At 35.4% G+C, this 134,242-nt stretch overlaps 1 protein-coding gene across 1 annotated transcript; it reads left to right on the forward strand.

Annotated features, from left to right (window-relative positions):
• The first annotated feature begins 21,318 nt into the window (after positions 1–21,318).
• On the forward strand, positions 21,319–91,363 carry CDH19 (cadherin 19). Its single transcript, XM_081561547.1, has 12 exons — positions 21,319–21,503; positions 44,006–44,306; positions 47,599–47,893; positions 53,846–53,965; positions 56,723–56,887; positions 59,231–59,412; positions 60,149–60,402; positions 67,542–67,663; positions 79,531–79,652; positions 84,915–85,029; positions 87,513–87,764; positions 90,834–91,363. The coding sequence occupies exons 2-12, from the start codon at positions 44,112–44,114 to the stop codon at positions 91,322–91,324; spliced, it is 2,313 nt and encodes a 770-aa protein (XP_081417673.1). The 5' UTR covers positions 21,319–21,503; positions 44,006–44,111; the 3' UTR covers positions 91,325–91,363.
• The last annotated feature ends 42,879 nt before the right edge of the window (positions 91,364–134,242 follow it).

The following is a 134,242-nucleotide window of genomic DNA, read 5'->3' on the forward strand; positions in this document are numbered from 1 at the left end:
CCATCTGAATGCAAAGTTTCAAAGAGTATGAAAGAGAGATGAGAAAGCCTTCCTAAGTGATCAATGCAAAGAAACAGAGGAAAACAACAGAATGGGAAAGACTAGAGATCTCTTCAAGAAATGATATGAACCTAACAGAAGCAGAAGATATTCAGAAGAGGTGGCAAGAATACACAGAAGAACTGTACAGAAAAGAACTTAATGACCCAAATAACCACAATAGAGTGATCACTCACTTAGAGCCAGACATCCTGGAATGCCAAGTCAAGTGGGTCCGGAAGCATCACTACGAACATAGCTAGTGGAGATGATATAATTCCAGTTGAGCTATTTCAAATCCTATAAGATGATGCTGTTAAAGTGCTAGACTCAATGTGCCAGCAAATTTGGAAAACTCAGCAGTGGTCACAGGACTGGAAAAGGTCAGTTTTCGTTCCAATCCCAAAGAAAATCGATGCCAAAGATTTGCCCTCATCTCACACACTAGCAAGGTAATGCTCAAAATTCTCTAAGCCAAGCTTCAACAGTACATGAACCGTGAACTTCCAGATGTTCAAGCTGGATTTAGAAAAGGCAGAAGAACCAGAGATCAGATTGCCAACATCTGTTGGATCATAGAGAAAGCAAGAGAATTCCAGAAAAACATCTACTTCTACTTTATTGACTGTGCCAAAGCCTTTGACTGTGTGGATCACAACAATCTGTGGAAAATTCTTAAAGAGATGAGAATACCAGAAGACCTTACCTGCCTCCTGAGAAATCTGTATACAGGTCAAGAAGCAAGAGTTAGAACCAGACATGGAGCAACTGACTGGTTCCAGATTGGGAAAGGAGTATGTCAAGGCTGTATATTGTCACCTTGCTTATTTAACTCATGTGCAGAGTACATTGTGCAATATGCCAGACTGGATGAAACACAAGATGGAATCAAGAATGCAGAGAGAAATATCAATAACCTCAAACATGCAGATGATACCACCCTTATGGCAGAAAGTGAAGAGGAACTGACGAGCCTCTTGATGAAAGTGAACGAGGAGAGTGAAAAAGCTGGCTTAAAACTAAACTTCCAAAAAACTAAGATCATGACATCTGGTCCCATCACTTCATGGCAAATAGATGGGGGAAACAATGGAAACAGTGACAAACTTTATTTTCTGGGGCTCTAAAATCACTGTAGCTCAAAAGCCATAAACCAAGATACAGAGTAACTTTTTAAACGAAGGCCCTCAAAATAGCAGATGTCCTTCTTAATCTCTCAGTAAGTGACAGGCAGTAATGTACATATAGCAGTTGATCTTAAACATTTCCATTTTAAGTATTTTACTGATGTAAAAATTATGAGGAGCCCTCATCCTTAGTCCAGTCTATTCTATTATTTTACTAATATCAGTTGATGACCACCTTCCTTCTGCTTCCTGTTCCCTTCAAGCTACCACCCAATTCCTCCACTCTATAAGCAAAATTCCTCAAAAGACACATTTATATTTACTCTCATTCTGCTCACTTCAATCAGTTTGTTAGCATCACAAATCCATGGAAATATCTGTTGACATCCTCAGAAATGCTTTTGACCTATGCAGTCTATCAATAGCATTTGATATATTATTTTGTTTTTCATTTGACACTCAAGACTCTGCTCTTTACTAACTTCTTAAAACTCACTGGACGTTTTTTCTCAATATTTTGCTAGTTCCTATAAATCTCTAAACAGTATTGTTGGAGAGCCCCAAATTCCCAGGGTCTCTTTTCTTCTTTAATATAAGAAAATACATATAAAACTAAAGAAGTGAGTAAGGTCATCATAGCTTGAAAATAGAGTGAAGGATCACACTAGATGAATCATGTTTTGCACAATATCCATAGGTCATCTTCTTTTTTTTCTCCTTCTGTTTCATATGCCAGCTTTCCTCCTGGCAATATGGTGATAAGGGTTGAATTTGAGCATCAAGTAAGGAGGCTCAAATGATGGAAGGTACCTGGGGATAACAGATATACTGTATTTATCAGAGACAGGCAGGGACACACACACAGCTGCATTTAATGTAATGGGCCAATTAGCTTGTATTTTGTTTGTGTATCTTGAATAAAAGGCACTTCAGGCAAAAATAGATGCCACCAGGGAGATGATTTAAAACATCAAGTATTAGGAGTATCTCATGTTCCTCATATGTAGTGAGTATGTGATGAATACTGAGGCTGTGGTGTTTCAGGTATGCTGCTGCTGCTACTGCTGCTGCTGCAGCTGCTGCTAAGTCGCTTCAGTCATGTCTGACTCTGTACGGCCCCATAGACGGCAGCCCACCAGGCTCCCCCATCCCTGGGATTCTCCAGGCAAGAACACTGGAGTGGGTTGCCATTTTCTTCTCCAATGCATGAAAGTGAAAAGTGAAAGTGAAGTCACTCAGTCGTGTCCGACTCTTAGTGACCCCATGGACTGCAGCCTACCAGGACCTCCGTCCATGGGATTTTCCAGGTAAGAGTACTGGAGTGGGGTGCCATTGCCTTCTCCATCAGGTATACTTAGTGTATAATCAATACAACATACTTTATTAGTCTTTTCTTCTCACTATATCTATGCTCAGCACAAATTCATATTTTACTTACTTTATCTAGTGGATCAGGTCTCAATAGCTACTACTTTATCTTATCTTATATCCTGTATAAGTTATTCCAGTAACTCATAAGCTACTTGCTTGCTTTAGTTAGGTCCATCTACACTTTTTATTAACTTTCTTCTCTTCTAGAGAAATTAATATTCCCACATAAAACAGTAAGTGCATTTTTAATCCAAATTTCATAATTTCTCAGATACAAACAAAATATAATTCCAAGTATGATGCTTCCCTTTTTCTTTCAACTCTTTTTCTATTTATTTTATTAAACTTTTTAAATTTAGGAGCAAGAGGAATGATTGTTTTGAAGTGCCGTTAATATATTTCAGGCAGTGAGTTTGGCAAACTAAACATAAATGATGAACATTTCAGGACCCTTAGCACTATTTTTGCTTTGGCTCCTTCTCTTCATTCTTTCTGAAGTTATTTCTCCACTGATCTTCAGTAGCATATTGGGCACCTACCAATGTGGGGAGTTCATCTTGCAGGGTCCTATCTTTTGCCTTTTCATATTCTTCATGAGGTTCTCAAGGCAAGAATACTGAAGTGGTTTGCCATTCTCTTGACAGCGGACCAGGTTTTGTCAGGACTAAGTGGTCAAACAAGAGATGACAAGAGTGAGCATTGACATTTTAGGAATCAGTGAACTAAAATGGACTGGAATGGGTGATTTAACTCAGATGACCATTATATCTCCTATTGTGGGCAAGATTACCTTAGAAGAAATGGAGTAGCCATCATAGTCAACAAAAGAGTCCAAAATGCAGTACTTGGATGCAATCTCAAAAATGACAGAATAATCTCTGTTTCCAAGGCAAACCATTCCATATCAGAGTAATCCAAGTCTATGCCCCAACCAGGAATGCTGAAGAAGCTGAAGTTGAATGGTTCTCTGAAGACCTATAAGACCTTCTAGAACAAACACCCCAAAAAGATGTCCTTTTCATTATAGGGGACTGGAATGCAAAAGTAGGAAGTCAAGAGCTACCTGGAGTAACAGGAAAATTTGGCCTTGGAGTACAAAATGAAGCAGGGCAAAGGATAATAGAGTTTTGCCAAGAGAATGCACTGGTCATAGCAAACACCCTCTTCCAACAACACGAGAGAAGACTCTACACATGGGCATCACTAGATGGTCAACACCAAAATCAGATTGATTATATTCTTTGCAACCAAAGATGGAGAAGCTCTATATAGTCAGCAAAAACAAAACTGGGAGCTGACTGTGGCTCAGAACATGAACTCCTTATTGCCAAATTCAGATTTCAATGGAAGAAAGTAGGGAAAACCACTAGACCATTCAGGTATGACCTAAATCAAATCCCTTACGATTATACACTGGAAGCAAGAAATAGATTCAAGGGATTAGATTTGATAGACAGCCTGCCTCATGAAATATGGACGGAGGTTCCTGACATTGTACAGGAGACAAGGATCAAGACCATCCTCAAGAAAAAGAAATGCAAAAGGCAAAATGGTTGTCCAAGGAGACCTTACAAATAGCTGAGAAAAGAAGACATGAAAGGCAAAGGAGAAAAGGGAAATTATATTCATTTGAATGCAGAGTACCAAAGAACAGCAGAAAGAGATAAGAAAGCCTTCTTCAATGATCAATACAAAGAAATAGAGGGAGACAATAGAGTGGGAAAGACTAGAGATCTCTTCAAGAAAATTAGAGATACCAAGGGAACATTTCATACAAAGATGAGCACAATAAAGGACAGAAATGGTATTGACCTAACAGAAGCAGAAGATATTAAAAGAGGTGGCAAGAATACACAGAGGAACTGTACCAAAAAGATCTTCACGACCCAGATAACAACGATGGTGTGATCACTCACCTAGAGCCAGACATCCTGGAATGCGAGGTGAAATGGGCCTTAGAAACCATCACTATAAGCAAATCTAGTGGAGGTGATGGAATTCCAGTTGAGCTATTTCAAATACTAAATGATGATGCTGTGAAAGTGCTGCGCTCAATATGCCAGCAAATTTGGAAAACTCAGAAGTGGCCCAGGACTGGAAAAGTATCTTGATAATATTTTTCAAGAGTATCTTGATGAAAGTAAAGAGGAGTGAAGAAGTTGTCTTAAACCTCAACCTTCAGAAAACTAAGATCATGGCATCTGATCCCATAACTTCATGGCAAATAGATGGTGAAACAATGGAAACAGTGACAGACTTTATTTATTTATTTATTTTTGGCTCCAAAAATCACTGTAGATGGTCACCATCTACATGAAATTAAAAGACGCTTGCTCCTTGGAAGAAAATCTATGGCCAACCTAGACAGCATATTAAAAAGCAGAAACATTACTTTGCCAACAAATGTCCATACAGTCAAAGCTATGGTTTTTCCAGCAGTCATGTATGGATGTGAGAGTTGGATCATAAAGACACCTGAGTGCCGAAGAATTTATGTTTTTGAAATGTGGTGTTGGAGAAGACTCTTGAGGGTCCCTTGGACTGCAAGAAGATCCAACCTGTCCATCCTAAAGGAGGTCAGTCCTGGATGTTCATTGGAAGGACTGATACTGAAGCTGAAACTCCAATACTTTGGCCACCTGATGCAAAGAACTGACTCATAGAAAAGACTCTGATGCTGGGAATGATTGAAGGTGGGAGGAGAAGGGGATGGCAGAGATGAGATGGTTGTATTACATCACCACTTGATGGACATGAGCTTGATTAAGCTCTGGGAGTTTGTGATGGGCAGGGAAGCCTAGCATATTGCAGTCCATGGGGTTGCAAAGAGTCCGATACAACTGGAGCTACTGAAGTGAACTGAACTGTGCATTGCAGATACACTGAATCATCCAGTCGACAAATATTAAGTCCTCCAATCCTAATATTTGGCTCAGGTACTACAGAAGAATGAACAGTGAATTATATAATTCTCCCTCTTCAGGTTTGGGAGAGGTGAATGTGGCATGAATTAACCGTGCCATTTCCTCTTCCTAGGAATATAGGAAGTCTTCTTCTTCAATTATATTGAGGACCAAATGATCCAACACTGACCAGTAAGTTTTGAGTGAAAGTGATATAAGCCACTTCCAAGCCTTGACTTAAAAAATATTCTGCATAACCATTCATTTTCTTTCTCTTCTGCCACAAACTTAAGTCATTGGTTTTCCAGAAAGCAGAGATGCAAGACGGAAGCAACCTGGATTCTTAATCTATGCTTGGAGGTGAGCTAAGCTGTTTAAAAGCAAGAAATAAGTCCTCCCATATTTAGAAGAACCTAGTGTAAAATGCAATCAGTAATAGATATTCTAATGTAATGATAAAATTGATATGCAATGATTACTGTTGCTGGAAAACCGGCATCAAAGAGAGGGACTTTCAGCATGGGAATCAGATAAAGATACATTAAGAAGGTGTCATTTAGGACTGTATTTTACAGACTTGGACACAGAAATGAGATAAGAAGCATTGCAGACTGATAACAGTATGAATTTAAAAAGTATGTTAGAATACATGAGGCCTTGTATTGAAGTTTCTAGGAGCCCAATTAGGCAATTGCAAGGAGATACACATAGAAGTTGAAAATGTAGTTTAGAATTCTGGAGAGTACTTTTGTTTAGCATTTTCTAAACATGAATTTTGGCATGGAAAATTTTTGAGAAAAATAGTGAGGATAGATAGAATTTTCATTAGTTAAAATAGTCTAATACCCTCAGAATGATTTTTATATTTTGTGAGACCCAGTAAAAATGAAACTATTGGGCCTTTTGTTCAAACATTGTTAAGAATTTAAAGATGGCTACAGCAGAGTATTGCATCAAAATGTGCATGCTTAGTGACTCAATTGTGTCCGCTCTGTGACCCCGGGGACTGTAGCTCCCCAGGCTCCTCTGTCCATAGGATTTTCCAGGCAAGAATACTGGAAAGGGTTGCCATTTTCTCCTCCAGGGGACCCTTCTGACCCAGGTATCAGACCTGCGTCTCTTGCATTGCAGGTTGATTGTTTACGACTGAACCATCAGGGAAACCCCTTGCATCAAGTGCAGGGTCCTTCTAAGAAACGGCCACTGCTCATGAAGCCCTGTCTGTAGTGACTAGCTTTGATGGGAAAAAGAATATGATGTGTTTGGGTGGAGTTGCAATTAGGGGTAATGTGTTAGACACCACCCACAGTCCTCAGAGAGAGGACAGTGTTTTCAGTAAGAAGTTTTTATAGTCACTGAGAATGGAAGATACGATCATCAGTATAAAGGGCAATGTCTAAACATGAAAACTGCTGGTGCAAAAAAAATATTTCTGATCCATGTATATATAGTATCTGTACAGTGGGAATAAAAACCATGGCTTTAGTATGAGGGGAAAAAGAAGAAAAAAAAATATTCTGCAGGTATAAAATAGAACCTGCAGCTTCAATGTATTTGGGTTTCACATTGAATTAGTTGACTGACTACTGAAATCCATTTCACTATTGTTTTCCATGAGTGTCTCAACTGTGTTCTAGTAAATGGAAATTCTATAACATTTACAAGCATTCTACAACATCACGAGGTCCTAAAGATAACCCTCTTGTATTTTGGATAAAAGCTTCCATTATTATCCCAATGGAGAAGGCAATGGCACCCCACTCCAGTGCTCTTGCCTGGACAATCCCACGGACGGAGGAGCCTGGTAGGCTGCAGTCCATGGGGTCGCGAAGAGTCAGACACGACTGAGCGACTTCACTTTCACTTTTGACTTTCACGCATTGGAGAAGGAAATGGCAACCCACTCCAGTGTTCTTGCCTGGAGAATCCCAGGGACGGCGGAGCCTGGTGGGCTGCAGTCTGTGGGGTCGCACAGAGTCGGACACGAGTGAAGCGACTTAGTAGTAGTAGTAGTAGTATGATCCCAATAAGGATGAATCTGTGGGGCTCGTCATCCTAACAGACAAAATCCGCCATCACTAAGAAAACAAAGTATTGAGACGTTAACACACATACCTTTAAGAGTTTCTTTTGGGCTTTACAAGAAAACATTTAATTTGTTATTTTCTGTCTTAGTCTTCCCAAATTGTAGTATTAATACTGCAATAACTTTAAAAATATAGTTTGAGGTGAAATAAACATATAGTTCCTCCATATGTCCTCATTCAATCATAAAAACAAATATAAGATTGATCAGATAAATTTTTAAATGAACAAAATCAGTTTAGAGGAAGCATGCTTTGGGCAGACAAAAACATTATGAATATTTATATTTGCTATAGCCGTATTGAAAAGTCTTACATTAGCATATGGTCCCTTCTTTTTACATTTTAATTCAAAATATACTTACAATACTTCTTGTTTGCTCATCATGACATCTTTCATTCTGTCTCAGTCACTAATACACTCTCATTCTTTGATAGTATCATGGGAGAATTCAGAGGGAAACCCTATAGAAAGTGAAAGACAGAATAATTCTCATGCTTTTTTCCCTCAATACAAAACTTTATGACATATAAAAGTAAACATCTAATAAACTTTAAAAGTAAGCTTTGTATTTTATTAGAATTGGACCCAAGGAACAATAACTGACATGATTTCCCAGCATCTTGCAAGATTTCTAGATACGACTTGGTAAATTTGCCATAATAGATAATACAGTAGCCATTTTAGTGTTTTAGTTTTTCAAGTGTGACAAGTCTGCTTACATACAGAAGAGATTCTACTCATGCAGGTGGGTATATTCTCCAACAGCCTCTGAGGCAGCACCTTTATTTCACCAAGTGGGCAGCGTAGTATTTTGCTTCTGTCACTGATATTGAGTCTTTTGTTACTTTGTTTTATTCTTTCAAACTCTTTCTGAGCAATTTTAGGTACACAACAAATTTGGGAGAAAGGTACCGAGGTTTCCCACATACCCGGTGTTCCCCCGGATAAGCAACCTCCTCCACTATCAGCACCCCCACCAGAGGGGCACACACGTCACAATCGATGAGTCTGCACTGACGCATCCTTATCACCCAAAGTCCATGGCTGACAGTAGCACTCACTCTCAGGATTGTACATTCTGAGTTTGGACAAATGTATAATGAATGACATATGCCTCTCATTATGCAATAGTATCATAGGGACTATTTTCTAAAACTTTGTTTGCCTTCTTAGGGTGAATTAAAAGAAATTCTGAAACACAGGGCTATTTCTTTCTTACTTAAAGTTTTTAGTCCTTTCGTATTTACAGGGTGTAAATTACTTTACAGTGAAAGTTAATTAAGGGAAAAAAAAACACACATACATTGCTTTTGGTTTCTCTTCCACTGTCTTATTTTTTAAACTTTTAGGACTCCATTTGTTCCCTGTTTTTACCAATATTTGCAATTAATTATAGCAGTATGTTATCTTTTGCCATATTTGGAAGAAGTGACGACACATTCTTAATGTTTCCTTTCCATTTCTAGTGTCTTATTATTAGAGTCTATTGTAAAAATGCAAATGTTTCAGAGAGGATTAATAAAAAAAAAGTGAATGAGTTTCTCCTTTAAGAAAAAAAGAGTATTTTGTCCTCTTTGAGGAAATATATACTATACAAAACATTGATGAGCTGGATGAGAGAGATATATTAAAATCCAAGAAATGCTCAGAAAGGAAGTTAGAAAGCAAAGCAATGTCATCTGCTAATAAGACAAGGCTTGGGGCAGACAGTTCAGACAGGCTTGGGACAGACAGGATGCTTCTATTTTTATGCCAGATGGATAGAACTTGGATTTAGATTGTCCAATTAAAAACAAATCCAGACTTAGATTAGGGGAGACTGAATCCAGAAGTATGACTTTTGTCCTAAGGTTGATTGGTTGGTTTAATCACTCAGTCGGGTCTGACTCTTGAGACCCCATGGACTGCAGCCCACCAGCCTCCTCTGTCCATGGGATTCCCCAGGCAAGAACCCTGGAGTGGATTGCCGTTTCCTTCTCCAGGGGATCTTCCCCTCCCAGTGATTTCCTGCAGTGTAGGTGGTCTATTGTAGGGAGTATGCTCCAACTTCAGAAATATGCAGCTGTCTCAAAATCAAACAGACAAAGGATTTTAAAAGGAAAAGTTGAATAAGAAGGGATAAGCAAAAATTGACAGATATTTTTCAGGAAAAGTTGGACAGCCACATGGTAATGACCTATGGAGTCTGACGGGAAACACATCTTACTGTGGTCAGTCGATCTTTAGAAAAAGCTGGAAAGGGAGTGTTCTCCACCCCACTTAAGGAAAAGCTGGTATGGGGGTGTGCTCCAGAGTCAGGGACCTGCAGGTAGGAGAGAAGTCTGACTGAAGTTTGGTTGAGACAAAGTAGAAGGCGATAAACGGACAGTTGCAAACACTGACCTCTGCTATTTTATTATTTTAGCAAAATCATCTTTTTTAAGAAAGAAAATGAGAATTCTTGGAATTGAAGACCCTCTCTCATAGTACCCCTCTCAGCCACCTGTCCAGACCTTTTAATCTCTAGGCCTAAAAAAGAGGATTGTCATTTTGAGTATCTTTTGAACTATTTTACCTGCTAAAATTGTATTATCTTCAATTACTTTTATTTCTTTTCTGATAGTGATTTGGCCCATAACATAATCTTTCAAAATAATCATGAATGATGTGTTTTTTAGAGGAATGTGTTTAAAAAATAATTCCAGTCATGCTTTGATATTTATGATAAAAGCTAGCATTGGAATTTGACGGCAGAGTTCCACACAAAGCCGGTGGGGTCTATTCATAGAATATTAATGTAAAAGTGCCCCCGAAGTATTTGTTACATAATGTAAGAAACTGTATGTGGTAGCTCAGCATTAGCCATAGACATGATAGAGGGAAACTGTGTGTAAAGCAATAAGGCTGGTTTCAGATCTAAGTACATAAATATGTCTATTTATTATCATTATTATGTTATTTCTTATCATCTTGCTTATTATTATTTATTATCCTTCTGCTATTATTGCACAATATATTATTAATATCTGTATACAGATTCATTGTCTATCTGATAATTTAGTAAAGAGGAACCTTTCAAAAACAAATCACTTGTGTCTGCCACTCACTCTTGCCAACTCAAGCTCATTTCACACTCTTTAATCACCCTCTCCACAGTCCCCAAAGGTAATAGTGAAGATTACAGGGACTGGTATTGTACTTCATAAGCTTGAATTCTAATTCTATCATTTATTCTGTGTATAATTTTCAGGAAGTTACTTGAGCTCTCTAACCTATAGTCTACTCAGTCCTAACATGGGAAAACTGTCTACCTACTGGGGCTGTTATGAGGATTAATTAAAATAATTGTATGGGAGGAACATACAAGAATAGTTGAGGTATTAATGAATAAATGTATCTTCCAGCTCTATAGGCTTATATTGTGTAGTAGATTAATATAGGGACATTTAAAGTGCTAGGTTTCCAGTAATTTAACCCAGGAATTCAGTCAGTTCAGTCGCTCAGTCTTGTCCAACTCTTTGTGACCCCATGGACTGCAGCACGCCAGGCTTCCCTGCCCATCACCATCTCCCGAAGCCTGCTCAAACTCATGTCCATTGAGTCAGTGATGCCATCCAACCATCTCATCCTCTGTCATCCCCTTCTCCTCCTGCCTTCAATCTTTCCCAGCATCAGGGTCTTTTCCAGTGAGTCTGTTCTTCACATCAGGTGGCCAAAGTATTGGAGTTTCAGCTTCAGCATCAGTCCTTCCAATGAATATTCAAGACTGATCTCCTTTAGGGTGGACAGGTTGGATCTCCTTGCAGTTCAAGGGACTCTTGAGAGACTTCTCCAACACCACAGTTCAAAAACATCAATTCTTCAGCACTCAGCTTTCTTTATAGTTCAACTCTTACATCCATACATGACTGCTGGAAAAACCATAGCTTTGACTTGACGGACCTTTTACAGCAAAGTAATGTGGTTGGACAAAATCTCTTGCAAATAACAATTATAAATTCTAAAATTAAAATATAAAACTATAATATAAGTGTGTGCCCAATTTTGTCATTGTTTGTACATAAGATACTTAAAGCATGCAAGTGTGTATGTGTGGGTATATGCTTTAAATGTTTATATTGCCAAATATACAAATAAATTTACAATGTAAGTGGCTTACTTTGGAAGTCGCCCTCCTAAAAATGGCAAACCAAATAAATGTAAGCAAAGAATAGTAAATAAGAAATATGAAAAACCAATAAAATAGAAACAATAGGTAAATCAAAAGAAGAAACAAAGCCACTTTTAAGTAGAAAAATTGATAGACCTCTATTTATGACGAGAGAGATCTAGTCAAATTATCCTTTCCCCAATGACTTTAATGCATTCAGAACCAAATCAAATACCTCCACATTCTTGTTCTGCCTATATTTTTATGCCTAACTCTTAGCATTTCTCAACATCCACCTTAAGATCCAAGTATGCCAATTTCCTATGCATTCCATTAAGATGACATTTTTTCTCCTGCTGTTGCACATACCCATACTGTACTTGGATGTAAGTAGACCTAATTTCTCATCACGCTCAACATGAGCACCATGACTTTTGGAAAAGTTTTCCCAACTGCCTCTGCACTTTCATCTGTAAAACGTTAGCGGAGTAAGCCACATCCTCCTGTGGTTTTGTAGTACCCTGTTATAAAAATATCATAGCATTTATTAAAGTATAAAAAATGTAAGATTCTTTAATAGATGCCGTGATTCTTGCAGGGAAAGGCAGTAGGGTTTTTTTTGTTGTTGTTGTTTTCATCTATTTCTAGCCTAGTGCATCACACATAGTAATGCTCAATAAATTCTTTGAATGAATGAAAGCTGTGTATCCACTCGCATTCCTAAATATAAGGCAATGTGACTGAGTGGAAGAATCTGTGTCATTTTTGGCATCAGATAGAAACTTGAGATCTGGCTGCAAAATGTTCTAACTGCATGACATTCTCAGAGCTTTAGTTTCCTCATGCCTTTTATTAGGATGAAGATAATACCAATCAGCATATACCATGATGCCTGACAACTGTGTATCACCTAGAGTCACAGCATCCCTTGCCTTACTGCTGCTGGAAGGCCTGTCCTGGGAAATTACCATTTGTCACACACAACACCATCTACTCCCTTTGCCGGAGAAATTAGGCAAGAGATGTGGATCCAAAAGATAAGAGACTATGGGATCATTGCTGATGTACATAGAATACTTTGATCCCTTAGAAGTTTTAACAGGAAAATAAGAATAGGCCTTTACTCAGTGGAAGTTGAAAACCTATCACTAAGGGTTTATAGGTGTTAACAATCAGCCATAAGCCAGATAAATTATAAATAAGCAAAAATTCTGAGTGAAAGAAACCAATACACAGAGGAAGGAGTTTAATGGCATAATTTGATATTAATTGGAAAAGGTACAAAGAAAGAGAAAGTAGCCAGGTCATTTCTGGAGACCTATGAACTCCCATCACTGCCATCACCAGACCTATTACAACCCTGCCATGGCTCTTCTTCCTTTATTTCCATGAAAGTCCATTTAACATAACTACAATGAATCTCTCTTCCTTGTGGCCCAAATTGCCTGACCAATCACTACCTGCTTTGTAAATCTGCTATAATCCAGAGGACACTTAGTTTTACAATAGTTCTTAATACGTCTCCCATTTTCCTGTCATCACCCCTGGCATTCTAATCTCAACACACAAACTAGATTAAGTCTTTAAAATGTGAGTAAAGTCACATTGCTCCTCATTAAAACTGTCCAATGCTTCCCATTTCAGTCCTTGTAAAAGCCAAATAACCTGAAATTGCCGGCAAGATCTTTTACAATCTGCCCCCATGTGCACAAGTAAACACACAGGCCCGCTAGCGATCTTTGTCATCACCATCCCCATATCCTTCTCTCCCTTCTCCTCCCCTCCCCTCCTCTGCCTTCCCTCCTCCCCCTCCTTCTCCTGCTTTCCGCCTCTCTGCACTGCAGCCATGAAGGATGCCTTGTTGTCCCTTGAGCATTTCCGGTTAACAGTTTTGTTTGACCTAAGCCTTTCTTTGGTTTGATAACTTCAGGGCTCACTCCCTCGTCTCAGTGATGTATTTACCCACTACCTCCTCAGATGAACTTTTTCTGAACGTTCTGTATAAAACTTAGTGCTTCTTGCCCTATGAGAATACTAACTACCCCCCATACCTGCTTTCATTTCTACTTAGCCCTTTTGTTTATCTAGTATACTATATATTCTACCAATTTACCTTGTCTGTTCACTATGCCCCTTCACTAGGACATGAGCTTCATCAAGATAGAAGCTTCTTTTCCTGGATCATTCTTAACTGTACCTCCAACACTAAGACCGAAGCCTAAGACATAGTAGATACTCAAAAATTTCAAGGACAAAAAGAAGAATCAATAAAGGTAGAAAGGACCTTAGTTTAAGTCTTTATATGGTTAGTTTTATTTCTTTGCAAGTGATGTTTACTATAACACTACTAAATTAAATTGCTGATCATATTGAATGTTTCCTTTAAAAATTGTAAGTTTTCTTCAATAAAGAGGGAGTGTGTTGTAGTGAGTACAATATAGACTCTGGCATAAAAAAAAAATCCTCTGACTATTCAAGACCTTGCTTTGCTATTTGTCTCATGTTTACTCAAATGTAAAGGGAGCTGATGACTACCTGGCAGAAGTGTGGTAGGTATAGTGTGTAAAGAGTTTCTATCATAGCACGGCTGTGCTGTATGTGTTGTAAAATGAAATAACTGTAGCTTCCCATTTCTTCTGCAAAACAGAACACTCTGAGCCTGCTATAATACTCTCTAATATATGAGCACACGTTCCTCTCAACCATGCAAATATATTCTTATAAAAAGCCAGCTTTGTTTGTTTGCAAAACTATTTATTCCAGGTTTTCTAATTATTAAAAACATGAATTTACAGAATATAACAAATGAAATAGGTCTAAAAAATAGAAACCATTATTTTTCTATTAAATCTAAGATACATATTCCAGAAACGATCATCTGTTAAAAAAGATCAGATGGTAAAAAAGCTGTTGAAGGTTATGAATGAAAGCATTTTTAAAAGTAGATATGAAAAAATTATTGAAAGCAAATAGGGAAAATTTCTGTCCGCATGAAAACCTTTACATGGTTGTTAATGGCACTTTATTCATGGTTGCTAAAACTTGGAATCAACCAAGATGTCCTTTAGTAGGTGAAAGGATAAAGTGTGGAATATTACTCAGGAATTTAAAAAGTTAGCTATCAAGTCATAAAAAAAAATAGAGGAATCTTAAATCTATATTGTAAGGAAAAGAAGCCAATATGAAAAGGCTACCGACTATACGCCATTTTGTAGATCTGTAGGTAAAACTAGAGAGAGAATAAAAAGATCAGCAGTTTCCAGGAATTAAGGGGAAGGGTGGGATGAATAGGCAGAGCGCAGAGGATTTTCACTTTCACTTTTCACTTTCACGCATTGGAGAAGGAGACAGCAACCCACTCCAGTGTTCTTACCTGGAGAATCCCAGGGACGGGGGAGCCTGGTGGGCTGCCGTCTATGGGGTCGCACAGAGTCGGACACGACTGAAGCGACTTAGCAGCAGTAGCAGCAGCAGCAGAGGATTTTTAGGGCATGAAACTACTCTACATGCTACTCTAAAGGTGGATGCACGTCCAAACATTTGTCCAAGTCAACAGAAGGTAAAGCACCCAAGGGTAAATCTTAATATAAAGTATGAACTTTGGGTGATGATTGCATATCCCTGTAGGTTCATCAATTATAACAAATGTTCTACTCTGATGGGGGACGTTGACAGCAAAAGAGGCTCTGCGTGCCTGAGGGTGAGGGGAATATGGGAACTATGTGTATTTTCTATTCAATTTCACTGTAAACCTAAAACATCTCCTGAAAATTACACTATATGTTTATTACACTGTACACTATATACCAGACACTATATTATCTATTACACTATATGTCTTCACAAGTTTGTTTAAATTCCTTCTTTATTCTTCAGAAGCAAAGTAGGAAACATAGCTACATGATGAGCATGTTTTATAAAAAGAGATACAGAGACCCATTCTGAGGAAAATATCCTGAAGAAAATCCTTAATACGCTAGGGGAAAATATATGTATAAAATTAACATGAATATATTGGGAGTTGGTCAAAACATTCCTTCAGATTTTCCGTAAGACATTAGAGTTAGCTAAAAGTTCATTCAGATGTTTTCATATTAGGAGAAAACCCAAATGAACTTTTTAGGCCAACCTAACATATATTTTAAGTAAATATAAAATATTTAAATTGTCTTGGGACTTCCTCGTTGACCAGTGGTTAAGAGTCTGTGCTCCCAATGCTGGGGGTCCAAGTTCGACTCCTGGTCAGGGAACTAGATCCTACCTACCACAACTAAGAATTCACACGCTGCAACAAAGAACCAGTGTAGCCAAATAAATAAATAATTTAAAAAATTTAAGCTGTCTTTTAATAAAAAAGCTAACATTTTAGTCAGCCATAGCAATTTATTGATCCACAGATAAGCGAGATAATGTAGTGTAAGATGGCTGCTGCTGTGTAGATTTTTGTATATTTGTGTGTGTGTTTATTCATCTATTGATCGAATACATGTAACTTAATTTTTAAGTAAAATATCCTATACATATTAATTCAAAACACTACACCACATGAATATAAATCAGATAATGGTAAACTTTTCCTGTAAATGACTAGGTAGGAAATAGTTTCAATTTTCCAGGTCGAGTCTCTTGCAATTATTTAGTCTGCCTTAAGAACTTGAAAACATCCGCAATTTAGACAATATGTTAAAAAGTTAGTATGGTTGTGTTCCAATGAAACTGATTTTTTTTTTAAAAAACAGAAAGCTGAATCATTTTGACATGTTAAATGTCTTATTTTGCATATATGGATAAACTATTATTGAATTAATATTTAAGCACTACTAATTTCCAATGACTAGTTTTTATTAATTTAATTGTATGCCATTTAAGCAGAGTTTTTCTTTATATGCTCTGTGCTCGGTCACTCGCTCAGTCACTCCCTTTTGTCTGACTCTTTGCGACCCCATGGACTGTAATCCATCCATCAGGCTCTTCTGTTCATGAGCTTTTCCAGGCAAGAATACTGGAGTGGGTTGCTATTTCCTCCTCTAGGGGATCCTTCTGACGCAGGGATTGAACCCACATCCTCTACATTGGTAGGCAGATTCTTTCCCACTGAGCTACCCGGGAAGCCCCTTTCTTTGTAGAAATATATGAAAAATCTTTTGTAAAATGTCCCTGAAATTATATTTGAAGGAACTTAAAGGAAATGGTAACTCACTCCAGTATTCTTGTCTGGAAAATCCTATGGACAGAGGAGCCTGGTGGGCTACAGTCCACAGAGTCGCCAAGAGTGGGCCAGGACTAAGCGACTGACCACAACAATAGGCCATCTCCTATAGTATGGCTCAGTCTGCAAAGAAACTGTTTTGTTCTAAAATTCTCTCCTGATCAGCTCTTGGTTAAATATATATATATCTCACATATCACCACATCGTCTGGAGTTTATCATTTCTCTTTTCCAAAGTTGTTTTATTGTACTTTCATTTTGTTTCATTTCATTTGGTTAAGCATCTTGTTTGATGCTTAAAATGATGTGTGCTTTTTATTTTCAAGAGTTGGTTGGTCAGAGTCATATTTGTCTTTGTATTACTGTAACCTCTAACAAGATGTCTTGCAAAAGGAAAGATTATGGATGACTGATAGGTAGATAGATAGATAGTTCAAGAGCCAGGGGTCAAGGGTGCTAATGCTACATTTTGGGGCTTGTACTTCTGAATTCTATTATTTTGAATTGTTTAGGTATTACCAATTACTAAAATTTATATTTTTTATGAAGTAGAACTTTTGTTATTTATGTATTATTCAAGCAATTTTCTCTGTCTTGGGGTTTATGTTGTAGTTTAACTAGAGAGAATTATTCCTTAAATACAAAGCTCCAAAGAAAGTTCTTCCCACAAAAAAAGAAAAGAAGTAACAAAACAGAAAATAAAATAATAAAATGTGGGTATACATGAGCAGATACATTTTATTTATTTGTTGGTTTGCTTTTTTATTTAATTGATTTTTATTGGAGTATAGTTGCTTTAAAATGAACACATTTTAATTGCACCAAACTGATGGCTACTGCAACTAGAATTTAAAAGATAAATCTTCTAAGACTATGCAAAATGTTGCCATATTCAATAGAATGTTTCTTTATTAGCAGCCAAGTTTTCTGAGTTTAACACAAAAGAATTGACGTCATTTGAAATATATGGATTAGCTAGTGTTTTAGTGCTTCTTTTATCTTATCTTACATATCATTGTGATATATGATCATGATTTAAAAAAAAGAGAAAATACATCAAACTGAACTATTAGAAAAGAATAACATCTAAAGGTCACTCTAGGAAAGAAATTACTTTTATTTGCAGCTTTTTGAAAAGCTGTTTTACATATTTGTCTATAGGAAAAATGGTTGATTGTCAAACCAGATTTAACGATCTGAATTTTATTTGTTCGCATTAATCCATTTCTCTACCAAATAGTTCTTCCTCCCAGGTGCAGGAATGGCTTAATGGTTCTAATCTTTTCTCTTTGGCATAACTTTTTCAGGTATGGACAAAAGATTATATTAGTCAATAAGACAAAAATGAAGTTTTTGGGACACTCTGGGGGGATAAATTACTCTTAAGCACAAGATGAGAGCAAATGACCTTGAATAACTGATCGCAGGCTGAAACCACTGGTTCCAACTAACCCCAAGCCAACTTCATCTTTTTATGTACGTTCCACATTTCTCCAAGGTTTATTCCATTCTCTTAACTTTATTCTGTATTGTTGTCTCTATGGCAGTAAAAAATAATCTAATTGACACAAGGATTTACAGTTAATATATTTTAAATTATTTCTGTCAATATATATGAGTTTTTCTAAAACCATTCAAGAATAGTATTTTATTATAATAACAATATGTTTTTATAATATATAATACATAATAGTGTGTTCCACAGCTGTGGTGATCAGGAAGTAGACCTTTAATTCTGTCAACCAGACCACAGCTGATTGGAGCCTTAATATCTTATTAAAGTCATCTGGATCACTTATGCTGAGATATATGTACAGCTAAATTTTCTGATTGTAGTTGTATCTCTAGGGATTGAGCCTGAATAACACTTGACTTTTGTCCTTTGCCTGCTGTTAGGTCTGAACTTCATTAGCTGCTCCATTCTACAGCTAGTCATTAGATTTACATTTCTTAATTATATATTTTTAAAAAGAAATAGGTGGCTATTCAGAGCACTGATGAATTGTAATATGTTCATTTAAATCTTAGATTAACTCAATTCAATCCTAGTTTGAATTCTTCTGAAACTACAGGCTCTTTTCAACAGCCTGCTGTCAGATGACATTTGTAGAATTCTCCCTGACTGCATGTGAAAGCTGATGATTGTTTGCTAGAATGTTTCTGTGTAGTTATGAAACAGTATCTGTGTCTCAGGAATGGTCCACCCTCCCTGCATTTGTTCTGTGATGTGGAGACTTCCAGTAACCCTCGGTGTATCAGGGGCTCTGTCTCTCCTATGGATGATGCTGTACTTAATTCTGAGCTCTTCTTATACCGTCATGTTCCACGCCCTATTTCTTTACTCTCCCACACCTAGAAACAACTTTTCTCCTGGTGTGAGGAAAATGTGGTAGAAGTAATCCCTAAGCTTATTTGATGACCAGTCCAGTCAAGTCTGCGTTCTTGGTTGTGGTATACGGACTCGCTGGATTCCAGCCAATGTGTTATTAAGAACATTTCTTCTTCCAGGGATGATAAGCTCCTAGTCATTTAGAGCACTTTTTGCCTAGATTAAAAACAAATCTAGTTGGTCACTTTACATAAGTGTTTTATAACAGATTTTTAGTTAACGAAATAAAAAATTGCCATTAATGGTATTCTACATAAAACATACAGTTTCAAACTGTACACTATTTAGAAAGTTTGTTCCTGTCTCAGTAGATTTTCTACAGTCCTGATTGCCCCTTTAGTGGTTTTATAACAATCAGTGTATAAAACGCTGACCCACACTTGCTCTCTTTTGCCTGAAGATAAGCCCTCTGGACATCTTGTTGAACAGGGCTGTTGGTTGAAAAAGTATAATTGCAGTTCAAAGTGGAGCTGGAGACTGTGTCAATGCAAGAAACTATACCCCATAAAATATTAGATCTGTACTCTAAAACTGGAATATAGATGAATTGGGAGTTCATTATGCAAGTGAAATAAGGCATTCACAGAAGGATGTGCTGCCTGTCCACATATATGAGGTGTCTAAAGTCGTCAAACTCAGAAGCAGGGGGTAGAAAGGCAGATGGAAATGGGGAGCTATTGTTCAATGGGTGTAACATTTCAGTTACACAAGAGGAGCGGTTTCTAGAGATCTGCTGTACAACATCATGCCACTAGTTTACAGTCCTGTACTATGCACTTTGAAGTTGTCAAGAGGGTAGCGCCCATGTTAAGTGTTCTTACCGCAATTAAAAATAAATAAATAAATAACAGGGAAAAAATAAAACAAACATATTTTTGTTGGGTTTTGCTGCATGTTACAGAGGTCTTTAACATTTACTTAGCAAATGGTAATCAAGAGAATTGGTTTATATGAACTCAAAAACCAAGTAAGCATGAATCAGATCATCTATATCACATCATCTATATCGTTCTCACTAACATTGGTTGTAATCCTTTTCCTCTTCTCCTTCTATTGTTATGGTAAAAAGAATGAACATGCGTATCCTCCAGATAGTGCAGGATTCAAATTTATTTCTGAAATTTGAGGCTGTTTCCCGCAATACTTGCATATGTAAACCATAAAAATATTAAAATTTATAGACATCGATCATGGTGTTAGACACTGCTCATATTCTTTAACCTTTCTCTGATTTGGTTCAAAAATGATTTTTAATTACAAACAGCTTGAGTAAACACTATAGAGTGTAATATTATACAGATCACTATAAACAACAGTAACTATTTATAACAAAACCTAACTATGAAGTGAAGTCGCTCAGTCGTGTCCTACTCTTTGCGACCCCACGGACTGTAAGCTACCACGCTCCTCCATCCATGGGATTTTCCAGGCAAGAGTACTGGAGTGGGTTGCCATTTTCTTCTCCAGAGGATCTTCCCAACCCAGGGATCGAACCCAGATCTCCCACATTGTAGGCAGACGCTTTACCATCTGAGCCACCAGGGAAGCCACAAACCTAACTATAAATTTAATAAAATAAATAAATTTAGGTAGTTCATAAACCAAGGGAAAGAAGAGGATTATAATTTAGACATTGCCCTCTCTTTCCGTATTTTACTTTATTCCTGAGTAGAAGGACTGAATTTAGGAGCAGCCAGAAGTCATAGAGACAGAGTTTAAAAGCTCTTCTCTTTTTAGCAACTTTTGTGCCTGCTTTAAATTGATCATTTGTTTCATCAGCTAATCCTCAAGTAGAGGGCATGTCCTTTCCACTTGCAGAATCCTCTTACATAAGTTGAATTCCCTCCTTATCACCTCAAGCCAATAAGCACTTGATTTTCTTTTTTGTTTGTTGTTAGGAAAAAGAGGAAAAAAAGAAAATCCTCTCATACTATTTGCTGGAGCTGTCTGCATTTTAATCCCAGACCATGAACGGACATCAGAGTGCCCTTATGATATTTTACACAAAGGCTTAGTGTTCATGGCTCTACTCAGAGAACCCAAAATAGCATTCAGTAAGCAGCGACATACTGAGGGTCTTGGTGCTACAAGCACAAGCGTCTGTACTCAGAGCAATGTGGCACATGTGAGGGTCAATGAGAAGCCTGTGGAGCAAAACCGGGGCAAACTCTCCTACTATTCTTCATGCGTTCCACGTGAATTTTGAATTTCAGTCTCTTCAGACCTTATTGAACTTGAAGATATACAGGTAAGAATGTGATAAACAGTCAAGAATTGATTATATAAGCTAATTCAATGAAAATAGAGCCAAGGAGTACTTGAAAAACTCGCATTTTCACTTCATAAGGAAAAATTTCTAAAAATCTCTAAACTTGACTTGTACATTGAGTGTTCTCTAAAACAAAGATCAATTTAGCATCTCTGCAATTCAGATTCAGGAAAATAAAAGTTCTTTATATCTAGAAAATTTAAAACAAGCTTCTTGGGAGGAATGTAGCATTACTGCATCTTTCTCCAGGATTTTGTTTCTTAATTTTTTTAAATATTTACCACTCTGCTATCAAATGCCATGAGCAATAAAGTTATAAACTCTAAAGATATGCGGAAATATTTATTACAGAGTAAATATTTTTAAAATAACAAATTATTTCTTAGTAAATGATATTCAGTATGGAGCTTTCCACATATCTGAATAAAACTACATGCTTCTTTGAAGGATAATCTCTTACTAAAGTTGCTATATACTTATTTTCTTTCTTTTTGTCAGGTTTTTTCGGTTATCAAATTTTTCATTGACTTTCAAAAATTCTTAAAGTGAAAAGATTAAGTAATTAAGAATGTTACAAAAATACTACTAATAATAGCAAACTATTGAGCACATTATGAATACAAATACATACATATTCAAATATGTACACATATTAGCTTTCAATCTATTATATCCATTACAGGAAGGTTAATTCATCAAATATGAAATACACAAAACGCAAAATGTGAAAGGTATTTATTATTGTCTCAATTCTGATTTGTTGCAAGTAATTTTAATTGGGTTACTAATTTTAATAAAATATTTCAATGTAAATTTGCCAAAGCATTTGGTAAATCCATAACTAGCATATGAAATAACAGAAGAAGAAGTTAACAAAATGTATAGGTAGAATATCAAATGTTTTCTCAGATTATGTAAATTTATAGTTCAGGTCTATCAGTTTATTTTTTTAATTAATATATCTGGAGAGAAGACTTTTTATTTGTATAAAACATTTGCTAATTTATAATTATAATTGAGACATTTATATTTTAGCTGTATTTGCAATATCAAATAATGTAATAAAATAGTATACTTTCATATAATAATATTACTTATTTCAAATTCTAAGTTCTTTAAATGTCTAAATATCACTAATATGTAAATATATATATTTAGAATTTTAAATTTGAAAACATTTAGATTTCAATATAATCCGAATATCTCTGTTTACCAAATATTTTTTTGTTTTTTTAATTAGTTTATTTTCTATTTTTTAACTTGACAATATTGTATTTGTTTTGCCATACATTGACATTTAATATAATACATTTAACAAAATATTTAAAAGTGTTTCCAATAAGAATAAAGATACAAATTTATAGGTCTAGAATTGCTTAAATTTTTAAATAATGAGTGTATGAAATCTAGAAACCATTTGCTCTCTTATTCTTTATATGTGTTTTCTTTATCAGCACTTTTTACCAATAACTGAAATGGATCAGATCATTATGTAAATTATATAAAATTTTTACAGTTTCAATTTTAGCATGTTTTTTATTCGTTTCCTTTTATGGTTAAAAACACACACACTTTCACACAATTTGTAGAAATCTTAAAGCATAGATTATCTACTTATGAATTTTGTTTTATTTTGTTTTCTCATTTGAAATATTTCTAAAGTACTTATCTCCAGAAAATTTTTAAAAATTATTCAATCAAATTATCATAAATTGAAGATGCTTTAAAATGATCTGCACAAATTCCCCCCATGCATTCATAAGAAACCTATTGCTCAGAAATTTATAATATATGACATATAATTTGATAAATAATAATAAATAACTAATTATGAATTGATAGTGAACTTTTTGCCAGTCATGCTCTTAACATTATTTTATATGTAAAGTGTTATAGTATAGTATTTGACATATTATTGAGTAGTAATGCAATAGAAATAAATGCATTACACAGTTTGAAAGAATATACTGATTTTTCATACACCTTTCTTTAGATTAGAATTTATGGATACTGACCATAATGTTTGAGGACTATGCTGATGAACATGAGAAACTGGAACTTTTATATTTTATAGCCATGATGACTTTCTTTAATAACTATGAGCATCCAATACCTGTATCTTTGTTTTGGTGTATCAGATTAAGGATAAAACACAAATACAGAACTTCATAACCCATAAGAATCCTTTCTTTCTCACAGTGTTGTTAACAACTCATAATTTAAGAAATGAATGAGTTACTTTTGCCATAGAGACCAGAAAGATGTTTGACCTTTCTTTTAAAGACTCACAGTGTTAGAGTTTTGTTGCCACCACTCAGTTGAGAGAATTCAGTGCAAATGCTCTAAAAATCTACCTTTTCATAACTTCTAGAAAATCAGTTTCTTTTTGAGACAATGCATGCCCTTTTGAAATAATGCATGAATATTCAGAAGTGATCCAGTCAGACAATTCTTGTTTCACATTAAAAAAAAAAAGAAAAAAAAAAAAACAGCTTTAGAATTAGTAAAGAAGTTTGTCTCATTAATTAGTACTCAGTAAAAGACATTCAGGATCATAAAAAAATGTCTTAGAGTTAAAGGAAAAGATGTAATTTTTCAGAGACTCTGCTTTGGCATATGAAATCAAGTTTGAAATGTTATCACAGAACAGTGACTTATCAACATACAAGATCAGTACATTTACATTTTATCTGCTCCTTCCTTCTAAGAACTTACATGATAAATGAATTTCGTAAATTAGCAGGATAGTATATTAAAGTGGGAGTGCTTTTGGCACATCAGTTATGGCTAAAAGTAACCTAGGTAATTTTCTCTAAGTGCAAAATTTAGAAATGTCATTCCTGTGGAAATGAGGAAGTTGTACATAAATCATGGGAAAGGAAAATGGCACTGTTTTTCTGCCTTTAAGTTGAATTATAGCTAAATTGTTTTCAAGAGTTTGCCATCTATTTTATTCTTAAAAATCTCTAGTGGAGCATCAGTGACCTCCTTTTTTAAGAGATTTGTGGGTTTTTTGCTCTGTTTTGGTTTTGGCCACGAGGCTCGTGGAATGTTAAGTTTGCTGAACCCAGGCTCTCAGCAGTGAAAGTGCAGAGTCCTAACCACCGGACCCCTAGATAATTCTCATTACCTCTTTTTTTTTTTTTAAGTATTTTATTGAAGTTAGTTGATTTACAATGTTGTATTAATTTCTATTGTACAAAAAGTAATTCACACACATTCCCTTCTCTGTTCCCTTCTCCAGGAGATAGATCTTCCTGACCCATTCTGTATTGCAAGTGAATTCTTTACTGTGTGAGCCACCAGGGAAGCCCTCTTTTTCATATTATTTCCCTTTATGGTTTATCGCAGGATATTGAAAAGAGTTTCCTGTGCTGTACAGTAGGACTTTGTTGTTACCCATTCTCTACATGATAGTTTGCATCTGCTAATCCCAACCCCCAATCCATCCTTTCCTCACCACCCGCCCCTGGCAGTCACAAGTTTCCTCTCCCATATCTGAGTCTGTTTCTGTTTCATAGATAAGTCCATTTGTGTCATATTTTATTTTTTATATTGTTTATTTTTTTCTTTGCAACATCTTTACTTATCACTCATTTAATTGCCCTACGAATGAGCTCTCAAACACTGCAATTTCTATGGTAAAAATTGTTTATTAATTCTAAATGGGCAGAGATATGTATCTGTTTTCCTGTCATTTGCAGCTACTTTAAGAGACGCATCTACCATTGGAACTCATCTCGACCTTTAGTCACTCTTCAATTCACTCTTTTCTAATTCTTGAGAAACACTTAAAAATTCTTGAGCTATTCATCACGATGCACCAGCCTTTGTTTTTTGTTTTTAATTAATGAAAAGAAGCCAAATCTGGACAGTTCAGGTACACATTAGCACTCGTTATGGACTCTTTTGGTGAGAAGTTAAAGAAGATATTCATTTTTCATGTTCATTTGTAATACTGATTTTTCTTATTAAATATAACTCACTATCAAACTGTACTTTCTGGATAGCATATAGTTTCTCTACCAAGAAACTATGTAACTATCATTGTCATAATTCTGTCCAAAACCTCTTTAAACACTGACCGGGTGTATATGTCAAAAATGGCTCAATTAGCTTCAACAATTAGATTTCCAAATTTTTTACACAGTAAACAATGCATTCCAATAATGCATTGCATTTCTAAATGCCTTTTTATTTCTGTAGGACAGAGTTTTGGACCTGAGTTTAGTAGATTAAACAGTCTGAAATTCTTAACATTCCTGATAGATATTTTCTAATTTCAAAATATCATTCCAAGTTATTTTGCTGGTATGAGAAACAACTAACAACAAGAAGCTATGGATTAGGAATTTAGAGGTCATAGGAGATGAGTGCGTATCTTTGAAAGATCTATGAGGTAGAATTGACCATAGATGAAGCTTGAATATGTATGAGAGGTAAGAGTGAGGAAAACATTAAACAGGGAATTTTTACTCTACTGGGAGTTTCTGAGTGGAGGTTAGTTTTATCTGATGAAAGAAACAACATAATCATGATGTGGAGGGCCCACTCCAGTATTCTTGCCAGAAAAATCTCATGGACAGAGGAGTCTGGTGGGGTACTGTCCGCAGGGTCAAAAGAGTCAGACACAGCTGAAGGGACTGAGCACACATCCACGCAATGATATGGAATGAAGAACAAAGGATGATTATTTGTGTGTGAGACATGGACATTGAAATGCCTCTTGGAAAGTAGGTTTGTAGATCAGGAAATAGATATGTATGGACTATTCAGGAGATTTCTTTGTGATGCTTCAGTATATAAATATTAATTGAAGCTATAAAACCAAGAGATAAACATGTACCGAATGAGCAAAAAAATTCTTAAGAATGGAACTTCAGAATTTAGGGCAACAAAATGAAATGGAGATTCTATAGGCAAAAGAGAAACACAGACATGTACGGAGATTTGCAAACCAAAAAAGGGAGCATTTTTAAAAGGACATATGGTTATTGTGCAGGCAACAATATGTTATACCAATGTGAAGTTAATTTTACAGTAATAATAAAAGCATTTTTTAGATTTTGTTAAAATATAAAGGAGAATCCCTTTTGATCTTCATAGATTGGTTGCATTGCAGTATTGCTGTGGGGAAAACCTAAATTGCATTTTTCTGTAGATTGAACCTAAATTGCATTTTCTGTACTATTTCCCCTCCATTTTCTTTGATATTTACTTTTGGATGCTGTGCCTTTTGAATTAATGTTCTAATTTCCTGATCTTTTGTATCCAATGTTCTATATCTATGCATCATTATTCTAGTTCCTAAGAGATTTTTCTCATATTTCTTTTAACCAACCCTCCCCCCCACCCCACCTTTTAAAAACTAGTCATTAGATTGGACTTCATTAGATTTTTTTTTTTCTGGTAATGAGTAAAGTGACTGATTTAGACATCCCCAAATATCATTATGGGCTTCCCTGGTGGCTCAGTGGTAAAAAAAAATCCACCTGCCAGTGTAAGCAATGCAGGTTCGATCCCTGGGTGGGAAAGAGCCACTAGAGAAAGACATGACAACTCACTCCAGTACTTTTGCCTGGAAAATCCTATGGACAGTAAGTTTCTACTCCAAAACCTGACTTTCCACATAAAGAAACTGCATACATTAGCCCTGGGTGTATAAACCTGATATGCGTGCTTAGTCACTCAGTTGTGTTTGCCTCTTTGTGACCATTGGGACTGTAGCCCACCAAACTCCTCTGTCATTTGTATGCAGTCTGCAGCAAATCTTTCCTATTATTCTTGCCCTGTCTTGGAAGGAGCTCTTTCCTCTATGATTTAAGCACCGTTCATATTGACAGTTAATTCCTTTGATTTTTTATTCCTGTGGTAATGGGGACTTACTAGTGATTCTCTTACACAGTCTAAAGATGGATTAATTAGAGGGTTCTGAAGAAATCTGGGATTATAAATATTTAAATTAATGGCTTGTTTTATGCCTTACTACTAACTACCTTTGTTGTGCATTTGGCATGTTCCAGGTGGAGTCCCAATTCTTTTTACTTGACTTATCACAACATACACAGAAGTCAGGTATGTTATCTCATTTTGCAGTTGGAGAAACTCAATCTGAGAGGGTTTAACTACCTTAGTTAGTGCATGCAGGCTGACTCTTTGCGACCTCGGGGACTGTAGCCAACCAGGCTCCTCTGTCCATGGGATTCTCTAGGTTAGAATACTGGTGTGGGTTGCCATTTCCTTCTCCAAGGGATCTTCCCGACCCAGGGATCCAACCAGTGTCTCTTACATCTCCTGCATTGGCAGGCAGGTTCTTTACCACTAGCACCAGTTGGGAAGCCATACCTTAGTAAGTACCATGCAACTATTATCTACAGATGTACAAGTATTTACATTTTATACAGATTCTTCTTAATAGCATCAATTTAATATTACTAAATGAGGATTTAAGTAAGTAATATAATTAAGAAAAAGAACCAGTTGAAAATTATGAATCACCAGTCTAGGTTCGATGCATGATACAGGGTACTCGAGGCTGGTGCACCAGGATTACCTAGAGGGATGGAATGGGGAAGGAGGTGGGAGGGGGTTTCTGGAAGGGGAAAACATGTACACCCATGGTGGATTTATGTCAATGTATGGCAAAACAAATACAATATTGTAAAGTTAAAAAATAGATAAATGAACTAATTTTAAAAAAAATAAAAGCAAAGATGGAAAGATAAAAAAGAAAAAGAAAATTACACAGTTGATTTGATTTAATTCTTTACTTCATGTCATACCTTTGTCTACTGTTACACACTCTCAGTGTTTATTATTCACAATAACCATCCATTCTAGATATAATTTGGCAACCAGAAAGTTACCACTACATGATCAGAGCCACACAGTAAAAGTCAAGCTGAGAACTAGAGCAAATTATTCTCTTGAAGAGAGAGGAAGCAAGATAAGGTGGGAAATGTCTGCTTGGAACATCCACCTGACCACGTAGTGCACCTCTATCCTAAGAACAGTCTTCAGAGAGATGCTTAGATAACACAGGGTATACACAAGACCATCAACTGAGCTGTGGGAAAATATAAGAATTTCTATTTCTGTTGTTTTATCTCCTTCTTTTGCATTTCATTTTTCCATTTGTTTTGTGAAATATCTGTATAGTTATAAAAGTTGTAGAAGTAAATGATTAGTATATACATACACAGCAAACGTTGGAGTCCACCTGAAGTGTTTTGTTTTTTTTTTTCTGATAAGAGTATAAAACATGAAAGTTGGGAAAACACTGCTCTAAAATTAAACCCTGGCCTATATCCACACACATATTTGTTTTCCAAAATATCATCTATATTCCAAAATCCTTCAAGCACATTGGTTAAAGGTGCCCACTCAGAAGGAAGCAAACTCCCTGAGTTTAACTCCAACCCCACCAAGTATTACATGGCTAAGCAAAGCTAGTTAACCTATATGTGCACATTTTCTGCATTCATAAAATAGCAGCATAGATAGAATGCATACCATAGAAATGTTATAAGACAAATCATTTAAAAATGGCATACTATTTGTATAGTTATAATCGTGGAGTAAGCATTCCGTATTAGTTAGATAAGATGATGATGGTAACGATGAAGGTGATGGTGGTGGTGGCAGTGTCCTCAGTCTATTTGCATCAGAATCACCTTTAGAGACTGTTAAAAATATCTCACTGAATCAGAAACTGTGGAGTGGAAAATCCACATTTTATCCCAATTTTCATTTCAAACTAATGTAGAATAAGTGTGTAAATCATTTCCCACAGGTAGAGGGAGTGAACCAACCAAGTTGTTGTTTTCTTTACACATGAAAAGATTAAGGCATTCTCTTCATGCGTAGTAAAAAAATTTTAAGCTAGAGAAAACGTCATCAGGTCCAACATAAAATAATAATAGAATTGTCACATATGTTCACAGTTTAGTATAAAAACCATTACTACCAGTGTCAAAAAAGTATTTTTGCTTAAATGATTTTAATATTTCACCCATTTCACCTGAATCCAATACTATATGGTTCTGTGATACTATTTTATGAATTTTAAAATTTTGCTTTGATCCTACACACACAGATACACATGCACACACAGACACACACACGCAAGCAAAATAGCAGAGTGTATGCCTTTAAACTTTCTTTTCATTCACTAAGTTTTGGGCCTTTAAAAAATCCATGTTTATATTATGCCGTTTTCAATAACAAAATCATATTTTCCACACCATTTGGCAGTGGTGCTTACTAAGTATTGCTTTTGATGGTAGAATAAATTTATAGATATTATAGTTATAAAGAAGATGTACTGAAAAAATTGATAACTGAAGAAAGGAATATTTGGTTGATATATTTGACTAGGCTTTTTGTAGCTACTAATACAACATCAGCAAAAATTGTCAGAGTACAACTATGTCTTTATTTACTATAGTAAGAAGTGGCTAAAAAGATTTCCAATAAGTGAAAAACAAAATAATATATTTACAATGGAAATTGGGGACCAAATAATAAATGTTGCAATAATTTCTTGAGAGACTAGAATATGTTGTTGGTAAGAAGAAAAATATTTTTTACTTTATCTTATCTTTGTCAAGATACATAAGTTCAAATCGACAGGTACTATTTATGTAATGAAAATAATTAACCAATAATGTTGTATAATCATGTAAAATGATGTTTTAGGTGAAAAATGCCTCACTTTGCATGATTCTATGACTGTGGAATTCCCAAATCTTTAATTTATGGGTACTATACTTTTCATTAAACATTGATGGTAAATAAATAAAGATAAAACAACTCAAAGCTCCCTTAATAGGCAATGAGTATATAATTGAGATTTTTCATGTGTCAGTATAATCCTAATCAGTGGCAATGAATGGACTGGGTCTACAGATAATACAGATGAGTCTAACTCATTGATTAAATGTTCAATTTGAGCAAGGCTTTACATGATATCTCTTTCATGCAGATTTTTAAATGCTGAATATATGTTATTTATAAACATCTATAGAGTAGGTTTTTTTTAATCTATAGAAATAAATCTCTTTATATTCAAGATAATAGTTATCTTTTTGGTGGAAAAGGAGGAAGATATTTGAGCTTTGAAGATTCATAGTATTTCACTATGTAAATATTAACATTAAAATATAAAACGTTAGTATTTGAAAATTTTTATAACACTCATTTTGCTCAAATAAATAATACTTATCAAAGTAGACTAATAAGTAATTCTGAATTTTGGATGGAATTCCAATTGTTTTTAATATGTTTACATGTGTGTATGTATAGATATGTAGTAAAATTTTGTATACACATTTTAATTACATAGGAATATATGTATATAAACAATATATTATACACATATAGCTTTAGTGTTAGTGTTTGTGTGTGTTTTGTGTGTGTGTAACAAATCACTCATATTGCCTGAGTCTTGGGATTTAATATACAATGCATAATTGAGCATGTATATGTGCACTTTCTTTTTTGAAAATTTTAGACCCACCACTATTTTATGAATGTATGAATGTAGATTTATCTTTAGTTATATATTTCTTTTTGTATATGCTGCTCTCAACTACCTTTCATCTTTGTAATCATACATAAAGTAAAATCAATAGTAAAATATTGAATTATTTACAGTAAAATATTATATCTACTTTCCCTGTTTCCAACTATTAAATGCAATTATTTTAAATGTTAATTAACATCATAGACTATAAACAACCAATAAAGAAATATTTTCTGCTTGCCACCTCAAATCATAAGACTGGTACTAGAGGGAACATCAGTCTATCTATCTATCTATATTCAAATATAGCTCCAAACAAAAAAATTAATACCTTAATTAAATTATCTCAGAAAGTAAAGATATACATTATACACCCTGATGGAGGAGGGGGTAGGAAAAGACTAAAATCTGTTATTTTCAGGAAATTCATTATGCTAGCTAATCTTAAGTTTAAAAGTCATTCATTGTAACTTTGCTGAAATGAAGTTTCCTTTCAAGTTTTTATTTTTAATGGAATATCCCAAGCTGATTTTAGTGTTTCATAGATTGCAGCCATGCATGTAAAATATCCTGGTATTAAATGCTTGAGAAATGTACCCAAATCAGAATGCACCAGATAGATGAGGGAATCCCAAAGAAAAATATACTCAGTATGATATATTTTAAGCATATGCTTTAAAAATACTGAAGAAATGGCAGAGGAATTAATTCAGGACCTAATATTTTAGAGAAAATATCCCAGAAAAATGAGGACTGAACTGAACTAGAGAAACGAAGATTTGATATAATGCACAAGAAGTGAACTGAATTGTACAGGTTGTGGAGATTTGTAGCCCATTTGACTACGCTTAATATCTTAACTTGAAAATTACTTAACTCAGGCAGCTATTTGAAATAATGTTTTTGAAATTAATATGCAAATACACTTGTCCCTGGGCACATTATATTTCTCCCCATCTCTGACCCTATTCAATTTCTTGTATCCTTTTAGGTTAGGCGTTTTTATCTCTTCTGTGACTCTGACAAGTCTTTATTCCAGCTATTTTCTTTAGCTGGCCTCTGTGACCTCCTTTCTCTCATTAGTTTCTATAAGCTCACTTCATCTTTCTTCTCCTTTTAAATGGAAGTTAATAATTAGTATCTCATTGAATTAAAGGAATATTTACTGGAAAATACAAGGAGTACCTCCTATGGTGTTAAGAATCTAGTTGGTGATTTTATTGGGGTGTTAAGCTATATAACCAAGTTCTCAGCAATCTCATACCACAAATGCTTGAGTCAGTGGGGGGTGCGGCCGCTCATTGTCTCAAGCTTGATTGAAACTCCATCCTCTCATAACTACAGCATCTAGTTGCCTAAGAAAGGAAAGATAAAGACAAAGAACTATTTGAAGGTCTTTTATTGCTTCTGTTCTGAAATAATAGATGCATGATTTTTACTTATATTTCATTAACAAAATAAAATGCATAACCTTTCCCAATTGTGGTAGGGTTATTGGTAAGCCATGGTAATGTCTACCACAGCAATCAAAAGATTTTAATTCCTTTTTCACTCTTATTTCACATGCCAGTCACAGCCTTTGCTGCTTACTAATTGTTTAGATGTTAGAGATGGTTAAGGAGATCCAACAGACTAAAGGTAGGCTTTTCTTAGAAATAGAGTAAAAGGGAAGATACCTTGTTAAAACTTATAATGGTCTCTGAGACTGGAATCACCTAGTGCCACTAGGAACCTTTGCCTATAATTTTGGCAGGTACTCAACCTCAGTATTTCCAAACCTACCTAATCTCTTTTGAATTCCAGCTAGCCATCAAGTTTTGTTGATCCTGTTTCCACATTATTCATTGTGGTTCTCATTCATATTATCTGTCTCTGGGAACAGTGACTGACCTGAGTGTTGGAAGGCACTGGACCCTGGAAACAAACTGTCATGGCGGATGCGAGAAACAGAACAACTATTTCAAAGTCCCGGAAGTGCAGATGCCTTTCAGCACTCTTAGAAAATTAAAATTATTTCTCGAAAACTGACCTCATATTAACTAATGGTTAAAATAAATAAATATAAATGAAATATGAAGGAAGACATTGAGCTGGGAAGACAATACAGTAGGTAATAATAGAGTCCCCAAGATATTTCAACTGAAATAGTTCAAGAACTTAACACTTTTGTATTATTAATATCCTTGTTTCTGCATTTAAGTAAGTAGCAGTTACAGTTTTGTTTCTCTTGCGACCCCATGGACTGATACCCTCCAGAGTCCTCTGTCCATGGGATTCCCCTGGCAAGAATACTGGAGTGGGTTGTCATTTCCTTCTCCAGGGGACATTTCGACCCAGGGATTGAACCCCAGTCTCCTGCATTGCAGGCAGATTCTTTACTGACTGAGCCACCAGGGAAGCCCATTTAAGTAAGTAGAGAAGATTTTAAATAGATTCACACAAATATACAGAGTATCTTCTGAATGATATTGAGGCAGTTCCACAACCTTGGAAAAAATGAACTTCAAGGCACAGTCTGTAACCTTCCCCCAACCATCCTATAAGGAATGATAAAGGTGCTTATGGAATAAGGGAGATTGTTAAGAGGCATTCCTTGTTTTTCTTTTATTAAAAATACCTGTCAAATTGAAAGTGAAAAAGGAAAAGAATCTCAAACTACTTCCCCTGTGGTAATATTACCACTCACAGCCCCCAGAGCCTCATTTTACGGCCTGTCCAGCCCTAAGGTTTTATAGAATTTGCTTGCTTCACACATTTAGATCCTAATATGAAACATTAGACGTGCTTCTTTAAATTAATAAAGAGAAACATGTTATCTTTTTAAGCAGCATTTTAGAAACTAAGACTTTAAGAGTTTATTTTTTTTAAGCTTTGGAACTTTCTGACCATTGCAAAGTGTATCTTTTGATATATTATTTTGGCCAAGCCTACCCAATGATTTTCTGAAGACAGAGACATTGTATTAATTGCCATCTGCTTGTCTCTATGAGGAGCTGGCTAAGTTGAGCTTAGTTTCAGCTTTACACAAGCCTTTCAGAATACATTATATTTTATAAGTTTTCACAGATGGAATAATTATCTTTATATAACCAGGAAGAGGTCATAGAAAAGACAATTTCTAATTAGATTCAGTAACAAACTGTATAAGTGCATAGATTATAATATTTTTCATCCCTTAAGTCATAATTAGTCTTCTTTGAAAACATAATTGTTCTGAGTCACAGTGGGATCATTTTCAGCCCATATATGCCCATCCAATATCATACATTGCTTCAAGCATGACATTGTTTATCTGTCATAGTCACTTAGCATACTTGGAAAAAAATGATGACATTCAAATCCTTTGAAAATACTTGTAGAACACATGCATTAGGGACAATGTATCCTATACTATGTTTGCGATAGTCATTTATAAAGTTTTTATATGTGCATGAAGTTTGCAGAAATAATAGTAGTTGACTACTTCAAAGTTTAGAAATAAAGAAATCACTAGGTATTTACTACCCAGGTATAGGTTGCTATTTTTACAGAATTAGGTTAAAATACTTACATAACGCATAGTGTGCATCAGACAGTATTCTGTGTACGTTGACTCACTTAATCAAGATAACAACCCCAAGTGATATGCCTTATTTTCATTGTCATTTTTCATATGACAAAACTGAGGCAAGCAGTTAGTGTCAGTCGCTCAGTCGTGTGAGACTCTTTGTGATCCCATGGGCTGTAGGTCTCCGGGTTCCTCTGCCCATGGGATTTCTCAGGCAACGGTACTGGAGCAGGTATTGCCCCGTCACACAGCTAGCGGGTGGTGCGGCTGGTCTTGTAGCCATCTTTGCTCCACAGGTGGCGCCCTTAACCCCATCAAGCGGACTTAGAACATTGCATTTGGACATATTTGGGAGAATCACCTCACTCAGGAAATAGTAGACTCTCGATCTTCATTATGGTGCTACATAACCTTACTTTATGTAAAATAGCTTCATAATTCATTATAAAACTATATGCATATTTGTATTAACTAAATAAATATTAATACTAAAAAATAGAAACGCATATTCTTTTACTCAATTTATAATTCCTCAATTCAGAGATGATTTCTATTTATATTTGATAGTGTAGTCTTCCAGGCTTTCTCTTCTGAATTTGTCTACATTTATGGTCAAATTAATGGAATCGTTTTCTACGTAATTTCTTTCTTTCACCTAGCAAAGTGTTGCAGCGTATTTCCATTTCATTAAGTGCCTTTATAGCATAACATTTAGTGGCTGAATAACAGTATATTAACATGAATTTTGGGCTTCTCTGGTAGCTCAGTTGGTAAAGAATCTGCCTGCAATGCAGGAGACCCGGGTTCGATTCCTGGGTTGGGAAGATCCCCTGGAGAAGGGAATGGCAACCCACTCCATTATTTTTGCCTGGAGAATCCCGCGGACAGAGGAGCCTGGAGGCAGCCTACTGTCCACGGGGTCGCAAGAGTCGGACACGACTTAAGAGACTAAACCACCACCAATATGAATTTTGAAACTTGTTTTTTATTCACTTGTTTCTTTGTCGTCTGTGAGAGCAATTTTTTATATCTTCTCCGAATAATAGATACAAGGTATTCAAGGATTTTTCTAGTGTTTCCATTGTTTTAAAATTATACAATGGTAGAAAAATACAGAGAAATATATAGGAGTATATCTCCTAAAATACTGTATAAGAATATCTTTTTAGGTATTAGAAATACAGCACTGTTTTATTCATCCATATTACATGTTTTCACGAGAATGTTATATGAAAAAAAGATTTCAAAACATAAAGTTTTTTGATGGCAGTCACACAAGAAAATATGTATGAGAAATAGCCTGTGGACTTGCAATGGCTAAATTAAAATTAGATTACAAAACTGGTAAAGACATAATTAAGTTCTGTACATATTAATTGCATTGGCAACATGCAGTGAGGAATATAGTCCAAAAGGAGTTCAGGTGAACCTTCAGTAGAGAGTTATACAAAGATTTAGCCTTGAAATTATAAGAATGAATACCATTTTGGTAGCTTGTGGAAGAGAAATAAAAGGTGGGATACCAGATTTTTTTAAATGAGATTTTGCCAATGTGTATTTCATCAACTGAAATCTGTTATCTTCTCATTGTGGAATATTTTGCGTGGGCATTTTCAATCTTATCAATGCACAGCCTCCCAACATGGGGCTCATTAATCCACAGCCCTCCCCGAAAGTGAGTTAAAGTCGCTCAGCTGTGTCTGACTCTTTGTGACCCCATGCACTGCCCTCTCTTCTGCTCCAAAACAAAGTTCACAACAGCCTGCCCAGGAATGGACTGACTCCTCATTTTAGGACACTGCACAAGTAGTGTTGGAGAAGGCTGTAATGTCAAAGAGGGTTAGGTGATTTCAGCCACTATACTGTTTCATCTGTAGCATACACTTTCAATTCCACAGTAAATAAGTAAAATATAAGTCTAATGAGAATTCATAAACAGAACAAAGAAAAAGGTCTTTTACATTCTAAATATCTGAAGAAAGAGTTAATGCATGGTTAATTATAATTTTTGGTTCAAAAATTCTTCCTTCTCACTTATATCTGCAAGCTATATCCACTCATTTCTTATTATATTCCTATTAGCAGTTCTGAGAAAACCATTTAAAAGCCTTTATTTATAATGTCTCTCAAAGAGACTGTCAAGTTTCCCTCGATTTTTAAGAGGTCACAAATAGGATTAAGTTTCTACATTTATCTGATCCACACTTCCCCAGCTCCAACTTTTATCTTCCCCACACAGCCACCAAATCCATCATTCTGACTTATTCTTTCCTTTTCTTTGTGACCTCAAGAATCTTTAGAGTAAGAGGTAAAATGATGGTCTAAAAGGAGATAATAGAAAACATTCTATTATGTATAGTTTCAAGACTGGTCCAAATGTTAAAATGCAATTTAAAGGTCTTTATTCAGCTTTAATAACGTGAACTACCCACGACAGATGTCATATACAATGTTAGATATCTATGCATTTCCTTTCTTCCATTCAGTAAAATGCGAAGTATATTGTACACTTTATGCCCTTAAAATTAGATATCCAATCCTACCTCTATTTGGTATTATGTAGATCACTTAAAATTTCTCAATAGACATCCCATATATGTGAGTATAATATATTATATGAAACACATTTTTCTATATTAAAATCATGTGATTCTACTTGGATATATTATATTGATGCTTATAGTAATAATGTTATTCAAATATTAATAACTTTATTATATAGTATTGTGTTAATATCAATGCCACCTTATTTTTATATATTATGTATTTTGAAAAATACTATACTATACTCTACATTTTATTTAATATTAACACATATGTCTAGATACTGGCACTGATATTAAATGCAAACTAACATGATTCAGAGTAACAGCATGTTTTTTTCTGTATTGACATATGCATGGGGGGATTATATGTATATTTATAGCCGATACATTTTGCTGTATAGCAGAAACCAATACAACATTGTAAAGCAGTTATCCTCCAATTAAAAATAAAAATCAAAAAGAAATATTATACGGATTTGTATCGCTGTATTCACCTGATTGGGAAATATAACCAGGATTGCCGATGTATGTCAGAAATGTCACTGACTATTCTTTTCTCTAGGGCCCATTTCAGACATATTAATTGATAACAGTTTTCCTTATTAGCCTGAACTCAGCCCTGGGTATCTCTCAGTCTGACACTGCTGACAGCTGCCAACACTCTTCAATCAAAAGTGGACCATTATTTTCAACAATTTTTCCCTTCCCCTGAAATGTATGACCACTATAGAAAATTTGGAATATGGAAGATTGCAAACAAAGCCACAACAGTTCATCATTCAAATATGCTTACTGCCACTATTTCATTCTTCTATTTTTACATTGAGTTTCAAATGACAGAGCATTATATTCCTGTTTTGTTATGATACAGACATATGAAATAGTGATAACTTTTAAATATTTTAATCATACACTTAACCTGAAAAAAATAACATAAGTTATAACAATCATTCAAGTTTAATGGATATCATGTTTTGATACCTTTAGGTTGTATCAGAGGAGAAAAATGTCACAGATATTTCTAAAGTTCAAATGTTAAACCAGTTTCTCTTTCTTTTAATTATCATAATAAATTTTTTGTGTTATTTTTCTTTTCCTAGACTTATTTTAGAAAGCCAATTTATGAGAATAATTTATAATGTATTGTCTTATAATTTTGAAACATTTGGTATCATATGGTGCTTTAATTCGAACTTTGATTTTTTTCTACATATTCAGTTTATATTTGCCTCTAATTGGACAAATTTAAAAAATTTTTCAAGGTATAAAGTGGTAAAAAAAAATAGCTGTTAGTTTGTAGATTAAACCTGCTTTTAAATATATACTAAATTTGGACAAATTATCTCCGCGGTGTCCGTGTATGTGCTCAGTTGTGTCCAATTCTTCGTGACCCCATGGACTGTAGTCTGCCAGGGTCTTCTGTCCATGGAATTTTCCAGGCAAGACTATTGGAGAGGGTTGTCATTTCCTTCTCCAGGAAATCTTCCTGATGAAGAGATCAAACATGAGTCTTTTGGGTCTCCTGCAGGTAAATTCTTTATCTTTGAACCACCTGGTAAGCCCATTCAATGGTTGCCCAAATTTTTAATTTCATTAATTTATGATGGGAATTCTGTTTTCTGTATATTTTCATCAACAGCTGGTTTAAAATATTTAATAATTTCTGTGCATCATATTGATTTTACAAATATAAAATAAATCATCGTTATTTTTATTGTTGAAAATATGTTTTAAATACAGTTAAAAATGCAGTGCAAATACTCATTAACCAATTTCAAGAATATTAATATCAGTAGGACGAAAAATGATCAGTTGTTGAACAGAACAACAACGACTAGCAAAATTAGCAATATTTTTATCACCTAGTAACCAATTCATATTAAATATTACAGATTCATAAAAATGTAAGGATAAGAATGTGTTTACGCAAATCAAGATCTAGAGAATGTCTTCACTTTACACTTGTTCTTGTATCTTAAACATCTTTTAATCTAGCAAAATATCTTCTTTAAAACCCCACACCTTTTTTGTCAAACTACTAACATGTTGAAGCCTCCCCAATCCCATCCCTCTAGTTTGTCCCAGAGCACACAGGCTTTGGGTTCCCTGCATCATATAGCAAATTCCCACTGGCACTTTACATGTGGTAACGTATATATCTCAGTGCAAAAGGACAGACTTTTGGACACAGTGGGGGAAGGGGAGAGTGGGTATCTTCCAGACCTAGGGATTGAACCTGGGTCTCTTGTATTGCTGATGTTTTCTTTACTGGCTGAGCCAGCAGGGAAGCCCTAATGCATATGTTTCAGTGCAAAAGAACAGACTTTTGAACACATTGGTGGGGAGAGGAGGGGAGGAAGATTTGAGAGAGTAGCACTGAAATTAACTTTTTTAGCAGCAGTAATGAGGTATAATTAACAGAACAAACCACACATATTCAAATTGATTTGGGTTTCTTTGACATATTTATACTTCTATGAGACCATCATCACAATCAAGATAATGAGCAGAGTCGTCACCTCTCGATTTTCTCTTAAGACCTTCAGTATCCCCTCCTTCTTCTCCAGCTCCATGCTCTCTCAAGAGCTTAACTGTTTTCTGTCATTGTAATAGGTTTGAATTTTCCAGAATTATATACAGATGGAAACATGCAATCTGAATTATCTTTTGTCAAGCTTCTTTCATTCAGCATAACTATTGGGGATATTACTTTGTGCATGAATAGTTCGTTTATTTTTACTAGTGAGCACTATTACACCCCATGGGTATACCACTTAATATATTGAATTGTTGATAGGCATTTGATTTGTAGTCAGTTGGGCTATTTTAAATAAAGCTGCTTTAAACATTCTTGTAAATATCTTTGCATGGATGTGTGATTTTATTCATCTGGGGCAAATATCTGAGAATAGAATGGCTGGGTCATATGGTTGGTGTATGTTTAAGTTTTTAACTTAAAAAACCTGTTTTCCACACTGGTTGTGCCAGCTTCCATTCTCACCAGCAGTGCAAGAAAACTATATTCCATTTGGTACTGCAATCAATAGTCTTAATTATTTTATGTTGATTGATTGTGCTTTTAATATTTTTTATATTCTCAGGGATTTTTATTGTTCAATTGGCATTTCAATAGAGGAGGTCAGTGTTAACTACTACACAATTATAACTATTTACTTCTCCTTAGTTCTATTGATATTTGCTTCATGTATTCTAAAGCTCTGATATTAAATTCACTTATGTTTAGGGATGTTAGGCCTATTTGATAAATTTCCTCTTATAATCTTTATAAATGCTCTTGTTATGTCAGATGATATACTTCTTATCTTGAGGTCTTGTTTCTGAGATACTGATACAGCATTTCAGTTAACTTATGATCATTATTTTATGGTATATTTTTCTCCTCCTTGTCCTTACAACCTACCTGTGTATTTATAATTACATGATTTGTTTAGTACATTGTTGGGTTAAGTTTTTAAATCCCAAACTGACAAACACTGCATATTATTTGTAGTGTTTTATTAATCTCTTTTTACTGCAGTGATTCATTTGGTTGAATTTGCTATACAATCTTGAGTTTACTTCTTCGCCCCCATTCTCCTGTTTATTATTGTACTAATAATAAGTTTCTAGAATCTTACCTTCCCTTTCTTAGTCACATGATATGGCATTTGTTTTTTATTTTTAGTGATTGCTTTAGCGAATTTGGTGTGCATCCATCATTTCTCACAGCAGCCTACTTGAGTCATTGCTACCTCACTTTATCTATAATGTAAGAAGTTGAATAACAGGTAGTGTAATTTCCCACATCCCTTTATCATCACCATTATCATCATTGATTTTATTCTACATGTTATGTACCCCGTAATATTGTTATTAATTTATAAATAGATATTTTAAAGTATTAATAAAAATAAAAAATAGCCTTTTATATTTAATATACATATTTAATATTTCCTTCTAATTCATTACTTTATGTTGGTCTGCATGTCCTTCATTCTGAAGAGTTTCTAGTTAACAGTTTCATAGTGCAGTGGTGCTGTTGATTCATTCTTCTACTTCGCTTTATATTACCCTCATTTTGAAGGATAAATAGTTATAGGTTGAAAGCTTTTCTCTCAGAACTTTATGTGTGCCATTCTCTTTTCATCAGTCCTACATTATTTCTGATGAACATTTAATGGACATTCTCATTGCTTCCCTTTTTATCTTTGCATTTTATTTTTAGTAATTTTACGATAACATGATTTTGTTTGATTTTTTTTTTACTTGTTTGTTGAGTGTCTTTTTAAGTGTGATATTGTTCTGCATATTTGAAAAACCATCGGTTATTATTATTTTCTCTGCTTTCTCTTTGGGACTCCAATTATATAGATGTTATACTATTTGAAATTGTTCCATAGTTATTGAAATTCTATTTTTAAAAATTATTTTTTCTGCTGCTGCTATTATCTCTCTACTTTAATTTGAATAATTTAAATAAAATAATCTTTAAAGTCAATGATATTTTCTTCTATAATGTTCAATCTTTTGATAAAACCATTTTGATTTTAGATATTATATCATTCACTTCTGAGAATTTCATTTTTTTTGTTTTATTTCTTTGTTGTGTTTCATCATGTGGTCACTAAAATATTTGATTTAGACAGTTATCATCAATAACTGGCAAAACTTTAAGAGAAAGAGTGATGAGGAAATTCATAATAAATGATTCAAGTGCCAGTACATGAAGCTAATGATGAAACTTAGGAACAAGAACTAAATCAGGACTGGAAAGAAAGTGTGACAAAACTAAGAAATTTTTGCTTTCAGATATCAAGCAATATGAAATATAGAATATCAGTTATGAGTATTGTTGACAAATATGTAAAATTGCATCTAATCAAGATTCTACTAATTTAAAGCAAATAAATATATTAAACCACACTGTGGGGATGCAGTCAGAAAAATCCATAATGTGGGAAAATCTATAGGATCAATTACTTTTTTCAACACATAAATGTAAAGAAAAGTTAAATTTAGAGTGATGAGACTTGTGGATTAACTGAGATTTAACAAATGTCTCAACAAACTACATGGTGTGTAAATAGCTGAATCTTGACTCAAAGATGTTTAAATAATTTTAATTTGAGTATTGTTTGAATATTTGATTGTATTGAAGACATTCCTAATTTTTAGTAGTCAATTTTGATTTTTAAAAAGGTACACACATACACACACACATATGTATAGCATGTGTGCCCAAGTTTGCTTGTGTGTGTAATGAATCATTAAAATGATATGACATTTCAAATTGTTTTTAACATCAGAAAATAGGCATGTATACAGATTAAACAAAACTGATCATGTCTTGATAATTTTGAACCTAAATGGTGGCATATAGCTGTTCATTATACTATTCTATGCCTAGATATATGAAGATATCATAATATGAAGTTAACTTTGGTGGTATTTACCTGACATTTTAAGTAATTCACTGTTACTAATTAACAGTGTAATTAACAGGATCACTGTTAGTGATAGTTTTCCAAGTTTATACAAAGTATCTTTTCTTAAAGAAAATTATACTTGTTCCAAATGTTTTCATTGGGTATTGCTATCAGAAATATGTGTTTTATCAATTTCTAAGCAACATACATAATTAAAATTTCAAATATTTAACATAAGGGTAAAAATATTTTTTAATTTTTACCTCAGGTGAATTTTTTTCTTGACTTTCATTGAGTAAACTTAATACAAAGAAGATATCTGAGAGGGACCATGGAATTCCCATTAACGACAGTATGTTCTTTGTTAATTAGCCTTTTTTAACAACTCTTACTAACAAGAGCTGAAGACCTAAGAAATCTGTCAGGGACAATCAAAGATATGTGGAGAAAATTCAAAACAAGGTCATATGAAAAACTCCTAACTGAAAAAGGTTTTATGACTTTTCTGTTGATTAGGGCATTGTTAGAACCGACAAAACTATTTTTCTTCATTAATCACAAACAAATCCAATTTGGTTATATGGATACTGTGTAAATATGAGAAATGAAAAGGTATTCAGTTTATTTAAAGGTGAGAATTACCAGTCATTTCATGGAGAGTTGGTATGATCGGTATCAGGTAAATGGAAGGTTCTAAATGGAAAAGTCCCTAGCTTGTTTTTTGTTTGTTTGTTTGTTTTTTGTCTTAATATTTAAATACTGAAAGATATCTTTCATCTCCATTTTACTTATAAACATTCAGCCATTTTACCCAAGCACTGTCATTTTTATTTTATTTTCTATAAATGGCTTTGTTTCTTTGTTAAGATGAAAAATATTTCTTTGGTATATATTTGCAATATATAAGTATCTTAGGGTTTCTATTCACAAAGTGTTTCATAACATCAATATTATGAATCAGTATAAAATTTTAAATCCCCCAGGTCTTAAGCTGAATTTTTTTTTCTATTTAATTAGCTATGTACAGTATCATCATTAGAGAAACTGAATGAGAAGACATTTCTATTGAAAAAGAGAAGAAATGTCACAAATTCTCCTGGTCTGATAGTTGATTTAATGGAATAGTTTGAGTTTTACTGAAATAGAAAGAAGTAAGCAAGTTAAACTTTTAAAAATATGTCAGTGCCAGTTATCAGTCAAGGAGATTGCTAGGGCAACTTTTCAACCTTCAGGCAGATTTATGACTAATAACTAAGCAGAAATTTGTAATTGTTCCATTCAAATTATTGCTACAAAATATGATTAACTAGCTTACCTGGAAAATAAATGCATATTTTGTCCCATTTTTACAGATGTAAAAGTTGTATCCTGTCTTCAATAATTCTGTGAGAAAGTGTTATTTTTTAAATGTCAAAATATTGTTTTATTCTGTTCTCTAGGAATATGAAAGATACGTAAGAGTTGAAAATATTACAAGGGAGCTTATGAATTTTGTTTGAAGCACACTGTTTCCTCTGAAGAGTACCAGTTGGAATCCAGAGCAAAATGAATTGTTGGTTATTGTTGCCTTTTATGTTGGGAATTCCTCTCCTCTGGCCTTGCATTATAGCAACAGAAAACTCTAAAACAGAGGAGGTGAGGCACCCAGTGGGATCTCATTTGAGAATCAGGCGTGGCTGGATGTGGAACCAGTTTTTTGTGCCAGAGGAAATGAATAAGACCAGACATCACATTGGCCAGGTACTGATTTTCTGAAAGTGCTACAGGAAATAACCTTGTAAATCTAATCGAATGAGTCGAGGAGCCTTCAGTATTTGATGAATTCTTCATTTGCTCAGTGGAACTATTAGAAAGGCTCAAACAACAGCATAATTGATTGTTTCATATTTGCAAACACCTGAGATATTCACAAAACTTGAAGAAGAGGGAAAGCTCTGCTTTTCAAATTTCACTTTAGTCTCTCATGCGAAAATGCAGCATTTATCAACATCTGGAAATCTGATGGTGTTATTTTTGGTAATGGATCAAAGCAACCACACTGAGGACAGTAATGTTTACCAACAGTATTTAGCCGAATTTTCCATTATGCTAAGTGGGTGTTGATTTACCCCTCATTAATTTTTAATGAGATAGATTAATACCAAATCCTTTTACAGTCATGTAGCTTCAAGAACCTACACACTTCATTTGATTAGTGAAGTTGAAGTAAAATGAATAATTATTTCACTTCTCTCTATAAAAACATTTTAAGAAAATTTCCTTAATGACACAAAACATTTCCTATTTATGTTTTCAGTTTTTATTCTTATTTGATTTCCTTTAAACAGAGGTAATTATAATAACATGTCCTTCTTCTCTGTAAGGCTCTTTCTCTGGATGAATGAACTGAAATAAGTTTAACCGCTAATTAACTAGCACTAAAATTTAATTGGGCCCAAAGGGTGAAGCACTCAAAATTCATTAACTCCCTCCTTCTAGCCCTTTCAAGAGAGCTTCTGTGTTAGTGTGCTGTCTGGATTCCACACAAGTTCATTTAGCCCATCAGCCAAATATATGAGTACATTCAACCAATGACCTTGGTTAGGATTTTAGGCCGATTTCAGTTGTTGGTGTGCGTGTGTGTGTGTACCTGCTATGAGTAAAATTTCTCACACCTTTTTTGACTTTTAGTGGCAAGGCTCTAAGGGAAGTACATCAGTGCAATCAGAATGAGGACTAGTGATGTGATTAATTCACATTTTTTGTTTCTTTTTTTCTCCAGCTCACTAGAGATAACTTCTATTTCCTCCTTTCATATAGCATTTAGCTTTGTTTTTCATTCTGGAAATATTTAAGAAAATATTCTAACATATCTTTCCTCGAAACAACCTCATTAGGCTTACACAGCATGCAGGTAACTGTTTAAAAGAGAGTAATAGTGAATATTTACATGTTTGTAGTGACAGAGCTGGTAAAAAGACAATGTAGCAGATATGTCCAAAATCACTTTTCTTTTGATCAATTTGTTAAAAGGGGTGAAAATTTGGAAGCACAATTAAGTAAAGATTTATTCATATTGATTTTCCAAATTGATAGTGAATACACAATTGAAAAAATAGTTTTGAATGGACATATAGAAAATGTATAACCATGAAATTGAAATGGGTTTAACTTACGCATTTTGTGACATAAATAGGAAGATGTTGAAATTGTGTGTTTTTTTAAATTAAATCTGAATCCTAAAAAGATCAAGCTCACTGATCTATGACAATTAAACTGAATATACTTGAAATGCATTTATTCATGACTAAATCTGACTTTCCTTCATCCTGATATTCAAACTACATTGAAATGATAAGGGGCTGTGCATTCTTCTCATTGCTAATACTTATTTTAGAAAATACATTTGTTTTCCTTAATTTCTTATCATTAGGTCATGTGGACTTCACTTTTATGAATAATTAAGGACTTTCAAAATTTAAAAGCTGTAATTATTTTTTTATTATTTCCAATTTGTTTCTTTTATTGTAAAACAATGATTCAAGACAACATTATAATTAATAAATTAGTCATTTTGATATCTTGAGATATTCTCCTCACATAGAAAAATGTATTAATTAGTCCAGAATAATGATACATTGTACCTTGAGCTGTCAGAAAAATTATGAAATTAAGCTTGTATCTATTGGTTAACTGTGTAAATTTTCAGAGAAGCTCTTATTTTGAAGAAGGGCATATTCGTAAATAGTGTTCCCCAGGTGGCACAGTAGTAAAAAATCCACCTACCAATGCAGTAGATGTGAATGTGATCCCTGGGTCAGGAAGATCCCCTGGAGGAGGAAATAGCAAACCACACCAGCATTCTTGCCTGGAAAATTCCGTGTACAGAGGAGAACATGCACACACCAGTATTCTTGCCTGGAATAACATGGACAGAGGAACCTGGTGGGCTAAATTCCATGGGGTCACAAGGAGTCATACATGACTGAGCACACACATACATTCATAAATTGGAATATAAATGAGAAATTCAGAAAACCATGAATTCATGATAATTAGGAGGTTACTCTCTAATGCTTCTTTTCTTTATGTAAAATAAGTTAGATATGAAAAATCATGTAGTATTATCTATATCGTAACCCTTTTTAATGTATAAAATTCAAAATTCCATTAACGCTATGAAGAATAAGCTATTTAGTGAGAACCAAAGAATAGGTACACTTGAGAATTAAGTGGACTATGTTGGAAAGAAAGAATTAGATCGAATTTGGCTAAAATTTGAGGACTGAAAGACCATGTTACATAATGGTTTGTAAGATGGGAGGGGCTATGTAGGTGAGGGTCTGGGATCAAACAAGGCTTTGGTCCAAATCATAATTCAACCCCCAAACCATGCAACTCTGAAAGTTTTTATATTTTAAAATCTCACTTCTCTTCTCTATTCAAAGAATTTATTAAGTCAACAATATGTATTTCACAATATTAGTATGAGGATTAATTGAAAAAACTAATATAAAGTAATTTTCAGATTTTATGGATGATTGAGATTATTATCATAGTCTCAACATGCTCCCTAATTTTCTTACTAATATTTCCATGTCTTCTATGTGTTTTTAGCCTAGAGATAAAACATTACTATTTAAATTTATGTAAGTCATTATCTCTTTAACTGTCTCTAGATCCCGATTAATATAAATATTTGAGAGTATGGTTTTAATGACTCAAAATGTAATCATCTGAGTAAACATGAACCGACTGTGTTGTGCATAATGTATAAAAGAGACTTTGTTTTTCAATCATTATAATTTCTAATTGGAATCATCTATTTAGAGTAATAAAATCTGTATAGTGCTTTACAGTGAAAATTCAAAGAGTCATCTGCCTGGTGATAGATTTTAATCTTAAACTTAACATTTCACTTCATTTAATATAATATGGGAATTATATGAAATTATTAGTTTGGAGAATAATTAACAAACATGAAAATGAAACAACTAAAGTATATCTATTTTGACATATCTGGACAGTAAACTATCCCTCTTTGCACTTGCAGCTAAGATCTGATTTAGACAATGGAAACAACTCTTTTCAGTACAAGCTTTTGGGAGTTGGAGTTGGAAGTATTTTTGTCATTGATAAAAGAACAGGTGACATATATGCTGTACAGAAGCTTGACAGAGAGGAACGGTCCCTCTACACTCTCAGAGCCCAGGTAATCGACACCACTACTGGAAGGGCTGTGGAACCTGAGTCTGAGTTTGTCATCAGAGTGTCGGATATCAATGACAATGAACCAAAATTCCTAGATGGACCTTATGAGGCCATTGTACCAGAGATGTCTCCAGAAGGTATTGCATATTAATTTACATCAAAGATGTACCTGTTAACAATGAAAACAGATTTAAAATTTCAAGCATATGTTTTGAACATGAATTATTTAAAGTTCCTTCTGCAAATCTGTTGAGTAAAATATTTGAAAAATTTGACTATAGACTAAAATTGTATAAGCAGTGATACTATTTATTAATTGGTAATTTGTCTTGTTAAAATATAATTTCAGTGTTCAATAAAAAAAAGTTACACATGTTTGAGTGATACATGAAATTATTTAACTTGTTCACTTGTTAGTTTCTTCAATATAAGAATTTACTTTCCAAAATAAACTATACTTTTGTATCTCAAAAAAACATATAAGATTATCTCCATTTAAAAATAAGAGAAACCATTTGATGAGACAAAAATATCTATATTCAGCAAAACAATGGATCATGAAAACTAAAAACAAAGCAGTTCAAGATCTCTGTGTAGCCACATCCATTTTTAATTTCTTTTTCAAACCCAATATCACTTTAATAAATACTTTAAGTATAAATACTTGTAAAGGAGAATAATTTCCATGAGATATAATAATTGAATGCCTTGGAAATCAGACTTGTTTCCAATAGGGGGAAAATTATAATACAATCATACAAAATTTATCCACTCTTTCTTTGTCATAAAATTGTAATAAAACAACAAATAGTATATAAATTTTAATTCATAAAATATATTTAATTGTGATGAACTTGAATTTATTTGTGTAATTCAGTAATGATGATTTTTAAATTATGCTAAGGTACTTTAAAACTGTCTTACCTGAACATTTGATTCATTATCCAGCTTGTCTAAAAATGTAGATTCCATAACATACTTTCCTGATTCTTTACCTTTTAACAACTAGCAATTTAAAAACCTATTTCTACATGTATTCAGAACATAGATTTTTAACAACAGCATAAACAAATTTAGCAGTGTAATATATATCAAAGCCAATTATCCTTAGATATAAATGATGAATTAATATTGTCCTGTCTTATCACTAAGCAGTGATGTATTTCTTTTTCTCCTTCCATCCTTCTCATCCTCCTCCTCCTTTTCCTCCTAGCTCTTTTCTTTTCCTTCTTCAACAAACAAATGTTATAGATCTAACATGTTCTAGGAATTTTTTGTGAGACTGGGGATTTGGTTGTAAAGGAAATATATGAAGTAATTGCTAGTTAACAGAGGTTATATTTAATTATAGTGCACAAACTGTAAGAAACTATTTTAAAGCAGCCAAGTAATATTTGACCTTATATTATTAAGCTGTTAAGTATGAGCAAAATATGATGATGGCTAATTGACTGGACAAAGTGGGGTCATTTAGGAGGTGATATTTGAAGAAAATTATCCAAAGAGGCCAGCCATGCCATGTTCTGGGAAAAAAAATTTCCCATGGCACAGTGAGGAGAACTGCAGAGGCATGGCAATGGATGAGATCTCCTTGGTGAAGAATGTAGATAGGGAAAAGGAAGACATATGGGGTGACAGAACTGCTAGATATAAAGGAGTTGACTGGTGAAGGAGAATCAGTGGAATTGGACAGTCATGTAAGAAAAGAAAGACAAGAGAAGCAATGTTGCAAAAGAAGAGATCCTCTAACTGCATGGAAGCTTCTGTGAGGTTGAATAAAATCAACAGAGAAGAGTGATTTTTTTTCAAGCATTTGTACCAGTTTACATGCAACTTTACATACATAAAATAAGTTTTTGCAAGACGATATGTCTGATAAGTGGGCAAAGTCAAATACCATCTTCAATTTATTTTCATAAAGTCGTTTGCAAAAACTACCTTTAAGATTAAGATGTTATTCAGAACAACAAAGTTGATTTGAATTTTGCATATTTGAAAAAATCTCTCAAGGATAATATAGGAAAACAATATCAACTATCAATGTAATGGATAGAATGCTGACTTATATTACATATTTTGTTGTTATAAATTGTGCTTCCCAAGTGGCGCTAGTGGTAAAGAGCCTTCCTGCCAATGCTGGAGACATAAGAGACACAGGTTATTATATTACATGCTATATTCTAAGTTTATTAAAGGAAGAAGTAAACTGAGAAATTGCTCTTATTAAAATCTGAGAAAATGATTTTTTGTAATTTTACTTTCTTTACTTAACAGGATAGATAAAAATCAATTTAAGAGATCTTTAGACTTCAAGAGCCCAATCATTGGCTCTTTGCATTTACAAATAGTTGGGTCATCTGTGACCAAGCTGTGGTGACAACTCAGAAATTCCGTGACCTTTGGCTCCTTCAGTCACCAAGTGAAGGTGTCACCAGAGTCACCCTCTCTCTGGTATACATTCCTTGCTAACTGAACTTCAAGAATTTATTCAATTTAATTTTTTAAGAGTTGCCATAAATTACCCAATTATAATTACAGGATGGTGTCATAAGATAGAGTAATAGGCGTGAAGGGTAAGAGAATTCAGTGTACACATATACAGGTTTTGGGTTACTGCTCCTTCCCTTAGCGCAAAATTTTCATGATCATTCTGCAATGTCACAGGGGTTCTAAGTAGGGTGATCAGCTCTCCAGTTCTACCAAGGACCACCCTACTCAAACCTATATATATATATATATTTGGCAACTTGTCCTAGAAGCATTTGTCACTGATTTTTAATTTTTTTGAAAAAATATTAATTCTTGCACTACAATAAGCCAGAGTGAATTTTGTAGACATCTACTGTTTTACTTCCAGTTTCTTTCATGATGTGTGAGACATGGGCAGTGAATGCAGTTCTTTTTAAGATATGATTAAATCTGAATGGGGGTTATATGATAAAACACAGTTAATCTAAGAAACTGATCAAATGATGCAAATGTGGATGAACGATATCCTGATGATATACTTCAGGTTAAAATAGTCTGCATAAAGATATCTTTCATTAACGTACATGTAGGTCATTTATCCTTTAGAAATATATTTATTTCTAATATAATTTTGAGAGAATTTAATTTTTGACCTATTAATGTTGTAGAGTCAACCTTATCAGTTTTAGTGAGAGTACATTAAAATGTTGATCAAATGAATAAATAGAGGTTAAACAGGTTAGATTATACATATAACATATACTATGCTTCATACATTGATACAGTGAGTAATACACATTAAAGATGATACTCAAACACTAAGTGTATGTTATCTGTATTTACTGGTAATACAAGGAAAGGGACACTTTAAACAATCATTGATTGTTTCCATGAAAGACACATCATTGGCCTCGTGGTGATTTTGTCAACTTTCTGTGTACTGTATAACATTCTTAACTGCAAGATCTTCATGACCCAGATAACCATGATGGTGTGATCACTCAACTAGAGCCAGACATCCTGGAATGCAAAGTCAAGTGAGCCTTAGGAAACATCACATCGAACAAAGCTAGTGGAGATGATGGAATTCGAGTTGAGCTATTTCAAATCCTGAAAGATGATGCTGTGAAAGTGCTGCACTCAATATGCCAGCAAATGAGGAAAATGTACCAGTGGCCACAGGGCTGGAAAAGGTCAGTTTTCACTCCAATCCCAAAGAAAGGCAATGCCAAAGAATGTTCAAACCACTACACAATTGCACTCATCTCACTCACTAGCAAAGTAATGCTCAAAATTGTCCAAGCCAGGATGCAACAGAATGTGAACTTCCAGATGTTCAAGCTGGATTTAGAAAAGACAGTGGAACCAGAGATCAAATTGCCAACATTCGTTGGATCATCACAAAAGTAAGAGAGATCCAGAAAAACATCTACTTTTGCTTTATTGATTATACTAAAACCTTTGACTGCGTATATTGTCACCCTGCTTATTTAACTTACATGCAGAGTACATCGTGCAAAATGCTGGGCTGAATGAAGCACAAGCTGGAATCAAGATTGCCGAGAGAAATATCAATAACCTCAGATACGCAGATGACGCCACCTTTATGGCAGAAAGCGAAGAAGAGCTAAAGAGCCTCTTGATGAAAGTGAAAGAGGAGACTGAAGAAGTTGGCTTAAAACTCAACATTCAGAAAACTAAGATCATGGCATCCGGTCCAATCACTTCATGGCAAATAGATGGGGAAACAATGGAAACAGTAACAGACTGTATTTTTTGGGGCTCCAATATCACTGCAGACGGTGATTGCAGCCATGACATTCAAAGACACTTGCTCCTTGGAAGAAAAGTTATGACCAACCTAGACAGCATATTAAAAAGCAAAGACATCACTTTGCCAACAAAGGACCATCTAGTCAAAGCTATGGTTTTTCCAGTAGTCATGTATGGACGTGCCAGTTGGAGTATAAAGAAAGCTGAGTGCCAAAGAATTGATGCTTTTGAACTGTGGTGTTGGCGAAGACTCTTGAGAGTCCCTTGGACAGCAAGGAGATCCAACCAGTCAATTCTAAAGGAAATCAGTCCTGAATATTCATTGGAAGGACTGATGCTGAAGCTGAAACTCCAGTACTTTGGACACCTGATGCGAAGAATGAACTCATTGGAAAAGACCCTGATGCTGGGAAAGATTTAAGGCAGGGGGAGAAGGAGATGACAGAGGATGAGAAGGTTGGATGACATCACCAACGCGATGGACATAAGTTTGAGTAGACTCCGGGAGCTGGTGATGGACAGGAAAGCCTGGCGAGATGCAGTCCATGTGGTCACAAAGAGTCGGACACTACTGAGCGACTGAACTGAACTGGGAGTCAACGCACAATTTCTCTTATACATGACAAGTTCTCACAGAAAATATAAATATACAAAATATTATCAAATGATTTGTATTTCTTAATTGCTTTGATGCTTATTTATTATTACTGTTTATGTTACTTTACTATTTTTGAAAATTTCTACAGTTTTTTAATTACTGATTAAGAATGCATACAGGCTTACTTCTCTCTACTGACTTTTTTAGAAAAAAACATTTAGAAAATATTTAGGGGATTTAAAGTTGATTAATCTGTATTTAATGAAATGTTATGTCAATAAAACCAAAACAGGAGAAAAGAAAGACAGAAACAACTGAAGAAAATAAAATCAAATAGTTAGAGTGATGTTAGAACTGACCATTGCTAAAGTCCTTCTAAGTTTTATAGCTGATATTTACAAATTATGAGTAAGAATAAAGCAAGACTTTATGAAACTAATTTTGGAAGTTCTCCCCCAAATTTGTATCATTTTAATTTATTTTACATTTATTATTTTCATGGTAAAAACACAGAATGTAGAGTTTCAAAAATGTGTGTTTCCAACAAGACTTAAAATGCTAGATTCCATATTTACATAAAAATGATTAGAAAGCACAATTAAATAATGTATTTAATTTAACCATTGATTTTCAACATACAAATATTTATTTCCCATGAATTTTATTGATTGTTACTAAATTAGATTAAGAAGGCTTACCTTATCAAGCTGGTAGATTTTTACATCTCTCTTTAAAAGAAAATTCATTAAAGTAGGCATTTTGTTGAAGGGAATGGTATTAGCCAAATAATTCTGCTTATCTTTATCTTGACACTATGTCAAGATCATTTTAATAACCTTTATTAATATTTTATTAAATTCTGTAATTTTATGAAGAACTGGTTACAATATGGTTTTTGAAGAAAAACTGCTTTTAAATTTCTCTTTGATTACTCCACTAATAAAACATCTTTGAATAATCACTAATTACATATTTTAATGGGTTATTTAATATTTAAGTTGCATTAGATCATTGCACTACACATTTGAAATTCTATACTGTATTTGGAAATAAAGGCTATTTTTTATAAAGTTATATTTTCTTGTCTAAACGAAAATATATTTGTTTCATAATTCAGAAAAAGGAGGGCTAGTCTTTCATTGCATATCATCATCTTTCTTGCTAAAGAAAGAATATCTTAGAGAACTAGGATCCGTTTTTCAAAAAGACCAGAGGCTTAATTTCTTGTAACTATTTACGTCCTCTTTAGGAACATTAGTAATACAGGTGACAGCAAGTGATGCTGATGATCCTTCAAGTGGCAATAATGCTCGTCTCGTGTACAGCTTACTACAAGGCCAACCATATTTCTCCGTTGAACCAACAACAGGTAATCCTGGATGAAATAACGTGCAATTCAACATGATTCTAAGTTGGCAAACATCAGAGCAAAATTCTCTGCCTACAAATGTGTTGTAAAGTGGACCAAATGTTTCCATAAACGAGGTTGTAATATAATAGAAAGCACTGAATTATTTTCAATTTTTTAACTGATTTTTCTAAGGTTGAGATATTAGATTTCCCACATCCATACCACAAATTATTTGTGTATGGGTTATAAAGCATACCTAAGGTTTATTACAAATTAAAAATACGGGGAAGTGACATTTACAAACAGTTGAAAAAACGTTGATACACAGAAAGCCTGCAAGCATATTAAAATTGTACAATCTTATTAGTCATCATGGAAATGCAAATTAAAATCACAGAGTTCCACCTGTACACCCAGCCAGAGTGAAGTTCATCCTGACTTCATGGCTGGGTGTGGGAACTTAAAATTAATAGCTCTGTGTTTTATGTACTTTTGATTTACATGAATATAGCATTTGATTTTCCTATCCTTGCTTCTTCAATTTCTGTTAATCAATTGAATGCCTTACAAAATAAAACAAAAATCTCTCTCCTTATATCTGTTAAACATGTAAGAATTGTATAACATTGGTTCATTTAACAAATATGATTTCTTTGGTCACTGCAAAGATTAAGTCCACATAAATAAGCTTATATTCTCTAAAGATAAAAAAAAAGTACCTAACTAACCACCCATAAATGTGGCAAGTGCCAAAAGCAGTAAAATTCTATGGTTGTTAATGAGACAATTATTATATCCATATTGATGACATGAAAAGCATTAAGCAATTAAAGTATGTGTTGGGTCTTTAAGCATTCCTTATTGATTCATTCATTTAGCAAATATTAAATGTCTTAGCTTTTATCAATCATGTCTCTTGTGAGAATCAGATTTTGAAAAATATGATTTGAATGACTATATTCTTAATTCTTCCACGATAATATGTAGTTTCTACTACCCTGAATGTATAAGTTAAAGTTATTTTAATACATGCAATGAATGAATGCCTTGAGACATTAGGTTTCATTCTCTTACATGATCTTGGTTGAGAAGGGTCAAATATGCAACAGGCTTTGTGTTTCCAACCTACTACATTTATAGCAGTACAACATTGCAATATTAAATAAAAATAATAAAAAGGAAACAACAGGAATTCTTTTCTCTTGGAATTTAAATATAAATATTAAACATTTGCATACTGATAAATACATGCATTCCGTTTGTGTGTATCATGAAGTGAAGTAAACAAGGTTCAATAGAAGAAAGTAAGCACTATTTCATGTTGTCTGACAAGGCAGAATACACTGAAAACAGGATGCTGAGCTGAGCCTGTGACCAAAGCGACGAGTGGAAGGCATTCCAGGTTATGGGAAGAGTGTACAGGAAATCCCTGAGCAGGGGAACTATTGAAGCTCTTAGACTACCCAGACACCGGGGCGGGAGAACACAAGGGGAGGAAAACAGAACGTGGGTTATCTGCGAAGTAGATGTGTGCTGGGTGACACTTGATCTTCTTGGCCATTTCGAGCATTGTCTTTCCCCCCGGTCCTCACTGGCTTCTTAAATATTATATATTGAACAAATTTGCTACAGCAATTAATTTCATTAGCAAAGGAGCCGTAGAGTGAGCAGCAAGGCAATTGAAAGCCAAAACACAGAAGAGGTAAGTTTTGGAGTGTATAAGAGGATCTAGGACTAGATTCAAATTTGTTCATTCTGAAGGTGAGAAGAAAAGAAAGTAGGCAAAGTTAGTTGAAGCCTCCACGCATGGGAAGTAAAGGCCTTTGTATTCCTCTCAGTCTCTATACCTTTGGATATATAATTCAAAAGCTCTAATACTATTCACCTTTGCTAACAGCAAATATACTTCTCTGTTGAGTCATACCTAGGGAAGACAGTAGCAGCATCTGTTTCATATATTCTATGGTTTGCATATTGATTACACATACTAGAATATAATTGTGAAACACCAGCCCACAGTTGAAATATAATCATAGTGTGATCCAATTTATCCTTTTATTTTTGTTCAGGTATCACAGTTTTTAATAAATACCTTTGCCCAGGCATTGCTGAAGATTAGCCATTCTCTTTCTTATATTTGTATTATGTGTTCCCCAAATCTTTAGGATTGCATTTGTAGACATCTACTGTTTTACTTCCAGTTTCTTTCATTGACTTTTTATTAAATAATTTTATAGAAAGTGGACACTTAATACAAAAATTTCATGGTCCAGTGTGGGTTTGAATATCTTCCTTGGTGGATTATGAGTAACTGTGAATCAAAAATCAGCCCTTCTTCATATGTTATGACTTAAAATAGATTTTAACATCACAGGTGCACAGTATTTTTTGCATAAATTTAGCATTTTAATTTACACACGTATCCATAATAAAGCAATTTCTTCCAAGTTTAGGGGAGCAGTTAATTGTAGCACCCTAGTATTAGGTCAGAAAAGAAAGCAGACAAATAAGACTTTTGTCTTCTCTCCCTGTGGTTTATCTTAACATAGTATTTTATTAAGGATCTACTACTATTAGTATTGTGATGACTAAACTCCAAGCAGAGTTGGTGATTAGTTTATTGTCATATTTTTATCTCCAGGGCAGCATCTGGCACTTGTAATGATTCAAAATGTGTCAAACAAATGATCTTATGTTTGAATTCTTAAGAAATTAACTAGGGAGATGCCATGGTTAATCATGAAATAATAATTGTAGTTTGTTACATTTTTAAAGGAAAAATAAGAATATCTTCTAAAATGGATAGAGAACTGCAAGATGAGTATTGGGTGATTATCCAAGCCAAAGACATGATTGGTTTGCCTGGAGCGCTGTCTGGAACAACAAGTGTATTAATCAAACTTTCTGATGTCAATGACAATAAGCCCATATTTAAAGACAGTAAGTAAGAAGTACCCTAACAAATGATTTTTGAAAGTATGGGAAACAGCACAGACTAAGTCTTGATTTAGCAATATGTTAAAGCATCTGCTTTCAGATTTAGGATAATGTTACTCTCTCCTCAAGAGTAATTTGTTGGCAATTTTTAATTTGTGCAATTGAATAAATGATTCTTTTAACTCCCCACAATGACAGATACACGGTAGCACACTTAAAACTCTTACTTTCTGAAAACAGCAAAATATTACCAACTTTATTTTTTATTTTTTTAAAAAGATTTTATTTTAAATTTATTTATTTGTCTATTTTTTTACTTTACAATATTGTATTGGTTTTGCCATACATTGACATGAATCCACCATGGGTGTACATGTGTTCCCTTTCCAGAACCCCCATCTCCCTCCCCATCCCATCCCTCTGGGTCCTGCTTAAAAAAAGAGAAAGATGTCACCAAGGCAGTCTATGTAGTGACTCGCTATGTGCTTCTAAGGAAATCAAGAATCCCTTTAAAGAAAAATTATGTTGAATGCGCTCCTTTTTTTAATTCTAAGATTTATTCTTTAGGATATTATCATTCCTGATGATTTTTTACATTTCAACATAAATTACAAATGATATATGAGTGACTAATTTTAATAAGTTTTATGCAAGTTACTTCTGAAAAGTAAAGAAAGGAAGCTTATTTATTTTTATTTGTGTCAATGTATTTCAAATATAACTGCCATTATATAAAAAGAATAGAGTCATCTGACACCAGCATGGTTTTTCACTACCAACCAACTATTGTGGCTCCATCGTTTGTTTCTTTTTTTTTATTTATTTTTTATTTTTTTTATAAATTTATTTATTTTAGTTGGGGGCTAATTACTTTACAATATTGTAAAAGTTTTTGCCATACATTGACATGAATCAGCCATGGGTTTCTTTTTAAAATTATTTTATTGATGTATATTTTGGGCTTCCCTGGTGGCTCAGACAGTAAAGAATCCACTTGCAATGCAGGAGACCTGAATTCAATCCCTGAGTTAGGAAAATCCCCTGGAGAAGGGAATGGCTATCCACTCTAGTATTCTGGCCTGGAGAATTAAGTGGACAGAGGAGCCTGGTGGGTTACAGTCCATGGGTCGCAAAGAATTGGACATGACTTAGTGACTTTCACTTTCATAACTGATTTACAATGTTGTGTTAATATCTACTATACAGCAAAGTGATTCAGTTATGCACATATATAATTCTTTTTCATATCTTTTCCCTTTATTATTTATCACAGGGTAGTGGAGATAGTTCCCTGTGCTCTACAGTAGGACTCGTTTATCCATTCTCGGTATAATAGTTTTCACCTGTTAGTTCTGAACTTCTTATCCATCTTTTCCCCCACTCTCCATCCCACTTGGCAACCACAAGTCTGTTCTCCATATCAGTAAGTCTGTTTTTGTTTTGTAGATAAGTTCATTTGTGTCATATTTTAGATTCCACATATAAGTTACAGCATATGATATTTGTCTTTCTCTTTCCAACATACTTAACTTAGTATAATGATCTATATGTCCATCCATAATGCTGCCAATGTTCTTATTTCATTCTTTTTTATGGCTGCATACTTCCACATCTTTCTATTTCATTTTAACTATGGTTAATGCAATCCAAGTTCATATTCTCATAAATCAAACTGCTACACTTAGAACTCAAATATTTGCTTTTAGACTCTACCTTCTTTAATTCATACTTATATTTATTGGTAATTTTAGGTATCAGAGAATGCCTGAGTAAAATCGAAAAACTTTTTATCAAATATAATTTGGCATTGTTGAAGGATACAATAGAAAATAAATCCATGAATATTGAGAAGATATGAGTATGAATGGGCTTCCCTGGTAGCTCAGATAATAAAGAAGCTGCCAGCAATACAAGAAACCTGGGTTTCACCCTTGGGTCAGAAAGATCCCCTGGAGAAGGGAATGTCTATCCATTCTCCCTGGAGAATCCCATCGACAGAGGAGCCTGGCAGGCTATAGCCCATGGGGTCACAAAGAGCTGGACATGATTGAGTCGCTAACACACACACACACGCACAAATATGTATAGAAATTTGGAAATTATATGTAGTGATGAAAGACCTTTCTAAGATATATTTAAAGAGAAAATAATAGATGCTCAAAATATATGAGGGAAATGTTCAGACTGCAAAATATAAAGGGAGAGAGAGAGGTCTATTTAGAATAAGCAGTTAGTGAAGAGTGGGTATGTTTTTTTCTGACCACATTAAATAAAGGGAGGGTGCTATATTTGGAAGTTCTTTATGTTAATTATCTGTGCAAAATATCCTGAATTTTGTTTTTGAAGGTTTATACCGCTTGACTGTCTCTGAATCTGCACCTGTTGGGACGTCTATAGGAAAAATTATGGCATATGATAGTGACATAGGAGAGAATGCAGAAATGGAGTACAGCATTGAAGACGATTCAAGAACATTTGATATCATTACCAATAATGAGACCCAAGAAGGAATAATTATACTAAAAAAGGTAGATGCATTAAAATTGTTTGCTTTGCATAATAATGCAAAATCAAATCAGAAATACATATAATTATTTTGTGTAACCAGTTAGTGTTTGTTTCAATTAAGTAATTAAATTATGACTCTGTGATTTACAGTTTACAGAACAAAGGAAAAATATGTGTGCTTTTAAAAAAATTCTAAGATGTTTCATTTTTTAGAATATTAACATATATGATTATTGCCTACATTTTAGCATAAATTACAAATCATAATTTAAAAATACTATTATCAGTTTTGTACAAGATACTTCTGAAAAAATTAAGAAAATGTTCAGTTATTTATATTTCTATATATTTCAGATATAACTGATGAGAGAGTTATTACAGAGCTCCTTGAATTATACTGTATGAGAGTTTTTGAAAAAGATTTTAAAATAGAGGACAAACTTTTCAAAAATATCTTAAATAACAGGAAATTAATTCTCAACTCCATAATATATTTATACTCAGAAAAGTATAGTTTTAATCCTAAAAAAAACATAGTTGTTAACTGAAAACATTTTATAATAGACATAAATAACAAAATACACATAGGGATTTGCTCCACAACTACAAATACTTAATGACAATCTCATAGGGATCCAAGAATATAAATAGCAAAACCTAACTGGAAAGCACCTGAGACTTCATTTAATAGCAAAATCTTTTTTTTTTCCCTAAGTAATTCCTTGGGTTTTCTGTGTACACTGTATTACTTTGCAGAAAGTGAACTTTGAGGAGCAGAACCACTATCGTATTAGAGCAAAAGTTAAAAACCCCCAAGTTGATGAGCAACTCAGAGAATATCACACTGAAGCTTCCACCACTGTCATCAAGATCCAGGTGGAAGATGTTGATGAGCCTCCTGTATTCCTCCGCCCATATTACATCTTTGAAATCTTTGAAGAATGCCCGCATGGATCCTCTGTAGGCACAGTCTCTGCCACTGATCCTGATCAGAGGGAATCTCCTATTGGGTATGTCTGGAAGGCCAGCTTTGCATTAATAAATGAGGGAACAAAGATTAGCTTGAAAATAAATTTTTTATAAGTGGAACAAGGATATATCTAGACCTATATTTCTCTCCATGGTCACTTATAAAATTTGCAACACTTTAAACAAATCAAAACAGGAAACCTCACTATTGGTTAAGATGCAAAGAAATAAGCACTTACAAACATGGACAGGAGAGAGGCAGTGCACCGAAATTCGATGCAGTCAACTCTGTGAATTGGGGTAGGGATATGAGGGGAAAGAAATGCTTGATTATGCCAAGTCAGAGCTGAAACAAAGCTGATGGCAATGTGATTCATACAAATATTATTTGATTAAGTGAAAGTAAAAGCCGCTCACTAGTGTCTGACTCTTTTCAACCCCATGGACTATACAGTCCATGGAATTCTCCAGGCCAGAATATTGGAGTGGGTGACTGTTCCCTTCTCCAGGGGATCTTCCCAGCCCAGGGATCAAACCCAGGTCTCCCACATTGTGAGCGGTTCTTTACCAGCTGAGTCACCAGGGAATGATATTCAAAAGTTAACTAAGTTTTTACAAGGTACCACTAAAGGCATAAAAATGAGTCCAATCAGTTAGAAATAAATTTTTCTGTTGCAGTTAAGCTATATTTATCATCCATTAAATTAGTCTGTTACATTCAGGTAATATACTTTCTGCCCTTTAAAAAAAAAATATTCTCCTTGTAGTTCTCGTTAGAGATAAAAGTAAAAGCTGTTATTATATTTGGCTGTGGTCACTTGTTTTTCTCACATATGTTACATAATATTTTGCATATAATCATCTAACTTTAATGTTTTTGTATTTTTTTTAATGTCATACTTCAGCTATGTTTTTACTCATCATTATCCCTGATAGCTCAGTTGGTAAAGAATCTGCCTGCAATGCAGGAGACCCTGGTTCGATTCCTAAGTCAGGAAGATATGCTGGAGAAGGGATAGGCTACCCACTCCAGTATTCTTGAGCTTCCCTGGTGGTTCTGACAGTAAAGAATGCTCCCGCAATGTGGGAGACCTGGGTTCAATCCCTGGGTTAGGAAGATCCCCTTGAGAAAGGGACAGCTACCCACTCCAGTCTTCTGGCCTGGAGAATTCCATGGAAAGAAGAGCCTGGCAGGCTACAGTCCATGGAGTTGCAAAGAGTTTGACATGGACTGAGTGACTTACACTTTCATAAAGCATTCATCATTCATTGCCTTATTTACACAACTGAGATTAGATATTTAAATTGTTTCTACAATTTGTCATTATAAATGATAACATAATGAAAACTTTAATTATGAAAACATTTGTTAAGTTATGTGTTCTTTAGTATTGTCAGAAAAACAAGCAGATTAATAGATATGCTATTTAAAATTTAAACAAAGTACTATGCTTTGATTATACACACACACATATATTGGAAATCTTGCCTGGTGGCTCAGACAGTAAAGAATCTGCCAGCAATGCAAGAGACCCAGGTTGGATCCCTGGGTTAGGAAGATCCCCTGGAGAAGGGAATGGCAACCCACTCCAGTGTTCTTGCCTAGAGAATCCCATGGACAGAGGAGTCTGGCAGGCTACAGTCCATGGAATCAGGAAGAGTCCGACACAACTGAGCAACCGACACACAAGCACACACACACATATATACTTCGTATATACTTCTATTCATTACTAATTTTACTACTAATAAATAGGAACTATATCTACATGCTAGAAGGCAGCATTTTGTGGTTAGGAATTACAGTGGAAAACTGGGAGCATCGTCTGTCTTAAAAATTTAAAGAAGCTTCTTTGTATCCGTAGCCCTTCCAAATAGCAAAGCAATACCCAGCATTTTAGTATACGGAAGCCTGTGTAATTCTCTGGACTATAAATATGGAAAATAGATGAATAAGGGAAGGTGGTGGAGGAAAACATGTGTTAATAGTTGTTTTAAGGAGTCTAGCGTGCTGGGACTTAGAACCTCAAAAGGGTCTGTAATAAAAACTCCATCGTAAAGTTATAAGAAACTGCACAAGAAATCTTCCCAAAGTTTTTCATCTTAGCCCCATTCTCTATATCACTGAATTGTTTAGATTACAGATAGAGGGAATGAATTCTTTTGCCACTATTGTGGATGATTCATTCCTTGGACATTGTTAAAATTTCCTTTCTAATTAAACCTAGAGTCAAATTTTATAATTTTTATAAACATGGGAATGGTAGTAAAATCTTTTCTGTTATAAAAAAAAAGAAAATTAAAAACTTTAGAGTAGAAGCAGTGAAATTGAAAATAGACATATACAATGGAATGATAGCTGGTTCTTGCAAAACAGCAGTAGAAGCTATCCATCTAACCAGATTAACAAGGGGAAAAAAGAGAAGAGACAAAAATTAACATTATCAGAAATGAAGAAGGGAATGCAATTATTGAACCTGTAGACATTAAACAGAAAAACAGAATTATAAGGAGATACTAAGAACAGCTCTATATCTATGTATTCAGACCAATTCCTTGAAAGAGAAAAACTGCCTGCATTCACAGCAAAAGGTAAATAATCTGAGTAATCAGGCTTGTGGGAAACAGTCTAGCTCAGGAGCTGGAAGCAGGTTTGTGTTTCATTCAAGAATGACAGGGATTTCTTTACCAGCCGAAGAAGCTGCCCTCAAACATCTTTCACCTGAATCACAGACTTAGAGAACAGACTTGTAGTTCCCAGCGGGAGTGTTGAAGGACAGGGATAGTTAGGGAGTTTGGGATGGACATGTACACACTGCTATATTTAAAGTGGATAATCAACAAGGAGCTACTGTATAACACCGCTGTCCATGGGATTCTCCAGGCAAGAATACTGTAGTGGGTTGCCATTTCCTTCCCCAGAGAATCTTCCCAACCCAGGGACTGAAGCCAGGTCTCCTGAATTGGAGGCAGATTCTTTACTGACAGAGCCGCCAAGGAAGCCCCATAGCACAGGGAACCCTGCTCAATATTATGTGACAGCCTGCATGGGAGGGGAGTTTGGGGGAGCAAGGATATATATATACATATATATATATATATATATATATATACGTATATATATATACATATATATATATATGGTTGAGTCAATTCCCTCTTCACCTGAAATGATCACAACATCCTTTGTTAATTGCCTATACCCCAATACAAACTTAAAAGTTAAAAAAAAAAATCATCTATTCAGTTCAGTTCAGTTCAGTCGCTCAGTCATGTCTGACTCTTTGCAACCCCATGAACCGCACCACGCCGGGCCTCCCTGTCCATCACCAACTCCCAGGGGCTACCCAAACCCATGTCCATCGAGTAGGTGATGCCATCCATCCATCTCATCCTCTGTCATCCCCTTGTCCTCCTGCCCCCAATCCTTCTCAGCATCAGGGTCTTTTCCAATGAGTCAACTCGTCGCATGAGGTGGCCAAAGTATTGGAGTTTCAGCTTCAACATCAGTCCTTCCAATCAACACCAGGACTGATCTCCTTTAGGATGGACTGGTTGGATCTTCTTGCAGTCCAAGGGACTCTCAAGAGTCTTCTCCAACACCACAGTTCAAAAGCATCAATTCTTCGGCGCTCAGCTTTCTTCACCATCCAACTCTCACATCCACACATAACTACTGGAAAAACCATAGCCTTGACTAGACGGACCTTTGTTGGCAGAGTAATGTCTCTGCTTTTCAATATGCTATCTAGGTTGGTCATAACCTTCCTTCCGGGGAGTAAGCCTCTTTTAATTTCATGGCTGCAGTCACCATCTGCAGTGATTTTGGAGCCCCCAAAAATAAAGTCTGACACTGTTTCCACTGTTTCCCCATCTATTTCCCATGAAGTGATGGGACCAGATGTCATGATCTTAGTTTTCTGAATGTTGAGCTTTAAGCCAACTTTTTCACTCTCCTCTTTCACTTTCATCAAGAGGCTCTTTAGTTATTCTTCACTTTCTGCCATAAGGGTGGTGTCATCCGCATATCTGAGGTTATTGATATTTCTCCTGGCAATCTTGATTCCAGCTTGTGTTTCTTCCAGCCCAGCATTTCTCATGATGTAGTCTGCATATAAGTTAAATAAGCAGGGTGACAATACACAGCCTTGATGTACTCCTTTTCCTATTTGGAACCAGTCTGTTGTTCCATGTCCAGTTCTAACTGTTGCTTCCTGACCTGCATACGGGTTTCTCAAGAGGCAGGTCAGGTGGTCTGGTATTCCCATCTCTTTCAGAATTTTCCACAGTTTATTGTGATCCACACAGTCAAAGGCTTTGGCATAGTCAATAAAGCAGAAATAGATGTTTTTCTGGAACTCTCTTGCTTTTTTGAGGATCCATCAGATGTTGGCAATTTCATCACTCGTCCCTCTGCCTGTTCTAAAACCAGTTTGAACATTTGGAAGTTGACGTTTCATGTATTGCTGAAGCCTGGCTTGGAGAATTTTGAGCATTACTTTACTAGCATGTGAGATGAGTGCAATTGTGCGGTAGTTTGAGCATTCTTTGGCATTGCCTTTCTTTGGGTTTGGAATGAAAACTGACCTTTTCCAGTCCTATGTCTACTGCTGAGCTTTCCAGATTTTCTGGCATATCGAGAGCAGCACTTTCACAGCATCATCTTTCAGGATTTGAAATAGCTCAACTGGAATTCCATCACATCCACTACGTTTGTTCACAGTGATGCTTTCTAAGGCCCACTTGACTTCAAATTCCAGAATGTCTGGCTCTAGGTGAGTGATCACACCATCATGATTATCTGAGTCATGAAGATCTCTTTTGTACCATTCTTCTGTGTATTCTTGACACCTCTTCTTAATATCTTCTGCTTCTGTTGGTCCATACCATTTCTGTCCTTTATCGAGCCCATCTTTGCATAAAATATTCACTCGGTATCTCTAATTTTCTTGAAGAGATCTCTAGTCTTTCCCATTCTGTTGTTTTCCTCTATTTCTTTGCATTGATTGCTGAGGAAGGCTTTCTTATCTATTCTTGCTATTCTTTGGAACTCTGCATTCAAGTCCTCTATTACTTGTGCATTAAAGCATATTTAAAAGCATCCTTGAAAGATCTGGTGGAGTTGCACCTACTTGAGAAGATTTAGCCTTTGTTATGGGCTTGGCTTTTATGTGTCCCAATTCTTCTTCTGAGAGATGAGAATATTACTTTGTAGTGGTGTATGAAGATTAAGAACAGACTATAAAGGCATCCTTATATACATGGAGAAATCATTTGCTTATATCATTCTGTCAGGAACCCTTAGCAGTGAGAAAACACCGCACAACCACATTCTATTCACTCAGCACTTTTAGCAGAATGAAGTCTTTAAAAAGGAATTGCAAAGCAAACCAAAGATTAATCTGAACATCTAAACTTTATGTTTTAGGCTTTTTAGTCCAAGCTCTTTCTAATATATATTACACACTTATTTCTTAAATGGTGAAGTGAAGTGAAAGTCACTCAGTTGTGTCTGACTCTTTGTGGTGCTGGAGAAGACTGTTGAGAGTCCCTTCGACTGCCGGGAGATCCAACCAGTCCATCCTAAATGAAATTACCCCTGAATAATCATTGGAAGGACTGATGCTGAAACTGAAACTCCAATACTTTGGCCACCTGATGCTAAGAGCTGACTCATTAGAAAAGATCCTGATGCTGGGAAAGATTGAAGGCAGGAGGAGAAGGGGATGACAGTGTATAAGATGGTTGGATGGCATCACTGATTTAGTGGACATGAGTTTGAGCAAGCTCTGGGAAATGGTGACGGACAGGGAAGCCTGGCGTGCTGCAGTCCATGGGGTCACAAAGAGTTAAACACAACTGAATAACAACAACTGTTTCATTTTGTCAAAAAAATTTAAGTAAGAAATGTGACCACTTGTGGTTATGTAAGCAAATTGCTTATACAGATTTAACAATGTGCGGCGCTAAAACTGAATTTCCTTAAAGCTTAATTCTCTGTAGTTCCTATTTTAATTTCCCCCAAACACCAACCTACAAATTAGTGTGATATTTTTAGAGATCTGTCAATTCAAGATTAAAGTATTCTCATCTTCTGCCACATAACATGGCAAACCTCATTGATGTCTCATCAAAGTCTTCAGCAGTATATATGCAATGAGAAGCCATCATTGAACTCTAGTTATTACTCTTCTTTAATTTTTATTATTAATCATTTGTAAGCAGATAAAGCATGCTGAGTATTTCAAAGACTTCTTTCATTGTGGAATTTGAGATAATTTTCCAGGCTTTTGCATGAGAGAATTTTGTTATCTGACTTCTTTCCATGCATGACCTAATATACCTACTATCTTTACTTCCTCTCTTTTAGGATATGTATACACATATAATGTATACTTTATTTTTATTTGGGCTTCCCTGGTGGATCACTTGGTAAAGAATCTGCCTGCAGTGCAGGAGACCACCTGCATGAAGGAGACCTGGGTTAGATTCCGGGGTTGGGAGGATCCCCTGGAGAAGAAAATGGCAACCCACTTCAATATTCTTTCCTGAAAAATCCCATGGACAGAGGGGCCTGGCAGGCTACAGTCCATGGGAGTCACAAGAGTCATACATGACTTTGCAAAAACACTATCAAATTATTTCCTTTAAACTGAAAAAAAAAAAATGAACATTTCTCATATGTCAAAAATCAAGTAATTATAATATGATGCACAGAACTAGAAAGCAACTATGGGGTACCAGAAGGAGACTCAGCAGCCTACAGTGAGGATTTGTGTTACATTGTCTCAAAGGAAAAAAAAAAATGTCTTGCAAGCTTTAATCTTTACCTGCATTTATTTGTACTTCTCTTCATTTTGCAAAAGACATTTTGCCATTTCTTTTTAACCAAGTCATTCACTTGTTAAAATTCTCTCTTGGGAATAAGAATGAGTGGCATGTCCAGATTTAGCACACATCATTTGAAAACTAGAGCTTTTTTCAGGTTTTTCTCCTCTGTCTCCATTGAGTTGAATCGTAAATGTAGAAATTACCTTTTTGAAATTTTTCAGCATTATACTAGCTCTGTAGAATGTGGATTTGATATCTTTTTGCTTAAAAAGAACGATGTACATACTTTAAAGTATGTTGTACATAGAAAATAATACTTCTAAGGAATTATTTGTGTCTGTGTGTGCAGATATTCTATTACTGGAAGTGAAGTGTTCAGTGTTGATGACAACGGCACAATCTTTACAACTAACCCACTTGATCGAGAGACTAGTGCTTGGTACAACCTAAGTGTTACAGCCACAGAAATATGTAAGTATTCATTTGAGAACCGTATATTGGTTCACCATATTTTTTAACCCTTTCAGTAATCTCTAAACGTAGGAACAAAGGGTAGCTCAAAGTGTCGCTGAAATTAGAATTAAATGGTATTTTATATATCAATTCATACAAGTGTATATCATTTATTATTTAAAAGTTAACAGTCTGTTCATTCTTACTACAGCTTATTTATACACTTACCACAAAATATCTCTATTTTATTATGGCAATCTTTAATGTTTAATATAAGAAATGAATCATAGAAAATTCAGAAAAACATAAGAAATAAACCCAAATCACTTGAAACTCTAAAACTTTTAATTATTTAATTATATGCTCTTACAATATTATTCATGAATACATTTTTAAATCAATTTTTAAACATTGAATATAAATTTTGAAAGTTTTTTTTTTTTCAAATTGGACATGTAAAGTATTGCCCAGTGAAATTTGTTCAAATAAAACTCATGATATCAGCCATGCTAATGGTCACATCTTCAATTATCAGTAGTGACCAGGTATTTTTCCATTTTCAGGTTTCAAAACATAGATAAAATCATCCAGTTTACCAGTTAGTTTATGTCTTCAAAACTTCAATTAATCAGTTATTAAATCAATCAAGCTCAAAAGAATAGAGAGAACAGAATGGAAAAGACTATCAAAATCATCACTATTATAGTCAATGGATTTCATATAATACAGTAAAGGATTCACTTTGTGAATTTGAAATGTTATCAGAATGCATCCTTTCCAAAATGATTTTGCATGGAATTTCAATAATCGTGTTTACCTATTTGGCTTGTTCTTTGAAAGTCTTTAAACACATATCTTACTCCTCACCTTATTGAGCAGTTTGCTGATGAGATGCTGGAGTAGAAAGCATCACTTGCATGTTTTTTTGTTATACACTGAGTGGCTTCTTGGCACCCAGGAAGATTGGGACTGAGTCTTGAATTTTCTGTTTAAACACTAAATGGATGGGAAGCAAATGTTTCAAGGGAATAAATGTCTGCTGCACAGAATAAATGCCAAAGCTTTTGGTGTCAGAAAACACAAGGATGTTTAGCCTAAAAGCAAGAAGTTTTTATTCACTAGATATTTTTGAATAAAAAATTTATCACTGTTTACAAAGCTATTGAAGAAAGAATTTGAATCAGTTCAAAGGATGAGTGAACATCTTTGAAAAATGTATTTCTCCACGAAGTAGTATTCAACTGTTAAAAGAGCATGTTTTAATGAAATTTATGTAAATAATTATCCACTGTAATTTTGTTTTATATATAAGGAGAATTTAAGTAAGAATATTTCATTAACTTCTGCTAAATTAGAAGCACCACAATTTAACTTATTAAAAAGCAGTGTCTTTAAAATTGATTATGTGTATTCTAAGACACAAATATTAAAAATTATAAAACAAAATTTATAAATAAAAGAAGATTAAAAATACGGTCAAGGAAAAAATGCCTGTGAAAGGCAAACTGAAAATAAACAATGTTTATATTACATGAAATTTATTACTAAGAAGTTCATCACTGTTCCAGAAATAAGTGATTATAAATGTTATAAAGTTTAGAAATTAGACATTTCTTGCTGATCTGCTTCTTGTGCTATAAAATTCATATTCTTAGAGTAAAAAAAAAAAACTATTTAAACTCATCTTTGAAGATATATTTTGTAAAATATCTATTTAATTTTAAGGGAAATTGCTTACAAAGAACTTATGTTACACCAAGCATCCAATTTTCATGTAGTTTTTCCTCTATCTCTTGATTCATTTTTAATCCACATTTTAAAACTCACTTTAGAGCAATTTTGGAGAAAATAATTGGAAGTGCCAATTTTTTATTATGGTAATATTGGTATCAAAAATAATTTTTGACCCATTTAAGTCACTTAAGACATATTAATATATACAAAACACCCAAATAGTGGAAAGCAGGGCTTCATATAAAATTGTTACATAAAGCACTTGCTGCATGTGTTAACTATCTGGAAGGTTGTGACATATCAGTTATGTTGATTATAGGAAAGACATGCTCCAAATTAACATGTGTTTTCTCAGCAAATGAAGTTCACTGTGTGCTGTCTTTTTCCTGGAAAGTTTCCCAAATTAAGCATCAAGCTATTTATCAACATGCCAACTAAGTGAATTGTTGGGGAGTTTGTAATTTCCTCAGTTCTGTCTCGCCGCAGCCGAAATTTGAAGCAATGAACAGATCATTGTTACAGCTCAGTATATTTTGGCAAGCAAAGGAGAATACATCCTCCAGGAGTAAGGGTGGGCCACCTAAAATACGCAAAGAGAAGAGAGGCCATCGGCTCAATTTTGGCTCCTCTCTTTGTATGTTTTTTCTCCTCCCCGTGAGCCTGCCCCTGTGTAAACTGGGCTAGCCAGGAGGGCTGTTTGTTTTACCTGAGGTTCTCAGTCCGGTCCTTGGACCTTCCTTTGTTCTATTTTCAGGGGCTTTTTCCTTTCTCTGTCTTTTAGCCACCGCCATTCTGGACTCCTTTTTCCTATTCTAAATACATAACAGAATAAAACAACTAACTACTTTAAAATGAAGCTGCAAAAATATGGGTATGCTTTGTATAGACATGTCAAAGGTTTAATTTGAACTTAATTTTTTTTAATTTTTATTTTTAATTTATTTTTAATTTTTTAATTGAAGAGTAATTGCTTTACAGAATTTTGCAGCTTTTTATGGCTGAGTAGTATTCAATTATATATATATATATATGTACCACGGCTTCTTTATCCATTCAAGTGTCGATGGACATCTAGGTTGCTTCCATGTTCTATCTATTGTAAATAGAGCTGCAGTAAACATTGGGGTATATGTGTTTGTTTCAGTTTTTATTTCCTCAGGGTATGTGGCTAGGAGTGGGATTGCTGGGTCATATGGTGGTTTCATTTCTAGCTTTTTAAGGAGTCTCCATACCATCTTCCATAGTGACTATAGCACTTTACATTCCCGCCAGCAATGCAAGAGTGTTCCCTTTTCTCCACACCCTCTCCAGCATTTATTGCTTGTAGACTTTTTGGTGATGGCCATTCTGATTAGTGTGAGGTGGTATCTCATTGTAGCTTTGATTTGCATTTCTCTGATAATGAGTGATATTGATCATCTTTTCATGAACTTGTTAGCCATCTGTATGTCTTCTTTGGAGAAATGTCTGTTTAGGTCTTTTTCCCACTTTTTGATTGGGTTGTTTGTTTTTTCTGGGATTGAATTGTATAAGCTGCTTGTATATTTTGGAAATTAATTCTTTATTGGTTGTTTCTTTTGCTATTATTATCTCCCATTCTGAGGGGTGTCTTTTCACTTAATTTGTAGTTTCCTTTGTTGTGAAAAAGCTTTTACATTTAATTAGGTTCCACTTGTTTATTTTTGTTTTATTTACATTACTCTAGGAGGTGGACCATAGAAGATCTTGCTTTGATTTATGTCACTGAGTGTTCTGCCTATGTATTCCTTTAAGAGTTTCATAGTTTTTTGTCTTACGTTTAGGTCTTTAATCCATTTTGAATTTATCTTTGTGTATGGCATTAGGTAGTGATCTAATTTCATTTTTTTGCATGTAGCTGTCCAGTTTTCCCAGCACCACTTATTGAAGAGGCTGTCTTTGCCCCATTGTATATTCTTTCCTCCTTTGTCAAAAATAAGGTACCCATAGATGAGTAGGTTTATCTCTGGGTTCTCTATCTTGTTCCATTGGTCTGTATTTCTGCTTTTGTGCCAGTACTGTCTTGATGACTGCAACTTTGTAGTAGTCTGAAGTCAAGAAGTTTGATTCCTCCAGCTCCATTCTTCCTTCTCAAGACTGCTTTGGCTGTTTGGGGTCTTTTGTGTTCCATATGAATTGTGAAATTTTTTGTTCTAGTTCTGTGAAAAAAACCATTGGTAATTTGATAGGGATTGCATTGAATCTGTAGATTGCATTTGGTCATTTTCACAATATTGATTCTTCCCACCCAGGAACATGGAATATCTCTCCATCTGTTTATGCTGTCTTTTATTTCTTTTATCAGTCTCTTAAAGTTTTCCGTATACAGGTCTTTTGTTTCCTTGGATAGGTTTATTCCTAGATATTTTATTCTTTTTGTTGCAATGGTGAATAGTATTGATTCCTTAATTTCTCTTTATGATTTTTCATTGTTAGTATATAGGAGTTCAAGTGATTTCTGTGTATTGATCTTGTATCCCGCAACTTTGCTGAAAATCACTGATTAGCTCTAGTAATTTTCTGATACTTTTTTGGGGGTTTTCTATGTTTAGTATCTTGTCACCTACAGTGAGAGTTTTACTTCTTTCCTTATCTGGATTCCTTTTGTTTATTTTTCTTCTCTAATTGCTGTAGCTAGGACTTCCAAAACTATGTTGAATGATGGTGGTGAGAGTGGACACCCTTGTCTTGTTCCTGATCTTAGAGGGAAAGCTTTTAGTCTTTACCATTGACAATAATGTTTGCTGTGGGCTTTTCATTTATGGCCTTTACTATGTTGAAGTAGGTTCCTTCTGTGCCCATATTTGAAGTGTTTTTTTTATCATAAATCGATGCTGGATTTTGTTGAAGGATTTTTCTGCATCTATCGAGATGATCATATGGTTTTTATCTTTCAATTTGATGTTATGGTGTATCATGTTAATTGATTTGTGTATATGGAAGAATCCTTGCATCCCTGTTATAAACTTGACTTGAAAATAGTGCATGAACTTTTTAATGTCTTGTTGGATTCTGTTTGCTAGAATTTTGCGAAGATTTTTGCATCTATGTTCATCAGTGATAGTGGCCTGTAATTTTCTTTTTTCATATTGTTTTTTCCTGGTTTTGGTATTAGGGTGATTGTGGCCGTGTAGAATGAGTTTGGAAGTATTCCTTCCTCTGCAATTTTTTGGAAGAGTTTCAGAAAAATAGGCACTACGTCTTCTCTGAATGTTTGATAGAATTCCCCTGTGAAACAAACTGGCCCTGGACTTTTGTTTTAGGGGAGATTTTTGATCACTGTTTCAAGTTCAATGTTTGTAATTAAGCCGTCCGTAATTTCTATTTCTTCCTGGTTCAGTCTTGGGAGGCTGATTTTTTCTAACTATCTGTACATTTTCTCTAGGTTGTCCATTTTGTTAGCATATAGTTATTCATAATATTCTTTTATGATCCTTTATATTTCTGTGTTGTCTGTTGTAACTTCTTTTTCATTTCTAATTTTATTGATTTGATTTTTCTCCCTTTTTTTTTCTTGATGAGTCTGGCTAGTGGCTTGTCAATTTTATTAATCTTCTCAAAGAACCAAGTTTTAGTTTTATTAATCTTTGCCATTGTTTCCTTCATTTCTTTTTCATTTATTTCTGCTCTGATTTTTATGATCTCCTTCCTTTTGCTGACTTTGGGGGTTTTGTGTTCTTCTTTTTCCAGCTGCTTTAGATGTAGAGTTAGGCTGTCTATTGAATGCTTTTCTTGCTTCTTGAGGTATGATTGTATCACTATAAACCTCCCTCTTAGAACTGCTTTGCTGAGTCCCATAGGTTTTGGGTCATTGTGTTTTATTTGTCATTTGTTTCTAGGAATGTTTTGATTACTTTTTTTTATTTCTTCAGTAACCTCTTCATTATTTAGTAATGTATTGTTTAATCTCCGTGAGTTTGTGTTTTTTGCTGTTGTTGTTGTTTTTTTTTTTCCTGTAGTTGATATCTAGTCTCATAGCATTGTGGTCAGAGAAGATACTTGATACAATTTCAATTTTCTTAAATTTACTGAGGCTTGGTTTGTGGCCCAAGATGTGGCCTATCCTGGAGAATGTTCCATGTGCACTTGAGAAGAAAGTATATTCTTCTACATTTGGATGGAAAGTCCTGAAGATATCAATTAGGTCCTTTTGGTATAATGTTTCATTTTAGGCTTGTGTTTCCTTATTGATTCTATGTTTTGATGATCTGTCCATTGATGACAATGGGGTGTTAAAGTCCCCCACTATTATTGTGTTGCTGTCAATTTCTCTTCTTATGCCTGTTACTGTTTACCTTATGTATTGAGGTGCTCCAATGTTGGGTACATAGACATTTACAATTGTTATGTATTCTTCTTGGATTGATCCCTTGATCATTATGTAGTGTCCTTCTTTGTCTCTTATGATATTCTTTATTTTAAAGTCTATTTTGTCTGAAATAAGGATTGCCACTCCAGCTTTCTTTTGGTTTCCATTCTCATGAAATATCTTTTTTCATTTTTTTACTTTCAGTCTGTATGTGTCTCTAGGTCTGAAGTGGGTCTCCTGTAGGCAGCATATATATGGGTCTTGTTTTTGTATCCATTCAGTCAGTCTGTATCTTTTGGTTGGTGCATTTAACCCATTTACATTTAAGGTAATTATTGATACATATGTTCCTATTGGTATTTCCTGATTGTTTTGGGTTTGTTTTTGTAGGTTTTCCCTTTCTTTTGTGTTTACTGGCTATGTAAGTCCCTTTAGTATTTGTTGCAAGGCTGGTTTGGTGGTGCTGAGTTCTCTTAGTTTCTCCTTGTCCATAAAGCTTTTGATTTCTCCATCAATTTTGAATGAGATCTTTGCTGGGTATAGTAATTGTGGTTGTAGGTTTTTCTCTTTCAGTACTTTAAATATATCCTGCCATTCCCTTCTGGCCCGTAGAGTTTCTACTGAAAGATCTGCTGTTAATCATATGGGTTTTCCCTTGCATGTTACTTGTTGCTTTTCCCTTGCTGCTTTTAATATTCTGTCTTTGTGCTTAATCTCTGTTAGCTTGATTAATATGTGTCTCAATGAGTTTCTCCTTGAGTTTAACCTGTAGGAGACTCTCTGTGCTTCTTGGACTTGATTGACAATGTCCTTTCTCATGTTGGGGAAGTTTTCAACTATTATTTCTTCAAAACTTTTCTCAGTGTCTTTCTTTTTTTTTTCTTGTTCCTCTGGGACACCTATAACTCGAATATTGGTGCATTTAATATTGTCCCAAAGGTCTCTGAGGCTTTTCTCAATTCTTTTCATTCCTTTCCCTTTATTCTGCTCTTCAGCAATTATTTCCACCATTCTATCCTCTAGCTCACTTATCCATTCCTCTACCTTAGTTATTCTGCTATTGATTCCTTCTAGAATATTTTTAATTTCGATAATTGTGTTATTCATCTCTATTTGCTTATTCTTTATTTCTTCTATGTCCTTGGTGATTGCATTAACTGTGTTAAATACTTCTCGCATTTTCTCCATTCTATTTTCAAATCTTTACTATCATTATTCTGAATTTTCTTTCAGGGAGATTGCTTATTTCCTCTTTGTTTATTTGGTCTTGTGAGTTTCAACCTTGCTCTTTCATTTGTGTTGTATTTCTCTTCCTTTTCATCTTTTTTTTTTTTAATTGCTCCACTTGAGGTCTCCTTTTCCCAGGCTTTAGGGTTGTATTACTTCTTCCTTTTGATTTTTGCCCTTGCTGGGTGGTTTGTGTTGATTTCTTGTTGGGGGTGACTTATGTCTGTGTTCTAGTGGGAGAAGATCACATAGGTAATTATAGAAACACTGGGACATAACACACACACTTCCACACATACAGTTATAATCAAAGCATTCTAAAGAAAAGAGGGAGACTGACTTGGTGAGCAAGGGAAACCAGAGGTGATATCAACCAATTGAAAGAAGAGTTAGCTAATGCTCAATCTGGAAATCTGAGCATGAGCAGAAGGCCAACTGGGGAATATAGCATAGAAAACTCAACAGTTTAACTAACTTGGTGAAAGAAAGAGTGATGGAAAAAAGGGAGAATAAAAAAAAAAGAGAGAGAAAAAGAAAGAGGAGAAGGGAGGGAAAGAGAAAAGGAGGAGGTGGAGAAGAGGGTTAAAAAATTTTAAAAAAGAGGGAGAAAAAATAGAAAAGCAAAAATTAATAGATGTGTGTGGAAAATATTTATATATATTCAGGAAGAGCTACAGCTGGTAAAGAACAGTAGGAAAAGAGTTGATATCGAAAACAAACTCAAAAAAAAAGAAAAAACTCATCAAGGGAAAAAAAAATAGTGAGGAGAGAAAAAGAAAAAACCTAAAATGAATGCTTTTCTTGCTTTTTTGTTTGACAAAAACACAAAGAGAAAAACTCTACACCACTGCAAAAGGCTAATACAGAGGTGGAAATACATAGGGGGAATAAAACGTGATTTATAAGAAAAAGAGAGAAAAAAAATCTTAAAATGTGTGTGTGTGTGTGTGTGTTTTAACAAGAAAAGAAGAAAACTCCACAGCACCACAGAAAGCTACTGTGATGGTGGAAATATGTTGGGGAATAAGTAGTGTGATTTATAAGAAGAAAGAATCTTAAAATGATTTTTTAATAACAAGAAAAAGAGGAAAACTCCACAGTACAACTAAATGCTAGTGTGAAGATGGAGATATGTTGGTGGAATAAACAGTGTGATTTATAAGAGAAAAAAAAAGAAAGCAAAGGAAAAACAAAAATGAAACAGGAAAAATAAATAAATAAAGGATTTTCAAGATCGTAGCTCTTGGTTCTGGAGTCTGCCGCTTTGGATGGGGTTGGGTTAGTGTCCTGTGATGTTTTCCTGGTTGGCGGAGCTTGCGTCTGTGTTCTGGTTGATGGAGCTGGATCTGGTCTCTCTGAAGGGCAGTGCAGTGTCCAGTAGTAGGTTTTGGAGCGTCTATGGGTTCAGTATGCCTCTGGGCAGTTGTTGTAGCTTTCAAGGTATTAGGCGCGTCTATTTCTGCAGCTGCTTCAAAGTGGCTCTCTCAGCATAACTGCAGTGCCGCCAGTCCCCTACTTGTCCCTGGGATCACTGCCGGTGCTTCAGTTCCCCTGTCCCACCCTGCGCTGCTGGCCGAAGCTTGCTAGGTAGGTGCTTGTGTGGATCCTTCTGCATCCTGGCAACTTGTGTGGGCTTCCGTCACCCTCCTGAGCTCACCCTCTATGTCGCAGGGCTGTGTGCACTTGACTCTCAGTTTCCGAGGTCCACCTTCTGCGTCACAGGACTTGTGTGCAATTGTCTCAGCTCCCCGGGCGTGCCCTCTGCGTCGCGGGGTTTATGTGCACCTGTTTCGTCTCACTGCCTGCACCCTTTGTCGCTGGGGGTTACTTCTTCTTTCGGCTGTGCCCAGAGGGTTGTGTGCTTTGCCCAAGTCTGTATGCCTCCCCTCTGCCGCACCCCGTCCTGCCCTTTGCGCCGCTGTGTTTGTCTCCCAGCTACCGGGCCGGGCCTCTGTACTGCAAGGGGTGTGTGCGCTGGCTGGGTTTGTCTGCTGCATTGCTCTCGGTTCCCCCCGAGCCCGAGCCCGAGCCCGCTGTCTGTTTAGGGTCACAGTCCATGAGCTGTTAATGGACTGAGAAGTGCAGCTTTCTCTGTTTACTCCCCTGCAAGTCCCTGCTTTGCCTGATTTTCCAAGATTTCACAGCTCCCCCTTGGGCCTGTCTGTGAGGGAGATGCCCAGTGCACGGGAACTCCTGTTTCAGGGCTCCCTCCCTCCCTTGGGGCACAAGCTCCTGTCCAGAAATTCTCTGTCTTTTCCCTTTTTATGCCGCCCTCCTTTCTCCTACCTCATTTCAGGGAGCTTAGTCTGTCCCCCTGGAGGCCTGGGGTCTTCTGCAGTCGCCTAGAGGTTTCTTTGTAGGAGTTGTTCCATATCTTGGTGAGTTTTTGATGTATGTGGGGGGAGGCTGGCGATCTCCCCGTTTTACTTCTCCTCCATCTTCTCTGATTCCTGAACTTAGTTTTAAATAGCTTTTTCAGAGAAAAAAAAAATAAAGATTTTAAATGAATTTTTTTTATTAATTTTCTTAAATTTATTTGTAACTAATATACTTTTTCCATTTTACTTAGGTAGTAAGCTATTCTACGGTGATATATAGTTAAACCATAAAATATGGATCTTAAGTTTAGAATAATTTCATCTTGAAATTTCTAGAAATATCTTTTCATATTTTAATGTTTTTAATCTATTTGATCCTGAACATAATACAATAGAGAAGAGTCACCAAATAATAATTCTTAGTGGTTTATGTATTTCCCAAAGGCCATGGGTTTCTTTTATATGCAATAAAAACTGCCAAGTTTTAATTTTAATTAATTGCTTATGTATTGGTTAAAATAATTACAAACAAAATCTCATCCCAACCTGGAAAATCTCTTCACAAGGTGAAACAAACAGTTTTATAATTAAAAAGCATTAAACCAGAATTTGATATGCATCATAGTTGGAAAGAAACTGTCAAGTCAGAAAGAAACCTCAGCCTTTTACATGGCCAACCAAATAGGATCCACTGCAGGCATGTCTCAAAATAATGGAATGGGTAGCCATTCCCTTCTTCAGGTGATCTTCCAGACCCAGGGATCCAACTCGTGTGTCCTGCCTTGCAGGCAGATTCTTTACCACTGAGCCAGAGGAAGCCCAGATAAACAATTACTGGCATTAAAGTAGGAGCACTTAACACCACCATGTGTCACACAGTTTATCCTAAGTCCACTAAGTAGTTGGAGTGACCATTTGTGTTTGCTAACTGGCTTTATCCATATGAAAACTAAACTTTTGATATGTTTATGACAAGAAATAGTTTTGTATCTTGGTCAAGGTCTTTGCTGAAGTTAGGTGCCTACCCACACACAGAAAATGGGAGAAAATATGCTGTTAATATCTTCCTTGAAGATTAATTACATTCCAAAGAATTGGCTCCCAGCACTGAAAAAAGACAAGCTTGGGTTGTAAAGTTGGCAAGAGACTTATCTCAGCTTTAAAAGGTTAACATTCATTTCAAAGAGAGAGATAGAAAAATAATTTTCAAGGTTTTCCAAAGTAAATACTCTAAGAAGGGGAAGGAAGGAAAGACTTTTCCCTAATTTTCAACAGAACTAATTCTCTCTCTTTTTTTTAAATTGCTCTTTGCCTTTACACATTACAATTGCAAATATAATGCTTTTTGACTTTTTTTTAAAAAAAGAGCATGCAAGATTATAAAGACACTGAGACAAACAAAGGAAACTCCTTCTCCCCACTCTTCAATGTATGTACCTTCGAGTGGCTTTTTAAATGAAGAAAGAAATATTTAAAATACTAATATGCAATACCATTCCCTGATGGCTCAGTTGGTAAAAAATCTGCCTGCAATGCAGGAGACCCGGGTTCCATCCCTAGGTCAGGAAGATCCCCCGAAGAAGGAAATGGCAACCCACTCCAGTATTCTTGCCTGGAGAATCCCATGGACAGAGGACCCTGGCAGGCTACAGTCAGTGGGGTCACAAAAAGTCAGACATGACTGAGTGACTAGCACTTTCTTTCAACAGGTTACAGCTGTGGACAGTTTTGCCTCCTAGTATCTTCAGACCATGTCTGAAGACAATTTACATCATCACAAACAGAGTGGACAATGCTACTGGCATTCAGTTAGTAGAGGCCAGGGATAATACAAATATGTTTGACTGTTCCTGGATTAAAAAAAAAAGAAATGTTCATATACCTGACTATCTCTTTACTTTTACTGCTTTTTCTCCTACTGGCATTCAGTTAGTAGAGGCCAGGGATAATACAAATATGTTTGACTGTTCCTGGATTAAAAAAAAAAGAAATGTTCATATACCTGACTGTCTCTTTACTTTTACTGCTTTTTCTCATCAGCTTCCTACAGTCCATGGCAGGTACAAGGTACTCAATAAACACTGATTGAGCTGAATGTTCTGAGAACATTTTTGTAGGCTATATTGTTGTATATGAAATATATAACGATCCTGTCCTCAGCTTTTATTCATGTGAAATAAAAATATACCACATAGCATCTAATGCAATTTTCATGACCATGTTACCCCTAAGAACAGTATTAACATTCTTTATTTTTATTCTGTTTATTCAATTTGCAGACAATATAGCACAGATTTCTTCAGTCCCTGTCTATGTACAAGTTCTCAATATCAATGATCATGCTCCTGAGTTTTCTGAATACTATGAGACTTACGTTTGTGAAAATGCAGTCTCTGGTCAGGTAAGAATCCATCATGAACTGCCACTATCTAAACAGTACTTTGTATTGTAGAGAACAGCACTTTCCATGTATTCCTCCATCTTTGAAATGATATTAATAAAAATAACCTTTATTTAGCTATATTAATTATAGGCTTTAATATTGTAAGTTACATATAATTTAAATTTCTTTCTTTCAAAAAATATGTAAACTTCAAATTTTCTACTTCCAAATTCCTCACGTTTGAAAAATCTTCTAACTCTTAGAATTTAATAGTAAATCATTTATACTTTGTCAATAAAGAAATTATTTTTTGTGATTCTGTAAATAATTTTAATTAATTGTTATTATTCCATCCATCATGCAAATAAAGATAAAATTATATATAAAATACATCAGACATCAACAGATGAAATTCAATTCGAAATGAATTATTAAATATATAAAGACTTAGGAAAGCACACTCATTTTGAAATACATTATCATTACTTCACAGTTTTTTCACACATTTTCTCATATGGGGCTTACCTTTTTACATTTGTTAAATGTAGAGTTTAGATTCTCCTTTGAGTATCTCAGTTCCAATACACAATAACTTCACATTTCTTAGGTATCCTAGTAAATGTCATAAAACATTAAAAAAAAACCCTACTTTTTAAAATACTGAATAAGTATTGCTGTTGTTTAGTCTCTAGGTCGTTAGACTCTCCGCAACTCCATGAACTGCAGCACACCAGGCTTCCCTGTCCTTCACTATCTCCCTGAGTTTGCTCAAACTCATGTCCACTGAGTCAGTGATGCCATCCAACCATGTTATCCTGTTTCCCCCTTCTCCTCTTGCCCTCAATCTTTCCTAGCATCAGGTTCTTTTCCAGTGAATCAGCTTTTCACATCAGGTAGCCAAAATATTGAAGCTTCAGTTTCAGCATCAGTTCTTCCAATGAATATTCAGAGTTGATTTCCTTTAGGATTGACTAATTTGATCTCCTGACTGTCCAAAGAACTCTCAAGAGTCCTCTCTAACACCACAATTCAAAAGCATCAAAAAAAAAAAAAGAATCAAGTACTTACAAAACTATAAAACAAAAATTGAAAGTTACAAAAACCAATATAAATGCATTACTGGTATTGACTTTGTTTTTATTGGAGGTTTTTTTACTTAGATTCTTGATTTACTCTGGTTGGTTTGAAACATATTATGTTGTTTTTATAAAATATCTCAGAAGCAATAATTCAATAAATTTCATTTTTCTTTCTTAAAGTAAGTTAATACTTTTTAATTTGTTAATCAGATTATTTTATTTCAAAATTATTGTTTGATAGACAATGAAATGATACCTTTGAGTATGCATATCAAGAAAAAGAAAGAAAAATTAGGTAAATTTTAAAAATTAAATCTCTATTTTATAATATGATATTTGTGTGTTCTAATAATTTGAAAATCTGAATGATGTAAACAGTGTTGGGAAGATGATACATAAATATATTAAAATTATCCAGTCTTTTCAACAAATTTTGCTGTAACAAATGGCTAGGAAGGAAACAGGGAGGAAATGGAAAACTGCATCTAAACCTCACACTTTATACAAAGATTATTTTATAATGTATCATAGGTTTAAATATAAACCTAAAACTAAAGACAAGCAGAAGAGAAAAAATTGTCTTATGGCTAGGCAAAGAGTTCTTAAATATACCACCAAAATACCAATCCATAAGAGAAAACATGTATTAATTTGATGTAATCAAAATTAAACCTGTGAAAATCCCTGTTAAATGAATAAAAAAGACAATCTACTGAGTGGCAGAAAATATTTGAAAGTAAGAATGAAATGCTATAACTGGTACTCAGTCTAATAGTCAAAATCTCCCTTAATACAGAAACACATTTGGTAGTATATTTTAAAATAATAATGAGAATAAAATCTCTGCTTTCCATACTATCAATTCATAGTGTTCCAAAGCTTAGGTCCATACAATAATACATATAAATCATACAAAGCAAAGTTACCAAAAGAAGAAAATATATTTGAGAACATAAGATTATCTAGTAAAGTGAGTAAAGTGCTGACAAATAAATATGATAGAATTTTAATTTTTCTGAAAGCATTAAAAAAAAAAGAAGAGGTGGTTGCTATTCAACAGGCATAATGTTTCCATTAATCTGGGTGAATAAGCCTGTGACATTGTCACTATGGTTAAAACTGTGTTAAGAGGGTGGCTCTCATGTTAAGGGGAGCTTTTGCCACAACGTTTTAAAACGTAGAAGAGAAAGAGGTAAAATTAATTTTAATGTTTGTTTGACAGAATATGATGATTTTCACATATATAATAAAAATACAGGGAAACATTTTATGTTATTTTCTCGTGCTATGAAAATCACTCTTGTCTCATTTCCCATAGGCTCAGACAGCTGGACAAAGTGGTGTGTTAAAAGGTCTCCTTTATCTATCTGCTTTGGGTAGATAAAGCAATCACTGTAGGAAACCAAAATGCTAGAACAGTGCACTCTATTCTGAAGGAAATCAGATATTCCCTTAATGACCTATGTGGCTAAGCAGAAATTGTATTTCTGTTCCTTGTGTGCAATGGCCAGGATGGGGAAGAGAGGAAGAATAAAACTTTTCAAGGGTTTGCAAAATATGAATATAATAAATGAGCTGACATTAGGGCAATTTGCCTTTTCTGTTTGGTGTAAATAGTTATCATTTTTCAAATTAATGATTCCCATTATCTTGACTGATACCAAATATTTTTTCCAGAAGTAAAGTAGAATAGCAATAATTTTTAGATTCCTTCATACCAATACACTGTCTAATGTAAAGACAGTTACATTGTCTCCATGTAAAAATTTTCTCCTGCCTAAATTTCTATGATCCCACAGCATGATCCTGGTTTTCTCTGCATCTTCCTTTCTCTCTCCTGTCCCATACTTTTTATTTTTTTCAGACTCACTCCTTCTGTTATCCACAAAATGTCTCAAATACAGTTCATATGCAAATGGCTTCTAGATCTTTATGCCAGTTCTTTCTCTTATACTTAAAGCTGTAAGTCCACATAATTAGAGAAAATTTCTACCTCTATTCTGCTGGAATGTAAACAGTGGTGACAGAGACACTCTTGGCCCCAGCCACAATGGGACACCCAGACCTGAGATGACTTGGCATGTTCCAAGTGCCAATGAACCATTTGTTAAATGGATACATTTGGGATATTCATTACATACTTTCACAGTTTAGTTTTAAATTTATATGTGATGATCTTATATGAACTTTTATAAAAAATGTTTAAAAAAGTAATTTATCGAAGGAAAATGAGAAAATATATATTGAGATAAAATCTAAGAATATTTCATTTTTAACAGAATAAATGTATATTTATACAAGTTAATGGCAAAACATTGCATTTAACATAATTTAAATATATCTAATAAAATTTTGTGAGAACATTTTTTTGAAACAGTAGTTCTGCCTCTGTCTACTATCAAAATGTTAGAATATCATGAGCTTCTCAATACATTTTCCTTAAAAACATTCTAAGCAAAGAGAGAATACAGACTACAGACTCAATTTTCTTGCAGCTCTATTATTTGATTAGCACTTTGACCTTTAGAACAGATATTCAAAAACCTTTTTGAATACTAAATGTGTATCCTAAAAATAAATACAAATAATCCTAAAAATGAATCCTAAAAATTGGTATCTCCATATTTAAAAAGAAATATTGGAATATAGTTGATTTACAGGGTTGTGTTAGTTTCAGGTATACAGCAAAGTGAACCAGTTGGTGCTCCAGTGGTTAAGAATTTGGGCTTCCATTGCAGAGGGCATGGATTTGATCCAAGGCATGCACGCATGCTAAGTTGCTTCAGTCATGTCCGACTGTTTTCGATCCTATGGACTGTAGCCTACCAGGCTCCTCTGTCCGTGGGATTCTCCAGGCAAGAATATTGGAGTGGGTTACCATGCCCTCCTCCAGGGGATCTTCCCAACTCAGGGGTCAAACCCGTGTTTCTTATACCTTCTGCACTGGCAGGTGGATTCTTTACCATTAGCGCCACCATCTCGGGAACCAAGATGCCACTTGCTGTGCAGTGTGGCCAACAAATAAATAATAGTTTCTCCAATTTTTAAACTTAGAAAATTAAGTGGGAAAGACAGAATTCAGAATATTAGACTTCCAAGCCCATATCCTTCATCCTGGATATACAAAATCTTGTAATAACTCAAAGCATTATCTTGATACAATGTGCACATTTATTATTGTAGACATGGATTGAATAAAAATGTTTTCTTTTATTAGATTATTTAATTAACACTCCATGATCATGATTTAATTAGGAATGTGTTGTAAAGGAAAAGATAAATCAATGTAGAGAAATAATGTACAAACTGCATTAGTTTCACAAGGTTCTTCATCCATGTGGAGAGACATCCTTTGAAATATAACATTATAAATCATATCTGTCATCTTGCAACTAAGGATATTTTTGTTTGACACATTGTTAAAAGCAATTTAATTCTAGAAAATTCAAAACAATAACTTCTATAGTCAATTTACTTTAATTTCCAGAATTAATCACAGTCTCACTATTTGATCTTGACAGCACATCTCTTTTTTGACAATAATTAACTACTTGACTGACACTTTCACATCTTAAAAGCAAAGGACTAATTGTGAATGGATTTGTTCATAGTTGCGTTATTTCACTTTTTAATGATCTGAGAGAGAGGAATTTACTTGACATGGAACACTTTGGCTATAATATTGTGGGTGAAAGGAAATCATGTACATCGCCCCTAGGCTTTAAATACACTATTCCTAAAATCAATTAATAAACTCATTACTTTAACAAATACTCAAGTAAGACAATAAAATTTATCACAGTTATGTTTCCAATATATGCAGGAACTATTAACTTCAGCAAATCGTAATGGTTAGTATTCAGATAAGAAAGAGAGAAGGAGAAAAGAATGGAAAGGAGAAATCCAAGCAAGAAGGATCGGAGGATGTTTTCTGACAAACTTAGCTTATGGGAATCATCTTACCCATTAACAAGAATTTACTTACTATGTAATATCAAAACATCCTTTTGAAAGGAGCAAGTAAACATGTTTTTAACCTCAGAAAATATTTTCATATTTTCCACCAATTTTGAGATATCCTCTGCAATATCCATAAAGATTTTGGTAAAGCAATTTTAATAAAAAGCTAATAACAATTTAAAATAATAATCAGAATATTATAAAGAGAATGATCAGAACTTATCCGTATTTTTTTTCCTAGGTGATTCAGACCATCAGTGCAGTGGATAGAGATGAATCCATAGAACATCACCATTTTTATTTCAATCTATCTGTGGAAGAAAATAACTCTAGTTTTGCAATCACAGATAATCAAGGTAATGCCATTCACTTATAATAGCTTTCTATTCATTCTTCGAGATCTTGTTTAATTGTAAGAAAATTCATAGCATTACTTTTTATACTATTTCTGCAATATGATAGTGTTGAGAGATTATTCAAGGAGTGGCAATGGAAATGAGAAACAACACCCAAAGTAGTGTTCTGGGAATACTAGCCTCATTTCCCACTGGATTTCTTTAAATTGGAAGCACTTTTTCAAGTAATTATTGGCTATAAGCCCTTGCAAAGCCTGAATGACCTTGAAAATACAATTGCGGTTCCTCTCATGTCTTCATATCTGGAGAAGAAAATGATAAAGAAAATGATATATACTTCCCTGGTGGCTCAGACAGTAAAGAATCTGCCTGCAATGAGGGTGACTCAAGTTCAATCCCAGGTTGGGAAGATCCCCTGAAAAAGGGAATGGCAACTCACTCCAGTATTCTTGTCTGGAGAATTCCATGGACAGAGGAGCCTGGAGGACTACAGTCCTTGGGGTCACAAACAATCAGACACAACTGAGCAACTAACACTTTTACTTTTCATAGTCACTTGATTGATTCAAAGATATTTGGAATCATTAATTAGAAGCTATAAATATATGAAAAGGCTGTTCTTTTTCCTTCAAAACAAAATGGTTGTATCAGCCTAAGAACAAAATGTTCTAAAGGATTTTGTATGGAGAGGCGGAGTTTCCTTTCCTTCCATATAGAAGTAGATTAACTTTGTACAAAGTTGCAGTGTTGTTTTTTCCTTCAATAAAATATTTTTTGTCATCATATACATTTCTATTCTAATTTTGCTTCATATCACAAAGATATGCAGCACTGTAGGATTCATTATTCAGGCATCTATAACCAAACACCTGCAGCTGTTCTTCCTTACATCTGAGTTTAAGCTCCCGTCAAGGGGAGATCTTTTATGGAAGGATAAATGCAGACACATTCTTTCCCCTTTGCCTTTATCAAATTTCCTAGTGGAAAAAAAATGCCACAGCAAAATAAGAAATAAGCTATAGCTTAGATTTGTTTCTATTAATATAAAATAAATTAGTGGGACAAAATAAATACGTTGAAACATAAAGGGAAAAATTTAATATTGATTTAATATTTGTGGTTATAAGTAATTTAAGAAAATACATATCAAAAAATATAAACTTTCTCTCCTGTTTAATGTCTAGTGAATAAAATCACAGAAGGTTTATAGACTTCAAGAGCATGATGGAGAGTTTGTTTTTAAAAGGAGATTTGGGAAAAGTGATAAGTAGGCATACATTTCCAAAGACTTCCATTTATTTTCATTTATCTGTTTCAAAGACTTCCATTTATCTATCTCCTCTTATTTGTTTGTATCTCCTAAAATTTGTTTGATTGCTACAGAATATATTTCAAGGAATGCCAATACAAAAAAAACCAAAGTGTCTGGGGGGAAACATATTGTGTATCATAGACTGATACACAATAAACTGTACTGGAGAAGACCATTTAGCATATTTGGGGATTCAAGGAAAAAAAATTAAATATGTTGAAGTATATATGATTTATTTTTGTTAACTATTTGAGCATTCTAGCCAGGTGAATTAATCAGTACTATTATGCTATGCTATGCTAAGTCGCTTCAGTCGTGTCCGACTCTGTGCGACCCCATAGACGGCAGCTCACCGGGCTCCGCCGTCCCTAGGATTCTCCAGGCGAGAAAACTGGAGTGGGTCGCCATTTCCTTCTCCAACGCATGAGAGTGAAAAGTGAAAGTGAAGTCACTCAGTCGTGTCCGACTCTTAGCGACCCCATGGACTGTAGCCTACCAGGCTCCTCCGTCCATGGGATTTTCCAGGCAAGAGTACTGGAGTGGGGTGCCATTGCCTTCTCCGAATCAGTACTATTAAGGTTTAACAATTCTCTGAAATATAAGTTGAAAATAGGTTAATAATGTCAAGGTGAAATGAAATGTTCTAAAAGAAACTTTAACTCCAAGTAAAATTAATTCTTTTGCCTTATTAATAAATACATTATTTGAGATCACTTACTGTGACACAGAGATGACTTTGAAAATCTCATGTATTTATATTATTTGTGAAAGTAATGAGTTTCTATTAGAAAAATGAGTCATGAGTATTTAATTCAAATGAGACTGGATGTGTCTTTATACATTTCATCCTAGTACCCCTGTATACTGTCAATGGCTAATTAAAAAGCTATTTATTTTCTGTGTTCCATATGTATGTTTCCTATCTTTACCAAAAAAAAAAAATTTTAGAACTGATTCATATAATTCATCTAATTTTGTAATTGGGATTTAGGCAATGTCAAAATCAGTAATGACTTTTTGAATTGATCTTTTAATTTTCTTTTTCATCAGAAATGTACTCTTTCTTATTTGAGCTTATTTAATCTCTACATTCCTGCCTCTTCTACACTTAGTGGCTATGAATTTCTTTTGCATTATTGAAAAAAATTATGCCCATGAATTTTTGTTTTAGATAACACAGCTGTAATTTTGACCAATAGAACTGGGTTTAGCCTTCAAGAAGAGCCTGTTTTCTACGTATCCATCCTAATTGCTGACAATGGAATCCCATCACTTACAAGTACAAACACCCTTACCATACATGTGTGTGACTGTGGTGATGCTGACAGCACACAGACCTGCAGTCATAAGGATTTTATGCTTTCCATGGGATTCAGGGCAGAAGTCATAACTGCTATTCTGATATGCATTATGATAATATTTGGTAAGTCATGTGAACTGAGCATATATTCATTTATTGACAACAATATCATACATATAGAAAAGAGTTAATTCCATTATAATGATATAATGTGGACTTGTATGTGTGTGTGTGTGCCTGTTTGTGTGTGTGTTTAATTGCCCTTCTGAATGTGTTATAATTCTTAAATCAAGTGGAGTAAATGAAAAATAGAGTGAATATGCACTTCAAGTTGAAAGTCAATGATCCTTGAATTTGATGAGTATGTCAGTACACATGTGCATATCCTTTTAGGAGTGGTTTTGATACACACACTGCAACATATATAGTAATATAAAAATTAGTAGTAATAATGGCAAACTTCTGTTGAGCACTTATACTCCAGGAAACGATCTTAAGTGATTTGCAGAAATTGTGCAATTTACTCCTCAAGATAACCTCAAGAAGTAGCAACTGTTACTGCCTGTATTGTACGGATGAAGAAAGTTAAAGTCAAAGCATTACCTGATTTACAAAGGGTCATGTAGCTAGTAAATGAAGTGCTGAGGTTCCATAACCATAACACACCTCCATCCAACCCTTTACTGCAGCACACTGAAGCCTAGGAGCATTGGGGGAGTAAATGTTAGGATGAAAAAAATGTAAACAAGAAGTAACAAGGATCTACTGTAGAGCCCAGGGAACTTGTCAATACTCTGTACTGGCCTACATGGGAAAAAGTCTGAAAAAGAGTAAATATGTGTACATGCATAACTGATTCATTTTGTTGTACACTTAAAACTAACACAATATTGTAAATCAACTCTACCCCCCCCCCAAAAAAAAGAAATTCCAACTGATCAGGACACACATAATTCTGTCAGTCACATCTATCTCAGGGTTTCCAACTTTCCAGCATATATCATGATGAACTGACAGAAAGTTTCCTGCTTTAAAAAAAAAAAAAAATCACTTGTTTGTGATGGGTAATTATGCTTAAGCTAGCTTTGTAGTTAAAAATAAACATAGTTTTCATTCTAAAAACGGAAAAGAGAGAGTCTTACTTAAAGTGTTAAACACAAAAGAAATCTCAGTATAATAGCTCCACTTGTTTTCATCTGTTTGTTATTGTTGTTGCTGTTGTTTTCACAAGGAAATAAATTATAGTCATTTTACAGATGAGGCAAATGAGGTTCCAAATGTTTTAGCTAGGCTTTCAAAACTACACATTATGCATCAAGCATAACTTTTACCTTTTCTTAACATACCAGTCTATACAGTCTAAACCCTTCTGTTGCTTCCCTCATAACTTCACATCAAAGCCAACACAACTGTACTGAATGTTGACAGCAACCATATGAGCCATGGGTTATGAAATCCCAAACTCACTACTCAAACTGACATACAAAATGTTTCAGGATTTGCTTTACCTTCACTCTTCTCTTCTGTCTCAAAGCTTTAAAAACCATGCATTCCTCTTTTACCAAAGTTACCCTTCTTTTCTACCTAGCTTCAGTTTTTCAAATTATTTTTGATGATCTTTTATCATAAAACTGAATTTAGAGCTATATAACTAGATATCAGAAGCAAGAAGCAGTAGAAACAGTATAATGTTTGCAGGTTGCAAGTACAAAATTACTCACTGGTACAGACCTAAACCTAGTCCCGAGACCCTGCAAGTAAACCAAGGGCAACCTCACAGTCAAGGGCATGAGTCATATTGAAAAGGTGGAATGTCAGATTCAGCAAGGATTAGCAGTTTCCTGTGAAAGTTTCATGAATGTGTTCTTCAATTCATAGATTGAAAAATTATTTATTAGATCCCTTTCTATTTCAGCCGTATATCTCAGCTGTATTAAATTACTGTGCCTGGATTCAGGAACAGTGAACTTATTTCAGGAACACTATTTCAATTTATTTAAATGTAAGATTTACCTAAAATATTGCCTAATACATTTCTCTTTTGATAATATTAATAGCATTACTTCCTGTTTGTTTCAGTTCCTGTAGATGAACTTCTGAATAGCTACATAAGATCTGAGATTGTGTAAGGGTTGACTACGCATGAAACAAACACACACACAAACACACACACACTTCACAAGTTTTTTAAAAATCATTCTGAAATTGTTCTATTTCTACACAATGTTAAAACTATTTCATATTGATACAATTGATTGATATGACCATACCAGTGTTATGACTCAAAAACCTGATAAGTTTGGAATTAATGAAATTAATATCATATAGCAAAGCACAGATTGTGAACCAACTTTTCTGATTTTGAATGCCTGCTTTTTGTTTCCTGGGCATATGATTTAATCTCTCTGCACTTCATTTTCACCATCTTTACTAGAGCACTATAATAAAATATGGATATTACAGCAAATCAATGGATATATGTAGAGCTTTTGGAAAAATGACTGGTACAGACTTTGTAGTCAATAAATACTAACTTAGAAATTATGCCACAGAATGTGTCTCAGCGGTAAAAATCAAACTGGCCCAGTGTCTTAACTTCCTCTAACACGGATCACTGGTTCCTGAGATTGACAGAGGCACGTAGATTGGCAAATCTTATTTCTCATCTTTGTTCTATTTTCAATAAAGAAAAAAAATAAAATGTTGTCATAAATTGATGATCATATAAAGTTCACTATATTTTTCTGATGTTTTTCCTCTCTAAATCATCAGCCAGTTAAGTCTGCTATACTTCCTTATCTTTCTGCAAGTTCCTTTGGTAAATTTTCAATGACAAATATATCTTTGCTTTATAATCAGAAAACTGAAGCTTATGTCTTGAGCTTGTAACAAGAGCAAAAATGTATAGCTTGTTATAAATAACATAGTATTTAACAATATTTTATAATGTAAATAGATAACATATAATTATAGTATGCATTAATATAAATGTAACAATGGTTGATAATGTGTTTCAGTACAAATAGAATGAATATATAGTGTAACATTATTAGGCATTATATGTTTATTTATAATATAGTAATACAAATATAAACATGCATTATATTTATAATAGGTGTAATATGAAGCCAAAATATTTATAATATATAATATTGTATTTGTGTTAATGTTCTGACACGCTTTGTTTGACAGGGTTTATTTTTCTGAACCTCGGTCTGAAACAACGGAGGAAGCAGACTCTGTTTCCTGAGAAAAGTGAAGATTTCAGAGAGAATATATTCAGATACGATGATGAAGGTGGCGGAGAGGCGGACACGGAGGCCTTTGACATCGCGCAGCTGCGGGGCAGCGCGGTGATGCGGGGACGCAAGCCCCGCAGACCCGCCAGGGCGGAGATGCGCAGCCTGTACAGGCAGTCTCTGCAGGTCGGCCCGGACAGCGCGGTGTTCAGGAAGTTCATTCTAGAAAAGCTGGAAGAGGCTGACACTGACCCTTGTGCCCCGCCTTTCGACTCCCTCCAGACCTATGCTTTTGAGGGAACAGGGTCCTTAGCTGGATCCCTGAGCTCCTTAGACTCCGCAGTCTCTGATCACGATGAAAATTATGATTATCTTAACGAACTAGGACCTCGCTTTAAAAGATTAGCGTGCATGTTTGGTTCCGCTAGGCAGTCAAAGAATTAGGGCTTTTTTCATTAATACATTTCTTTTAAAAAATGCTAATGTATGTTTGGACAAACTGGTAGTCGCTTGGTGAAAAGTTGTTTACTTCAGTTCCCTGGGAAAAGAAAGAGACACAATTATACTATTCTCTGATTTTCTTGGAGTTCAGTTCAGTTCAGTTCAGTCGCTCAGTCGTGTCTTACTCTTTGTGACCCCATGAATTGCAGCACAAAATATCCCATATCGTCCCTGACTGCAGATAAGGGAAGTGAAGCTAACATTGCAGACTCCCGCTAGCAGGCCCCTGAAATATTCTTTAGGATTTTTTTTTTTAATGCCGAATACAAATTCTCAAAATTGTTTAACGTGAAATGGGCAATGAACTAGATCGTCTTAATTTTATTTCATTTATTCATTTTTTAAATCTTTCAAAGTAAGAGTAAACTGTTTCTGTGTTTTAACTTCCTGATGCTCTACAGAGAAAAACATATAGGAGAATCTGGGTGGTTATATACAACTTTCAAAAACTATTTCTTTTCTATAAATAAGCAAGCTTATAACTGAGAGTCTATGATTCATTCCAGTTTGATATTTTAAAATTGTCTTCAAGATCACATTTTAAAACAGATTTCAAATTTAGACAGATGCTTGGTATTTGTTAATGAGTCAAAGATATAATGTAAATTTATATCTTTGATATTACAGCTTTATAGAAAAAAAGGGCATAGACTAGGTTTAGGAGATTTTTCATAAGTTATTTTCTTATGTATTCAAAACACTTCTTTATCATGTCACAATGCAGTCACAAAATACATATCAATATTTCCTCAAGATTAAACTGAAATTTTTAAAAATAATTGAAAGTGTGAAATTTTTAAATTTTAATTTTTAATTTTATTGCTACTAAAATGATAGAAGTAAGTGAAAGAAGTACTGGGTTCAAACTGGAATTAGTATTCATCCTAAATATTATGATCAACTGCTCTGCTCTTACTGTGCATAAAATAAAACACGATAAAATTCTCAGCATTTCCTTTTTTATTGATACTTAGACTGTAACTGATTCTTCCATGTCATCTTTTTATTATGGAATATAAAATTAGGTGCAATAGTTACTTTTATTGTAACATTATGAAGGGAATATGCTAAGCTGCTGGACATAAACCTTGAAGGTAACATTAGATAGTAAGATAATAAAACACTTTGATTTTAATCAGCCTTGTAAGAATGATTCTTATTATTCTATCCAAATCAAAGTGAAATTCGAAATTCATAGGTTGAACAGAAAGTAGTGAATACTGTGTCCTCAAAATTGCTTTATGTGTCCATTTTTTTATTAATAGGGTGTGAAACTGAACTGAACCAAGTTGATCATGTATGTTCAAATCAAATATTTCAAATAATTTTGAGCTGAAGTTGGAACAGCTGAATGCCTACAATATCTTTCTGTCTATTTTGAGACATAAACATCCATACCATGTAATAGAAGATAATTTTTTCTTCAATAACAATCAGGTATCATCGATATCATTTTGTATCATCAACACAGATTTTTAATTTACAAAAGCCTGTAATTTAATTTTACAAAAGCCTGAGAAGATCAGACTTGAAATACAACAATTTTGGAAGGTATTAAAAGTAGTTGGAGAGGACACAAACTATAGTAAATCCTTGTACATGCATATCATTATTTACTTAGGGAAAAGTAAACAAAAGAAACTTCTAAAAGAGCAAAAACTTGCAAGTAAAAAGTAAATGTATAGGTTGAGAGAACATTTATATTCCTATCATATTGACATAAAAATTGAAAAAGTATAGTTAGGGAAATTTTCATGAGTCATTCCATGAATGGCTGCTCCATGTGTTTAGAAAATAGTGTATATGATCTTGGTTAAAGGAATTGAAAGTATGATAAATAGCAGGTGAAGCAATCCATGGAAAATAGATTAGAAAAAAAAAAGAAATAGAATCTTTGGGGCTCACAGTCAGTTCTGTCATGGATGAAAGCCTTATAAACAGCTTATCAACTTGGATGAACACCTTATAAAAATGCACATTGATGCAGTATCTGCATCAATAAAGTTTAATGTTTGAGTCCAGTGGCATTAAGCAGATGTGTTAACATAAATTCTCATTTAATTAATGATAGGATTGTCGATCATAGCGTACATAGAAAAAGAGATTCAGGATGGGTACCTATGTGTTAGTCTAAAAGATGTTCTTTTTAAATTATATATAAAAAATACTATCAGATTCTAGTAGAGAAATTGCAATGTTCTAGAAATTATACTCGATAATATTTCAATAACTATTTTAATTTTTTTTCTAGTCAAACTGGTGTTGCAAGAATACAGCTGTTTCCTAGGCGAAAGACATGACATTAAGATCTCATTTTTGTAAATGTTAATAAAGGTAAATCAGTGTGGATATTTGTGAAATAGCACAGCTTCACATTATTACCTGCACTACAGTGTTCTTGCCTGGAAATCCCATGGACAGAGGGGCCGGGTGGGCTACAGTCTATGGGGTTGCAAAGAGTCAGACACGACTAAGCAATTAACACATACACACTTCAGTGTCTCTCTTCATTAACTTACAGGTTGATGTCTAAGTCTTAAATTACTAGTAATTGATACAGGAAGATGTTAAAACCTTTATAGGGATCAGAAAGTATTAGCCATATTTGTTCACTAAGTCCATGGCTTGAGCCTGTCAGATCTGAGTTTGCATTATTTCGCTTTTATTTAAGTAACTGTGTGAACTTTGTCGAACTGAATAATCTCTATGTCTGAGGTTGTGATCACTAAAATGAGGTCCAATCTACCTATTTCACACAATTGTTGTGAAGAATAAGCAAAACAGGAAGAGTTTGGAGTACCAGACAAAATGCAAGAACTCAATAAATGACAGCCCATCATCACAAAGGCCGCCACGACTCTGCTGAAATGCACAGATCCCATTTTTTTCAAACACTGAGCGACCCCAAAGGGCTTCACAGCACATTTGAAGTATTAGTCAACTTTCTGACCTGACATACAAGGTCATGTATTATCCTGTGCCCTGCTTATTTCTGTGTGCTCTCTACTCTTCCAATGTCACGCTCAAGGCCTGAAGCGACCTTTCTCCAAACATTTCTATTTTTCATTCCCTCACTTCGTTCAAGTCCATGATCAATTCTGACTTCCTCAGAAAGACCTACTGGGTCACTCTCCCCCAAATGTGGGTCCCTTGCTTTGCTTGCTTTCCATCAGATCACTCAGTTACCTGGTATTTCATTGTATATATGGTACTTGCTCTTGTCTTTATCCTTTTGTTACAATGTAAAGCCTAATTGGGCAAGGGATTGTCTGACTTTTTCACTTGTTCTTGTCTGAAATAGCTTCTGGCACACGGTATGTGACCAATAAATATTTCTGGAATGAATGCAATAATGAGTTCCAATCTATTTTTCTTGGTCATGTATTACAGAAGCAACCTTAACTTTGTTGAATATTGATATGGAATAAGGTATTTGTCAAACAATGTTGGCACTGGGTAGTTCTGGGCTACAATAATATTTTTCAAAATCTTTCTGTAAATTATAAGAGCTTGGTGTTTTACCTTTTTTGTACTTAATTATATCGCTTCCTGCTGCGGGGAGGGGTAATGGTGTTACCCTGTTTGGTCAAAACACATCCTTTGATGATTGCTGTAGAAATCCTCACATGAATAAGTTCCCATGAAGTGTGATGCGCAGGAAAACATTTGAGATGCACGGCAATTCTGCTTCACATGTTAGAAAACAATCTGGGAACAAATGCATTGTTAAGTTTGCAGGGCTAACCAAAACCTTCAAGGTAGCTTCATGTTCGTTTTTATGATATAAATAGGCATTAGATATCAAAGACATTAAACGCTGGGAGACACACTAGCGAGAGAAATGTAGGAAAGGATTATGCTGGGTTTTTTTTTTCCTTTCTGTTTGTTTTTTGGCCACACTGAGCAGCATGTGGGCTCTTAGCAACCTGACCAGGGATTGAACCCACGCCCCTTGCACTGGAGGCCCAGAGTCCTAACCACTGGACCGCCAGGCCAGTCCCATAGGTGGCTTTTATATATCTAATTATGTCTGTCTTCTTTATCTGTGTACCCATCCAACCATCCTTCCATCCACATATCAATCTATCATCTATCTCCTGTCTATTATCTATCCCCTCCTCCAGGAAATTGTAATTTCACAATTACACTAGAGATTAGCATCTCAATCACAGGCTAGATCCTCGGGACTTGGTAGTACTTCTTGTTGTCTTCTCTTCCTAGAGAGCTCTGAGGATGGGAAGCTGCCTGGTATGAAACAGCAGGGAAAGAGAGAGGACGAGAACTGGGCAAAATGCAGCTCCTACCTTTTGACAAGGCAAAACTGTGTTATTTCCCAGAGGTTAAGTCATTGCAGCTGTAGATATTTTGCACAGAAGGCAGAAGCTTCAGGAGCTTAAATCAGTCATTCAAAGACTGTGTGACACAGGCTAAGGAAAAACAGGGGCCTCTGGTTCTTAAAACGTCTCCGAATCCCCCCCCTGCATGAAATCCAGAATGGAGGGGCAGCTGTCAGACGCCTGTCATCACTTAGGACTATGGCTGTGAAATTACGACAGTGCCAGTCCTTTGTCTCTCACCTTTCCATCCCTACCCAGAAACCAGAGGTCCTGATGCACAGAGTAAGTGGAAGAGGGAGAAAGACAGAGCCGCCGTGGCCAAGGTGGGCATAACAAAGATGGAAATGTCTCTTAAAAACTGAATAAAATAAAGCATTTTCAGGATGTTTCTTTCACGTTGCAAACTAATCGATACAGAGGATCCATTAAAGTATCAAATCCATTTGGTGTTTCATGTAGTTTGAATAATTTGAAATTCACCTTGCTAGTGTAAAGCATTAGCAAAATACAAAAAAGTAAATATAATTTATAGTTTTCTTAAGCCACTTGAAAGCATATTAAAATAGTTTGTACAACTTTATTTTATGCTATTTCTTTGTGCTTATTCATTTTAATATTTAAATTGTGATCTATTCTTTGGGTTTTGCAATGCTAAGTGGTTTATCTTAGCCAGACATAAGGCTGGACATGGAAATGACCATATACTCACGATGACACAGAGGTACAAATCTGTAGAATGTTTTGCCCTAAAAAAGGGAGTAGACATGATATATGGAAATCACATATTTCTGTAATATTGCTTCATTTAAATGTTAAAGAGAGTGAGTGGTGTATGAAGTACATTTCACATTGTTTTCCAGTTGCTAATGTTTCTTTCTTATGTAAACTTTGGCAAGTTATTTAAAACATTGTCTTTTGGTAGCTCCATCTGTACCATGGTAACATTAAGGATATATACTTCATCACACTATTGGAGGAAGTAACCGAAATAATACATATAAAGAATTAACTGAGTTTAATGTATAGGAAACATGACATTTTAACTTGTGTGATTGTTAAAATAATAACTATTACAATTATATGAAGTTAATCTTTATGAATGCTCATAGACTCATCTTACTCTAGAAATATTATGGGCAAAAGAAAATGAAGTGGAAATGGGTGTAGATAGCTGAAAGCTACAAACTTCCGTTTATAAAATAAGTTCTGAGAATGTAATGCACAGTATGTTGACTATAGTTAATAATACAAAAAAAAAGGTGAGAAGAATATGAATTAATTTAGGACACTAATTAGCTTGCTGTTACTTTCTGCCTGCCCACTTTGACCCTTCCATGGTAATGTGCTGTTACTACCAAAGGAAAAATTAATTGCTTGAGTTATACATTATGTATGAGATGTTCTGATTGAACATCCCTCCTCTGTGACATTTACTTGGGAAATGATCTGCTAAATTAAGTAGTAACCACACTTGGTGGTGACTTTCTCTAGGTTTATATGTTTTAGGAAAAAAATCTATGATAAAAGAAAGGGTTGATTTTGCTCACTTTTGTAACTGATGGAGAAGTGAAATTATTTCTGTTATGTTAATATTGGAACTACATGGAATCAAAGTAAACGGGCGAAGGGCTCCAAGAGAAAACTTTCATACCTTTTGTAATATCTCAGGTGTGATACCCAGAGTTCTAATTTTATACTAAGAATTTAAAGTACAAAGCAGATTGTTCTCATCACCTCTGCAGATACAAAACGAAAAGCTGCACCTTGGCTTCTCCTTATACTCCGCTGTCCTTTCTCATTAAAAAAATAAATAAATAAAATAAGGACACGATGCCATATGTTCTCTGATGAGAATGTTTTTATCATCTTTTTCTTTTCTATCTATTCTTAGGGCTCAGGCAAGTTCTAGGCAATTATCCAGCTCATACTGACTCCTCAGTTTTCAGAAACTTCTTTCTCATCCCAGAAGACCTCTGCATTATTCTGGAAACTTCCTTTGCAGAGCTTCTTATCTAAGTTTAGCTCTCTTTAAAACTTAACATGTACCTGCACTTGACAAATTCAATTTACATAGAATTTCATCTGATCACTCGAAAATGTCAAGTTGCAGTGACTATATAAATAAAATTAGAAGTTCATAAATCTTATAATATATTTATTCATACTCACTCACCACCATATATTGTTAAAATAATTTGTCCAAATAGCACAGTGTTTAAGAAAAAACTTTTCTCCCACCTTGTAAAGTATTCTACAGTCATGTTACTTTATCTTTTTACACAAATACTTGAAATCTGTACTGAAGAACATGCTGGGAAAATGTGTTAACTGTGCAAATGCTATGTATTTCTCACACTTGTGTTCACTCATCTTCTGTAAATAAATAGCAAACACCAAAGATTTTATCCACTAGTATCATCTCCTGAACGACACCACGTTGAGTGCTGAGCAATGAACCCTGATTGAATCCTAACAAATGCTGTATGTGTGTCCTCGCCTGAAAAGTAATGGTGAGCAAACACATGGAGGCTGAGTAACAGACTGTGACCTGGGTGACAGGCGGGCACCCAGGTGAGACAGGGTGCTGAGTTCCGCTTCCTCTGTGCTTCGAAAAGGAGCCACTGCCCCTTACTGGTCTTCATTCAGTTATTCTACTGGCCCAAACCAAGAAAGTATTAATGATGAGATTTGTATTTCAAATGTTTGTGGATATGACAAACAAAGCTGTTCCTTTAAATCTCACTCACTCTTTTTCTGTTTGTCTTAATTGCAGTTGCATTTCCAGGTGTTATTCTAAGTGTTGCTTTAAGTGTTATCTCCCTTAAATCTCTATTAGCCAAGTAAGGTACTGATATTATTCCTAGCATACTAATAAGGAAACTGGGACAAAGAAAAAATGATTTGCCTAAAGTCATATACAAGATCAAGTTAGTTCTAGATTCCAAGGTTAATCCATCACACCGTATTAGCTCCTAAATCTGCGTCACCTCCTTAGGTTATTAATCTGGGGCTTTTTCATTTGGTTACCAATGATTTGTTACTTTATATGGTATGGTAATATTTATAAGTATACATGCATACAATGAAGAGCTGATTAGTATTCTTTTTTCAAAACATCCTTAGCCATTTTTATGTTATTATTACTGAAACTGAGCTTCTATCAAAATTAAATGGCACACACTCTTCTTTTCCCATTATTATTATATATCATTCCCTATTGCTACTAATCAACCATAGAAAGGACACATTCAAAACGTATGTGGGAACAGAAAGAACCTTGATTATTTAAGGATATGCATTCTTAAATTATTGTTATATTAGACTGGCATAAAAATGCAGTATATTAATTTACTTAATATGACATATTTCCCTCTGCATATTAATGATCATCCACAAAGGGCAAACAGATAAATAATTGTGTATATGTTGTCATGAATAGCAAGTATGTAATGAGCAAAAGAAAGAAAGAAAATTCGGCAAGAATATGAAAAAACACTAAATTCACATTGGGGAATTCAGAGAAACTACTCTTCACTTGCATTGCTTTTTGTCACATCCCCCTGCTCCTTTCTTTGCTTTTTTTTTTTTTTCCCCTATGTGAGCATTTTCTGTATCTTTTAAAACTTATAATAGAATGTGTTTGATTTTTTTCATAATTTAATCCTCAACCAGAGAGAGGGATTAGCTATTTTTAAGCAATGACTTCTGAGATTCACAGACAGAGAACTGAACCCAAGCCTCACAGGATTGTTGAATTATTCTGATGTGTTTGGGTAGCACAAAGAAAGCTTTCATAAATAAACACACATGGTTCCCTGATGCATTTTTCAGCAAAATGATCTCTGCCCTAGGAACAAAAGAAAAATAATAAGCCTGACATGTTCTTTTAATTCTCCTCTTCTGATATCAGAGTTCATGGTCTGTATTATATCAAAGAATGTAGTTCTCCTTGATTAAAAGAGACAGCAACTGACCAAGAAATGACCTGAAATACCGAGATAATAGCCACCATTACTCCTGAGCAGCAGGTCATCTGCCGATTTCTCTAGCACACACCCACTGCACTCAGGATGCAAACAAAATAGAAGTTTCCATTTTATCTACAGTGACTATTCTCCATGTTCTCTTTCTACTCTCCTTATGGAAAGAAAGTAACCTAAAATCCTTCTCCTTAATATTTTTAGGGTAAATATTAAAGCATGGTGGGCAGTTATTAACACTGAATCATTACTGCATCATTGCCAAGCAGTTAAAATGTCTGTTTCTGTTGATGAAATAAAGCCTGACTGATCTGGCAAAGGCAAAGTAGATATAACATTCATAGAATTTGCCCCTGGAGGGGGTGCATTCTATCCACTTTTGGGGTTGGATGGGTAGAATTAAATAGAAGACTATGGGCCCTTCTGTAATTTTGTGCCAAAGCAAAGATTATCATTATTGGCTCAGAGAAAGAGCATATAATTAAATATGTATGAGGAAGTAGCACCAACCCACACAGAATTTTATATTACGTTAAAACCCTGAATTTTTCTTGTGATTTTCAGCTTTTTAAAATGTTTGGTTTGCAACATTAATAAAAACTACCAGAGCTATTAAAATGCATACATAACGAGAACTAGAAGTCATTTCTTAGGCTTCTATGAGTGAGCCAACTTAGTGTATTTAACATTCGGGTGGCAGAAGGGTTTCCGCCCTTGTAAATCATTTGCTGCCTTATAATGTATTCTTTTTTCTAATTAAATTGATTGCACAAAGCTTGTGGAACCTTGGGATTTGAACTCAAAAAGCCTTGCAGGGGCAGAGCAATTCATTTCCATGCTGAGTCTTCTTTTGCCACATGCCTTACACTTCTAAAAGCCAAATATTACTTTTTGTGGCATGTATGTTAATCCCTGAGGCATGTTGCAGCTCATAGTTTCCCTTCCCTAATCACTTCCATTGACTTTCATACTGTCTATAACATTAAGTTAATCAGAGTATTCCATCATGAGCTCTAATTGCTTTTCTGAAAGGTAGGATACTTAAATGTATCAAATATGTTAAACATGGCATCAGTCCCACTGAGAGACTGGGAATCTCAGCAACATCAAACCTTTATAAAGCAACCCAAGGTGCCTCTCTTCTTCCAGACAGTCCCTTTATCCAAGCAGAAATGATCTGAGATGTGGCTTTCACAATTAGCTTTTGACTTAAGACATTGCCCCAGGTGAGAGAGGACCAGAACAAGTGAGAGAGGATCAGAATAACAATGAATTTTAAAATAACATACCTGTACTGCTTTGCATTAGTAATAAAAGAGTCAAGCAATACTGGTTTGGAATATGCAAGTATTTAGTAGGTATTCTTTGGGGAAAGGTACTGTGTAGTTAACATTGTTAATCTTTTCAAAAGTTAAATCTCATACAGTTAAACCACTATTAAACTACTTGTAAGACACAATGACACTTAAGTCCCCAAAGTGTCATTCACTACTAAAAGTAGGAGGAAAATGTGAAAATGCATATTTAAAAAAAATTTGTTACTTAGTAATTATTTTCTTCAAAAGATCCATTTGAATAATACTATTAAAATATGATAGCTACATGATCCCTGTATTGTTACTTTTTTTAGGATGATTTGGTCCTAGTTTACTTGGTGTCATGTAATGAAAAATTTTTGTTTTTGTTTAGTCGCTAAGTCATGTCCAACTCTTTTGCGACTCCTCTGTAGTCCACCAGGCTCCTCTGTCCATGGGATTTCCTAGGCAAGAATACTGGAGTAGGTTGCCATTTCCTTCTCTAGGGGATCTTCCCAACCTAGGGATCAAACCTGAATCTCCTACATTGGCAGGTGGATTTCTTACCAGTGAGCAACTAGGGAAGCCCAGAAATGAAAAATACCATTATATATATATAATACATTTTATATATATATATATATACACACACACACATATACATACTATAGCAACTCATAGTAACATACATCGCAAGGGGCAAAAGTCACACCATAAGATAGTGAGAATCTATTCTGCTATGTTCCCATCCTTGGTTCTTTCTAATGACATATAGATAGCATATTTATTCAATTTTCCCTTTTAAATCCCAGTCAGTAAGTATTTATTGAGCACTGATTACCTGCCAAAGTGCTTTAAAATCAGAGAGAATGACACAAGGTCTCTTAAGACCCCAAATATACTCTGAACAAGAGAGAGCCATGCACCTCCAGCTCTCATCATCTCAAAACAGTGCCCAGGAGGGGATAGGGCAGGGAGATGTGGTAAGAAAACCTTCTCTAAGCAGGTGGTATTTGAACTGGGTTTGAAAAAGATTGATAAGTAGATGGTTGTTTATATGATTTTTGTGGATCGTGTGAACACATGTACCTACAACACAGTGGAATTTCTTCAGATGTTAGAAACTTTCGGTGACACCCTTTAGCCTGCAGGTACCTAAGAATTGCCTCAAAGCTAGTACATAAGTAGTGAATACCAGATGTGGTTCAAATGCAAACACTATGTAGAGAGCCTAAGTATAATGCAGTAGAGAAGGAACATGGTTACATAACTCTGCAGGTGCTATTTATTTGCAGTCAGTGTTGCAGTAGAATTTGACTCACATGGCAACTCTGGCCACAAATGTCTCTCTCCCAAGAACACTTTGAATGTCTTCTATTTTTTAACAATTTTAGATTTACGTGTGTTATATTGCTTTTAGATTTACATTTTATTTTTTGAGTATTAATTACCTATGTTTTAGGACTTTCCTGGTGGCTCAGATGGTAAAGCATCTGCCTACAATGAGGGAGACCTGGGTTCTATCCCTGGGTTGGGAAGATCCTCTGGAGAAGGAAATGGCAACCCACTCCAGTACTCTTGCCTGGAAAAGCCCATGGACGGAGGAGCCTGGTAGGCTACAGTCCATGGGGTCGCAAAGAGTCGGACACGACTGAGCGACTTCACTTTCACTTTCACTTTACCTATGTTTTTAACACAAATTATTTCATTGTAAGTAGTAAACTATAATAAACATTGTGTAAGTTTATTCTTTTAAACATTTTATTGGAATATAGTTGCTTTACAAGGCTATGTTAGTTTCTACCATACAACAAAGTGAATCAGCCACACATACTACATTTTATATTTAAATTTGTGTTGATAGTACAGACTTCCTATATACCACATACCCGCTTCTCCCCGGTATTAACATTTTACATTAGTTCAGCACACTTATTACAGTTAATCAACCAAAAATGACATATGATTATTAAAGTCAACAAATGAGTCAAATTTCCTTAGATATTACCTAATGTCTCTTTTGTTTCAGTGTCCTATACTGGATACAACACACTTTGTTTTCACTGCTCCTGAGACTCTTCTTGGCTGTGATAGTCTCCTTGGCTTTCATTGTTTTTGATGCTCTTGACTGTTCTGAGTATCTTTGGTGAAGTACCTTGCAGAAAATCGCTCTAATTTGACTAATGTTTTCCTGCATTAGACTGGGGTTGTGGATTTTGGGGGAAAGATCACAGAGGTGCTATTTTGATCGTATCAAATCAAGGGTACATACTGTCAACATGACTTGTGCTACTGATGTTGACCTTGATTGCCTTGATTGGTTAAGGTAGTGTCTGTCAGTTTTCTCCATTGTTAAGTCACTATTTTTTTCTCCCTTTTCATAATATGCTTTTAGGAAGGAAGTCCCTATGTGTAGCCCACACCTAGGACATGGGGAATTATGCTTTCTGTCATTGAGGGCAGAAGGAGTACATATTTCTAGGGATTGTTTTGCAGGAGAGATAGGTCTCTTCTCCTGACATGTATCTATCTACTCAGTTACTTATATCAGTATATACTCATGAGCATTTACTTTATATTTTGGGTTATAATCTAATATTACTTTATTTTGTTTCTCAAACTGTTCCAGCTTTGGCCATTTGGAGTTCTGACATTCGGCTTTCGGGTCCTTATGACACTCCTGCCCACCTATTCTGTGTGTGTGTCTGTTTGTAGTACTTTTCTTACTTTCTGGCACAATAAGGTGCTCTAGGTTTATCTTGCACATTTCCTGCTTTACTCTCAGAAGCAATCATTTCTCCAAAGTCTTCTGGTGAATGATACTTGAAATCAAGATTTGGGCAGTAAGAGTGTTTATTGCTACTGAGATAATGGTTTTTCTTTTCTTTCCTTTTTTTTCCTTTTAGGCTCTTATCTGTAAGAGCAGGGAAATATACATGTGTTTATGGCCATATGTGGATTCATGTATCTTACTCATACCATAGAAATTTCCATATGCAACCATCTGTACTAAGCAAAATTGTTGTTCAGTCACTCAGTTGTGTCTGACTCTTTGCGACCCCATGGATTGCAGCATGTCAGGTTTCCCTGTCCCCCATCACCTCCTGGAGCATGCTCAAACTCATATATTAAGCAAAATATGAGCTCATATCTTTGTTTCCAGTATTAATCCATTAGCTAGTGGGTCATTTTAGCCTTCTACACTTGCTTATATCTAAACTGTGTTCCAACAGTGAGAAACCTGGTTTCTAGTAACTGCTATTCATTTACTTAATTATTCAGTTCTAAGGAAGATCTACAGCAGTAGTAGAATTGTTAACAAGTACCTCTGTGGGACGAAACTTTGTATGCATGTGTTCTACTGTGGTTAAACAGAATATCCTATGAATGCCAATTTGATTTCATGACAATGATGGTGAGGTACTTATATCATTACTAATCTTCTGCCTGCTTGAACTGTCAGTTACTGAAAGAGGGTGTTGAAGTCTCAAGCTAAAGAACGGATTTTTTTATCCTTTAAGTTCTTTAAGTTTTTGCATCATGTGTTGATGTTCTTTTGTTAGATATACACAATAAGGACTGTTACCAGTTATATTTTCAGAGGCAATTAACTCTTTCCACCGCAATCTATTGGGACTTCCCTCATAGCTCAGTTGGTAAAGAATCTACCTGCAATGGGAGACCCGGGTTCGATTCCTGGGTTGGGAAGATTCCCTGGAGACAGAAATGGCAATCCACTCCAGTATTCTTGCCTGGAGAACTCCATGGACAGAGGAGCCTGGCGGGCTACTGTCCATGGGGTCGCAAAGAGTTGGACACCACTTAGTGACTAAACCACCACCACCACCACATCGCTATCTATGTCTGTCTATAATCTACATAATATTCTTCATTATAAACGATAATTTTCTCTTTCCTAAAGACCACTATTTGTGAAATTTATATACTTACTCAAGTTTTTTTGTATAATATTAACATAATACTTTTTTCCCATTCCTTTAATTTTAACTTATTTGAATCTTTACATTAAAAGTGGATTCCATATATCCAACACAGTGAGTTATTTTTATATCCAGTCTTACAATCTCTTTTTTTAATGATTATGCCATTCATATTTAAAGTGCTGTTGTATATATATATATATGTGTGTGTGTGTGTGTGTGTGTGTGTGTGTGTATGTATGTATGGGATTCCTTGGTGGCTCAGTTGGTAAAGAATCTGCCTACAATGCAGGAGATCTGCTTCCATCCCTGGGTGGGGAAGATGCCCTGGAGCAGGGAATGGCAACCTATTCTAGTATTCTTGCCTGGAGAATTCCAGGGACAGAGGAGCCTGGAGGGCTACGGTTCATGGTGTTGCAAAGATTCAGACACAACTGAACGTGTCTAATACCAATATTTTCTTACTATATATATATATATATATATATATATATATGTATAGCTTCAAATTCCCCTAGTGTCCTTCTCTTTGTCTCCTTACATGAAGTCCCTCACTTGTGATTATCTCATTAATGTTTAGTCACTAAGTGCTCATTCACTAAATTGTATTTGACTCTCTGTGACCCCATAGGCTGTAGCCTGCCAGGCTCCTCTGTTCATGGGATTTCCAAGGCAAGAATACTGGAGTGAGTTGCCATTTCCTTCTCTAATTTCATTTATAATCCACTCTTATTTACTGGAGCTTGGATGATATGGTAATACTGTGGGGGGAGGGGAAGCGTTCTATAACATTATGGTTGAATCTCAGTTCATGGTTAATTTTGTTTACTGACCCTCTGTCCCTGTGCTTTGACCTTCACAAGTATTTTTTAGCTCCCCCCAGCCCTGAAGTGAGGCAGGGAGGAGTGGGAGCTACACTCAGATAAATAAATGAGTAGGTGTGTCCTACCTCTAAGTAGGTGTGTCTCTGGTGAGGTCTTTTTCCTTGGAGGGTAGGCCACAATGATATCATTCCATAGGCCCACCAAGAATATCCTGGACATATTTTCACAATGGTTATTTTTCTTTTCCTACTGCTAGAAATATAAGGAATCTTCTCTATGCCCTTCTCTTCCCTACCTTCTTTATCTTCTTCCCTCCTTTCTCTCTTCTCTATTTGCTTTCCTCTTGTGGGGGGAGGCAGAGGCTCTTTTTCTTAAAAGCTGCTGGAATCCCAGGGGGAGCCCACCAAACACTGCAGCTTTGAGGAGTTTCTTGCTCTCCTGCTAGTCCACACTCCGTCTCCAGCAACTGGTTCAAATTACCAATTAACGACTCTAAGAGCTGAGACCGACTGGATTCACCTGTCTTCCCAAAGTTCAGTGTAGCAGTTTTGCTGTGCAATAGTGAACTGCACTATTGATTCTCTGATAGGTTTAAGAAAGTCAGTTTCAGTTTGAATTTCAGTGTGTTTCAGTTTGTGCCATGAGTTCAAACTGAACTCACAGGGGTGAGTTGGAAGGGGTGACATCTTCCAAGCTCTTTACCCACTGTTGCTCATGCCAGAAACCTCTCCCCCAGATTTGCAAGGCAGAGGGAAAGCATGAAGATGAGCCCGTGAGCTGGACAAGGCAGAAGGGAGTACAAAGGTGGCAGTGTCTGGAAACAAGGAAAATAAAAGACACCAGCCAGTGTCTCTCCATGGAGTTTATCCCAGTGACCTCTGACCCTCAGAGCAGTGCCTTCAGGTAAACAACTTGACTTCCTTCATATCAAGTCTGTGTGCTTTTCACGGAGCTGCTTCTGTGCTGGGCCCCAGGGTGAGGTTTTTCCTTTGGCTGTGCTGCGTCTTTGCTGCTGCATTGACTTTCTCTCATTGCTGAGAGTGGGGGCTCCTGTCCAGTTGCGGTGCACGGCTTCTCATGGCAGTAGCTTCCCTTGTCGTGGAGCACGGGCTCCGGGGTACACCGGCTTCAGGAGCTGTGACACACTGGCTCAGCTGCAGCGCGGCATGGGGGATCTACCCAGACCAGGGACCAAACCCCTGTCCCCTGCATTAGCAAGCGGATTCTTTACCCTTAGACCACCTGGCAGGTCCAAGGGCGAGCCCTTTAAGAGCAGTTTCTCAATTCGCTGTTGGGTATTGCCATCGCGAGTCCCTAGCTGTGTTGGTTTTTAAAGTTGGGTGTTTTGGGAGCTCATCTCTCTGCTGTCTCAATGGGTGCCCAACCTACTGAGTAAGTCGGGTGCTCCCTGTGGGGGGATTAGAACCATTCGCTTCTCTGGGAGAAGCTACAGTTTTGAATTTCCTCCTGATTGTGGGTTGTGTTCTCCCTACTGTTGTGTTGTAATTGGAAATTGTGTGTGACCCTTCTGAATTCCAGTGATTGGGCAGCAAATCTTTCGTAAAGGCTCAGAGGGTAAATATTTTAGCCTCGCTCTGCATGTAGTGTTTACTGTAACTTCTCAATGTTTGCTTTTATAGAATAAAGCAGTCACAGATGATAGATAAATTAGTGGCTCGACTATGTTCCAATAAACATATTATTTGTAAAATCAGGCAGCAAACCCACAGGCCCTAGTTTTCTAACTCTTGTTTTAAGATATTTGCAAATCCAATCCAATTACAGCTCTATGTTAGTACTTTAGTGCTTTAAGTAATGATTTTTTTCCCAGTGTTCTATGAATTAAGCAATCTGGTGTGGAATTTGCCTGGATTATGCATGAAGAACAGCTTTTATATAGATTCTATCGTATATTGGCAAGTAATTATAGTTTCCTACTTCACTTTATTCATGTGAAAAAATCAAATATAGCAATATGTCTATGACAAAGGAGGACACAGTTGAGGGAAACAAATGAAATTGTCATACCTTCTCCATGCCTATTTTAGTACTTTGTAGGAGTTTATTAAATACACCTGCTATATACACTTGGCCAGTTTTTGAAGATCAAATTAGAAAATGTATCTGAAAATATATAGTACATGATGTGATACTTGATATTTAAGGATTATTATAAACACAAATAGTAAACATATTTTGTTCTTTATAGCCAGGTAAATATTTTCTGGGGCTTCCCTGGTGGCTCAGTGATAAAGAATCCTCCTCCCGATGAAGGACAAGCGGGTTCCAACCCTGGTTTGGGAAGATTCCTTGGAGAAGGAAATGGCAACCTACTCCAGCATTCTTGCCTGGAGAAGCCCATGCACAGAGGAGCCTGAGGGCTACAGAGCACGGAGTTGCAAAGAGTCAGACATGAACTAGTAACTGAACAAAATATTATCTAAGCTTCTAACTGGACATATTCCTGTGGACTGAAACACTATCTGATCAAGTAAGCAATTGATCAGTGATTACTTTTTTATCCCTTGTACTCTGCTGTTAAAGGAGGTGCTCTAGCTTAGGTTAAAGGAGATGCTTGTAGCATAGCTTTTGTCATTCAGCTCTTTTTTAACCTGCATGCTTCAGAGAAGATTGTATGACTTTGAAATAACCTAGATTTTCAGCATTTAACTCTACAATTCATCCATAATCTCTCCCAATGCAGCCATTCCTTTGAATGGACACTTTTCCTAAAGTGATTATCATATACAGTACTTCTCATAAGATACAGATCTTGTTTAAGTAGTGGCCATCCCTGTCATTTATTTAAAACAGAAGCCTGTAGATCATTTTTTCTTATATAATTTAACAGTGAGGTGGGTTTAATGCTTTGCTTAAGAATTATGGAAAATTCTCTAAAACACAAATTTGTCAGGGTGGAACTACAATATCTTTATGGGCAATTTTATTTTGAAACATAGTCCAGTGTGGACCAGACTTCTTGATTTCAAAATTAATACCAGTGGAGTATATTCTGAAATAGTTTTAAAGCACTACCCTCTCCATCCATAGTCACTTTTTGAGAAACTTGTAAGTGCAGAGAGAACCACGTTTAGAAAATGAACTAAATGCAAGTCACTTCATTTGTAAAGTCCCATAGCGACACTTTATAGAACATAGGAAGATGGAGTGGTCACTTATCTTTTTATCTCTAGTTAGCTTAGATTTAAAAATTCTTATCTGTTACTCCTCTCTGAATCGATCCTAATTTATCATGCCAGAAAGTTATCTCTTTAATAATCACAGAGCATAGTACAGAGTTGCCTGCTTAATAGGTCATCAATGAAATCATAAATTAGACTCTTAAGATAGGTGTAAATTATCTTTATGAAATTTACTTATCCAAAAAGAGAAATAGTTAGAGTTGGGCTGAGAGAAATGATTGCTCTTTTCGGGTCATAACAGCTTCCTATTTCAAGTTAATAAGAATTAAATGAACTGCCACAGCCTGCATGCTACTGTGCATTTATATTGCATGGCTTTGCATAAATGTTATTTTTATATGGTCTCATGTCAAACATGGGAACAAATGCCAAGCAGGTGAAAGAGCTCCTGTGATGTCTTATAAGTTAAAGATTTGGGTTTGACAAATGTAAAAATAAACTTAAGTAGAAAACTGGCTAAAATCACAAGCCAAAGAGAATTTTCAACAGTATACAATTTATTCTTTGAACTTCTCAGCTTTCTTGAATCTGATAAAATGATGCAATGTCTTGTGTTTTTTAATTGAAGGCTTGAACGAGCGTTTTGAGAGCTTAAATTTCACTGTTAACCTACAAAAGATTATTAGTATTGTACCTTAAGGTATCAATTTTGGTGAGATACCCTCACTAACAAATATATATATATATATATATATATATCTTCTGAAAAGAACTATCACAAAATCTGCATTATTCAGAGGTATCAGTAAAATATCATAAGACAGAATTTCAACTTTGTTGTTAAGATCCAGATGTGTTTTGTTTTTTTCCTGAATTTATGTCTTAATCTTGCACTTGCAAAGCATCATTTATAGGTCTGAGTATGTGCCTACTGAAGTTTGATTTTTATCACTCTACATAAGTCAAAAGGTTTAAAGTAATTGAAGGAATTAAATATATAAGAATTATTGGAAGATTTGATTTACAATATTCTGGTAGAACATTTTCTAGGAGAGGTTTTAGGAAATGAAAAGAGTTATCAAACTAGCAGGAATATGCCCATGATCATAGATGCCTATAGCAGAGGGCAGGAAATTTGCAGGAAAAAAATTATTAAAGCCTGAAGAGTCAGCAATATATTACTTCCTCAGAAACCTGTGGGTCCTGCCCACCCTGAATGGAATAATTGCCTTTATTTTTCTCTTTCATTTTCCAGGTCTCACACAACTGCTTCTTATCAGTAGATTTAAACCTGAAATAATGCAGACTTGGGGGGAGGGTCAGCCCTTCTCACATCAGGCACAGTTTGGCCAGAGTCAGACAGAAAGATAGAAACCTGCCTTTCCTACAGGTAGGTGTTTCATACAAGAAATGATACCCTTAAAATTCTGTTAGAGAGCTGGAGGAGTCAAGGCCTGGAAAATTATTACTAACTCTCAATTTCATCCTTAGAGTTTAGAAAATCAGTTTTGCAGAAATACAAGGAAACTTCAGACAATAAAAGGAACTGCCTGTAAGAGCAGACAGGGAAATTATCAGGAAAACACTAGGAGAGCTACATAACTTCATGTCTGCCAAAGCCCAAGCTTACACCTGAAAACTCTGCAGGAGACACAAATGGTGTCTGCTTCTATTCTGCCTTCCAAACTGGCTTTGCTTTTCTCCTTTTCAAAGTTTCACATGGACGAAACCTCAACCAGAAATTTGCTCTCAGTGTTTCCTGTCCATAATTCATCAAGGGCTGGAAGATGATGGCGATGATTGGTAGTTGAGGTAGTTTTCCCCAATTCTTACTCACTCATATCCAAACTCTCATCAGGTTCTGTGGATTCTACTTGTTATACAGATCTCAAATGTATTCACTTATCTCCATCTTTGTCCTTATCCTCCTGTTGTGTGTGTGTGTGTGTGCACGCTCAGTCACTCAGTTGTGTCTGACACTTTATGACCCTATGGACTGTGTAGCATGCCAGCATCTCTGTCCATGGGATTTCCTAGGCAAGAATACTGGAGTGGGTTACCAATTCCTCCTCCAATGGATCTTCCTAACCTAGGGACAGAATACATGTCTTTTGTGTTTCCTACATTAGCAGGCAGTTTTTTGTTTTTTTTTTTTTTTTTTACTACTGAGCCACCTCGGAAGTCCCTATCCTCCTGTTACATGCCATCATTCTTTCTCACCTGGACTATCACAATGATTATTAACTGGTCTCTTCAGTTCAGTCACTTACTCATGTCTGACTCTTTGTGACCCCATGGACTACAGCCCACCAGGCCTCCCTGTCCAATACCAACTCCTGGAATCTACTCAAACCCATGTCCATTGAGTTGGTGACACCATCCAATCATCTGTCCTCTGTCGTCTCCTTCTCCCGCCTTCAATCTTTACCAGCATTAGGGTCTTTTCCAATGAGTCAGTTCTTTGCATCAGGTGGCCCAAATATTGGAGCTTCAGCTTCAGCATCAGTCCTTCCAAAGAATATTCAGGACTGATTTCCTTTAGGATGAACTGGTTGGATCTCCTTGCTCTCTAAGAGACTCTCAAGAGTCTTCTCCAACACCACAGTTCAAAAGCATCAATTCTTCAGCTATCAGCTTTCTTTATAGTCCAACTCTCACATCCATACATACTGCTGGGAAAACCATAGCTTTGACTAGACGGATCTTTGTTGGCAAAGTAATGTCTCTGCTTTTTAATATGCTGTCAAGGTTGGTCATAACTTTTCTTCTAGGGAGCAAGCATCTTTTAATTTCATGGCTGCAGTCACCATCTGCAGTGATTTTGGAGCCCCCCAAAATAAATTCTACCACTGTTTCCTTTGTTTCCCCATCTATTTGCCATGAAGTGATGGGGCCAGAGGCCATGATCTTAGTTTTCTGAATGTTGAGTTGAATAACCATCGTGGTTATCTGGGTCATGAAGATCTTTTTTGTATAGTTGTTCTGTGTATTCTTGACACCTCTTCTTAATATCTTCTGCTTCCATCAGGTCCATACCATTTCTGTCCTTTATTGAGCCCATCTTTGCAAGAAATGTTCCCTTTGTATCTCTAATTTTCTTGAAGAGATCTCTAGTCTTTCCCATTCTATTGCTTTCCTCTATTTCTTTGCACTGATCACTGAGGAAGGCTTTCTTATCTCTCCTTGCTATTCTTTGTAACTCTGCATTCAAATGGATATATCTTTCCTTTTCTCCTTTGCCTTTAGCTTCTTGTCTTTTTTCAGCTCTTTGCAAGCCCTCATCAGACAAACATTTTGTCTTTTTGCATTTTGTTATCTTGGGGATGGTCTTGATCACTGCCTCCTGTACAATGTCAGGAACCTCCATCCATAGTTCTTCAGACACTCTGTCTATCAGATCTAATCCCTTGAATCTATTAATCACTTCCACTGTATAATCATAAGGGATTTGATTTAGGTAATACCTGAATGGTCTAGTAATTTTCCCTACTTTCTTCAATTTAAGTCTGAATTTGGCAATAAAGAGTTCATGATCTGAGCCACAGTCAGCTCCCAGTCTTGTTTTTGCTGACTGTATAGAGCTTCTGCATCTTTGACTGCAAAGGATATAATCAATCTGGTTTCAGTATTGACCATCTGGTGATGTTCATGTTTAGAGTCTTCACTTGTGTTGCTGGAAGATGATGTTTGCTATTACCAGTGTGTTCTCTTATCAAAACTCTTTTAACCTTTGCCCTGCTTCATTCTGCACTCCAAGACCAAATTTGCCTGTTACTCCATGTAGATCTTGACTTCCTACTTTTGCATTCCAGTCCCCTATAATGAAGAGGAGATCTTTTTTGGGGTGTTAGTTCTAGAAATTTTTGTAGGTCTTTATAGAACTGTTCGACTTCAGCTTCTTCAGCATTACTAGTCCACAACCTCATCTAATCTGTGACTCTGAAGATTCTGTGTACAGCCTCAAAAAATACCTTTTCTTTTAATTTTTCTGGAGTATGTTGTTCATATCTTTTCACATCAAAGGTTAACTATTTACTACCAGTCAAGTGAAATCTCGTTGTCAGAAATAATGTGATGTCACGGGGTATCACTATTATATTTATTACATGTCACATAAGTTCATATGGATAACAAAGGAATAACATGATCGATTTACCATATTTTGACAATACTTTATTTCAACAGAAAAGTACGTAACTCAAAATATTCTTGTAGTCATTCATTCACTCAGCATGTATTTTAATTATTATTTGTTGTTGTTCAGTCACTCAGTTGTGTCAGACTCTTTGTGACTCCATGAACTGCAGAATGCCAGGTTTCCCTGTCCTCCAGCATCTCCTGGAGCTTGCTCAAACTCATGCCCATTGAGTCGGTGATGCCACCTCTGTCATCTGCTTCTTCTCCTGCCTTCAATCTTCCCCAGCATCAGGGTCTTTTCTAATGAGCAAGCTCTTCGCATCAAGTGGCCAAAGTATTGGAGCTTCACTTCAGCATCAGTCCTTCTAATGAATATTCAAGACTGATTTCCTTTAGGATTCCCTGGTTTGATCTCTTTGCAGTCCAAGGGACTCTCAAGAGTCTTCTCCAGCACCACAGCTCAAAAGCATCAATTCTTTGGCGCTTAGCTTTCTTTGTTGTCCAACTCTCACATCCATACATGACTACTGGAAAAACCAATACTTTGACTAGATGAACCTTTGTTGGAAAAGTAATGTCTCTGGTTTTTAATACTCTGTCTAGTTTTGCCATAGCTTTTCTTCCAAGAGGCAAGCGTCTTTTAATTTCACGGCTGCAGTCATCATCAGAAGTGACTTCGGAGCCCAAAAATATAAAGTCTCTCACTGTTTTCATTGTTTCCCCATTTATTTGCCATGAAGTGATGGCTTTTGAATTAGACTCTTTAATTCTTACCTTTCTTTGTCTTGGTAATTTTTAGGTAGCTTTTTAAAATAAAGTTTTAAAATAAAAATATATTTACTCATTGGCACTAGAAGCACATTTCCAGGGCTTTATGTGAAAGATGTAAATGTACTGTATGAAATGATATGAATGTATATAAAGGTATATGCCCACATTATTTCCAGATTTTATGCATTGCTATATTCTCAATTCTATCTATATGGTATGACAACATACCTCTAAGTAACTTGTCAGTATCCTTTCCACTACTCATATTCAGTATAATACTCATAGTCAATAGAAACTTATTAAAATGTACACATTATGTAAGTGTAATTTATTATTCAACTACACATCTTATTTCTTTGCTTTTTCTTCTCTGTCTCTGATGATTAATTTTGTGTATCACCTTGACTAGGCTATGTTATTCAATTGTTGTATCAGAGAGGAGACTAAGGTGTTGCCACAAAGATATTTTTCAGATGTGATTAACATTTACATCAGTAGAATCTGCGTAAAGCAGATTAAGTCACTTCAGTTGTGTCTGACTCTGCAACCCCATGGACTATAGCCCATGAAGCTCTTCTGTCCGTGGGATTTCCCCAGGCAAGAATACTGGAGTGGGTTACCTTTACCTACTCCATGGGATCTTCCCGACCCAGTCTCTTTTGTCTCCTGCATTGGCAGGTGGTTTCTTTACCACTAATCCAATTTAATCTAATCAGTTGAAGGTCTTAAGGGCAAAGACTGAGGTTACCCAAAGAAGGGATTTGGACTCAAGGTTGCCACATCAACTGTGACCTGAATGCTACCCTGCCAGAGCTGTCCTTCAGATTTTGAACTTGTCAAACCCAAGTTCCTTAAAATAAATCTATTTGTCTATCTATCTATTAGCTCATATTGATTCCATTTCTCTGGACAACGTTGACTAACCAATGTTCTTTATGATTTCAAATGTACTTCTTAGTGGGGTCATGATGAAAAATTCAGGAATAAAAGCAGAGCTAGTTCATGAAGGATGCATGTTATATTGAAAAATTTTGAGGAGTTTCTCTAGAGCTACCCTGTTACAATGAGAGAATTTTGATAATCATATTTAGCTTTTAGAACTATAATTTCAACTGTACTCTACAAAATGTGCTGCATTTTTAAAGGTAGATATCTAGAAGGTGAATTAGGTTGAGAATCTCTTAGAAAAGATTTGATGGTGTTTATCACAGGAAAGTTATATGGTGGTTTCAGAAAATGGGATGTCTAAATTTTCTTTTTATTTAGGAAACAATTATTTATGTTGACAGGATTCAAGATATGATCCTGAGAATGGGTGGGTAAAGAAGAGAGGATGAATCATCCATATTAAGATTATAGATATTTATACTGAAGGTAAGATTTGGATAGAGAGAAAGATGTGATGATAAATGGGGGAAAATGACCAGAAAGGTGGAAGACAGCAGTGATAGGAAGGGTGAGAGTTCTATAGGGCAAATTTCTGGTATAGAGCAGGGTTACAGGGAATAAGCAGCATATGTTATAGGAGACACACACCTCAGGGACAAGGCAGGGAGAGGGAAGCATTTCTGAACAGTTTGATAATTTAGTTGCTTTTTCTATGAAACAGAGATTAAAAGGAGACTGTGGACTATATTGATGATTTAAATATTCCACATCTTGGGTCATCATTATTGATAACAGGGTATGAGTTTCAGAGTTAAAAGTGTTAGTAACTCAGTCATGTACAACTCTTTGTGACTCCATGGACTGTAGCCTGCCAGGCTCCTCCATCCATGGGATTCTCCAGGCAAGAATACTGGAATGGGTTGCCATTTCCTTCTCCAGGGGATCTTCCTGACTCAGGGATTCAACCTGGATCTCCCACATTGATGCCAAATAAATGTTGGGTAAATGAATAAATCAATGAACTTACTGCCACAAGTTTATTTCTTTTAATCTAATTATTTAGGTTTATTCCTTTTGATCTAAAATGGCATATAGTGACCTCACTGATACTTGAAAAGTTCTCCTAAATGGTGTTAAGAATTATTATTGTACACATAATTGAAAGCACTTGAAGGCAATCTGACTTTGGAAACCCTCTAAAAGTGGTTCAGTTCAGCCTCTCAGTTGTATCTGACTTTTGTGACCCCATGGACTGCAGCACACCAGGCTTCCCTGTCCATCACCAACTCGAGGAGCTTGCTCAAACTCATGTTCATTGAGTCTGTGATGCCATCTAACCATCTCATCCTCTGTCATCCCCTTCTCCTCCTGCCTTCAACCTTTCCCAGCACTAAAAGTGGTACCCAGTTTGTATAGTAACAATATCAGCTATTCATATTTAAATTGGGATTTCAATTTGAAGTTTGAATTTAATCACAAATATGAAAGGAAGATTAATGATAATTTCTTGAATTATTTATCAGAATTAAGGGCTTCCTCATACCTTGATAAAGTATAGATACAATTTACAGTAGTGAATAGCTGTTCATGTTTGCAGTGAAATAGAAAAAATGCATCAGTTAAAACATGGAGTTCATCTTTATATAAAATTCTCACATTCAAATCCTTCATGATGAGAATGTCAATTTTAATACCATAAAATGAATTCCATAATATACAAAGTGAACAAACATATTTTTAACTTTAATAAGAAGCATTATATCATGATGGGAATTGAAATTACTTTCTAGGGAAAACTATCACCTCCTAGACTATAGCTATATCCAGCTTGAACACGTTTCTCTATGCCTTGTTTTCTCATAGGTAGGATATAACTAATAATAAAGCTACAACCATTTAGTGACTTAAAGTAAATTAAGCAATTCACATGGCTCCTGAGAAAAATAGTGTGATGAGCATTAGTTGTTTGATGGAGTCTTGAAAATGAATTATGTTTAAATTCACCTAAATTATTACTTTATCTATATATGTTATTTGATTGTTGTGTATAAGGGACTATTCACCCCAAATTTAGTCAATCATGGTGTTTATTTCATAAGCCTAATCAGATTAATTTAATCTAAATATAAATGAAGAGTAAGAACATGAAAGAGCACTCAATTTTCCCCCTTTTTTATTTTCAGTTCAGTTCAGTCGCTCAGTCATGTCCGACTCTTTGCGACCCCATGAACCACAGCACGCCAGGCCTCCCTGTCCATCACCAACTCCCAGAGGTTACCCAAACTCATGTCCATTGAGTCGGTGATGCCATCCAACCGTCTCATCCTCTGTCGTCCCCTTCTCCTCCTGCCTTCAATCTTTCCCAACATCAGGGTCTTTTCAAATGAGTCAGCTCTTCGCATCAGGTGGCCAAAATACTGGAGTTTCAGCTTCAACACCAGTCCTTCCAGTGAACACCCAGGATCGATGTCCTTTAGGATGGACTAGTTGATTCTCCCTGCAGTCCAAGGGACTCTCAAGAGTCTTCTCCAACACCACAGTTCAAAAGCACCAATTCTTCAGCGCTCAGCTTTCTTTTTTTATTTAAAAAATTTGCTATTTGAAGTATATTTGATTTACTATTAATATATTAGTTTCAGTTGTACAGCATAGTGATTCAGTATTTTTATAATTATATTCCATTCAGTTATTACAAGATGTGTGTGTGTTAGTTGCTCAGTTGTGTCTGACTCTGTGACCCTGTGGACTTTAGCCTGCCAGCCTGCTCTGTCCATAGGATTCTCCAGGCAGGAACATTGGAGTGGGTTGCCATTTCCTGCTCCATATTACAAGATAGTACCTGTAATTGTCTGTGGTATATGATATATTCTTGTTGCTTACCTATTTCATGCATAGTAGTATGTATCTCTTATCCTCATACCCCTATCTTGCCCCTACCTGCTTCCTTCCCCCCACTGATAACCATTAGTTTGTTTCATCTTGCTGTGAGTGTGTTTCCATTTTGCCATATACATTTGTTTATTTTTTAGATTCCATGTATTAGTGATGTCATACAGTGTTTTGTTTTTTTTTCCTCTGAGTTATTTGACTAAGCATAGTATTGCCTTGGTCCATCCACATTGCTACAAATGGCAATATTTCATTGAAAGATAACTCAGTTTTAATCATCTGTAATACTTAAAGAGAGAAAAATGTAAACCCTCCTTAAAACTAACAAGTCACTGGAAATAGAAATGCCATGCTGCTGCTGCTGCTGCTGCTAAGTCGCTTCAGTCGTGTCCGACTCTGTGCAACCCCATAGACGGCAGCCCACCAGGCTCTGCCATCCCTGGGATTCTCCAGGCAAGAATACTGGAGTGGGTTGCCATTTCCTTCTCCAGTGGATGAAAGGGAAAAGTGAAAGTAAAGTCGCTCAGTCATGTCCGACTCTTAGCGACCCCATGGACTGTAGCCTACCAGGCTCCTCCTTGCATGGGATTTTCCAGGCAAGAGTACTGGAGTGGGGTGCCACTGCCTTCTCTGAGAACTGCCATATGACCCCACAATCCCACTACTGGGCATACACACCAAGGAAACCAGAATTGAAAGAGACACTTGTACCCCAATGTTCATCGCACCACTGTTTATAGTAGCCAGGACATGGAAGCAACTTAGATGTCCAATAGCAGACAAATGGATAAGAAAGCTGTGGTACATATACACAATGGAATATTACTCAGCCATTAAAAAGAATACATTCAAATCAGTTCTAATGAGGTGGATGAAACTGGAGCCTATTATACAGAGTGAAGTAAGCCAGAAAGAAAAACACCAATATAGTATACTAATGCATATATATGGAATTTAGAAAGATGGTAACAATAACTCTATATGTGACATAACAAAAGAGACACAGATGTGTAGAACAGTCTTTTGGACTCTGTGGGAGAGGGTGAGGGTGGGATGATTTGGGAGAATGGCATTGAAACATGTACATTATCACATGTGAAATGAATCACCAATCCAGGTTTGATGCATGAAACAGGGTGCACGGGGCTGGTGCACTGGGATGATCCTGAGGGATGGGATGGGGAGGGATGTGGGAGGGAGGTTCAGGATGGGGAACACATGTACACCCATGGCAGATTCATGTCAGTGTATGGCAAAACCACTACAATATTGTAAAGTAATTAACCTCCAATTAAAATAAATAAATTTATATTTAAAAAAACTAACAAGTCAGTTTTCTAGTGAAAATAAAGCCATTTCTTTCAATTATATAGAATATTTAATGTAAAACTTTAAGAACTTGGGTTTGTAGAAAAATCATCAAATAAAAAGAACAAAGAATAACTTTAAAAAAGTGTATTTACTATCTATTTTATATAAAAATTTAATTGTGTTTTGCTGTGAAAATAATGTCTAGATAAGCACAAATTCCATTCCTCTGAATGTGATAAATTTTAGTAGTGTTATTCAAGCATTTCTAATAAAAACTGGTAAATAATTTATGGTACAAACACTGCCAACTTGCAATAATTTTTCTTTATCTCAAATTTATTTACCAAGAAGCTGAAAAGTTTAACTCACCAAAAATAGAGAAATAACAATATTAATGATCCTCTCTCTTCTAATACTGAAAAGTAGAGCCAAAACTTTGTCACCAGGACCAATGTGTGAAGTATGAATTTAGGATTTTTCAGTAGTGGGTTAGTAATGGGCCGAATACCATCATACTGAAACTATGAAGGCAAGTGAATTAATAAAACCCATTCCCTCATGATTTGCTGAAAGGCACGCAAAGCCAAGTAGATGGGATAGGAGTACAAGTTTTCCATGTGTAGGCCCTTCAGCTATCAGGAGCCATGATCAGCTGTTACATGGAAATATCCTTCTGTGCTCTCATTTTTTTTGTTGTTGTAAGTTTTCTCTCATGAAGCATAATTCTTATCTATGCTTTCATCACCATATTGAATTTGCTTCCAGGAGATAGTACCATGAATTTAAACCAGAAAGATCTCTCATCCTAAATTAATCTTCTTTGAAATAAATATGTTGGTTCAATAAGTCTGTTCCTTCCTTGGGTTCCTTAACACCATCTAACTTGGTAAAATAGAATAAATGAAACTGCATTCATGTGAATCATGCTTAATCTGGGCTTGCCCCAGTAAATGTATTTTCAATTTTTGACATATGCATACGGACCACATTTTTCTCCACATTTTGATATACCTTTAGTTCCAATAATATGCAGTGTACACCGAGGAAGTTTGAGAATTTTCCTTTTCTCTCTCTGTTTTGTATTTCTTCATTCTTCATCTTCCTGACTTGTTATTTAAACTTTTTTCTTTCTCAGAATTAACCTCATTCTGTGTGTGTGTGTGTGTGTGAGAGAGATAATCTGTAATCTATATAAGCAGAAGCATTCATGAAGTTTTACTTTTCTTCTCAAGCAGGGTGATTGCATTCCAACAGCATAAACAAAATCTGTGTTTGCCTTTGGTAGTGACAAAATGGCTTCCCAATTGCTTCAGGTCATGAAACAGACATTTAAATATTTTTGCTCATGGTGTAAAAAGATGAAACAGCAGTGCTTTGTGTACACTTGGCTGATTTCTTTCACCAAAAATTCTAATACCAACTTCCCTGATTATTAGTTCAATATTTATATATCTCTGTTTTTTTCTCATATTATCTTCCCTCCTCCAAATTAACAAAAAAAAAAAAAAATCTTTTATTGAGAGAAAATTACCAGGCAATTACTAACATCAGTTCCTCAATACACCTACTTGATTGCAACCCACACAGTAAACTAATGGAAAGTGGAAGAAATGTTTATACGTTAGTAAAATATTGTATAATTTTTAGTCACAGAGCTTATTATTTAGAAGCAAAATTTTAACATTATTTAGCAGGATAAATACTTCAAATGATAAAATTTACATTGACTTACTCATCTTTACATTGTCTCAAATTATAATATTAATTATAGCAATAGTGTATTTCGCTTGTTGAAGATTCAGCTTTTGCACCTCTTCCCATAAAGTGACTGGAAAAAAAAAGCTTTAAAATGTTGTCTTAAGACAAGGCAAGTCATTTTCAATGTATTGTATACCTTCCAGGAATTAAATTAAGTTTAGTTAGTTCATGTATGTCCAGACCACCTGTACCAATGTTTCTTTGAACCGTCTACATATGGTGAAGAGAAAACTGACAGTGTTGGGAGGAGCAGGTGATTAGTGTGGCATAAATATTTTGGGCATTTTTTTTTAATTCTACTTTTTTTTTGCTTTTATAATGTGTTTGGATTGAGCTGAACTTGGCATTATCATATTTGTATGTGTGATTAATAGGATATGACTGGAGAAACAAACTTTTTGAAAGAAACCTCTTCAGGCACGTAATGTCACGCAGATTGCAGTTGAAATATCATCCCATCCACGCTAGCAGTTTTCTGCCCTTCTATCCACGTTCATGATTTCCCTGTTAAGTTTTTCTCTTTTAGTGCTCAACACCTCAAGGATATGGGCAAAAAATAGATAATACTATAAACATGTTCTTTTCAAAACCCTATGATCAATTCATGTAGAATCATTGAAATGAGGATATGAATTACCTCCCTTGCCACAAAAATTCCCCTAAAATGACAATATTAGGATTCTTAAGAGTTGATTCCAAAAAAAATAGAATATGAATGAAGAAAACAACAGCAAATGGCCAAAGTTAGAGGACCTGCAAAGGTGATAAGCGACTTAGCAGACACAAGAAAGAAGAATCGTAAACTTGTAGCAGAGAAAGTCAAGGTGCTCCTCGATTTTCCTGAGAAAACTTGCAAAATGCTTAGGAATTTGTAGGCTTCAGATTTCCCTAAAAATGAGGCATAACTCAGGGATAAGATGAATATCTATAAGAGAAGTGCCCGTTCTGTAGCATGAAGTCATTTCTCTGTACACTGTCTGAAGTCTTGTTGTTTAGCTGCTAAGTCCTGTCAGAATCTTTGTGACCCCCTTGACTGGAGGCCACCAGGCTCCTCTGCCATGGGATTCTCTGGGCAAGAATACTGGAGTAGATTGCCATTTCTTTCTCCAGGGGATCTTCCTAACCCGGAATCGAACCCACATCTCCTGGATTGGCAGGCAGATTCTTTACCACTGGTTCACCTGGGAAGCCTAGCAAGACTAGCAGGGTTCTTTTTTTGTAGAAAGAAAAAAGTGTCTTTGGATTGGAGGCTGCCAGGAGTGAATGAGGGCAGTGTGATCACACTGCACAGAAGGAAGCGAGTGGGTTTCTGTCAGGACAGAGCTACCTGTGTGCAGTCTGTATACCCTGCAGAAGAGAAAAAGAATGGCTAAAGTCACGGGATTTGCTATGGTCTGAATGTGTGTGTCCTTCCAAAAGTGGGATCTCTCTTTTTAATAATTTTATTTCTATTTATATACAATTTTCCAAGTTTATTGAGCTGTAATTGACATATAACATGTGTAAGTTTAATGAGTACAATGGGTTGATTTGATACACTTAATATAGTTCAGTGTGATTACTTAACACCACCATCATGTCATATAATACCATTTATTTTCTGTGGTGAGAACCTTTAAGAATATACAACTGTACAGTCTACTGTATCCACAATGCTGTGAATCCAGTCCTCAGAACTTTATCATCTTATAGCTGGAAGTTGGTACCCAATGACCAATAAGATTCTGACTTGTGAGTTTATAATATAAAGAGGCCACGGCCATATGTCACATTATTTTATTGCTTCTTTTTACTATTAATAGAATTTTAATTTTTTTTTGCCCTTCTGGGCTTGTTTCCATTTTCACTAAACAGGAAGAATTATATTACCTATCTTACGAGACTGTTGTAAGGATTAAGCAGGATGATGGAAATAAGACATTCAAAACAGTACCTGGCACAGAGCAACTCTCCAGCATGTGAATGAAAGCCTTGCCCATTGGTGAGAGCTGGGTTACAGTGGCATTTCGAATCAGGAAGGTAAGTACTTGCTTCGGCAACAGATAAACTAAAATTGAAACAGTTCAAAAAATCAGGAAGCTGTGGCAAAGAATCTGCCTGCTGATGTAGGAGACACAGTAGATCTGAGTTCTATCCCTGGGTTGGGAAGATCCCCTAGAGTAGGAAATGGCAACCCATTCCAATGTTCTTGCCTGGGAAAGTCCATGTGCAGAGGAACCTGACGGGTTCGTGGCATTGCAAATAGTCCGAAACGACTGAACACTATCCAAACACACAGAGAATCAGGAAGGTGAGGACTAGAATCCCACATCCCCCACTTGCTAGCTGTGTGATCTCTGAAAAAATCCTTTAAACCATCTTTACCTCAATTTTTTCATGTGTAAATCTGACATCACAGGTACTTGTTGAAGAAGTTCAATTTTTAAAAATATAGTTTATACAGCAAAGATTATATTACTTCCAAGTATTAGAAATAGATGTATTATATTAAAGATTTTCTTGATCTATACAGTTATTGAATTTCAAAAATGTAGTTAGTCTTAAGGGGTTATCTTTAGTTTTCTGTGGGATTGCTTGATAATAATTTTCATTGATATTCTTAAGTGATATTGGCTTAATGTATTGCTTTATTATTTACATTAATTACACTTCAGTATAACTCCATACTAATTGAAAAAATAACTTTTCTTTTCTCTGAGACAGTTGACATGTGAATTTACTCTCTCTGATCTTTAAAAATTGGGTAAAATTGCCCTCAGAAAAAAATTACAAGTGTATGGTATTTTACTGGGAAGTTCTTTTAAATTGTTTATACTCTCTATATCTTCTGCCTACAGTTTTTGTACGCTATATTTTCTCCAAAGCATACATTTCATCTGAATTTCCAAATTTTTAAGAGAGATATATTTAAAGTTGTTTCTCTTTTTTAAAATGTCTTTGTCTTTGTTCTGTGAGTTTCACTTGCCTTTTCTTAATTTTATATTTGTATGCTTTTAAACCCTTGTTGAGTATTCAATTAGCTAGAGTGTGTCTAGTTTGTCTGTCTTTATTTTAACTTTAAAGATAATCATTTTCAGCATGTGTAATTATTCTATACTGTAATTGTTTCATTTTTCCAAATTATTTCATTCACCTTTTATGGTACTTTATAGTTTGTGAATAAATGGCATATGTAAATATTTTATATTTTTAAATTTCTAGATACTTATCCTCAAGATTTGTCAACTTTTCCAATTCAAAAAGTTTAGAAATTATAAAAATTGACTGTCCAAGATAAATTATGGATAATTCAATATATTTCTAAGCAATTATTAATTCTATGAAAACAGTGACAAAATATGTAATTTTGTCAATATGCATAAATCAAAGAACATGTTTATTATGAAATTTGTGATCTTTCCTTATTCATTCATATCTTCAGCCATTCAAAAATCTTTACTGAGGACTTATGCATTACCTTATATTGTTATATGGTTTTTAAAAGCCTGGCAAAATAACAATATTCATTAAAAAGTCAGTTTTACAGCACTCCCTGAGCCATCACTCAGTATGCAGCCAACTCACCTTCTCCAATATGCAATCAGCTTTTTTACACAAAAATTGATTTGTGGCTAGATTTTCCATTATCTGGAATGTGTCCTTTTGAAGCAAATTTTCCTAAGTACAAACAATTCTGAGACCTGGACTTCAGATTGCTTTGAAAAAATATTCACCCTCTTATCCTTGTAGTAAAAAAAAAAAAAAGTATTGCATTATCATAGGAATGTTGTTTGACTTTTTATAAAGTATTTCTTTGAAACAAACTCAATGTGTCTCCACAGATGCAAATTATTTTCTTGAGAATGAATATTATTTCTTCTTTTCCTTTTTTATTTCCATCAATGAGATAGAAACACATAAGAAAATGACAGACTTAATCTGTACATATCGTGGCATTCATTATACAGTAAATAGAGTGCAACCATGCAAATGCAATTCACTGGTCCACCTGATTTGACAGAGGGACAGGAAGGCCTTCTGAAGACTCTCAGTGTCAGCTAAGTAATAATACAAGTGGGACCAGGGACATGTTCAAAATTCTGTATATACTCCTAACCAGTCTTCAAATATGTTGCTGCTTTTCCCATATCCAGGATTATAAATTCAGGAATCAAGAGTGGAAATGGCAGTGACTGACTCATACTGATGCCTACAGACCTACAAGTGAATCATTTGCTTCCTATCCCTGTGAACTTAGGCTCTCCTAGTTTCAGTTCAGTTCAGTTCAGTTGCTGAGTCATGTCTGACTATTTGTGACCCCATGGACTGCAACACTCCAAGTTTCTCTCTCCTTCACCATCTCTCAGAACTTACTCAAATTCATGCCCATTGAGTTGGTGACTCTATCCATGCATCTTGTCCTCTACAGTCCCCTTCTCCTCCTGTCTTCAATCTTTCCCTGCATCAGGGTCTTCATCAGTGAGTCAATTCTTTGCACCAGGTGGCCAAAGTATTGGAGCTTCAGCTTCAGCATCAGTCCTTCCAATGAATATTCAGGATTGATTTCCTTTAGGATGGACTGGTTGGATCTCCTTGCAGTCCAAGGGACTCTCAAGAGTCTTCTCCAGCACCACAGTTCAAAAGCATCAGTTCTTTGGCGCTCAGCTTTCTTTATGGTCCAACTCTCACATCCATACATGTCCATTGGAAAAAAATGTAGCTTTGACTAGACGGACCTTTGCTGGCAAAATAATGTCTCTGCTTTTTAATATGTCGTCTAGGTTGGTGATAGCTTTTCTTCCAAGGAGCAAGAGTCTTTTAATTTCATGGCTGCAGTCACCATCTTCAGTGATTTTGGAGCCCTCCCCCCTCAAAAAAATAAAGTCTGTTATTGTTTCCCCATCTATTTGCCATGAAGTGATGGGACCAAATGCCATGATCTGTTTTGAATGTTGAGTTTTAGGCCAGCTTTTTCACTCTCCTCTTTCACTTTCATCAAGAGGCTCCTTGGTTCCTCTTTGCTTTCTGCCATAAGGGTGGTGTCATCTGCATATGTGAGGTTATTGATATTTCTCCCGGCAGTCTTGATTCTAGCTTGTGTTTCATCCAGCCTGGCATTTCTCATGATGTATTCTGCTAGTTTAGAGACTTCCAAAGAAAGGAATGGGGCTTGCCGGTGGTGTAGTGGTAATAGAATCTGTCTTCCAAAGCAGGAGATGCAAGAGACGTGGGTTTGATACTGGATTGGGAGTAGGAAATGGCAACCCACCCCAGTATTCTTGCCCGGAAAATTCCATGGACAGAGGAGCCAAGCAGTCTACAGTCTATGGGGTCGCAAAGAGTTGGACATGACTCAGCATGCATGCTGGCAAAGGAATGGATGTTTCCTTCAAAGAGACAAAATGTTTCCACTAGTGAGAGGTTACTACTACCTCTGTCCATTTTGACCTCCTCATGGCTCTGACTTAGGCAAAGAAGGGAACTAATTTACTGGGTGGGATACTTAACCTGATTATTGAGGGGAAATTGAGCTGCCTATAAAACTTCATTCACTATTATACCCGGCAAAGCCAAGTTTCACAAAAACGAAACAAAATGAATAATGCTGGTTTAGTTTAAGTTACATTAACATTGATTAATAACAGTAGAAAAGTAAACTTGTAATAAATAAAAAGTAAAATGAAATATCATAACCAGGACTTTCAGTAGTACTGTGTGAGAAAACACTATAACATTCCACACATAATTTTATAAATGAATCCTTACCTCTAGGCTGTTTTGAATTTGTTAGTAATCATTTATTTTTTCCCAATGAAAGTGTTATATGTGTTATGGTACAAAGCTTTATAATAAACAAATGCATATTAATGTCTATCATACTCATTATGTATATTAATTCTGCTACTGGATATTCCATTAAATATAATCATGAATTAATTATAACTTATCATGGGGCTAGGATCTCATAATCAAAATTAATTGCTTAGCATATTGTCCTGAGGTGAATAAATTCATTCAACATATTGGGCAAATGCATATCCCACTCTGCTTAAAATATCCACAGAGGTAAGAATAAGCCCATTCTAGAGAAATTTTTGCCCATTTTGTTCTATAGTTGTTTATAGAATATTGTCAGCTTGATACAGAATCTTCCTCACCATAATTTCTATCCATTACTTTTATTGTACCTCTCTCATCTGGGGTTTTATTCTATACATCTAATTCCTCTTATGAGGGTGTCCTTTTGATAACTTAAAGAAAATAGTCACGCCCCCCCACCCCGATTTGTTCCTTCCACAGGCAAATTTCATTTCACATATATAAACTTTTATTTTCCTCAAAATCCTGTTCACCCTCTTTGGGACTCATTCTATGTTAGATAGTCACTTATTTTAAGTCTAACACTCAGATTGCATCCGAGAATTCCAGCAATGAGTTAATGCTTATCTTTTTCTATATATTTTATATTTTGCGTGTATATATATATATGTATTACATGCACATTTTGATTTAAGAACCATACCTGGAGAGGTTCCTATCATGGTCAAAATTCACATGCTTGCTAAGAGGTAGAACTGGGGGACTCAGGGAGAATTGTGGGTTGACATATCACAGTATCTATCCATTTTTTCCTCACTGGGCTTCCCAGATGGCTCAGTGGTAAAGAATCCCTCTGCTAAAATGCAAAAGAATCCCAGTGACAGAGGAACCTGGTGGGCTAAGTCCATAGGGTTGCAAAGAGTTGGAGATGACTGAGCGATTAGACAACATTGCAGTATTGATTCCTATTCAGATTTTCCTCACTGGCCATATAACTTCTAAAATTATGAGACAGATGAATTACAAGATGGTACTTACTTCTCCTGCCCATAAGTCCAGTCATGAGGTCAAATTTTTGCTTGACTGAGAAAGCTTTGTGCAAAATAGAAGATGTCAAACTGTATCACTTCAACTTTAGAGGCAAGGTGGATTTAATTACTGTAAAGATGGGACAGTAATCAGAAGTTAATAAATTTGGTGTTCTAAGGGGTAAAATAGATGAAAATGGCTTAAGGAATTTAAGAGATTTTTTGTGAGAATAACAATGTAAGTATTTTCTTGCTTGAAAACCTTATATCTGTTTTGATTGCCTACTGCAGTATAACAGAGTTACTGCCAGGTCAATATTAAAATTAAATCTACAATGAACTGAAGAGCAAATCTGATAGAGAAAATAAACATATCTGATGGAATTGCTCAGTATTATTAAAACAGTGTAGATCACTACTTGCAGAGATAAGATGTGAATATTATTATAAAGTTTGTAAAAAATTGAATGAAGGAATTTAGTGATGCATGAATGGGATATATATGCATAGTTCAGTTCAGTTCAGTTCAGTTCAGCTCAGTCACTCAGTCGTGTCCGACTCTTTGTGACCCCATGAATCACAGCACACCAGGCCTCCCTGTCCATCACCAACCCCCAGAGTCCACCCAAACTTATGTCCATTGAGTCGGTGATGCCATCCAACCATCACATCCTCTGTTGGCCCCTTCTCCTGTCCTCAATCTTTCCCAGCATCAGGATCTTTTCCAATGAGTCAGTTCTTCGCATTAGGTGGACAAATTATTGGAGTTTCAGCTTCAACATCAGTCCTTTCAGTGAACACCCATGACTGACCTCCTTTAGGACGGACTGGTTGGATACTCCAGGTGTTTCTTGACTTCCTACTTTTGCATCCAGTCCCCTATAATGAAAAGGACATCCTTTTTAGATATTAGTTCTAGAAGGTCTTGTAGGTCCTCATAGAACTGTTCAACCTCAGCTTCTTCAGTGTTACTGTTGGGGCATAGACTTGGTATACCATGATATTGAATGGTTTGCCTTGGAAACGAACAGAAACCATTCTGTCATTTTTGAGATTCCATCCAAGTACTGCATTTCGGACTCTTTTGTTGACCATGATGGCTACTCCATTTTTTCTAAGGGATTCCTGCCCACAGTAGTAGATATGATGGTCATCTGAGTTAAATTCATCCATTCTAGTAGTAAGTAACTACCAAGTAAGTAAGTATCAAGTAAGTAAGTAACTACCAAGTAAGATGTTAGGCACTGAGAGAGGGCATCAGAGGGCAGACAGACTGAAACCACAATCACAGACAACTAGCCAATCTGATTACATGGACCACAGCCTTGTCTAACTCAGTGAAACTAAGGCATGCCATGTGGGACCACTCAGGACGGACGGGTCATGGTGGAGAGGTCTGACAGAATCTGGTCCACTGGAAAAGCGAATGGCAAACCACTTTAGTATTCTTGCCTTGAGAACCCCATGAACAGTATGAAAAGGCAAAAAAATAGGACACTGAAAGAGGAATTCCCCAGGTTGGTAGGTGTCCAATATGCTACTGGAGATCAGTGGAGAAATAACTCTAGGAATAATGATGAGATGGAGCCAAAACAAAAACAACACCCAGCTGTGGATGGGACTGGTGATAGAAGCAAGGTTCAATGCTGTAAAGAGCAATATTGCATAGGAACCTGGAATGTTAGGTCCATGAATCAAGGCAAATTGGAAATGGTCAAACAGGAAATGACAAGAGCAAACATTGACATTCTAGGAATCAGCAAACTAAGATGGACTAGAATGGGTGAATTTAACTCAGATGTAGGCATGACTGCTGAGGAAATATATATCAGGCAGATGAAGAAAGTAAAACCTACAGATGAAGAACTGCATCAACATAACACTTTCACCAGAGTGAAAGGTCAATCCATAGAATGGGAGAAAATATCTGCAAAAGAATTAATATCAGAAACACATAAAGCCTTCTTACATCTTGATAATACACATATAAGGCAAAATCAATTTAAAAAAAAGAGAGCAAGGACTTGAATGCACATTTCCCCAAAGGAAAAAATACATATGGCTAATAAACACATGAAAAGATGCCCAAAGTCACTAATAATTCAGTTCAGTTCAGTCGCTCAGTCGTGTCCGACTCTTTGTGACCCCATGAATCACAGCACGCCAGGCCTCCCTGTCCATCACCAACTCCTGGAGTTTACCCAAACTCATGTCCATCGAGTTGGTGATGGCATTCAGCCATCTCATCCTCTGTTGTCCCCTTCTCCTCCTGCCCCCAATCCTTCTCAGCATCAAGTTCTTTTCCAATGAGTCAACTCATTTTGCATGAGGTGGCCCAAGTATTGGAGTTTCAGCTTCAACATCAGTCCCTCCAATGAACACCCAGGACTGATCTCCTTTAGGATGGACTGGTTGGATCTCCTTGCAGTCCAAGGGACTCTCGAGAGTTTTCTCCAACACCACAGTTCAAAAGCATCAATTCTTCGGTGTTCAGCTTTCTCTATAGTCCAACTCTCATATCTATACATGCTGCTGCTGCTGCTGCTAAGTCGCTTTAGTCGTGTCTGACTCATCCATACACAACCACGGGAAAAACCATAGCCTTGACTAGACAGACCTTTGTTGGCAAAGTAATGTCTCTGCTTTTTAATATGCTGTCTAGGTTGGTCATAACTTTCCTTCCAGGGAGTAAGCATCTTTTAATTTCATGACTGCAATCAGGAAAATGCAAATAAAAACGACAATGAGATACCACTTCACACTCATAAGTATGGCTACTCTCAAAATATAGGAAATAAAAAGTGTTGACAAGGACGTGGAGAAATGGGAAATTTTATACACTGTTGATGAGAATGTAAATGGTATGGCTGCTATGGAAAACAGTATGGCAACTCCTCAAAAAACTAAGCATAGCATAACCATATGATACAGCAATTTCACTTCTGGGTATATATCCAAAGGAATCTGAAACATCTTAAAGAGATATTTGGTACTCCCATGTTATTGTAGTATTATTTGCTTTAGCCAAAAAGTGGAAGCAACTCAAGTATCTATTGATATGTGAATAGAAAAGCAAAATGTGCAATATGCATACAATTGAATACTATTCAACCTTAAAAAAATAGTAAATTCTGACATGTGTTATAGCATGATTAACCCTAAGGACATTATGCTCAGTGAAATATGCCAATCACAGAAGAACAGGGACTGTAGGATTCCATTTATATGAGGTAACTAGAGTAATCAAATTCATAGAGAGGAAAATAGAATAATGGTTAGCAGGAACTGGGAGTAGCTGGGAGTATTATACTTTAGGAATAGAATTTCAGTTTTGCAAGATAACAAGGCTTCTGTGGATGAATGATGGTGATAGGAGCACAGCAACGTGGATGTACTTAATGCCTTTGAATTGTACTTAAAAATGGTTAATGGTAGGGACTTCCCTGGTGGTCTAGTGCTTAAGACTCTGCACTTCCACTGCAGGGGGTGTGAGTCTGATCCCTGGTTGGGGAACTAAGATGGCACATGGCAGAGCCAAAAAAGGAAAAGCTTAATGGTAATTTTTATGCTGTATGTATTTTGCTATAATTTTTAAATTTGCCAGTTATTTGAAAATCAAAGATGCCAATCACTGCATAAATACAGAGAAGTAGTAGCAAGGGAAGTGTGCTGATATGTTGCATTATGGGTTATGAAGTCAATTCAAGACAGATATTGATGATACATGATGGATACAGGCTCATAGATTTCTATTCTATTAACAACTAAAATTAAATATTTTGCATCATGTAAATGATTATGAAAATATTTTAAGTATGTTTGTGTTTATTGTGTTTCCAACATTTTGCAGATATCAAATGAACTGCATTTATTTCCACAGAGTTAGAATACATACTCTCTGTAGCTGAGCCAAGGACAATTTATTGAAAATCAAAGAGAAATGCCTTTTACAGTTGCTCTCATATGCCTACATATTTTATGCTTTTGTTTGCATTTTATTTATTTATTTATTTTGTTAACAGATGCTTGTCTTCAAGTGTAAAGATTATTTGATACACTTGAAAAGGGCATTATTCCCCCAATGATTCGGAGAATGAAAGCCCTTGCAATGATGAATGTGATGCAGCTTTACTCATTTGGCTTTATTAATACTGTCTCTAGTTATAACTCAGTTAAAATTCAAAGCAAGGGTAAATAAAATAAAAATAGTTTGTCAATTTTATGATATTAAATTTAATGATGGCAATTTAATATAAATTTAATATTTGGCAATATGATTTTGCTTATTTATTTGAATGACTTTACTTTCTCATTCAGCAAACCAAAAATTGTTCATCAGAGAGAAAGCCTTGGATTCACAGGTTTATTGAAATATATTTCTATAATATAATTTTGTTTGAATAATATTCTATAGTATGTGCATACCACACTGTATGCATTTATCCATCAGTGAACACGTAGGTAGTTTGCATATCTTGGCTACTGTGAATAATGCTGCAATAAATATGAGAATGCCAATATGCCTTAAAGATGATTTCATTTTCTTTGGATACATACCCAGAAGTGGAATTGATAGACCATATGTTATTTAAACTTTTAATTTCTTGACGAAGTTCTGTACTGTTTTCCATAGTGGTTGTTTCAATTTACGTTCCTACAAATAAGGCAAAAGAGTCCTCTTTTTTTACACATCCTAATCAGCATTTGTTATCTCTTGACCTTTTGATAACAGCTATTCTAACTAGCGTGAGGTGATATCTCACTGTGGTTTCCATTTGCATTTCCCTGATTAGTGGCCCTGAACTAGGTGTTTTGGAAGCCAGATCCTGCAGTGAGAGTCTTAAAAGTTGAGGTCTAGATGTGGAGTCCAAATCCTTTGCCCTCAAGGAGAAGCTAGGAGTTGAGGGTCCCTCCTAGTCATATGAGGGCTTCCCTGGTAGCTCAGATGGTTAAGAATATGCTTGCAATAAAGGAGACACAGGTTTGATACCTGGGTAGGGAAGATCCCCTGGAGAAGGGAATGGCAACCCACTCCAGTATTCTTCCCTGGAGAATCCCATGAATATAGAAGACTGTTGGACTACAGTGGGTAGGGCCACAGAGCTGGACATGACTGAAATGACTTAGCACTCGTGCATGCCCAGATGTATGGTGCCATGTTAGGACTGAGGTTTGTGTCTCTGCCTTTCCTAAACCTTTCAATGAGGATGTTTTCTCACCTGCATACTGTGTAAGAGTGCCTCAGCTAGCTTCTGGGTTTCTTTCAAAGGGAATTGTCCCTCCTGCAGCTATACCTTCAATGTTTTTGTGGGAAGAAGGAAGCTTAGGAACATTCCATCACTATCTTGGTGGGCTCCTCTTGATATATTTTAAGGTTACTTATTTAAATGCATGTTAAGAACTTCTGGGCTCCCCTGGTGGTTCAGATGATAAAGAAGCCACCTGCCAATGCAGGAGACTGGGGTTTGATCCCTGGGTCAAGAAGATCCCCTGGAGAAGGAAATGGCTTCCCTCTCCAGTATTCTTGCCTGGAGAATCCCATGGACAGAAGAGACTGGCAGGCTACAGTCCAAGGGGTCACAAAAAGTTGGACACAACTGAGCAACTAACACTTTCACTATATGAACTTCTAACCAAAACCATAGATTTTCTTTGGAGTTTCAGAAACAGTAATACATGTTTCTTTGAAACAGCTGTCATATTCTCATGTGTTTTTATTTTCCTATAAGCTAATTAGTCACAATTAAGCTATCATTCTTCATATGACATGGCAGTGAACTGACTAGTGCTTCATCTGCATCATTCTTTTCAAGTTGCTTTAAGTGGGCAGATGCTCTCATTTACACATATTTTTATTTAAATTTTAGTGTCAAAATATGTGACAAATCACCGGGGTCACAATCAAATGCAATTAGTTGATAGTAACATTTCCATCTTTATAAATAGTAAAGCCATCTTAATTTTGCCTGGCCATCATTCTTCACGCCATAGCCAAGGTGTTGAGCACATTCATTGTCTACTCCAGACCCCTGCTGCGTTCTGAGCTTCCAAGGCACACCTGCCCCCTGGGAGCCACTGTTCGGTGAGGAGAACAGGTTGAATATCTGAGGGAATAATACCCGCATCACTTGATATGTATGTGTTATCAAGCAGTAATGGAATGAAATATTGTTGAGTGTTCTATTTGCCATCTGAAGAACTCCTAATGATACCTGAAATACCAAATAAGAAGTTTGTCACAGTGAAAGCTAAGGAAATAATGGCATGGCAGAGACTATTAGCTAACTGTCAAAACTTCCTCACCCACCCCTTCATCATGGGTGCACATCATTTCTCCACCACTCTTTCACTTAGGTCTGACCTTTTGGTAAGGGAATAGGATGTAGGCAGAAGTGTTCTGTTTCTGACCAAAGGCTTTTTAAGTCGGGAGCATACTAGCTTCACACATCCCTTTTGTTTTGTCATCTGCATCTTATACATGGCGACCAGGCATCTATCATGCAGATGGTGAGTAAGCCCTAACAGATGGAAGGGTTCTGAATGTGAACCAACAAATCAATGAGAATTACACACAGACCTGGAACATCTCCCCTTAACTATCATGTAGAGAGAAATACACTCTTAAACCACTAAGTTGTCTTGAGTATCTCATGTCATAGTTGGTTAGTAATTAACAGAATTAACAGTAATTAACAGAAAGTCAGCAAATCATGATAAACTGTAGATTATATGACATAATTATAAGCCAAACAATAGTTTC

The sequence above is a fragment of the Giraffa tippelskirchi genome, chromosome 14 (assembly GCF_054371585.1).
Source record: "Giraffa tippelskirchi isolate mGirTip1 chromosome 14, T2T-mGirTip1v1.2.pri, whole genome shotgun sequence".
NCBI lineage: Eukaryota > Metazoa > Chordata > Mammalia > Artiodactyla > Giraffidae > Giraffa > Giraffa tippelskirchi.

Bases quoted from the DNA above. Each gene is read 5' to 3' on its own strand.
- CDH19 (XM_081561547.1), top strand. From the start codon at position 44,112: ATGAATTGTTGGTTATTGTTGCCTTTTATGTTGGGAATTCCTCTCCTC. The intron at 67,664-79,530 runs GTAAGTATTCAT...TTCAATTTGCAG, and splicing joins TGTTACAGCCACAGAAATAT to ACAATATAGCACAGATTTCT. The intron at 85,030-87,512 runs GTAATGCCATTC...TTTTTGTTTTAG, and splicing joins TGCAATCACAGATAATCAAG to ATAACACAGCTGTAATTTTG.